Source organism: Mytilus trossulus, chromosome 9 (assembly GCF_036588685.1).
Source record: "Mytilus trossulus isolate FHL-02 chromosome 9, PNRI_Mtr1.1.1.hap1, whole genome shotgun sequence".
Taxonomy (NCBI): Eukaryota; Metazoa; Mollusca; class Bivalvia; order Mytilida; family Mytilidae; genus Mytilus; species Mytilus trossulus.
Window position 1 is genome coordinate 29,883,985 of NC_086381.1, and position 125,189 is coordinate 30,009,173.

At 31.5% G+C, this 125,189-nt stretch overlaps 3 protein-coding genes across 8 annotated transcripts; 2 read left to right on the forward strand and 1 right to left on the reverse strand.

Annotated features, from left to right (window-relative positions):
* The first annotated feature begins 837 nt into the window (after positions 1 to 837).
* Positions 838 to 10,263, forward strand: LOC134685514 (alpha-1,6-mannosyl-glycoprotein 4-beta-N-acetylglucosaminyltransferase-like). The gene is made up of 4 exons (XM_063545272.1): positions 838 to 1,508; positions 2,089 to 2,135; positions 3,030 to 3,153; positions 8,297 to 10,263. Exons 1-4 carry the CDS (start codon positions 1,379 to 1,381, stop codon positions 9,433 to 9,435), a joined length of 1,440 nt encoding a protein of 479 aa, XP_063401342.1. The 5' UTR covers positions 838 to 1,378; the 3' UTR covers positions 9,436 to 10,263.
* A 4,152-nt stretch (positions 10,264 to 14,415) lies between these two features.
* Positions 14,416 to 69,061, reverse strand: LOC134685515 (alpha-1,3-mannosyl-glycoprotein 4-beta-N-acetylglucosaminyltransferase C-like). 6 transcript variants are annotated; one of them, XM_063545278.1, is made up of 8 exons: positions 49,945 to 50,082; positions 28,008 to 28,096; positions 23,905 to 23,917; positions 22,632 to 22,768; positions 19,642 to 19,670; positions 17,016 to 17,144; positions 16,401 to 16,494; positions 14,416 to 15,665 (listed from the first exon to the last, which is right to left on the reverse strand). In XM_063545278.1, the coding sequence occupies exons 4-8, from the start codon at positions 22,759 to 22,761 to the stop codon at positions 14,518 to 14,520; spliced, it is 1,530 nt and encodes a 509-aa protein (XP_063401348.1). In that variant the 5' UTR covers positions 22,762 to 22,768; positions 23,905 to 23,917; positions 28,008 to 28,096; positions 49,945 to 50,082; the 3' UTR covers positions 14,416 to 14,517. The 6 variants fall into 6 exon arrangements, with proteins under 6 accessions (XP_063401348.1, XP_063401347.1, XP_063401346.1 ...); XM_063545277.1 differs by lacking the exon at positions 49,945 to 50,082 and adding an exon at positions 34,455 to 34,678; XM_063545276.1 differs by lacking the exons at positions 23,905 to 23,917; positions 49,945 to 50,082 and adding an exon at positions 69,038 to 69,061.
* Positions 69,062 to 78,008: 8,947 nt separating this feature from the next.
* LOC134685518 (proline-rich transmembrane protein 1-like) lies at positions 78,009 to 88,028 on the forward strand. The gene is made up of 4 exons (XM_063545279.1): positions 78,009 to 78,098; positions 83,346 to 83,509; positions 85,318 to 85,440; positions 86,340 to 88,028. The coding sequence occupies exons 1-4, from the start codon at positions 78,056 to 78,058 to the stop codon at positions 86,508 to 86,510; spliced, it is 501 nt and encodes a 166-aa protein (XP_063401349.1). The 5' UTR covers positions 78,009 to 78,055; the 3' UTR covers positions 86,511 to 88,028.
* The last annotated feature ends 37,161 nt before the right edge of the window (positions 88,029 to 125,189 follow it).

Below are 125,189 nucleotides of genomic sequence, written 5' to 3' on the forward strand. Positions count from 1 at the left end.
TGATGTGACCATTTGAAATAATTTTTTGAAATTTTGCACGACAACTATTTTATAGATCTTCCACGACAAAAAATCGTACAATTGTTGTGACCGGGGTTTTAGGTGTAATATCACCATCATTTATCAATTTTCCCTGTTAGTCTTTGTTAAATTGCACTTTCAAAAAATTGTGCAGAATTTATCTGTGTTTCAAGTGAAGAAATACTTGGCATGAGTGAAGTTTTATCCTGTCCAGTTCTATAGAAAAAAAAATCAAATGACATTTTGATTTGCATATACGAAAATAAATATATCTGGAAGTTGACCAATCAAATCCCCCTTATTTAGTAACCATATAACCTCAAGTATTCAAAATATTCTATAGAAACCCCAAATAAAAGTAATAATGGTGCTTTGAAATATCCAAGATATATGTGTATGACCCAGAAATGTTTTAGTGATATTAAATGTAGGATTAATTACCTAAAATGTTACTGTCAAAATGAATGGAATTTTTTAGACCTATTTTCGTGATTTGGTGGTATTACATTTTGTGCAATGTATACGCTTTCAATGTATTGGGGACAAGTTCCATGTTGTTCTTGTGTTCAACATATAGAGCCTTGCAAGACAGTTTGTTTCATGATGATAATTTTGATAAATAATAGATAACCTCTCATAATAGTTCTGATAATCAAATAATCCTTTTATCATTTCAATTAGCGCTTATTCAGCCTAATACTTAAGCGACATATCTTTGTTACATTCTTTTGTTAATCTTTAAGTTCTTAATATATAATTTACAATGTAATTGTCATTCGATAACCTCTTTTGTATTATGAGATTGTCGTCAAGCAATTTTTGTAACTAAATATGTTTTCTGAAGTTTTTACTAGTGGGTCAGGCAGTCGTACTGACAACTTCCACCATTTTTTAAACTTCATGTATATTCTACCCTGAAAGCATTTTACTGTTAACTACTGCATAGGAGGTGTATCTAATTCTACCAGTGGGGTTAAAGTTGGTATTCTCAGGCAAGTGACTAGACCAAAGTCATTGTCTATCGTTAGCCTTCAACCGGCCGTGTAGCCTCTCGTTTTCATCGCCAAGCTAGTAGATTACTAGTAGCCAGTCTCCCGGTCACAGTTTTATTCGACTAATGAATTATGTAACTTACCTGTGATACTGTAGTTAAAAGATATTGACCGTGAACTTTAAAAAAATAAATTACGAAAGTGAATCATTTGTCATGATATGAATATGATCTGCTTTGAATGAAATATTTATCAACCCAGTCGATATGAAAATCGCTGTACCATGATACTAAAATAAATTAACTGTATTCCCTTGTTGGGCTGGGATCGTAATATTGTGAATGTCTACTGCATAGTTATTGAGAATGAAATGTTCAAAGCGAAATTATTGTTATTCTTACGGTCAAAAAGTGATTAAAGGAGCTGTTATATTGCTAATGCTGCAGATTACGGTTATTTTCACCTACATGCATTTGACTGTTAATTCAACCAAAGGTAAGTGAATTTATTGAACCCCCTAACAAGTCAAATAGAGGTCAGAAACATATAGTTTATCATATCATATATAGATATATGATTGTCATGAGACAACTCTCCATCCAAGTAACAATTTATAAAAGTAAACCATTATAGGCCAAGGTATACACCTAATACTTTGATATCGAGAAAACTACTTATTTTTTATTGTTTTAATCAATGACACTAATAATATTACATTTGACGAGAACATTCAAGTTAAAAAAGAAATTCTATTACTTGGGATTATTTTACCCTCCTATAGCCATTTTCATTTATAACCTTTTTAGAAAAATCATTGGTTTCTATGTTAAACAAATTAGTTAAACTTTAATTTCATGTCAACTGTAAAATACTATTAACTGTTACAATCTAATTAAATCAGACGTAGAAATTACATATAACACGTTACAGACTAAACGTGCTATTTATACTTGTGTCCTATACTTCATTTCAGACATACTTTTCGAAACAGGCTAAAATTAGTAATTTTAAAATTTACTTTATAACTTTTAAGTTCGATAATATACTATATCTGATGATATTGTTTTTGTTTCAGTTTTTCAAGATAGAAATTATTACAAACTATACCAGAATATGCTATTGGTAAGTCGAAATGTCATAAAATAAAAAGTTAATAAGGCAAAATTTTGAATCTATGTATAACACGACTAATAATACTATGTGACGTTTGATTTCAGCATTGTACTTTTTCAAAACTCATTTTTATTTTATATAAATCTGTCAATTTCAATCTGATTATATCATAGATTATTGTTTCATATTAAGCCAACAAGGATCTGACGCTACGTTTTACTCTCTGTTTATAAACACCTTTTGGGATCCCTTGGTTTGTTAATGTAATAGATATAGGAAGATGCGGTATGAGTGCCAATGAGACAACTCTCCATCTAACTAACAATTTATTAAAGATAACCATTTGTCAAGGTACGACGTTCAACACGGAGCTTTGGTTCACAGCAAGATATAACGGGCCCTAAGTTATTCTAACATCGGACCCTGACCTCTTTAAACTGAGTTTTACTGGGCGTGGTGTGTGTGTTTCTTTCTTGTACATTTAGCGATAGGTATAAAAGGGGTGTTGAGATCGGACAAAACATGTTTAACCCCGTCACATTTTGCGCCCGTCCCAAATTAGGAGCCTATGGCATTTGTTAGTCTTGCATATGTATTTTTTTTAAATTTTAGTTCATTTGTATGATTTTGGAGTTTAGTGCGACGTCCATCTTCACTAAAATGGTACACATTTTTGGGGGTGGCTGGGCAGTAAGATCGACCTTCTCCAAGTGTAGGGTTTTCTCACTGTGTTGAAGGTCCAGTGGCGGTCATCGGCTGTGATCTGCTATTTTACCGGATCGTTGTTTTTCTTGACATCATTCTTCCCCATTTCCATTAATTCTCAATTTATTACAACCTACTAGTATTTTAAACAATCGTTTCCTATTCTTCTTTATATCTGTATTTTTTTTTACATCACAGTCTAATGCAACAAAAATAGAACGTTTGGATACAGCTAACACACAATCAGATACTGCAGTGGGATTCCAGCTCAAAGTCAACAGAGGTGACGCATTAATTTACGGTCACTTTAGAAAAACTAAAAGTAAGTAAAAGTCAAGTTTATTTTTATTCATATGATTGAAGTGAATGTAAAGAGATGGTTAGTGAACATCAATAAGATAATCCGAACAACACAAAAACCATAACACATTTCAAGGTCAGTATAAGGTTTATTTGGTACAAACACAGTATAAATCGTCCTTGGTAAAATGTACAAACAAGGTTTTAACTTGAGTGGAGCCGGTAAAATATACATCAAATCACGATCAAATGTTCGGAAATGTGCACGACATAAGATTTAATTTGTTTATGTTTAATATAATTAATAGTTATTAAAGATAATGATAAGCTCCTATAAAAAAATAAAACGGACGCCCTAAAAGGAATTATCAGAAATATTTTGTTTTGAAGATTTGCTTTACATATTATGTTAATTTATAACAAGCATTTAATTGATAATTTTAAATTTTACTACTTCACCTGATTGAATTACAAAAACTTGATATTTCATTGGAATTTTTGATAAAGATGTTAATGTAAACATTTACGGCAATCTTAGTAATTTTTTATAGGAATTTTCTAGTATTTCAATTATGTATTTCAATGCCAATTTTCCAATTCAACTTCTATCTCTAAATAATATTTGATAATACAATTTAATTGAGTGTAAAGATATATAAACATAAAAGAGAGCCATTCTGTACAAAATTACAAGATAATATGTAATGTTACGACACTAAAGAAAATTCGTGCATTTATATAAAAACATTTAATTTACAGTATATATAATAAGTCTACTTATAAAAGAAATGACACAAGCCAAAAAAAATCGTGTTTCTGTAAAGAAAGTTTTGAATTAATAATCTATAAAGCGTTTTACTAGAAGCTAATTAAATCTTTTGCAATTTTTTTTTATTCGATATTAATAAGGGTTAAATTTGTTTAAACGAATATTTGAATTAACTAAACAAAGAGTTATGTCATTCTTTAGATAACAAAGTTGAAAGAGTTTAAATTTATAAATATTAAGTAATTAGTAAGTCAACACACTTATTTACTACTGAGCCGGGAACTAATAGAGTTCATGAAATATTACAAATAAAGAAGACGATGTTTAACTTTTCTTTGAATTTTCTTTACATCGGGAGCTATAAAAGTTCAAAATACAGAACACGAAGTTAATTTCCCCTGTGAAGTTTCCTAACATCGGTATGAGTATAATCTACATTTCATATGCTTCACCGACCTTTATAATAAACCGAGGTCAGCGCCACAAAGGTAAAACATAAAAACGATTGAATGTGAAAATAAATTAAAACGTAATGACATGAGCAACTTACAATCGTGTATATGATTACAAGGTTTAATTTACCAAAATCTGGGGCGGTGTCAACGAAGCTGTCCTAGGACTAAGACATGTCTTAGGATGGTCTTAGGACACGTCTTAGTCCTAAGTCGGGTTAACGAAAGTCTCCTAAAATAAGATATGTCCTAAACTTGGTCCTAAAGTTAGGATATACAATTAGGTGTCTTAGGAAAGTCCTAATGGTTACATCGTCCTAAAAGGTAATAAAAACAACAAATATGGCATAAGCTCAATACTAAAAATACTAATACAATATTAAACTATCATTTAATAGATAAAATTAATTAAAAAAAATTGTTAAAGATTTAATTGTGTTATATTAAATTATTTCGTGCTGCCTTTTTTGAAGCCTATTAAAACAATACTATTATCATAAGCAACACATATTTTTTAAATAATTCAAATATGGGAACAAGTTAACTTCTTTTTTACCTGATTCGATACATGTAATGACATCGAGTGGACCTATATGTAAGGACAAAACTAGTTTATGTACTAAAATTGCAGAACGAATATGAAGTTTTGTGACTATTTACTTTAATTTTCGTATTAAATTCATTTATATCTTTTATCATATTTAATAACGTATTTATTTGTATTCCGTAAAAACGTTTAACTTTTTTTTTTGCGTTAATTGTTTTCTATATAAGAGTCAGCCTCCCTCTCTTTTCATATAGGTTCTAAAATACAATTCAATCTATGTCATACAAATCTCTACATATATTTTTCATTAAATAAATGTGTTAGGATAGTCTTAGGACCATCGTAGTTGAGACAGTCCTAAGACAGCTTTGTTTTACATCCTAAGACATGTCTCAGACACGTCCTAAGACCATCCTAAATAATGTCCTAAGACCTATCTTAGGACATATCCTAGGATACTTTCTTTGACACGGCCCCTGCATACAAGCCTGTAAAAGGTGTGTACTTCATTTGTATTCATGGTTAATCAATGTCCACGAAATAAAATAAAAAATGGTACTCCACGAACAATGATGAATCCACAGTACATCAATCAATAATTATCGGGGAGACATGGAACGTGAACTAACTAATTTTAAAGAGCTTACGTATATTTCTTATGTGTGTATACGCACATGGTCATGACCATACGCGTATGGTCCGAATACTGGTCCGGAACAGATAAAAAAGATGCGGTATGATTCCCAGTGAGACAACTATCAAAAAGAGACCAATCATAAATAAACAGCTATAGATCACCGTACGGTCTTTAACAATGAGCAAAGCACATACCGCATAGTCAGCTTTAAACAAGCACATACATACAGAATGTGTTTAGTTTTGAGCTACTATTAAACTAAAAAAAAAAATATGCCCTTTCACCTGTCATACAAAATAGATATTTTCTGTTTCTAAAGTGAGCACATGGGAATGATAAACATTTTGAAATGAAATGAAATATTATATTGATTAAGGCAATATAGAGTATCGTGTGATGGTATTAACGGTGCGGATACTCAAACATTCACAGGAAGAAAAAAAGAAATAGAGCAAAAACATTCGCATTGAACGTTATATTTTCATATATTTACCACTGTATATATATACATGCATATCTGTTACAATAACATCTTCATGCCTTATATATCATGTACTGTAGTACGCCGCTAGATTAAAACTGACGAGGAAAGGTAACATATGGCCACCGAAAGCTCTTTTTTTAGAGAGCCCAGGTGGTCGTGTGGTCTAGCGGGACGGCTGCAGTGCAGGCGATTTGGTGTCACGATATAACAGTAGCATGGGTTCGAATCCCGGCGAGGGAAGAACCAAAAATTTGCGAAAGCAAATTTACAGATCTAACATTGTTGGGTTGATGTTTAGACGAGTTGTATATACATGCATATCATATATTCCTAAATCGTTTACTATATATTATTTTATTCTGGTATCACCTATGTTGGACAAGGGTATACTCAAATAAAGAAAGAAAAAAATCGAGATTTATTGTGGTAGTCCACAACCAGGTTTTTTCCTAATACTATTTATAAAACTAACCTTTTTTGTGGTGTTTCTTTGAAACATCTGCCATAATTTTTGCATATGTTTTAATTCATATGGTAGAAACTTTTAAGCAAACTAAAAATATACCTAGTTAGTATTAGTAACTTCTCCTTCCACTGTCTGACATTATATTTTATTAGTCTGGAAAAGAAACAGAAAACCAAAAAGTAGTCTGCATGATAAATGACAAAATGGGAAAAATTCTATATAATTTAAGTCTTCAAAAGTATAAATAAGGAAATTGATATTTTCTTCAACGATGTGAAAACAAAAGTATTATTTTTCTAATCAATTATATATCTATTTATCCAAAACGAAATACCAATAAAGGAATTCTTACTTTTGTTTGATTTATCGTCAATACATGTATTACTACAACATGTTTTGAATGAAAACCATTTTAAAACATTGTAAGTGGTTAATACTATTTGTGTTCTTGCGTGTACTGTCCATTATTATTCATTTGAATGTAAATATTCAAAGTTTGCCTGTGTTGCTCAACCTTAAACTTTACTATATTTCAATATGTTTTCATTTGTTTTATTATTTATTGCTATTCATTTAATCTTAAGAAATGTAAAGTAACATAAGACGATCTTTAAACATTCACACACAAACTTGTACACCGTGGATTTTAGTCATTTAAAAGACAATTGCTATCGGACTTCCCATGCTGGTGAGAATTACAAAATAAATAATCCTAATTATTCAGGAAAATTCCACTAATATATACAAATAACTCATAGATTAATGACAAACGTGTTAAATATCAGAAACTATACATTTGAAAAAAAAGGTATGCTACAGCAAGGAGGGTTGTGTGTAGAGAAAGCTATCACATTTTTACCCCTCGAACGATAAATACAATGTACCGATTATCAGATTGTCTGCTTATTGCATTGATATTGTAAAATGTCAGTTGCGAGTCACAATATGAAACTTTTTGTGAACTGAGCGCAACGAACACGCCAAAAAGAGGTTTTATCATGTGTCCAGCAACGGATATTTCACAATATAGTAACGTGAATATGATAAAAATCTGATACAATAATCAATTTATCGGATAGTAAATGTGTATTTTGCAGTATAGAAACATGTTTTTATTTGTTTCTCATACCCAGAGACATGTAGCATATATTAAAACGTATTTTTACACCCTGGCTTTCAAATGTGATTTACTTACATACATGTATTAATCGATGAAGAAGAAAAACATTTTATATTGGTGGATGAAGATAGGACACTATCTCATATTTTACATTATTGTAGGAGTGGTGTAAACTGGGCTGCTGAATCACAAACTCGAACTTTTATGCAGATTTTGAGCCAAATCTTCCCAGTATACACATCAATAAAAACATCTAAAATAAAATGGTATTCAATCCTCTAATATGTGAACACGATTTGGGATTTAACCTATTGTGTACAATGCAATTGCTTCGTAACACAAATTTCACACATACAAATAGTGAGTGCAATATTTTACTTGAAGAGGTTGTATAAATGTATTTCATGATTAAGTTTCTTGTCTGTATACAATTTCCAATCAATGGTAGGTGGTTATTTAATCCCACAAATTACAGAGTTCTTCTTGTTTCGAAAAGAACTGTCATTTTGACAAGATGCCAACTCAAACAAATTAAATAAGAGACATAATAACTGATAATAGATAGGCTTAAGTTTTTTTTTAACAAAACAAGTTAATCAGTTGTTTTTCAATAACTACAAAACCAATACAATCTGCTTTTGTGATTTTATATGTTATATTTTTCTGTTTTTTTTTTGTTTATTTATAAAGGTTTTCTTACTATTGGTATCCCGACTATGCAAAGACCTGGAATTAGTTATTTGGAGAAAACTTTAGAATCCTTAATAATGTTGACAAGCGAGCAGGAACGATTGGAAATCGTGATTGCATTATATATGGCAGACGAAAATCAAACATGGGTAGACTTTACAGCAAAAGATCTCAAGAAAAAATACCAAAAGCATTTTGATTCAGGATTTTTACACATATTTCACTACCACGAACAGATATATCCTGACTTTAATAGCTTGTACCGTACATTTAACGATGCCACCGAACGAGTTATTTGGAGAAGCAAGCAAAATATAGATTATGCTTTCATGTTTATGTACAGCCACAATATTTCTGAATATTATATTCAGTTGGAAGATGATATACAAGCAATCCCAAATTATTTTTATAAAATTAAATTTTTTATTTCATCGATGAATAAAAAACGCACCAAATGGTTTTGTCTAGATTTTTGTAATCTTGGATTCGTTGGAAAACTAGTACGTAATGATGAATTGTTAGTTCTGGCAAAGTTTCTGTTAATGTTTTTCAACGACCAACCAGGCGACAACTTGCTGGGATATCTTAAGCACGTAAAAACACAATTTAAAGACATAAGACACAAACCGTCGTTATTTCAACATGTGGGTGTTGTATCATCACTCAGAGGTAAAAGACAATTTTTGCAAGATGGTACATTGAAAAAGAAATCTTCTAAAAAACGATTCTATAATGACAATCCGCCTGCAAATATTGAAACAACGATTGAAACATTCGAGAAGAATTTTCCGAAAAATCCTTATGGTCTCTCGGACGACTATTTCTGGGGGATTTCGCCAAAGCAGGGCGACGTATTCACCATAAAATTTCATAAACCAGAACAAGTAACAGGAATATATATAAAATTTGGATTGCTAGAACAACCGGATGATATATTATCAGAGGGAAAGCTTAAAGTTTCACAAAATTGTAAAAACTGGAAATACATTAAGAGTATTCATGGACATCAAAGTGTCATAAATCTGGATAGAGGTTATTCGAATTGGCCAAGTCAATTACAATGTGTGACAATAGAAGTGACTAGAACACAAGCGATATGGATGATCATTCAAGAAATATCTATTTTTACTAAACGGTAAAGCTGGAAATAAAATAAACACAGGTGCAATAATGGTTTTAGAAACAACATTCAAAGAAATAAATGTATGCAATTGTTGTAGATTTTTTAGTATAAACAACCGATTGTTACATGAACGAACATATATACTTGTTTAAACCATCCGCATTTCTGCGCCTGTCCCAAGTCTGGAGCCTCTGGCTTTCGTTAGCCTTGGATGGTTATTCATTTAAGTTCATTTAAATGTTTTGGCGTTCATTTTCACTGAATTCGTACAGTATGTTATTTGGGGTCCAGCTGAGAACCACCTCCTGGTGCGGGATTTTCTCGCTGTGTTGAAGCCACATTGTTGTCTGCTTTTTGGTTGGGTTGTTGTCTCTTTGAAATTCACTATTTCTATTCTCGATTTTATTTTCCACAAATTTCCCAAGGTTGTAAATACCACACTAAAATTTTTCATTCATGATAGTTCTATAACTATCAGAAAGTAGTAAGTATCCCATGATACTAAAACTATTTTGATAAACTGAATTGAATGAAATTTCTAAATTTGTATGAACAATGAACAGTTAAAACAAGAAACGACAAACAATAAGACAAATAACACTGAAAAAAACTAAAACTAATAAGAAACGTGGACCACGAAAAAACAGAACAGAGCTTTCGTCTTGTAAGACACTTGCCGTGAAAAAAAACATTGATATGGAGACAAACTTTTGGTTTTGAAATTTACTACATGAAGCAATTGCCTCAATGTAGTTCAAGTTACGGCTCTATCATAAAAGTGAGGTAAGTGTTACAGAGACAATATAATAATAAATTTAAATGAAACCTATTTCAGACATTTGCATGTGGTTGTTAAATGTTATATTTCTTTTTTTTATGTGCCTCTTTGTTATATATTTGTTTGTTTATGTTCTGATTGAGATTGTGACATAGAGTTGATGGTTGTATCCCTATTTTGACAATTTTACCTAGTATGTTTGTTTTGTAATCGCATCGTTATAAAAATAATGGAATTTGATTCGAATGTCATACAAGTGAGAGTTTTAGCGCTAAAAAACCAGGTTCAATCCACTATTTTCTACATTTGAGAATGCCTGTACCAAGTCAGGAAAATGACAGTTGTTGTCCATTCATTTGATGTGTTTTATCATTTGATTTTGCAATTTGATAAGGGATTTTCTGTTTTAAATTTTTCTTAGTATTTTTGTGATTTTAATTTTGAGTTAGCTTGTAAGAGAGGGACGAACGATACCAAAGGCACACACAAACTCATAAATCGAAAATAAAAGGACAACGCCATGGCTAAAAATGAAAAAGACAAACTGACAAACAATAGTACACATGACACAACATAGAAAACTAAAGAATGAGCAACACGAACCCCTTAAAAAATTAGGGGTGATCTCAGGTGCTCCGGAAGGGTAAGCAGATCCTGCTCCACATGTGGCACCAGTCGTGTTGCTTATGAAATAACAAATCCGATAAATAGTCTAATTCGGTAGGTCACATTCATGAAAGGGAAGGGGATTGTAGTTACGACGTAAGGGACATATCCGATATCATTTGTGAAACGGTATTTCCATAACGGTCAATCAACTCGTCATGGCGTCCGTAAAATTTACGAAGGAACGATTTCAACTTCACCATTTGGAACTCTTGGTTGAAAAGCTTCCTTGTGAGCAGCAACCCTTTATCACGAAAATCATGATAGGAAATGCAAGCACGGGAATATCGTATCAATGGGGAGATATATGCCCCGTATGCAGGTGCTGCTGGAATGTTACTAAATAGAAATGAAAAATTTGCAATTGGAAAGCTGAAAAGTAAGTAATTGGTGCGTTATTATAAAAATATACATGAAATCAGCCAATATGTCATGGAATCATACTACATCAAAACAAAATTTGAAGAATAGTTTGTTTTGTTTTCATTTTTACAAGTGATTGAGTCCTTTAGTTTTGTTAAAGTTTAACTATCTTTTCGTTTAAGCTACATTTGTTATGTCTAATTTAGTTTGCCTTAAAGCTTTTAACTGCGTGAAACCTTTAAGGAACACGACGGTTGCCACATGTGGAACCGGATCTGCTTACCCTTCTGGAGCACCTGGGATCACCCCTAGTTTTTGGTGGGGTTCGTGTTGTAGTTATTTTTTAGTTTTCTATGTTGTGTCATGTGTACTATTGTTTGTAAGTTTGTCTTTTTCATTTTTAGCCATAGCGTTGACAGTTTATTTTCGATTTATGAAATTGACTGTCCCTTTGGTATCTTTCGTTCCTCTTTTAAGATTGATCTATATAACTAAATGGTGTTTATGAGCCTTGTTTCCAGATTAAAATATTTACATCTGAAAAGAATGTTATGTTCTCAAACAGCTATATGTCACTCGTTATCCATTTATTTCATCCATTTGATTCCGGATGCTTTTTCCCGTATCGACAATGGTTTCATGAATTAATATGGACATAAAGCTGACATGTTGATGTTTGACTCGATAACTCATATTTGAATTATAACATGCAATAACGTATATTCAAATTTCAAAATCGTTCAAAATATACATATGTAATGTATGAAGTAGATAATATGTATCATCATTTCATGTATATTTTGGTCCATACATTTTTTGGCGAACCGAATAAGTGAACGAAAATTAAAGTTAACATGAATATGGATTCACATGAGGTCCAATTATTCACTTGTAAGTCAATAAATGATCAGCAATGATTTGAGCTTATTTTTGCCAAATTTAAACCACACTTAACGAAATGTTATTTTAAAATTCCACTTTCAATAATACTTGAAACAGATACACCGTGAAAAACGCCATATGCGGGTGTGGGCTGTGTTTGACACAATAGAAAAAAATTCGAAGTAAGTTCAAGTGTCAGTTTTTTTATATTTTTTTGGGGAATATTCGGTACAAAATTATTGTATTGCACGGAAGGAACTGAAACACAATTTATTTCCTGCAAGCAAAAGCAGTATGTTTTATGCTCTGTTTTTTGAAATACATAGTTTTCCGCGTTGGAGATTTTGAAGCCTCATATGCAAATTTTTGGATAAAAACTACTTTAGACGACTTCCCCCCGTACCATTTATATAGAATTGAATTCCTATCAGTGAATTTAACCAAATACCAGCTTTTTACTTAAGATTAACTGTTTTTTTAACTATTTTTTTTTATCAAAATTCAAAGTATTGCTCGGAGTGTCAGATTTTGCTTTTGATTTCATAAAAAGTAAAAGATGACACAAAATATTATGTTTTAAAGCTATAAAATTATTTCATTTCCTTTTTCGTCACTATCATGGTAAGAAAAAGTCACGGCTGTGGCTCAAGGCATAGAAACATAGAGGAAAATCATAGGGCAAAGCTCCATATAAGATTTGTCCGAAGCTACCAGTCAAACTCAATCAAAGCTCATCACCAGGTTTCTCTCAAAAGCATTCGTGCACACCACAAAAAACTCACTTATTAACAAATTTGATTGTTGTCTCCAATGAAACACTCACCGGCTTCTGTATTATCAAATGACAATACAGCTTCAAGGAGACCTGAAGAACATGACACTACTATTCTTATTCTATCCAAATGGTGAAAGAAAATAAATTTCTTTTAGACAATATTTCTCTCTTTTTTTCCTGGAGACGGTCAGATACTATCCAAAAGAATAACATCGGAAATGTGATATCGGGGAAACAGCAAAGTGTTTTTGGAAAACTAGCAAAAGACTTTTTCACGGTATTTTTTTTAGATTTTATGGGTGGACAAAAAATCTATTGGACACATTACAATTAAACTTGTGTAAGCGCTGAATGGCCGAGCCACAAGACGAAGGAATTAATTTTACAGTTCCCAAGCAAAATATACTATCAGACATCATCGCCATGGACCTTGATATCCTAAAGTCTGACCTCTGCTTTAGATATCTTGTACTCTAGTAATACTATTCTAGTAGTGTTTTTTTATTCTGAAATCTTCAAACCGAACAGAATCTTCATCTCCATTCTTGACATTTACCGTTGCAGTTATCTTTTTTTTCCGTCAGCACATAACATAAACTATTATTTTATTGGTTACGTAACATATTCAATACAGGATAAAGAATACCAGTTGACTTTGGGATATCAAGGCCCATGCAATGAAGCCTGATAGTATATTTTGGCTTGGAACTGCAAAATTAATTCCTGCGTTTTGGGGATCGGCCATTCCGCGCTCACACAAGTTTTTTGTAATGTGTCCAATACGTTTTGGTCCACCAATTAAATATGAACAAATTACCATGGAAAAGTCTTTAGTCAGTTTTCTACAACCTCATATGACCTTCAACAGTAAGCCAATACCGCACAGACAGCTATAATTAATCATGTTCTGTTACAGGCAACATAATTTTATCAGGATGCATTTCAGAACCAGTTGAATTATTTCTCGCTTTGCTTTTCGTTCACTTTTTACCTATGGGATGAGGTTTTCGCATTTTTAAAGGCCGTACGAAGTGACAAGTTTTGACACAAGAAATTAGTTGACGATATCATATTTTACCTCCATATCAAATTGTTTGAAATCCGATCACTTTGCAGTTTACGTAGATTAATTTTGTTTAGGATATCAAGTTTTGTTAAAAAATATAAACTAATCTATATGATTTTAAATAGCACAAGTGAAAAAAAGTTCCTTTTTACCAGTTTTGTTATAATTTTTACACTAAAAGCTGATCGTAAAAACACTGTTAACGTATTTGTTTGTGTTTTGATCATTACAGAAGTTCCTTTAGAAACTTTAAGTTAGATTACACAAGTATAAAAATGATTTTGCAATTGTTCCAGAATTGTTCTTTCATTGAGAAATGCTTTCACCTTTTAATAATGGTTGCAAATGGGACGAAACCCGGTTAGCATATCCTGTCAAGAAAGCACTACCCGTCATGTTATTCCACGCTAAAGTAAGCTTTAAGCATCGAATAAATGTTATATATATATATAAATCAAGCATAAAAACCAGCAGGGGCAATTTTAATTTTCATAAAACTGAAAAATTGATATCGTAAATGTCATAAGAAATTAAAACAATTGTTTATTTTTATTCATATTTACGTCGTCTATTCGTCTAGTTTCAATGCTAGTTCACTTATAATGGCCCATTCATTCTGCGATTTTGTGACCTCGATTTGAATACACGTTATGTTCCTCAACATAACTGGAATGTCCGGATTTTTGACCTTTGCACTATCAAACGATCCTTTTGTCAACTCTCCAAGCTTTATCCAATCAGAACAGTGCTGGGATGAAGATATCTGCACTTCTCCATTTTGAATATAATCTGCCTTTTTTGTTGGATAGGCTCCAACGATAACGAGAGCCTTTAAAGTTTGTTGCTCCTTCAGCACGACTGTATATGTTTGTCCTTTTTGAGGACTTACTGCCCAAAAGTATTTATCATTTATAAGATAAGCTTTATCAGCTGTATATGTCTCGTATACTACCATCGTCGTGTCCACCTCAGCTGGTGGATTTAAATTGTAAAATTTTTTGCGTCTTGTTATTTTTGATCCTTTGAAATAACGGTCTACTATGAGCTGCTTTTTATTCTTTAGAGATGAGATTATACCATGATGTTGAAACAAACTTGGACGATATCGTATTTCTTTTTCTTGCAGTTTTATTTTTGCAATTATGTTCATTAAAAAATCACAAGGTTGTACGGCATAAAACAATAGAAAGAAATCAGAAATTGTCAATAAGTTAGATGATTTAAAAAATATTCCGATAAATCCCATATTTGAAAATCTAATTAAAAACCAATTGTTCATAAAAATTCGTTTATATTTCCTAATGTCTTGAATATAATTTTTGGCTGCAACAACATCATCTTCTAAATGCATGTAAAAGTCTGAGATATTATGACAATATTTGAATAAAAAGGCATAGTGAATATTTTGTTTACTTCTCCACTTTAGACGTTCGACGCTATCGTTATACGTCGTTGGCATTACCTGGAAATCCGGATACTGTTGTGGCGGTAAAGTTATGACCTGAATATGACCAGATTGTATGTATTCATCATACGTTACTGAAACGTTTAATGCTCGTTCATTGTTCCATTCAGTATCATCATCGTTAAACATTATCACTATAGTAACCGTTTCCTTATCTTTTGGTGACGAATTCGCTAATAACGAGTCGATCGTTTTATCGATGTAGTTATATCTTTCTCTTTTTACTGATGGGATAGCAATCGTAAGGAAACCTACAAACGTTTTCAAATGATTAATGGTTCAGTGCAAAAAATAAATATAAAAGAAAGTTGGGTTAATCCATAGTAATATTAAATCAAAGTTGAGTTTAACAAATAACATTTACCAATGTGTTGAAACTGAATGCCCATTGATAGACTTCGGCTGTTGTCTGATCTATGGTCGGGTTGTTGTCTCTTTGACACATTCCTAATTGCCATTCTCAATTTTATCATAACATATTTTTTTATGTTCAAATAACTCACTTTGGGTATTCAATACAAGCATATGAAGATACTTTACATCATTGAAAATGATTAAATAGTAGTCAGAATTAAAAATACAAATAAATATTAAAAGAATTTTTCAAATAATGTAAAAATTGTAATATCTTCGAAAGTTGCTTGATTGGTTCATTTATCAGCTGAACTCTGGATTTGGAATTCGTTTATTAAACTGCAAGTTCCCGCAGGTTGGCATTTGTTAGCTTCTACTTTTGTTAAATGATGTTGTCAGTGCCGAAGTCATACCTTTGTTCTGTCTTTTTCTGGTGTTAAACAGAAGGTTGGGTCCTAATGAGCATTTTCAGTTTAAATCTCAAATTCATATGAAAGTTTATTTCTTTCAATGGGGTAGAAAAAACATATTTAGATAATTCATTTTGTGAAAACACAGTTCTTTGATATACATGTACAAAGAAACGAATCGTATACAGGACCATACGAGTCCAGAACTTCAGATGTACATACCTTTTTGTGGTCTGAAATGACCATACTGTAATGATGCACTTACACTGAAATTTAACGTGAACTCTGTGGATCCCGGAGTCAGCATAGTTGTTTTCTGTCAACATTTTAAATGATTGGAAGAATAAAGCAAATGTTTTGTACTATCTCTTAATACTATATAATGCATTAGATGGCAGTTGTTTTGTGTGAGTTGCATTGTCGTTTTTTTTTCTTCTCACTTCAGTGTATCTGTTGTTTCGTTGTTTTCCTCTTATAGTTGATGTGTTTACCTCAGTGTTAGTTTGGAACCCGGATTTGTTTTCTCTCAATCGATTTATGACTTTCGAACCGAGGTATACTACTGTTGCCTTTATTTGGAGATTAGTTTATTATACGATCAATCTTACTGACGCATTTATGCATTCTTGTAAGACATATTGCATTAGGAGCTATAAGGGATACTATTAATTCTATAAATCAATGATCGGTCATTTGTGTATAACTAGAAATTATTGAAGAAGAAAATGTGCATATGACTCTTTCAAAGTATAGTAAAGTTATACATTGAAGTGTAATTTGCAATTTTTAACAAATTATGGATATGTGACATTTATTTTAAAAACCTGTATACATTACCAATGTTTCCGAATGAGGCGATTTTGTAACCAATTGTAACAGTGCTTTGCTTGTTGTACTTTGACTGGTAACATTTACACTTGTTTTTATTCTTTTGGTACTGTTCTGAATAACTATAGCTGTGTAATTCTGTAAAACAAAAGACGTAGCTTCTTTATTTTTACACTTGACACATTTTGTATTAAATTTCAGAAGATCACAGATAAAGGCTGGTACCAGCCGGTGTAATACATGAAGTTTGACATTAGTTCATCTATATTTATACACTATTGTTTTAGATAAGGATGAAGGTTTGTACCTATTAAAACGTTTAAACCCGATGCAATTTTTTGCACCTGTCCTAAGTCAAAAACCTAATGATCGTCGTTTGTTGATGTGGTTCACAAGTGTGTTTCGTTTTTATATAGATTCGACCATTTGTTTTCTCGTTTGAATTGTTGTACAGCAGTCATTATTGTTGCCCTTTATGGCTTCCTGTTCGATGTGAGCTAAGGCTCAGTATTGAGACCGTACTTTGACCTATAATATTTACTTTTACAAAGTGAGACTTGGATGGAGATTTGTTTCATGCATTGGCACTTATACCACATTGGTACCAAGTGCGCTCATCTACTTGCAGATTTGTTTTTATATTCCTATGAAGCAGAATGTATCCAAGGGCTTGTACAGAAAGGAGGTAAGAAATTAGCCCAGTCTTTTAATTTCACCTTTCGGTATGTTGATAATGTACTGTCTCCTAATAATAATAGATTCAGTGATCACTTACATTTAATATATCCAAGTGAACTTGAACTTAAAAATACTACCGACACAGATAAATCTACTTCATATTTAGACCTTTTTCTCGAAATGACTACTGTTGGTAGGTTGAATACCAAAATTTATGACTTATGTGATGATTTTGATAATCATATAGTCAACTTTCCATTTCTTAGTAGCAACATCCCAGCGGCACCACCATATGTAGTACATGTGTCTCAATTGATACGTTACTCGTGAGCTAGCTCAAAGTACGTTGATTTTGTTGAACAAGGAAAACTGCTTTCTAAAAAGTTGCCAAGACAGGGCTATGAATCAATTAAATTAAGGTCATCACTCAAGAAATTTTACGGTCGCCATCATGAGTTGATTGGCCATAATCATGATTATGACAAAAGTGTGTCAGAAATCATATCTGATATTCTTCCTCAGTCAGAATAACTTTCCATCATTACCGAACTTAACAAAGAAATAACACGACGGACGCCGTATACGGTGCAGGAAATGCTACCCTTCCAGGGCACCTGATTTCACTCCTGGTTTTTAGTAGAGTTCGTGTTGTTTCTTATTTATTAATAATAACTGTTGATATAAAAAGTAAAAACACAAAAATACTGAACTTCGAGGAAATTTCAAAAAGGAAAATCAAAAGTCCAAACACATCAGACGAATGGACAACAACTGTCATATACTGACTTGGTACAGGCATTTTCTAATGTAGAAAATGGTGGATTGAACCTGGTTTTATAGCTAGTTAAACCTCTCACTTGTATGACAGTCGTATCAAATTCAATGTCCTTTGGTTTTGTGAGTCTTTGTTTACCCTTGGTTATGATTGTTATTGTCTTCCTATATCTATGAACGTCTGTAGTACGATTGTAAGTCACTGGTTGGTAACGATTCAATTTCTTTCGGTAGTTTATTCGTCATTTAAACCCTGATAGCATTGCAGAGTTTCAAACTGCTGTACACTACTGTTGCCTTTATATACACAGATCCATTTCGAACATGATTTTATATTATCATATGCTTTTTAATAATAAAGACAAAGTCAACTCAACTCGACAGTCTTAATGGTTATTTTTCGATGTCTTAAAACAGTACAGGTTTCAAAAAAAAGCTTTTCAAATTTACAGAAAAAGGTATAAGTTTCATTATAAGTTCCAACAATTAACACTAAATCCATTGGATGTTGGATGTGTACGGATTGATTGATTAGTCTTAAGATGCATGATTATTTTATTAGTTGTTAGTGGCTTTCAACTAGCTGTCAGATAACTGCGAGTACTCTCAGATCTGTTCATTATGTCTTTTTGTGTCGGGATGTATAAGTACCCGGCCACGTCCACTTGTATTTTTGTCCATCTGATGAGTTTAGCCTTTTTCAACTGATTTTTATAGTTCTTTCTTATGTTGTACTGTTATACCACTGTCCCAGGTTGGGGGAGGGTTGGGATCCCGCTAACATGTTTAACCCTGCCACATTATTTATGTATGTGCCTGTCCCAAGTCAGGAGCCTGTTATTCAGTGGTTTTCGTTTGTTTATGTGTTACATAATTGTTTTTCGTTCATTTTATTTACATACATTAGGCCGTTAGTTTTCTCGTTTGAATTGTTTATCATTGTCCTATCGGGGCCTTTTATAGGTGACTTTGCGGTATGGGTGACCTATAGTTGTTAATGTTTGTGTCATTTTGGTCTTTTGTGGATAGTTGTCTCGTTGGCAATCATACCACATCTTCTTTGTTATATGTATCAGAATTAACCACAAAAACAAGAATGTAGTAGCAAATATAAGTTTTTTCTACAGAATTATGGTGAAGACACAAGTAAAAAAGTTTTTAAATGCTGGAGTTTAATTCGTACCTTATTCAGCAAGACAGCTTTAGTTTCACCTGAAAAAGAACAATTTAAAACATATACATTTTAGTTAGTCACTGGGATTGGGTTTACGTCTACGATGGTGTGTGTATTTGACTCGATAATAAATACGACAGTTTTTTTCACATATAGTCTGTTATAATTATATAAAGTCAACGTTAACATGGTTTTTTTTAAGGTTTTAAAGAATAATAAGGTCCGAGTACACAGTTATTTCGTAGTGCATTTCTTTTCGACAATAAATGAAAATTAAAAAAATCCCACCTGCGCTTTCTCAATAATATTTTTACAGTGTGTTGTACTACTTTTGGGACAAATTATTTCAAAATTATAGAAAACTTCATCAGCTCTAACCCAAAATATGGACAATTGTATGTTGAGGGGGTCTTGAAATCTTTTGACAGCTTCCGAAGTGCTAATTTTTTACCTTTTTCAGCTGGACCTAATCACTACTTTACATTAATATTTATGACCCAAATTTTTTTACAGTGTCATTTCATCCCCCAACTTGCAATATGAGGCATAAAACATGGAGAAATAAATTTGGAAGGGGTATAACAAACATTGGCAAGTAACACACTGTCCACACTAAGGACTATGGACAACGAAAATCAAAGGACGATAACTGTGTACTCGGACCATAAGATTTAACTGAATATAGAAATTTCTAACATAATGGGGACATTATGTGGATGGCCTGATCTTAGGAAATGTTACTTCAAGATGTAGGTATGCATAATAAACCGTCATGTTGCATTTGGTGTTAAAATAAACGTGTTATGATATAAACCCCTTTCCACCCAAACAAAATTAATTAGAAAAATGACACATACATACAATCTTGTGCCTGAGTAAAAACAACAGTTTTGGTGAATTTATCAGTTTGCAGACCAAGAAACCTTATTTTATATAGAATTATTTCGACTTATACCTTTCAAAAATAAGTTCCTTCGTAAAAGGCTAAATATACATTTCAATAGTTATCAAAGGTACCAGGATTATAATTTGGTACGCCAGACGCGACTTTTGTCTACATAGGACTCATCAGTGACGCTCAAATCAAAATATGTATACAACCAAACAAGTACAAAGTTGGGGGATCCATAATTCCAAAAAGTTGTGCCAAATACGGCTAAGGTAATCTATACCCGGGATAAGAAATCCTTAGTTTTTTGAAAACTCAAAGTTTTGTAAACAGGAAATTTATACATTGTAAAAATTACGACATTATTGATATTCATGTCAACACACAAGTGTTGACTACTGGTCTGGTGATACCCTCTGGGACGAAACGTCCACCAGCAGTGGCATCAAAGGTACCAGGATTATAATTTAGTACTCCAGACGCGCGTTTCGTCTACATATGACTCGTCAGTGACGCTCAAATCAATACATTTATAAGGCCAAACAAGTACAAAGTTGAAACACACATTATTAAATCAAGACAATAGTGAAAATGGATCAACAAAATAAACATAATACAGTACATTTGGATATCTATGTTTCTTAGGCAGGAAATACTTGCATTTTTTTGTAGTTAGTGTTAGTGTCTTATGGATTATAAAATGTGACATGAACATTAATTATGTAGTTTGTATACAAGACTGACACACTGAGTCATATCTTAAAAGTGCGAGTTACCAACGTAAAAAAACAGAAGAAACTAGACCTGTCACTTGACCGGACACATTTTAACACTAACCCTGTACTGACCAGTCTTTGCTATGTTACACGCCGAGTGGTACATTTGTAAGAGGAGAAGCAGCAAGTTCTATTTTGAAAAGGAGTAGGTCCGGTAAGGACCGATTTTGGCCTCAAATTTCAGTTTCATCTGACGAAAGATTTTGACCACTTTTTAAACACTTAAGTGTCTATTTCATTTGATTCAATTATTTTTTGTGAGAGATTTTAACTCATTTAGTCAATTAAAACGATCCGATTCAAGCTAAAATATGAAAAATCTACCAAAAATGCGAGAAAATGTCACTTTTCAGATGTTTTTTTTGTCAAAAATGAAAGTGGACGCATCCGTGTTCATCCTCAATCTTTATATATGTTATGTATTATCATCAAATACAACTTCCATTTCAATATTTTGGATGAACACGAATGCGGCCACTTTCGTTTTACACGGAAACCGTCTAAAATTTAACTAAAATGCTGGAATTGTGAAGATTTCCGTAATTTAGCATGACTTAATGGTGCTAGTACTAAATATATGTGCAGTGTTTTGTCAAAAACAGCCAATATTTATGTAGCAGAACCATTCTACTATCCAAAAAATAACTAAAAGTTTACATTTTAACAATTTTGTAAAACTGCTATATTTTGGGGCCAAAAAGGGCTCTTACCGGACCTACTCCTTTATCATTTGACCCGATCGGCGTTTGAGCCAACGACATCATGCAATCAAAACGAGCTCGTAACTACGGAGAAGGTGTGTTGTAATTCGACATCAACGACACAGTTATTAATGTTACGTACTGTAAATAAAATTAAGAAAAAAAAAACCAGATAATCGACTGTTAGACAGGATGACAAGAATAATCAGTTAAAGGGGAATAACCAGAATAATTAGCAATAAAAGTGGAATAATCAACAGTAATACAAATATACTCAACAGTTGGAGTGGAATAACCAAAAAGTAAAATGGAAAATACATGGTAAAAAATTAAAGAGGAATAACCAAATGGTAAAGAGGAAAACACATAATTACAAGTTAAAGAGGAATGACCAAAATAATTAGCAATACAAGTGGAATAATCAACAGTAATGCAGGTACAACAAAACGTATAGTCAACATTTGAAGTGAAATAATCAAAAGTTAAAGAGGAAAACACAGAATTACCAGTTAAAGAGGAATAAAAGTTAACGAGTAATAACCAGAACAATCAACATAAAGCATACGTACTGTTCGGACACTTATATTTTCAAAACATATCATCTAAAAGTAAATTACTGACATATAAACTAACCTGCAAAGTTTAAAGACGTATGTTGGTATCCATCCATAACACTGTTTAGTTTTATAAAACCTAATACACTACATGTACTCAAAAACAGGATCAACGTTTCTTTTCTCCTACCACGAGGCAATATTCGCATTTTGTGTCTGCAATAAATTAAAAAGTGCATTTATAGTACATGAAGCGAAGATAAAAATAATGTTGTATTTTAATTACAAGTCATTCTACAATGTATCAAATTTCTATTACCACGTGGTCACGTAGTAAGAAGCAGTTGAATGAATACCTATATTATCGCTTGCGTTTTTCAAATGCATAGTTTTTTTTTTAAAACACATATAGAACCCATGGGAATAATAATAAAAAAAAAGAACACCAAGATTTCGTAGTTTTGAACCCAACAAACGCATTAAGCCGGGAAATTAGAAAAACAAACGGAAATGATGTCCTTCTGCCATTTTCTGCTCTTTGTTCGGGTTGTCGTCTTTTTGAAACATTCACCGTTTCAGGGCGCAATCTATACAAGAGTTCCTCTTAATTTTGTGAACATCTTATACATTACAGTGATATTATATCAGAGACCAATCATTATGTACGTTCTTTAGGATATGAATTCCAAGCTATAGAAACAGACCTTAAGCATTTGGTTTAACAGTTTTTGACTTTTAGTTAAATAGAACCAATATAATATTCATATCCGATAATTATGAGCATTTATAAGTGATATTAAGTTGCATAGATAAAACAATTTGAAAACTCAACAATAAGCGAGTGTGTGAATCATTTCAAATCCATTTAAGTTGTGAATAAATTAAACCTAAAGTGGAATAGCACATAATAACAAAAAACTTATTACGATAGCCATAAGATGACCACTGACGAGGTCTTGACTTTGTACAGACACGTGCACTGGATATAAGGCGGGTTAAATACTTCGAATGCATGATATTTATAAAGCGTTATTTTGTTTTTTGTAAATATACATTTTGACATGTTTTTAAATCTTATCTATAATTATCATTATATTATTTGACTTCGTTAAAGAAACTATTTGATCATTATTTCCAAGATTATACATTTTATTTTCACAAAAATATCAACAGCCACGCGAGATTGACTTTAAACACGAGAGCTGTAGATTAAGGTTAATTCCAGTAAAAAATAAGTTTAATTTTAAAATTTAACATTTTCTTAATTCTTTTTTATCAATCTTCAACGTTCAGCTAAAATAATTGTAAGAGGAGGGGGAATTACACGATTTAAAAAATAAATAAAATCCTACCTGAGAAGTCACGCTGAAAAAGATGCTTTAATAGTTACTACCCTGATTATATATCGTAATTATTAAGATTTAAATTCCATCCTGTTTCCTCTTCAATTATCGACAATGTCACTTATCATTAGTACGTATCAATTGGAATCTGTGGGGAATTATTTCTTCGGTATCCATTTAGTTATTAAATTTTTTCTGTGTGACAAATATTTACCGGGTGTATCATGTGACTGCGGGAAATGTGTTGGCACACAATAAACAATACGAACATCTTTTATCTTGTACCGACTTTGACTCTGGGTGACTGGGGTATAGAAATATGGTCACTTGGTCTTCTCCCGACCGGCAGTAAAACGCTTGCCGAAGTGGGGCGTCCGTTTGGCTGTCTGGGATGTATCAAGTTCGCAGTCACGTCCGGTCAGAAGAACGCTTGCAACAACTCTTTGAGGGGTCCGTATGTGGCCTGTTGCTAGGCAAAATTTCTGTCCCTATCCAATTTACCCTCATTTTCCAGTGGCAGTCCAAATTTCCCAGACCACCATCCTAGATGGCCTCTATTACAACAAATTAACCTAACTATTGTATTTATTGTAAACTTGTCCTCGTCCTGAATATGCATGAAATATTTGCAACTGGACGTTAAGCAAACAACAATCAATCAATCAATCTGAGACTTACTCTTGCAACAAAAGACGACTCCGGTTAGTGCGATGTATAATTACATAGTTCAGCATGCATGGAATACAATTGAACAGAGTTGGATCTGCTCAGTCTAATGATTAATCCAATGTCATATCGAAATAATAAACAATTTATATATAACAAGACAAAGATTACTTAAATAGACTTTGTTTATGTGTTACATATTTGTTTTTCGTTCATTTTTTTACATAAATAAGGCCGTTAGTTTTCTCGTTTGAATTGTTTTACATTGTCTTATAGGGGCCTTTTATAGCTGACTATGCGGTATGGGCTTTGATCATTGTTGAAGGCCGTACGGTGACCTATAGATGTTAATTTCTGTGTCATTTTGGTCTTTTGTGGATAGTTGTCTCATTGGCAATCCTACCATATCTTCTTTTTAATTTTGACAAATATTTCTCTAAATGAGTGACAAACTCAATTAACGGATAACAGAAAAAATAGCAAATAGACAATAATTGACAATAGAACATACATACTTTAATATGGAATTCAACATAATTAATACGAATAATTACAGATGAATTGAAGTAACATGTCGCAAAATGTCACAAAATGATTTTACAAAAATATTCGAAATGTCGCGAAATCAAATTATTTTCACTGTGACACCTTTCTGCCAGAAAATCATTGTTCTGATCTATACATTGATTGAATTTTTGTAATTTCACAGTTCAAACATCAATTTTGTAATCATGATTTTTATGAAAAAGGGTAAGAGAGCAATTCATTTTTTTTTTGGTGTGTGTGGAGGGGGTGTAAATGAGCCAGAATAGTTTTGATGGGTTTTTTTTTACTTCTGCTTGACCTTTTTTTATTTTTATTTATCGAATTAGGGATTAATATATTGCTAAAATTTATCCCCTTTATTAAATTAAATGTTCTTTCCCCGAACTGTAGACCCGCCAAACAATTATATACCATTTAACTGATCTACACTAAAACCGGAAATAAATAAAGGCCGATTCACTTTCTAGGCAAATATCTAATACATATTCAAATGTTAATTCTTTCAAATATTGGAAACTTTCAGACATATGTTGAAGGAGCAGCAAAAATGGCCGGGAAAAAACGACAAAAAACGAAAACAAACGTGTCATATAGATACTGTTTTGCATGACAGACGCGCGTTTCGTCCACAAAACTCATGAGTGACACCCAATCGAAAAAGCTTACTCGTTCAAATAAAGGACGAATTAAGAGAACACAAAACTTTACATACGAGTTTTTTTCTCTTTTCTTTAGTTTTTCTAATTTAATATTTAGTTTATTGTTTGCTATTTCGCAGGTTTTTTTTAGAAAATGATAACATTCCCTGTGACCTTTTTTTTTGTTATCGTATTCAGAGGCGGATCCAGGGGGTGGTCACCCTGTGCCGGTGACCACCCCCTGGGTTTGCAAAAATGGTGCACCATGTACCAAAAAATGGTGCACCTTGAACATTTTGAAAAATAAATTCGTCGATCAAATCATTTTGTCTATCGTAATTAGCAGTCATAAAGTTGTCATTACTTACCCTAAGACTAAATACATGTACCTTGACAGCAGGTGTTTATACCATGAACATGTAATCAACAATCGCTAATTACTTGGTCGATTTCTTTGATGTTAAGGTTTAAAAATGAAGAGACAGTCCACAAATCTTAGATGTTTTTAGCAGTAAGTTTATACTTTTTTTACATTACGTTTATATATAAATCTTAATTTTTAAAGTTTTTATAATAACTTTTCTCGACCAATAACATATTTTTTATTGTGATGCCAAAATTGAAAAATAATTTTAAAGTTTTAAAGTCACATAAATATTCTATATTGAATAAATACCCCGGTTCCATCATCTGTTTATCTAAAAGTTTCGTTCATTCCAATTTTTTAGTAACTTATACCCTCTTTCCTTCAGGAAACGCCACAAATCAGCCCCCTCTTTAAAAGTACAAACGACTTGTAATGGACCTAATATCATTGATACGAATAAAAGTGATCAGATTAAAGAAACAATCCCCATATTACATACAAGTACAAACGACATTGGTTTTGTAAAATAATCAACACGTAAATTAACAAACAAAGAGAAATTTTATTTGATAAGAAATCTTTTCCAACCTGGAATTAACTATATGCAGGAAAGAACAGACTGTTTCAGCTGAATTGGCATAATCGCTATGATGGGCTAGTGTATTCACCTTCACAACAAGGAGCTTACTGCATATACTGTGCTCTGTTTGAGGTTGATAGTTTGGACAGATTATCATGCAAACCATTAAAAGATATGGCACATGCAAGTACAAGACTTAACGAGCATTTCGGCCGTGATGAAAAATCATGTAAAAAAAATCAAAGATATTACAACATTTATTGATAAAGCAATGAATGAACGTATGAAAGTAAACCTAACTTGATATGTTTGCACGCAGGCATGCAAGAAAAATGAAATTGGAATCAATTTTATAAATAATGTATAACTTTTGTCTAATATAGTTGTAACTATTTTCATGATACCAATATAAAAAAATGAATTTTAATTTAAGATTTCAAAAGGTGACCACCCCCTAATAAATTCCTGGATCCGCCCCTGTTATTGTGGAAATTACGGATGGTTTTCTGATTCATAATAATTCAATGGAAATTCAGTAAAATATCTTGACTGAAAGTAAATGCCATTTTTTGTTAATTATTGTATAATTTGAATCCCCTACCCGTATACTTCTAATATAATGGATCTACACTTGTTTTTTGGGGGACCCTTTATAGCCCGCTGTTCGATGGAAGCCAAGACTCTGTGTTGAAGGTCGTCTTTTGACATTTATATTACTTTTACAAATTGTGACTGAGATGAAGAGTTGGCACTCATACCATATCTTTTTATATTAAGATAATAAATTGATGATTTGAACTTACTGGTTAGAGGGCCGAGGGCCGAGCTTATGCAATAACTATAGTTTTGAAAAGATGATTCAACGAAGTTTAAATAATATACATAATGGACAATCGTTGTATCGTTTAGAAGATAACACTGTCCCTCCGGGTTCGTGGTATCCTTTTAATGACCCAATGCTTAAATCCATTGTACCTTTTTCATGGAACATACCGTGTTCCAATACATCAATGTTGAATATCTTAACTAGTAAATTATTTTAAATAATACAATTTACAAATTATGATTCGCAAAATACTACAAAACTTAAATGATCGCTTGATAAGCTTAAAAGATATTGATAATATATATTTAATATTCGAAGTTGTCGAACTAATTTTTCGTAGATACAAGTAAGATTAGGAGAACACGGACTATTCTATACAATGTATTGATGGGTCGCTATTCCTAATCCAAGTAAACTTGCGTGTTTCCATGAGATTTAACTAAATTATTTTAGTTGTAGTTACTGACGTCTTTCATTTAAGATACTTACCACCTTAAAAGTAGAGTAATCACAACAAATCGTATTATCTTATTGATGACGAACTCAAGAACAGTATCTGTCTTTCTTTACGTTGATTACTACAAATAGAAATAGAAATGTAAGGTTGAATCTTTTATAAAATGTATTGACAATGCGACTGAGTGTTGTGCATACTACATTTCCTTTATGTTCACATTGTCGTAACTAAAATCCCGCCCTCCTTTTCCTGGGATTTTACCTACCGATTTAAACCGATCAATGGATATGTACTTACATGTGGAACTCGGCGGGTGCTACATAAGGAGCAGGATCTGCTAACCTTACCGAAGCTCCTCAGATCAAACAAAGGTTTTGGGTGGGTTTCGTGTTGTTCAGTATTTAGTTTTTCGTGTGATGTATTGTATTGTATTGCGTTGTTTGTTTGGGCTTTTTTTCTTCCCTCCGGCTGGTTCAATGTGCAATACATACGTTATATTGATCTGGGGCATCAGCATAGTCGGCGAAACGCTTGGTATAATTCTACATCTTAAGTATTCAATTGTAGTTTATAAATATGGGTAGACAGTTCTGAACTGTACAATATACAATTTGAGACGTCATACATGATACATTAACTACATGTAACAGGACTTGTTTATTGTGCAACTGGATTTGGAAATTCAATAAAATGATTAAAATGTTGTGTTATATAATCTGTAATGGGTTGTCTGAGCATTTAATAGCATCACATCACACTCAGTATTGGTTCACATTTGAAATTAAAATTAACGAACATTGAAAACATGATAAAAATCATATCCGTGATATGAAATAAAGACAATTAATTTACGTTTTTATCTTTTGTTCTTCGGATTCGGTGATTCATTAGATTGATTGAAGCTTACTGCTATTAAATTAAATATCAATATTATAAGATTGAGGTTTTCCCTATAGACTGCTCGATATTTTATATTCATGACTAAACATGCCATATCCATGTATATCTAAAAGATACAAATTAGGACTAAAACAATACAAAATGTTCATTGATGTGAAAATAAAATATATATTTTTTTAATGTTCAACTATTCATTTATCGATGTTCTCCATCTTAATAAGAGATTGAATATGTATCTATGTTTCAGAGGTTATTGCGTTGTTACAATTTATCGCAGAACTTCCTATCAATTCTCATAGGTTTTTTAAATAATTCATCTCAGGTCTCACGAAACACTGGTGCTAATGAAACATTTATAGTCGGGGACACATGATTTATTCATTAGGAAAGATAGGCATCTGAACTAGTTTCAGCTTAGACGTATTATATTCATTATACATCTAAGATTTCAGAAAGTCACGAGTACTTTTTTAGATTGGTACTTTTCATCCATCGTCATTCTGTTTGTTGCTAATTAGCAATATCATGGGTCAAGCTTTTTCCAACTGAATTTCACCAGTTTGGTATTAAAATATGATGAGTCGTTACAACAAAATCCCAGGCTAGAGGAGACTTAAACACTCACAAACATGTAACTTTTATGTGTAACCTCTCCACATTATGTAAGGGAGCTACCATTTGATTTTTATGGGGGGAGGGGGGCTAGGATGAAATTTAAAAAAAAAAATAGGCAGGACAGGAGTTTTGAGTAAAAAAAAGGCAGGATGAGACACTTGCATAAAAGAAAAGTCAGGACCAGGACAACTATTTAGGTAAAAAAAGGCAGGATAAACTAAAAAAAAAGAAGGCAGGACCGAACAGAGTGAAAAATAAAAAGGCAGGACAGAGATTACAGCTAAAATGCAGGACAAATTTGTTCATCCTAGCCCCCCCCCCCCCCCCCCCCCCCCCCCCCCCCCCCTACTACTAAAATCAAATGGTAGCTCCATAAGTCAATGTCCAAAATTGAGAGAATGTTACCGAATGGTTGTTGTGGATTGCTGTCCGCCATTATTAATGTTTCAACAATACTGAGGACGTCTTTGGCCTATTTTAGTTTAACAGTTACTGTATTTATAGTGCGGTGACAGAAGTGTAAAAAGTCGTCTAGATCGCGAGTTTAATCTCCCCAAATAACACACGGCTAAAAATGGTCTTAACTTAAAGAAAAATATGTCTTCTTTAGTTTTTGCCCTGTCGTCAGAATTTCGTACGGTCACATTTTTCCAAAAAGTCGGTTTATTGACTAGTAGTATATTGGAGAGTTTCAATCCCCCTTTTTCAAAATGAAAAATTGTGTATGTTTGCTTACATTTAACTGAAATAGTTTTTCCTGAAGCTGTGTTTTTATGTCAAAATATTCTATTCAGTATTTCATATTCTTATAATCTATAAAATTTGCGAAGTTTGGACTGTTTAAAATTGAGGTAATTTTAATTGCAAATTCAGACACAAACTTTAGTTTTTTCTTCATAGTAGTAATAAAAATTATCCCATAATATTTTAAGCATATAGTATTTCATAAACTTAATCAGTGATAAAAATTTCGAAACCAAAATATGAAAAAACCTTAAGAAATCAATGGAAAAAGAATGGAATAAAAAACTTCAATTTCAACACGGAACTTAATCACTTGCCTTCCGTCACATTTTGTGTATTAGTCACTAATTTGCTCTCAACTGATATAGGATATTACTACCTTTTCGCTATTATATACAAATATTTTCAATTAAAGTGCACTGATATATGCTTTGTTTGTATGTGTTTATATTCTATGTTTTTTTGTTATAAAACATGATATACTTTGTCAGAAAAGTCGTATTGTAAAATCAAAATAATCGACGGATAGTTTCAGTAAATATTCCGTAAATATCTCAAGTCCGTTGCAACTGGCTCCATGAAGTCCAAAGAAAAGACAAAAGTTTTTAATTTAAGTTTAAATTTTTTCAGTGCTTAATATGGCAAGAAAAAGAAAAAAAACTCGACTGAAATTTTGAGTCAATTAACCAGTATAGGGAAGTCGATTTTTGTATCTGCATTGAATAAAAGATTAGATGAGGTGAACATCAAAATGTTTCATGCGATAGCTGTTAATTTGCAGAAGTCCTTGCAGGCAGTTATAGGTGTCTTTCGTCCCTTTTTTTATCATCTTTCGTGCTACAAAATTATACAAGTAAACATATTTGTTCCCCCTTTTAGAACGAGGAAGCTTCCAATTTGATATTTAATAACGACTTACAACTATCAGACTGTTGTCCCTCAGGTTCGGGTATGTGTACGCGTTCTAGAATGCAGTCGTTCAACTGGAGCGCTTGTATATTTTGTTGCAACAAAACATTTTAGAAAGATCAAAATCTACTCAAGTTTGAATCAGATTAAGAAATTCAATGTTTGAACGGTTCCAGATAAAGTTAAAGTTGAAATAGTTTCCCGTCCATCATTTAAACTTCAAGCACTTTGTCATTTTGTTTGCAATACAAATTATTTGCCAAAAACGAAAAAAAAAATCCAAAAAATAGTTTGGCTATTGACAACGATTTAATGGTCATTCATCACACCGTTACTAGATAAATATAGATCTGTTCTGCCAGCTGATTCTAATTTAAAATATTCTAGTTGTAAAATGCAGTCTAAATTCATTGATTTCTATAGAAATTAAGTTGTCAAACAACTTCAACAAGTTTAAGGCAAATATAACAATATAGGTAGCAGATTAACTATTTGAGATGCCATATCAGCTGCTAGTCAATTGAAAACTTGCCTCAAAATCTTAATGTCAAATGTAACAGACACAAATAACGGATATATCATTCCGCTGCAAGTATACAATAGAAAAGACATATGTACAAACTCTACAGAAGTATACCCAACCTCGGAAGAATTGTCTCTTTTTTCTCCAATTCAGTCAATGCCTTCGTTTTGATTCCAATTCATTTTATGGTAACTCTAAGAAACTGCATACAGCTAAGACTATTCTCAGGAAATGGCACAAGAGAAATTGCGCAAATGCTAAGCAATTGTTGAGTCAACTGTTTGTGTGGCCATTTTTTTAACGCCTTTTCATTTAGGATTGGCTTTACAAGTGTACATGAGTTTGGTTCGAAACACCTTGTTGAAACCTTGAATGCCAATGTATGTTATGCTTCTTAAAGTAAAATGCGACGCTATCTAATGTGTTGCCAACCATTAAATTGAGCAAATTCAAGATAGAGTGTACGTCTCATGCATAATGTTTCCCCATCATCTTTGCAGACAATCAAATGGATGTTAACCCCATTTAAGATCTCTGTTAAATCTTGGATGAATTGAAAGGGATGGTTTGAAGCTGGTATTTTTTTAGGAACAAATGTCTTCGGACTTCCTACAATACCTTGTCTATACTTGTACAGAAAAACTCAAACTTACGTGTTTGATTTGAGCAGAACCTGTCATGTGCAGACCTGTGGCCATGACTGAAATGTGTAGAAATATTAAAACTTGTTTTGTGACGGTTGATGAAAATGTAGATGATTGAGATAACGGTTGATTAGGTATAAAGCTTGTTGCACTGATACACACGGTCCCAGTCCCCGGGTAAGGGGAGTGTTGGCGAGCCCTTGAAAAAAGTCAAACCCCGCCACATTCTGTTTGTGTCTATTTCAAGTCACGAGACGGCAATGCAGTGTTTGTCGTTTGTTTCTATATACTGTATTTGTTTGTTTCTTATTTATTTTGTACATTAATCAGGTTGATAGATTTTTTGTTTATCTTACATTATTCATTTCGGTAATTGAAGACTGTGCAGTATAAATTTTACTCATTGTTGAAGCCCATACGCGACGTATTGGTAATTTATGTCTCATTTGGTCTCATTTGGAGGGTTGCATCATTTGCAATCATATCACATCTTTTTTTTTATATGGAATACTTTTGAAGTTTGTGGTGTGTTGCAAGAAAAAAAGGGGGGATATAGGTACAAAAATTATAATGTAATAGATAGTAACCAGAGTAAAATACACAACAACAGATAATACTTTATGGAAGCATTAATAATTATGTGAAAAAACAAGAGCAACGAGTAGTCTATAATTAAACCTGAAGTATCCACAATTCAATTTGAGGTCATATTTGATTGTAGTGTTCTATTGCTTTGATTTGATACCTCAACCAATATGATAGTTTAAAAAATAATTTTAAAGTATTGTCTTGCATGACACCTGATTTTTATCTGAAATTGTAATTTTTCATAAGGTTAAGGTGCTCTAAACATTTTATAGGTCGAAAACTTAATTTTTGAAGTTTTGTTTATAAAACGTGGTTTTAAGATTTTTTTGATGAAATAAATCTTAATGATTAAGGTTTATGTATAAAAGCAATCATTAATAGAGCCAAAACAGTATCATTTGTATTTATGTAGAGTTAAGAAATAGAAAAAAATGTCAAAATTGAAACCCTCCCAAATTTTTACAGATTTTTACATTTGATCTTTGACCTTAATTTAAAAAAAATATGACCATATTAAGTCTTGACGACAGGCATATTATTCTAGTACACGATTTCCTCTTTCCAATGATATATTATATAGGTGTGTGTTCGGTGGGGAGATTAAATTCAAAATAATCTACCTTCAGTCACCGCACTATTATTGATTATTTGATTGACGTTTGTTAAACTTCAGTGGCAAATATTTCAAACATTTTCAGGAAATATCAATTTTGTAATAGAAGAAAGGGTGGAAGTTATAATATCATTTTCTCGGATTAATTTTCACCTCTTGAGAGTGCAAATTGGAACCACATTTTATTAACGGTAGAATCACCAAACCGTAACTAACGGTTGACAATATTTTACCTTTGGGGAAAGGTAAAACAACACATGTTTTCGCCCTCCTGGTTCAGCAATACTAACGAATAAAAATGGTGAGAACATACGGCAGCATAATATTTTCTCCAAAAGGATTTTTTTTAAATTGAGATTCCTATAGAATAAATAAGTGTACGCCAAGAATCTTACCTTCCTACAGACCTACCTGATTAAATGCATGTTGCAAAGGTGTTTTAGTGGGTACATGTAGGAGTGTGGCACTCTTTATATACAAGCCTTTGGTTTTTAAATTCCCATTCTGACGACGAAGACGGAAGTTTTTAACGACCTTGAAAGGCTTTACGGCCCTTGCACGGTCGGTCCCATTCTGGTCGAACGTGGCTTCGTATTTATACATGAAAAACAGCCAAACGAACGCCTCTCGTTAACATGGCCTTTGTGGACGAATCAGATATCTCGTTTGACAATATATGCACCAGACACAACCCATGAGGTCAAAAATCAAATTACGATAATCATTGTAACGATGATATGGTGGTGTATACTTTTGTAATTGAACCGTGGGCAAGAATGTTAAATTGTTTGATACTGTCTAATTATTTGTATAGTACAGTATTTCCATACATTATGAAAGTAATTTAAAAATATGTTCGTTTCCACAAACGTGTCAAATCAATAAACAATTACCCAAGTATAATTCATTATCTATCAGTTAAAGTTTGTCTCAATGTATTTACCTTTAGCAATGAAACGTTGTTTATCCAAAATTCTTCCGCAGAAATCATTCATGAAGGATATCAGATGTGCTAGCAACGACATTATCTGTCTGAATCCATTATGTAATAAAATAGGTTGTTTTTACGTAGAAACATCAGTTCACACAAATTTGGTAATTTCTTCCTCAATAACAAAAAAAAATCAACCATTCGTGGTACATTTCGTCTATTTGTATGAATTTTTAAAGTTTTAAAATTGATGACCCGATTCGTTTCGGGTCAAATTTTAGTAAAAATAAACTTTATTTAAATGGTGTGTACAGTTATCTCATTTACTATTATACCACATCTCAATGTTTTGAAAGTCACGAGTATTTATAATTGACGTGTAAGATTTACTGAGTCCTATTTTTTTGTAATTGTTGTGGAAAGTTTAATGTTATGTCGATTGTGGTATACATTTTTTCCTGTCTGGTGTGTGTGTTGGGGGGGGGGGGGGGGGGGGAGGGGGACTGGGAATTCATTTGCCATAGCATCATACGGTCTGACGTGGGAAGTTGAATCAGTTTATCAAAACTCGTAAATTGTTTTCAATCATAAAACCAAAATTAATGCACACCTTCACTTTTTGGTGTTGCATTGTTTAATATGCATTCACTTCATTATGCAACGTTTTTGAATAATCAATAAAATTAATATATTTTTGGTCTAAACCTGTACATTTAAAAAACTTCCTTATGCAACATGTAGGATCATAATAATGTTTGTTATTGATTCAGTTGAAATTTGTATGTTTGTAAATGCAAAACTTTCGTGTATTTCTAAACTTTGCAATGTCTAATTATATAGCCATTGGTCATTTAGTATTGGTCATAATGGTCCGCCAGACGTGCGTTTCGTCTATGTTCAAGACCGTATGAGTATTTGGACAGTACGCGTACGGTCTAGACCGTATGCGTACATTTTCAAAATACGCGTACGGTCTGACTATTATTATGAAGTTGGTCACGTTTATCAGATACAAATGTATATAACAGATCAACATAACTTTTATCTCAAATTGATGTAAAAAGTTCAATTGTAATTGAAATAAAAAATAATAATTAATTATAACTATTTAAAAAAAAAACGTTTATTATATCTGTTAATCTCCTGTATTTTGCATGTCAGTAATTCATAAACTGAAGCCAAGTATGCTAATTGAAATTGAAGTTATCGGAAGTAAACTTAGATTGGGAGGACAATCGTTTTAGAATATTTTGGAACTTTACAAAAAACAAATGCAAATGGAACGTGCATGAACAAATTATGTTACTGTAAAAAAAAATATGACGTTCTTTGTGGAAGTCAGTGTCACCTTGAGTACCAAAATAGGAATCACGGATAAAAAAATAAACACACATTTAATTTCAATTGTTCGCTTAATCATTTTATCCCTAAACATGTAATAATAACAATTGGTATAACTAAAAATAATGATTTTGATGAATATGTGTTTAAATTTAACTCATGTGATCCTAAAACATCAGCTGGACCGTACGCGTATACTCATACGGTCCGACCGTACGCGTATGGTCGGACCGCACGAGTATACGTATACGGTCCGGACCGTACGCGTACGGTCCAAATACTCATATGGTCTGGAACATCTACATAAGACTCATCAGTGATGCTCATATATAAATACTTCTTAAGCCAATGAATTACAAAGTTTGGAAATGATTATGACTCAATGTTACTACCTTTAGTAATATGGAGTCAATATTATTTCATAAAATAACGCCGAGTCAATATGTCACACTTGCGAAAAAAATATAATACAAACATTGTAAATCGGAAAACAGGTGACTATATAAACCAATGAGAAACGAGAAAAATCATACAACTAGTAATATTTAACGATATTTTTAAGCAGGATCATATTTTGAAAAGAAAAAACAAAACATTTCATTTAAATTTAGTGCTACAAGAGGATAACAATTATAGATTGACAGATACACAAAATTATACCATTCCCAAATTTTTTAGCAAAACAAATCTTACCTCACTGTTGTTATTTTGTTTTTTGAGATATGGTTTTTCATTTATTCTACATCATTCTGTTTTGTAGAACAGCTTAGTGTCTTTTCTTTGAGGTTCAAAAATAGTCTAGCGGATTTCTGACTGTTTAACACAACTTTAAAGCATAAAGATGGATCTGATATACACATTAAGTAATTTTGGCAAGGAGGTAATGCTAATTTTCCCAGGAACTTAATCGACATATGGCATTTTTTTTTAAATGTTTTTCAACATTCATAAAATTCAACACCAGGAAAGTTTACTTAATATGCATTTAGGTTTTAACAGCGTCAAGGCTTACTTGTAGGCAAGACAAGACAAGACAATTTATTACAACTTAGGCACACGTATGGTGCTGCAAGAGGATAACAATAATACATTAACAATTACATATATACTTATACATTTACAAGAAAGACACACAATAAATTAATTTGATGACAAGATCGTACACGTAACCTCTCATGATAGCTCAAAACTGCAATTTCTACAGGTCAAATTGTGTTGGAAATCGTTTGATATCAACTTATTGAATCGCTATACAAGAAAAATTAATGGTAACTACATGTACCTCTTTTAAGTATTAATACGAATGATTGCAAACATAATTTAGTTTGAAATTTGAAAATAAAAATGAAAATCATATTACCAAGATACAATTGGTAGTACATGTAATCTTTTTGACTTTCAAATACAATTTAATTAATGTGAGTGATGAAGATGAAGATATAATCTTTATATCAGTTTACTTGAGATCTAGAATTGAAATTTCAGTTTCTGCTAGTAGTTCTTTTTTAATCTATGTATGATGGATATTTTGCTTATTTGAATTTATTTGTGTTAAAAAAAAATTGACAACAACTTCACACGTTTAATAATTGCTTGCGTCCGAATCTCTTTTCTAGATTTACCTTCATCACGAACGCTCAAAGCCGAACATTTGAAATCCGAAGATGTATAAGTACCAAACCGTTGAAGAGCTATATGTCAAAAATACCTAAAATAAATAGCCAAATTCATATAAAGCCAATTTTGCCTGAGGGAGTTGCAACCTTAGTTCTTTAATAATTTCAAAAGTTATAAACGGACAATATTAGTAAAGTTAGTTAAATCATGTCAGTACCGGAGCTGTATCGTGGCGATAATTACAATATTTGTCTTACCTGAATTTCAAAGTATGATTGATGTCTTATGTTATCAAGAAATTTTACCTTATTAAGTTGAATAATTTTACATAAGAATCAATATGATTGTTTTATTTTGAAACACATGTTGTCATAGGTAAGTGATGTGTAACAAAATCACATAGGCATAGCATATAAAAAAAAGTATATGAAGTTCGGATATATTATTAAAATTTATTTTTAAGATGTTGTTTAATTTGACATGTTAAATCCAAAGAGGTTATATCTCCGATGTGATTGAGTCTGAATAGACTTAAACAGATAACTTCTTTTTAAGATTTTGTTAATTTGATATTTCAAAATGAAGAAAAAACGTTTATTCATCAACCATCACAGTGAATACATTTTTTATTAGACATATCATATTCATTGATAAAATTAAGATTAAAGGGAAACTTCGCAAAAAAATCAAAAATTGATATTATGTTCATTCTGTATAAAAATGCTCAGATTCATAGATATTAAAGTTTTATTCTGCTAGATAAGAGATCACCATCGATTTTAAACTTAGAGTATCAATTCCCTCTGGTCGGCCATTTTGTAACCTTCCCCGATTTGCACCCGCGATATGTCTAGGGACCAAAACTAGAGTAACCCGATGTAGTCGTAATTGCGTGTCGATATCTTGTCAATCGTACGGTTGTTTTATCCGACTAGTTAACTTGATACGGAAAATTTACTTATCTTTTTTTTTTATAACCATGATCAACGTCATAATCTTTTATTTATAACAATAATGATAATATTGGAATTAGTTAAAAAGTAAAAATTTCAAATCATAAATATAAAGTGTTCCGTGAAACTTGAAATGTTTTCGGAAATCTAATTAGTTCATAATTCTTTTATATAATAAACTTTATTCAAATAAATTAGGATCTTCGCTCCACTGATCACCCGCATGGCTAAAGGTATTACTCCTGAAGGTATTGCAGGGGGTGTGAGGTGACACGTCCAGGTATTCAAGCGATTTCCTGTCGAGCTTGCAAATTCATCATCGTTTTACTTCTTAGGGTATTGATCAGTGTACACGGCCGATAACTTAAAACTTTTCATTTTGAACTATAAGGTGTATAATATGCATCTTTATCTTGCATGTCCGAAAGTGATATAATATACTAGTCATTACTAAACTCATACGCTTGTTTATGAAAAACATTTCTGGTGTAAAAAAAAATATTTATAAAAATATAAATAATACCTAAAAATAAACAACAGATTTCACTGTGCTTAAACGGCCGTGGGTAACTTAAGTTACCCACAGCCCAAGATGGCAGACTCTAAACTCTTTAGAGATGACAGATGATACGAAATATAATTTTTGCAACGTTTCTCATGATCTATGTAAATATCGATAGGATTTTTGAATAAAGAAATCACCTATCATCACTTCAAATTCGTTAATTTTGACTTCACTTTAGCGCAAGGCCAACTTTTAAAAAATGCAAAAGATGTCCGTAACTTATAAGTTAAAAATAATCAGACTGTCCATAACTTTATTTTCGGATGTGGGTAACTTTTTTTTCAAAATTGTAAGATTAACAATTTCAACAGTTAAAGGACTATAAACACTATCCAACCCCTTAATTATTACATAGATTTATACAATAGCGATATGCTTCAAACTAAACAAGAGAAAAAGTGTCACGGATTTTCCGTAAATTTGAAAAAAAATATTCCCGGGATAAAACGGGATCTGACGGTACGGCTAAATTTATCTAACATTCTTCTAGCTTTATAGATTGTTCACTGATGAGTCATTGGCGGAAAAAATGATATTCTTTCCTTTAAATTATATATCTAGTGTGATGTGTTGTTGATTGTGAGAGAAAAAAATGCCAATATCTAGGAGTAGATGGAAGGCTTTATTGTTGAACATGTATCAGTTTATTATAACAATACAGATAGATTTAAAATCTTCTAACAGTTTCATTGACCTCAGGGATTCAATAAGATCGGGTATCAAATCATACATATCTTCTTTAGAGGTTTGGACTGATTCATCTGTATTTCTGCTAAGGATTGACCTCTTTGAAAGTTACTGACATCATGCTAAAGTTACGGACATCCCTATTGGTATAAGGGGAAAAGTTACGGACAAGTTGTTTTGAAGTTACGGACATCATAAGTGTTTTGGCAAATCGTGCTGTAATCGTTTATTTCGTAGTAACTAACCACGTTTTACATTGCAGAGTTTTCATAAAAGATTTATATAACTTTTAAATTACTGAACATTTCTTTTGTATTCATGGTATTGTAATTATAAAGGAGCAAACTTCCTAACCGAAGCCAGGCGGCTCCATCTTGGGCTGTGGGTAATTACCCACGGCCGTTTAAGCACAGTGAGATTTGATGAAATAAAAATCTATATACATATTTTTTCCAAGGGTAAATTTGGTAAAATGTAATTTATACTCGTTGTCAATGGTGAAGGACCGATTGGATCGTACCAGAAATATTGATTTAAAAAAATGTACGCACTTGTCGACCATTCGTATATACGCCTGGATTATAAGTAACGGAACTATAATAGCGCAAATTCAAATATATACATGTATACATTGCACATAAGAAAGAAACATACATTTTGTGTAAATTTGGGTAAAAGTTTTGTAAATAGACTAGTCCACGTATGCCAACAGTATGTAATCATCAAATGTCGAAAGACTATTGTATACCAAAAGAAGAAGAAGAAGATTTGAAGAGATTTAAATACAGGTCGATATATAACTTTCTTTGGCTCATCGAAGTAATGGACATTTATATATCAATTAGATTGTTCTCGAATAAAGGAAGAAATTCGTCATCATCACAATTATTCCGACATGCATGTAATATATACGCAACTGGACGTACACTAATAATCTCAAAGGGATGTAAATATTTTCCAGGAAAACTATACAGTATCAAAGTTTCAAATCAATTTCAGGATTTATTTTCTTTCTTGATATTCAATGACAGCAATTTAAAGAACAAACTGCTTGTCCGCTTTAGTGCATGGTATTCTTGCCAGTTGAAACAGACTTATAATAACATTAAACAATAGGGAAAGATGACAAAGCAAATATGTTCGTAAATTGTGATTCCATTCCAAAAAGATTCTTAAATTTTCTGTCAATTTTTTAAAGCATCTTTTTTCAAATATCTGAAGTATTCGTGCGTTGTGAGATTTGAAATATTTTTATGAGAACATTAATTCCTAAATAGGTAATTAAAGATAACTTTGGATGGACTAAATTATATAATTGCAATTGTTAATGATCTGTTTGAAATATTTAAGGCTGACGATCCTAATCTAAAAAAGTACAATTTTTAGTTCATAAACTCGTGATTAGAAGGCTATTTTTCTATGAAATTATACTTCAATTAAAATAATTAAGTATTTTATCGTTACTGAATTAATCAAAAGTCATAATTCATTTAAAAGTGATCTTATCATGCTTATGCAAAATATAAAAATATACAACCGCTATCCAGTTATTGTGCGACCTTATTATTCCCGTTAATTAATTTTAATTATTTTTTTTTACATTTCTGTATCTAAAACTTTGACTGACTCGAAATGTTGTTCACACCTCCAATGCCAGTAAACCGTGACGCCTAGATTTCACTGAATGAGGATCAAAGGATTAGAATTACGTAATGTTATCTTTTAATAACCTTGAGTTAACCTACGCATTCAACATATTCTTTAGGTGTCACAATACAATACACATTTTATTTCCACCGTACAAGCAAGTGAAAATGTTTGATGAAATGTAGCAAAAAGGTCAGAATACAAACATGTATTTTTAATACACTATTGATCATGTCAATTTCATATGTTTGTTTAAAGTATTTTTAGAAAAAAAATCATAAAAATGTTCTATTGTATGAATTAATTTTATTATTAAAATTCGTTTTAAAATATCCACAAGATCTCATTTTAAAGGTTGCATGGCTATCACTTACTTTTCGTTGGTTAATAACTACACCAAAAGTCGTCGATGCGCTTTAAATCGCGTTATTAGATGGTTAACGAACAAGACTTAAATGAGATATTTTCACTCCCGGCATGCATCAAAGACTTAAACTACGTCACATAAGTCAGGAAGTTTCAAAAATTAAAATTAATTATTCCCAATTTTCTTCTTTATTAGATTTCATATCAAAATAAAACTTGGTGAATATGTTTTTATTGTATTATGAACATAATAAGATGAAAAGTGAAAAATCGCGAATTATCCCTTTAACGGAGAATGTGTCTAAGAGACACCAACACAACCAAAAAGGAGAAAACATCACACGGTCACTAATGGGTCTTTAACACAGAGATAAAATCCAGAACGAATATGTAAATTAATATAGAATCTCTTATATGCATTATATATCAGTTCGGCGAAATCCGATATGTATTTTGTTCTTAACAATAACTGTAAACAAATGAAGAACAGTTATAACGATGAATTATTGTTTCGGAAAAGTGTTAAAAACTGCATGACTTACATCACACACGTATCCAATAGGACTCAAACACGTGAAAGGGGTTTCTCAACAATCCGTGACAAACGGACAAAACTTTAAGAGCCATTGGATTTTGTTGATATAGCAGTGTGTTTTAAGACAACAGGAAACACTTTGATATTCTTTTCGCAACCTTGCCTTTATTGTTGTGGTTATTTTATATTTATTATAGTGGATTGGGAAACAAGTTTAACAGCGTATATTCCCTTTCCACTTTGCGGGTGCGAGTGCTGCCTTATAACGACATTAGCCTCTCTTTTTTCGAAATCTACATAAGTGTCTTTAACGTGCAAGAGATATGGCTCTCTCTTAACTAGTTTGTGCCATTTATCGTCCTCTTCCGACAGACTATCATCGTTTCCTCAAGACCATACCCGCAAATGGTGTAAAGGAAGAGCCGAAAATTCAGTCCCTGAAATTTTCATTCCGGAATAGGAATCGAATCAGGAACCTTTGTGTTAGTAGTTCGACGCACTGTGGTTAAGCATAAGTGTTCCAATTAATTTAGTGTTGTTGAATGATACGTTATCTTACAGGTTTGAGTTTCGTTATTTACATGTCCTTTATTCGTTCGATGTATCTCCCTTATCCATTAAAAAGACACATCGTTTTGTAGTAAAGGTTGTTACTAAAAAACCCGCAATGGCTTCTGTTTGACCCGAAGTTGATTTGATTGACAATTTTTTCGTATTTACTGTAGATAAATACATATACGTGTAAAGAAACTTTGATATTATCAGATTATTACATTCCATTTTTCGTATCGAATTTATTATTAGCCTCAGGTTCAATATCAGCCCAAGAGCCGCATGTCTCGAGGGCTGTTATTGACCGAAGGCTGATACTAGTTGTATGCGATATGAAAAATGACATGTTATGATCTTTTTATCATATGCTTCAACAATGGAGAAAAATGACAGCTTAACATATAGATCTCTTTACGTGGTTCTGAAATAATAGTTCAAAGATTGAAAAATCACGCACGTCGGACCCCAAATGCGTACCATTCGATAAGAACTTCTGTCTAACAAATGCCTCTATAGAAAAGGAAAAAAAGAGCAGTATGATATATATTTTCATATGGGCGATACAAAAAATAATTAAACAATATACATATTAAACACTGTTTCAAGAAGTAAATAAAAAAAAAGAAGATGTGGTATGATTGCCAATGAGACAACTATCCACAAAAGACCAAAATGACACAGACATTAACAACTATAGGTCACCGTAAGGCCTTCAACAAAGGGAAATCCTACACCGCATAGTCAGCTATAAAAGGCCCCAACAAGACAATGTAAAACAATTCAAACGAGAAAACTAACGGCCTTATTTATGTAAAAAATGAACGAAAAACAAATATGTAACACATAAACAAACGACAACCACTGAATTTAAAGGCTCCTGACTTGGGACAGGCACATACATAAATAATGTGGCGGGGTTAAACATGTTAGAGGGATTCCAACCCTCCCCCTAACCTGAGACAGTGGTATAATAGTACAACATAAGAACGAACTATAAAAATCAGTTGAAAAAGGCTTATATATTATAAAATATTAAAGGGGCTCAATTTCTAAATTATGTTTTATCCTTTTAATAATGCATTTATTTTATCATTTGTTTGGTTTTTCCCCAATTTTACAATATGCAAAAGGAATCTGATGTACAGTAGTTGTCGTTTGTTTATGTAATATATACGTGTTTCTCGTTTCTCGTTTTGTTTATATAGATTAGACCGTTGGTTTTCCCGTTTGAATGGTTTTACACTAGTAATTTTGGGGCCCTTTATAGCTTGTTGTTCGGTGTGAGCCAAGGCTCCGTGTTGAAGACCGTACTTTAACCTATAATGGTTTAATTTTTAAATTGTTATTTGGATGGAGAGTTGTCTCATTGGCACTCACACCACATCTTCCTATATCTATTAACTCATCAGATGGACAAAAATACAAGTGGACGTGGCCGGGTACTTATACATCCCGACACAAAAAGACATAATGAACAGATCGGAGAGTACTCGCAGTTATCTGACAGCTAGTTCAAAGCCACTAACAACTTATAAATGAATCATGCATCTAAGACTTAACTATCAATCCGTACACATCCAACATCCAATGGATTTAGTGTAAAGACGTCATAAACAGCCAGAGAAAAAACATGACTTTGTGCAATGCCAAGTTACAGGTATCGACAGATTGTAGGTCCATGAATATGTATATGTATATAACATACTAGTAATATTCAGTCAGCTTTTAATTTGCTGATAACAAAATCAATATTTATACCAATAAAAACAATATTCGCTGATCTTATTAAAGTGTTGAATAGGTTACCTTTTAGAATAAGATTATGTGAAGGAGCGACAAGTTTACATGGATCATTTCTAAATTTCCAGGCACAGTTAACAACATTTCCGTAAAAATGAGGATGTGCTATCCCGTTTGAAATAAGTTTTCTACAGGTACAACCAAACTTCAATACCAAATCTTTATATCTATGGAAAAATTTATAAAGGTTTAAGTAATTTATGGTAACGATATCCCTGGTTTAATAATTTACCAGTAATACATAGATTGCGTTCGTTAAAATAAAAAAAACGTCACAACAGACACGGCCATAGCGAACAAGTTGTGAAATATAAACACCGTAAGATGGTGCCAAAGGAACATCACCATCTAAAAATGGAAAATTAACAATAGGGAACGAAAAATCGTCTCTTTTGTCGTAAATTTTAGTGTGGAGTTTCCCGTTTAAAACCGAAATATCTAAATCCAGAAAAGGACAGTTATTGCCGAATCAATTTGATTTATTTAAAAGCAAGTTCCTTGGGGTAATTTTCAGCAGTATATTGAGAAAATTATTGATTATTTAACGAAAACATATCATCAAGATAACGGTAAGTGTTGTTGAATTTATCAGTTAAATGCAATGTCGACGGGTCTTCACTGAGTTTAGTCATAAACTGTGATTCGTAACAGTACAAAAATATTAAAGGGGCTCAATTTCTAAATTATGTTTTATCCTTTTAATAATGCATTTATTTTATCATTTGTTTGGTTTTTCCCCAATTTTACAATATGCAAATTCCAGTATCTAAATAATTGTTTTGTACTTTAATTTGTAATTTTCTTCACTGAAAACGTACCATTGAGGTGTTGTTTTCCAGAATTTGTGAGTATCACCGGAATGCCATGCGATAATTTTACGGAATGGCATGTGATAACAATCGAAGCATGTGATAAATTTTTCATATCAGTCCACTTTTAAACACCATTCCGGAAAAATATGGAATTCATGAAATTTAATGCTATTATCATACTGTAAAAAATATATGTTATTTTTATCTAAGGATATGATAAACATTTATATTAAAGAAACGGTACATAAATCAGCATTGAATGGTTGGTCCCTCTTTGAAAAATGGCTTGATCCGCCACTGTGTATTCAATAGTAAATAAAGAAACCACTCCTTAAAGTAAGATAAAACGGCGTATGTTAATATGCTGTCTTGAATATATATGTCGTTAACACCACTATCTATTTGATTTTTTATCAAGACTGTGTTCATAGTACAAGTACATGTATTTGTTTAGTGGACCGTGAACTAGGGGTCAGAACTCTAATTTTTTTACGTTAAATTAGAAAGATCATATTATAGGGAACATGTATACTCAGTTTCAAGTTGACTGGACTTCAACTTCATCAAAAACTACCTTGACCAAAAACTTAAACCTGAAACTATCTATTTCTATGTTTAGTGGACCTTCAAATTGGGACCAAACTCTAATTTGGCACTAAGATTTGAAATATCATATAAAGGGAACATGTATACTAAGTTTCAAGTTGATTGAACTGCAACTTCATCAAAAACTACCTTGACCAAAAACTTAAACATGAAGCGGGGCGAACGGACGAACGCACAGACCAGAAAACGATAATGAAATAATTTTAGGAATCGCTTACAGAAATATAAAATGCACTCGATCCATCGTAAAGTACAATAGTTTTATGTTATATCATTAACTACCCATTTCGATTCTTAGTTGTGCTTCACAATATCGAAGTTTGGCATTGAATTTAACAATAAGTTTCCGTTTCAAAACTGGTCTTAAATAAATTATCGATGCAATCAATATCTGCAACGTTCTACATCACAAGGAGGTAACATCTAAAATTCCTATTTATTTTCAAAATCAGTCTGTTCCTATTGTATCTTACAGTTACACCAAAATCATTGCACCTAAAATATTTAACTATAAACAGGCATTGCAGGACCTTGACTTAGAACAATATCTTAAAAAGCCTCCGACATGTGACTGTTCCCACTCGCCTTATAATTACAGCCCCTCTGATCATGTCATAACTGGGCATCTAAACATAATTCAACATGAAAATCTCCGAAAGGTGATTTCTCATGGTCCTAAGTTTAGAGAACCCCAACACATCAATTGGAACCATAACTTCAAAATAATTATGGATTCTATTGAGGACTACGCCAGAGCATGGGCTAAGCGAGAAGAAGTTGAACTGGACACCTGGTCAGAATGGGTTAAAAGTATCAGGTCTCTGATAAAACGTCGCATTCACAAGTTGAAAAACTGTGTGAACGATCGACCAAAGTCCCTTTTCAGAGACAAAGAGGCCATGAAATGTCTATCAACTCTTCATGATAAGTATGCTGTTGTTCCTGCGGACAAAGCTTCAAATAATATTGTCTTTGTATGTAAATCGTATTACTACGAATGTCTTGTAAAAGATTGGGTATAACGTAGCACTCAGGTAATCCTACATACAAAGACATATCATTTGACAAGGATGAGATTTTAGCAAATCATAAATCATAAGTCCTTCATGGCTTCAATAAACATTACATTGAACACCAAATCGAAGGACTTACCTTGTTTGTATTGGATACCAAAGCTTCATAAAATTCCGTACAACAACGGTATATTGCTGGCTCATCTTCATGTTCCACTAAAGAATTGTCCATTAGATTGACTTAAATTCTGTCCGCAGTGAAAGACGGTCTTCAGAAATACTGTGAAACTGTTTACTCGCGTAGTGGTATTAACCATATGTGGATTCTTAAAAATTCGAAAGAACTTCTAGACAATTTTAAATCTTGGTCTTTTTCTGAAATTAGTTCCATCAAAACTTTTGATTTTTCAACCCTGTATACCACCATTCCCCATGTAAAATTGAAAAACAGCCTAAAAGAAATTATCCACAATGCCTTGCAACATAAAAATGGTAGCATACGCTATAAACTTATTACTTTGGGATTTCATAAAGGCATATTTCGTTAATAGTGACAAACAAAAAGGTAAAATATGCTACACAGTAGAACAAGTGGTCAGTATGCTGGAGTTTCTTATCGACAACATATTTGTTGAGATTGGAGGTAGACTTTTCCAACAAATTGTCGGCATTCATACGGGAACAAACTGCGCCTCTTCTTGCCGACCTCTTTTTATTTTCATATGAATCGGAGTTCCTCCAGACACTTGTCAAAAACAAGAGACTAAAAGAAGCCAGATTATTTAATTTCACTTTCAGATATATTGATGATGTTCTTTCCATAATTCGAACTTTTCTGATTGGGTTCCATTGATATATCCCCCAGAACTAGAGATTAAAGAAACATCAGACACAGCTTCCTTCGCCTCATTTTTAGCTCACCTGGCCCAAAGGGCCAAGTGAGCTTTTCTCATCAATTTGCGTCCGTCGTCGTTAACTTTTACAAAAATTTTCTCCTCTAAAACTACTGTGCCAAATTTAACCAAACTTGGCCACAATCATCATTGGGGTATCTAGTTTACAAATTGTGTCCAGTGACCCGGTCAACCAACCATGATGGCTGCCATGGCTAAAAATAGAACATAGGGGTAAAATGCAGTTTTTGGCTTATAACTCAAAAACCAAAGCATTTAGAGCAAATCTGACGGAGTTAATTTTTTTATCAGGTCAAGATCTATCTGCCCAGTCATTTTCACATGAATTGGACACCCCGTTGTTGGGTTGCTGCCCCTGAATTCGTAATTTAAAGGAAATTTTGCTGTTTTTGGTTATCATCTTGAATAATATTATAGATAGAGATAAACAGTAAACAGCAATAATGTTCAGCAAAGTAAGATTTACAAATAAGTCAAACGACCAAAATGGTCAGTTGACTCCTTAAGGAGTTATTGCCCTTTATAGTCAATTTTTAACCATTTTTCGTAAATCTTAGTAATCTTTTACAAAAATCTTCTCCTCTGAAGCTAGGTGGCTAAATTAAACCAAACTTGGCCACAATCATCATTGGGGTATCTTGTTTAAAAATTGTGTCCGGTGACTTGATCAACTATTCAAGATGGTCGCCATGGCTTAAAATAGAACATAGGGGGAAAATGCAGTTTTTGGCTTATAACTCAAACTCAAGGCATCAAGAGCTAATCTGAATCGGGTAAAATTGTTTAACAGGTCAAGATCTATCTGCCCTGAAAATTTCAGATGAATCGAAACAAACCGTTGTTGGGTTGCTGCCCCTGAATTGGTAGTTTTAAAGAAATTTTGCTGTTTTTGGTTATTATCTTGAATAATATTATAGATAGAGATAAACAGTAAACAGCAATAATGTTCAGCAAAGTAAGATTTACAAATAAGTCAACACGACCGATATGGTCAGTTGACCCCTTTAGGAGTAACTGTCCTTTAGAGTCAATTTTCAACATTTTTCATAAATTTTTGTAGATTTTTCGAAAATATTTTCCACTGTAATTACTGGGCCAAGTTCATTATATATAGAGTTAATTGTAGCAACAAGAATTTTCAGTAAAGTAAGATCTACAAACACATGCACATTGAACGAAAAATTTATGTGACGTATAAAAAAAATTCTGACGTCAGACACTCAAATCAATCAATGTGTTCGCAGATAGAAGATGTTTTTGTGTTCTGTTAAATTGTCCCTTTTAAAATTGTTATACGATGATGACTGATGTACCCATATTTTGACTTTGTACAAATTGTAATATATATTGTATGATTTTATTTCTTACATTCTGTATTTCAACAACGATATTACAGTAATAAACCAACGAATTGTAGATTTTAAGTAAAGACAATTACACCAACTCACCCTCAGGCAACAAATATGTGAAGCAGTTTTCAATCACTTTTAAGCTTTACCTAAATTGTCGACTCATAGAAAGTTTGGGTCAGCCAAGACAGACCGCGAACACGTTCATGTTTTTATATTTAAAAAAGAGTTTAACTTCCTTAACAATCGACAACCATTTTCCAATTCTACTTATATAAAATAGTAAACAACGTTAAATAATGTCAAAATCAGTCAGTGGTACATGTAAACTTCAGAACGTTCTCATAATGAAAGGATGGACGCCCGACACTGAGGTCTTATTCACAATCTATCATTGTTGTGAAACGTTATTGTCTTAAATACATTTTTCTTTTAAAGAATTCGATCTGCTAGAAGAAAAAAAGCTATTTGCAGAGATGAAACTTCTTTAGAAAAGAAATGTGTTTTACAGCTGAGTGTCCCCATCCGCGGTTTTCGGTACATATCGTATAGAAATCTTTGAATATAGTAAATAAACTCATCATATAGATACCAGTGTTTAAATTTTGTGTTTGTGCAAGACGCGCGTTTTGAAAACAAAAGACTTATCGGAGACGCTCGAATTCAAAAAAGTTAATGAAAAGGCCAAATAAAGTAGGAAGTTGAAGAAAATTGAGAGTGTAGTAATAGCAACACACTAACTTACCTGTCATTATATTCATACCACACTACTAAGTCAGTCAGTGTCTGGTAACTTTGTACATGCATAAACTACCCTGCATTAATCAGCACATTAACTTCTTAATGAAGACACTTTACATTGAATAGCTGATTGTGAATAAATTGTTATATTTAAAAAAAGACGGAAATCCGGTATATGTAGCCTAACTTATTTGAGATGAATGATTGTTTACTTTAAACGAATATATTAAATTTGCATCTTGTATTATACATGTAAATTTTATAATTATGTAGTATGCTTTTCAGTGGCTAATGTCCGTACTGTATTATTGTGAAATGTAATTGAAACAAACAATTTAAGAGTTTTGAACAAATAAAAGTATCGTTGTTAAAGTCATTGTTTGAATGCTATAAATAATGACTTAACTTAAATCGTATGTTATGTGATATGCCATGTTACATTTAGTCAAGGTTTGATCGATTGAAATACAATTTCCTTTTATACTTCATTGTATATATAACTTTTGATCATGATTTCATTTAGGTTTTTTCTTCTTTGTTAAAAAGATATTATCTAGTATAGACCGGGCTGAAGTACGTTCACTTTCACTATTCACTTTTCACTTTTCAAAATTCATGAATAGTGAACTGTGTTTTTTTTTTGCACTATTCACTATTCAAGTTTATTAAATTGAATGACTGTAGTATCTACTTGTATATATAAACATTAGAAAACAGATGTGGTATGATAACCAATACCACATACCTTAACAGATTTAGGTCGCAGTACAGCCTTCAGCAATGTGCAAACCCCATACAGTATAATCACAAATATAAAAGGAATTTAAATGAGAAAACTAACGGTATAGTTATTCTTCTTCTAAGCGAGTGCAAAAATATCAATGACTTTTTACCTATATATATATTTCAAACACCACAACATTCTCATATTATTAATCTATATAATAAAATCTTTTCTTTTTATGAGTAATCATCAAAGAATTGAATTAGTAACCGGCGATATGAAATAAATGTTATTTTGCAAACGATAATGTACGTGTGATTGAGGTCAAAAACGAAAGTTGTGTAAGTAGAAATCTCTGTTGCAACAATACATCGAAATGTCCTCGCTGTCATTGCGATGTAAATAATATCAGTTGCAAAAGGCTCAACTCATGAGATGCATACACACAGAAATCCATATAACAAAAACATAGGTTCAAAACTTGATCGTAACGGGCGTGGGGAAGCTTTTTTTTTCTTAATTTCGGCCATTTTTATATTCGGGCACCCCAGTACCCCTTAAATCGCATCTGTACCACATATTCACTATATAGCTTTTGTTCCTTATTTTAAAAGCTTTCTTATGGTATATAGGATATACCTGTAATTAAGGGATTCAAGGGTTCAAAACTTGATCGTAACGGACTTGGGGAAGCTTCTTTTTCTTAATTTCGGCCATTTTTGTATTCGGGCACCCCAGTACCCCTTATAAAAATCGCATCTGTGCCACATATTCACTATATATAGCTGTTGTTCCTTTTTTATTAGCTTTCTTATGGTATATAGGATATACCTGTAATTAGGGGATTCAAGAGGTTTCGGTATTTGGGCACAACTAATCTATTCTTGTTGGGCTATTTGTACATTTTTTTTTAGGAAAACACCCCTAGTATTTTATACGAAACTTTTGTTACTTGTTAATATTAGTATTTTAAGCTTTTATCATATTTTTCTATGTTTTTAATGCATTAAAGTGTTTTAGTGTGAGTATGTTATTGAAAAATGAAGTTTAGAAAAAAAGCACATTGAGACAATTTGTCCATTTGACTTCTACATATTTTCAGAAAAAAATTCTTAAATTCTTAAATTCATTTTAAGAAATTAATAATTTTTTTCTTGATGTATGTTACTATATGATATATACGAACTCTGACCATTAATTTCATATTTTTTTGTCAATAAATAAAAAAAGTTTCCCATTTATTTTTTGAAGTGTTGATTACCTGATGGAGTAAATATAAGTAGTGTAACGGCCTTCCAACCAAAACAAAAACAACATACATGTGCTTTTAAAGTTTGTTTATTTGTACCATGTGACTTTACCAATTTAAATATTTTATTAAAGGACACCAATGAAAAAAATCACTTCAGATTATTGCTTTTATATCATTATATAAGTTGACTAACTATACACAAGCTTTTTATGCTTTTAGCATGGTGTGTTGCATAACAAGACAAAGAGGCTCTGAAAAGTTTTATTAATTACAAACTTAAGTAAATGCACATTAAGTTATTAATTAATGTGCAAAATGCACATCTAGGAAGCAAGCAAGTTAGGAATATAAAAAAAATATTGTTGATAAATTCTGTCATAACTCAACATAACCAATGAAGGTAAACATATCAAAGTACTGTTTTACAAGTTTGTACTATACCTAATATTTTTTAAAACAGAAAGTGGAAAATGCAGAATCCTATCATAAAACAATTATTACAATCACATGACATGAAATCTAATTCAGGTCAGGAATATGACAGTTCTTGTCCATTCGTTTTTGATGCGGTTTTTTTATTTGATTTTGCCATGTGATTATGGACTTTCCTAATTGATTTTCATCTGAGTTAAGTATTTTTGTGATTTTACTTTTTGTTTGTTGGTCAGTACAGTTCATCTTTATATTCAAATATACAATGTCACATGGTACGAATAAACAAACTTTAAAAGCACATGTATATAAAAAAGAAGATGTGGTATGATTGCCAATGAGACAACTATCCAAAGAAGACCAAAATGACACAAACATTAACAACTATAGGTCATCGTACGGCCTTCAACAATGAGCAGAACCCATACCGCATAGTCAGCTATAAAAGGCCCCGATAGGACAATGTAAAACAATTCAAACGAGAAAACTAACGGCCTTATTTAATTTAAAAAATTGAACGAAAAACAAATATGTAACACATAAACAAACGACAACCACTGAATTACAGGCTCCTGACTTGGGACAGACACATACATAAATATTGTGGCGGGGTTAAACATGTTAGCGGTATCCCAATCCTCCCCCTAACCTGGGACAGTGGTATAACAGTACAACATAAGAACGAACTATAAAAAATAGTTGAAAAGGGCTTAACTCATCAGAATAGTGAACGTACTTCAGCCCGGTCGATTTAGGTACAAATTGAAACATATATTTTTGTATGTTTCAAACATTGATTTCGTTTTAGCGGAATTTTGAAATAATATTTCACTTTATTAGCAGTTTGGTTCAACTTTGTAATATTAACATACTTAAAATCATTTCGGATGTATCATTATATAATATCGGTAATATAAACTTATTTGTACCCATTTTTTATACAACCTTCAAGTTGACATTTATCTGGCGATGGGTTATGCATGTTCAGATATTCGAAAACATAATGATATTAACATCAAAAAAAGAAAACAGAAGGAACAATTCCGTTACACGCTAAGTTTCACATTTCTTTAATCTATTATTATATTATTTTATGATCAATCAAACTAGACCTAGAAAATTGTCATCATGCGATTGCACGTGCTTGTTTGTCTATTTATATATTATTATATATAACCAATGTGCTCGAGCTTTGCTCACTCTTTCCAAATCTGAAACTTACTTATACCGTATGTATTGTAAAAGAAACCTTGCTTGCCCACTGTGTAACTAAGATTTTTTTTTCTGTTCATCTTCAAACTATTATATTTCTGATCATCAACATTTGTACGGATATGAGCTAGTAGACATGTTACGAAAAGGTATATTCTCCACGCTGAGGTTGACAAATTACACTTTAAATTTGGGGACGGTGTCAAAACATTGACTAGATAAAAATTAGATCATGTGCGTCTTGATGAATTCAAAGCACAGTTATATAGAACATCATTATGTAACATCCTAATATTATGACAATTGCTTTTGTGATATTGATGCTATCATACGACACGAAAGGTGTCCGCGTGCAAGAGTGGGTGGGCTAGAAAAAGGGGGGGGGGGGCTGAGATTTATACAAGTTCATTCGATTCTAGATTGATAATATATACATAGTAAGCCAGTTAAATAATAGTTTTATTGTTGTATTACAGTTCCAGAAGTTTAATGTGTCGCTCCACTAATCCCGCACAAAGCTCTACAGGCTGATTGATCTATTCTCTCGGGTGTCTCCATCAGCTTCCAATGACTCTGAAAGTTTTGAAGCGCCTTATAGCGTGTTCGACATATACCTGCCACTCTGATATACGCAAAATATTTTTTTTTTTTACATTTTCTTCTTTCTGCTAGTGGTTTAGCTCTTAGTTGATGCCTTTTCAAATCTAACCCTAGCCCCCTCCCTCTCCCTGAAAAAATAATCTGGTAGGTCCATAGAGTAGTAAAAGGTACACATCTTTAAAAACGCCATTATAATTTTTTTGAGGAAACCCCTAGCATCGTTATTTTAAATAGAAGAAAGACCCATCGGTCATCGGTGTTAATTTTTGTATTGTCATTTTCTTATGAAACGGTTGGAGAATTTCAACAACACTTTCCCGGAAGAATTTCAACAACACTTTCCCGGAATTTGCAAAGTCAATATGTAATGCTTTTGAAACTGCAGGAATGTTCAACTGATGAGTAGTGAGGTCATATTTTACATAAACCTCTTATCGTTCTGAACAGGCATTAAATATTTGCCACTGGACTTGATGCAACCAATAGTCAATCAGTCACAAACACCTTATAAAGAAAATACAAATTGAGCTGAAACTGTTTAAATTAGGACAAAATTGGAAAGAAATAAAGAAAGAAAATACATGCCCTCGAAGCTATGTGACCGGGAGTAAAAAAATTTCTCAACTAGAATGCAACTTGTTTCAAGTTAAAATTGTAAAAAAATCATGTTTATGTGTTTTAAAACAAACTCCGTTAGATAAAAATTTAGGTGGCAAATAACTGGATCAAAATACATACACTTCTAAGTGTGTTTTTAATAACTATATGAAAATGACCGGTACATATATATTTACGAGCAGGTATAAAGCAGATTATAATACTTAAGATTATGTGCAAGGTCCATCATATTTGCAAGGGCTCCCCGAAATACATATGTAATCTCTTTTCTGTTTTGACACAGTCCCCACATTTAAAGTGTAATTTGTCAACCTCAGCGTCGTGAATATACCTTTTCGTAACATGTCTAGTAATTATATAATATTAAACACATAGAAATAGATTTTTCAGTTACACATAGATTTCTCCCGAATCACACCCGCAAGCCCTTACCCCCACAGAAAAAAACACTCCACTCTTGTATCGCGGCCACACGGGTTTGTCTCAACAGTGACGTGAGAAGGTAACACTTATATCTACTGAACTGCCAAAAACAAAACCACTCCACTCCTGAATCGCGGCCAAACGATACTTGTATTCAACAGTGACGTGAGAAGGTAACGAGTGTAGCTACTGAACTGCCAGTTTGGAATATAAAATTTTCAAAGAATCGTTTTTTGTCGAGAATAATAAAAATTTAGACAATGATGACTATTCAGTATATCTTCACTATAATAAAAATTTAGACAATGATGACTATTCAGTATATCTTCACTATTATTATATAAAATCTAAAGAAATATCCGTTCAGGTACCTGCCTGCATGGGTCTTCTTTAAAAAATATAACAAAGACTTACACATTTATTTTTTCTCAATCGGTAAATAAAGGCAACAGAAGTATTCCGCTGTTCAAACTCATAAATCCATGGACAAAAAACAAAATCGGGGTAACAAACTAAAATCGAGGAAAACACATTAAATATAAGAGGAGAACAACGACACAAGACTTAAATGTAACACACACAGAAACGGACCAAGCATCAGACAAAATCCCACAAGAATAACAAATATAACATCAAAACCAAACATATGAATTTGGGATAGACAAGTACCGTGACACGTCTTCGCAATGTGAATTTACACTCCAAAATAAGAGAAATCAAACGACGCAACGTTAAAATGTAACACACACAGAAACGAACAATAATAAATTTACAATGGCCATATTCCTGACTTGGTACAGGACATTTTTAAAAAGGAAAAGGCGCCAATCACATTAAAAAAAGGTAAAAGCGTCAATCACAATAAACTGCAGTATTATATATGTCTGTGAGGTAATCGAATTTAGATAAAACTGAGAAACAATTTTTTTAAATAAATTAATTGCTTCCAAACCAGTCGATAGATTTATTGATTTACAAAATATTGTGATATACTAGTATACCAGTATTTTTCTAGATAATATGCAATGGGTAAATAAAGTGATTCCATCATGTCCATGGTTACGATACAACACAAATGCATTAACAGTTTCATTGAGTATTATTTTTTATGTAGGTTTTTGAAAGGTTAACTCATTGTGTTTATTTTGTTTTTGACATCTCTATTTTAACGTCAGGTCTTCTTACAGTTTTCAGAGGTTTTCTTTTAATTCTGGTGTAATACCTTGTCTCTAGGTATCTGCTTGGTGAGCACTAACGCTTGTTCACATTATCTTTAAATTGTCTGTGTTTGTTATCTAGCGGTTCCAACTATCTGCCGTTTTGTTATGTATTGTCTTACATTTAAGTTTCCCTAACATATGATTTTTTAGATGAAGGGTATGCGCAAATGAGATAGAAGACAAACGACACAAAATACAAAAAAACACATCAATGTATCTAATGTTCAATAAATGGTCTTCAAAAATTACACACAAATGTCATAACATTATGTTGAGCTCAAAACCGTCCCGAATCTAGAAAAGTTTTGAGTTAAGTTATCAAAGTACAACATATATATGCTATAGGATATGCTTTTACCCCGATTTCCAAAATGACGATATACCTAAGATATTACTGGGAAACACACATTGTTTATTCTTACAATAATCGTACATTTGACTATGTTTCATTATGCCATTATGGTCTATTTCTATTATGAATAAGAAAATACGTTGCACCACAAACGTCAAAATTATTCAATCGCGTAGTGGAATGAACTTTTTAATTTGATGAGACTGTCAAAAAAATGAAAGGTTTATCGCTATAAAACCAGGTTTAATCAACCATTGTGAGTGTCTACATTTGAAAATGCCTGTACCAATTCAGGAGTATGCCAGTTCTTGTCCATTCGTTTTTTATGTGTTTTGTCATTTGATTTTGCCATGGGATTATGGACTTTGCGATTAGATTATTCTCTGAGTTAGGTATTTTGTGATTTTACTTTTTGCAAGGATTGATTATGTTGTTTAATTCAGAATCTCCCTATTTAATCTCGGTCAGTGCAATAAAGAATAGTACAAGAATTTACGTACAATAAGAACATTTATCCCGTATAATCACTGTATAATAGATGACATATTTATACACAATTAAATAAAACCCATTTAGAATAATATATTGAGTATAGATTTACCACCATGGCCTTTACGTGATATTTGGTTTTATCATAAGTGACTATAATATATCCTCTAATGTTTATAGTAGATGGTATACAACTATAATAGAATTACAATAATCTGTTCAAAACATTTATTAACGATAGACAAAAACCTCTGAGGTTGCTTCAATTTTCTATATCAAATTGAAAATGTTTATTAAATTAAATAATTAAAATCAATCCTATTGAAACAATATTATCTTTTAACGAATTAAAAATTTAAATATATTCAATTATACAACTCTGTATTTATCAAAATATTTATTTATCAAGCAAATGGTACTCACCGTAACTGATCGATGCTGTTGTTTCTTCCTTAGTATTATTGATTACGGTACAACAAGTCTTTTAAGTATGACTAAACGTTAATATAATTAACTAAGCTTCATCGATCTCTTAAACAATGAAAAACCATATGATCACAAATTTCCGGTTCTAGCAATGAATATGAAATTAGTATAAAGTGATGAGCAGTTTGAAGAGAAACCTGAATGATTTTAAAATGTTAGCCTTTCTCCTAATGGAGCTAGACATTTAACTCAACGGAACTTAAAAGTATTGAAAAGGAAACTATCAAAGTAATGTTTAAGTATGACCGTTTACCACCGTAATAAGGTTGTTTTATCTATTTTGTTTGACTTTCAAGTTTTTATAAGTATCGTCTACAAGTAGACACGTGTGGATACATATATATATTTAACCTTTATATTAAACTATTATAATTACTGAAATACTATTGTACTTTCATTATTATTATACTAAAATAATAGGAATTTAAACAACTGACAAGACTTTTATAAATATACAGACATGTCAGAAAATATAGTTTATCCATCAAAACGATTCTGGACGTATATCAAATACAAGGAAAGTGATGAATATCGAGTAGCACCATTTAGAAGATATGGGAAATTAGAAAGGCATCTAATAAATAACGCAAGTATACTAATAGTCAAATTCTACCAGTCATCTCCGCTGCATACCCCATCAGTAAAGAAAGTAAAAGAAGGGTTGAAAAGGAAAAAAATCATGAACAAATAGTCAAAACGTAAATTATCAAAAATATTTAAAACATCAAACCACACTATTTTTCTTTGTTTACCTAGTAAATGCCTGTCACAAGAATCCCCAAAGCCAAAAGGAGTGAGTTTTAGCTCTGTATGAAACATACTCTGAAAACTGGATTGCATATTTGAGGTTCTCGTTTTTAGTTTCAGTATTAATTATTGTGTTTCTTGGGGAATTTATTATTACATGACACATTTAGACCCTCTCACTTTGTTTGAAAACAACAAACATGACGAATCTTTATTCCAGAATAAATATCGTGCTTAGTTTTAAAAAAAAAGTAACAAATAAGAACAAGTATCATGATATTAAAATTGAGAATAGAAATTTGGTACATTATAGGTGTCAAAGAGACAATAACCCTACCGAAGAGCCGAATTCAACAAATGGGTCTTCAACACATCGAGAAAATCTCGTAAACGGAGGATTGCTTAATCTGGCTCCTTCACAAAAATGTGTACAATGTCAGTGATAAAGGACGTTATTCTAAACTCCGAAACATGTGAATAAACTAAGATTAAAAATCATACAAGACTAACATATCATCAAACATATTTTCTGTGATTGGTAATCTAAGTTAATAAGAGACTTGGTTTGTAAACCCCATTTTGTGAAGTTATCAAAATTCATTTATTATAATCGCAGATATTAGCCTATAACAAATAATGTGTCTTGGTTTTTAACCCAACTTACCTTTATTTATTTTTTAATTGGGTTAAGGAGAAAAACAAGCAATCATTATGTTTACATATGGAATTCATAATCTGCATACAATGTTGTTATTTAACCTGTCTGTTAAATTGGTCTGTTTTCTTTAATAGTTAAAACCAGTAAATGAAAATCAATGTTTTCATTGACAGGAAATCTACACTTCAAACTATAGCCTACTTATTTGATACAACGATATGGTTACATTTAAATCTCGTAATACCTCACTGAATTAGTAAATAAAGACTCAATTGTTTTATATGTATACAAGGATGTTTCTTTACATTCCAATAATACCCATACAAATGAGAGAAAATAACTTTGACATTCGTTCCGGATTAAGATATTTATAGGAATATGGATCTTGACATTTTCCCTGTAAATCGGATCATTAATGGATCCCAATTGTAGTGCAATTTCAATGCATTTTTGGAACTTCTATATTTAAAAAGCTGTGATATTTTAAGTTTGATCATTGATTACAGAAAAAACATACAAGAATCGTTAAACAACAACGAAAAAGCCTGTCCTACTCCCTAAAGCCCCAGCAAATATATATCGGTCAACCCGTAGTTTGTTATGGGAATCTATCTAAAACTGCGTTTTGCTTCATCATACAGGTATATTTCGCACCAGTATTGATATTGGGCATCGGATCCTTAATCATTTTAAGAACTTTCATTAAAGGAATAGACTAAAAATATATAATAACATCTTCTATTGCAGATTATGAAAAAAATCACAAAGAACAGCTTTTCTCACCTTACAGGTAAAGTATGTACCAGTTTCTACAACGAACATCGTATTCTTAATTATTTATTGGACAATCGTTAACCGAATAAAGAAAAATATCCATCCAAAACGACTTTACTATTGTAATAAATTGTATCCAACAAGTACATATGAATAATACATAAGAACAAAAAGACTTACCAAAGATTCAATAGTGATGACATATGAAGAACATTTCCACTTTCAATCCATTTTGATAATTAAGAAATAAATGATTTCTTTGTTGAACACAATATCAATGAATGTTGGCTCATCATGATGTAAAATAAATGACTGTAAGATTGGAATTGGTATTAAATACCCAACATCCAACGTTTGAATCACCTATGTAGTTTATATTGTATTTTATGGCGTGAATAGCAAATATCATCAACATCAATAAAGACAGTAATTATATGGAAAAATCCCCAAGCGATTTGTTCTTATTCGAAACAATATGGATAAATAATCATGGGTTAAAAAAATATTGTAAAATTAGATATAAATGTGACAGGTAATCAAGTAAACAGTAACAGCCGATAGTTAGAAAAACAAAAAAGAAACACGATGATGACCCCTTGTCTGTACTTCATATAGGAACCTGTACGTTCCGCATCTGACAGGCGCACCACCAAACGGTGTATTTTATAGGATTTTGCTATGATACACGGGTCATAATCACAGGGTCAGATTGTTCCCTATTGTGTAGTATTTTAATCAGTAAGACTTTCTAAGATAACAATATTACGAATACTAAAAATTTGGACTTGAAATAAGGTGTATATGTACAGTTTTCAATTTGTTAGCGGACATGACGTAAAACAGCGAATATAAGAGGACAATGCTTTTGATTAAAAGATACTCCATTCCAGGACCTTTTGTTTTCCAAATAATCAATATTACCAATAATTGACAAGTTCCAGGTCGACGGGTTCAAACAGAAAAGCAGAGAAAAATGTGTATCTTATTATCGGTATGACTTTATCAGATGACAATACCAATACTAAAATAAGGCTTACGCATTGTTATCTACTTTAATTCAGTCACGGGACCCACGATATCACGGGTGTGTTCTAGTATATTATATTCTGCACTTCTTAATCATATAATACATTTTCTTAATCATTCATTAATGACATCAGTTGATTGTTAGTATTGCTATTAAAGAGAGAGGGTTAGCGCTATAGAACCAGGTTTAATCCACCATTTTCTACATTTGAAAATGCCTGTACCAAGTCAGGAATATGACCGTTCTTGATGCGTTTTGTTATTTGATTTTGCCATGTGACTATGGACTTTCCGTATTGATTTTCCTCTGAGTTCAGTTTTTTTGTGATTTTACTTTTTTCCAATTTTCAATGGTGCTTCGTCAAATCTAGAACTTGAAAAAGCACTTCGATGACATAGTAGATAAATAACCCCGTCTAAGATAAAAGGATTAAAATTTTGCATTTGCAACAGCCGCGCGTTTCGACTAAAAAAATTCATCAGTGACGCTCGAATAAAAAAAGTTAAAAGCCAAATAAAGTACGAAGTTAAATAAGATTAAGGACCGAAACTTCCTAATAGTTTGCCAAATGAAGCTAAGGTTATCTATTCCTAGAAAAAACGAAACTATTTCAAACAGTTCTTGAAATATTCCTACTGTTTAAAGCACAAATAAACATATGTATATGGTAACTTCCTAATAGCCCAATTTTAATAATCGTGGTTGAAAACGGTAAAATATTATTTGTCACTCTCAGAAAAGTGTATGTTGTACGATGAAGAATTTTTAAGGATTCAAAATATAATAGGTATATATTTTTAAAACAAGAATTGGTACAGCTTATATATCGAACCAAACATAACTTTCCTGTCTGAATTTAATATATATATATATATATTAAGTAAAATTTAACCTGGAACGCCATTTGTTAACAGGGATAACATGATCAATATACATATAGAGTCAAGGTTACTGATTTTTTAATTATTCATTAGATATATTTTCCTTTTAGTCCTTCACGATTCTTAGAAATTTAGGTAACAAAGATAACTAAATTGCTACATGGAGGAAAAACGACAATCAATCGAATCCTAGTCAATAGAGCAATTATATGTAATAACAATGTCACTTAGTAAAACTTTAACAATTTGCTATTGAACTTGTGGTTCTTACGATAATAGAAGAATTAAAACAACATTTAAGATGCACTTTGTTGAAACGTAGTTCGATTAAATGTTTTGATACAATGAAAGTGAAATCAATTTAAGGGTTTATACAAGCATTATTTTTCTAGAAAAACCATGACAATTAAGGGGTAATAGAGGAATCGCTAAATTTGCCAAATGTTGTTTAAGTTAACTCTCATTGCTATTTAAATGATTGGCATTTGATCAACGGATATTTTCAAAAGTACAAACTTAGAATTTGAAACATATGAAGGCAATAAGCTGTTTGAAATAAAATTGATATTAAAAGCTCTAAATTATTCAATATATTCATCATTTTCAAATTGATACACCTACTTGATGTTGTGCATTATAGATGTCAATAAAGCATTTAGACGAACTATACCATACCGTTTTACAACTGGATGTCACAGAACACTTTTTCGCTGTTTGTTAATTTGACTTTAATATTGAAAGCACTGTTATATACATAATTGTTCGAATCCTTTAGTGAATTTAATGTATTACTTAGTTATTGCTTGTTAACAATATGTAAATTGAACTTTCATGATAAAATGTAATACAAAAGATGGCCATGATAGCAGGAATTATTGAATTTTACAAAACTGAGTAAAACCTTTGTCGAATGATTAAGAGGTAAAAACTAGGTATTGTTTGCCGGAAGTCTTATTAATAATAGCTCGTTTTAACTATTATATATGTCCATTTTTTTCATTTAAGTATTCCAATTATGAGTATTAATTTATAACATTTATAATTGACATAATGCAATATATCTTAAATAAAAAATTCCGTTTATATTTTAATTTTTTTTTCGCGTCAAAAGAGTTCAACTTGATAATTTATACTTGAATTGTTATATATGTAATGCATGTTAATTTTCATTTATGATTACAGGAAAATTGTGACAGTTCCAACAGTTTGGCACATTGAATTTGAAACAAAAAATTAAACATCTTTAATACAAATGTTATCTTTCAGCTTTTCACAAGACATTTATTTGTCAGATCTAAGTATACTTTAATAGTTGTAATTTTGCCTTGCATATTTCCTTTCAGTTTTCAAACTTCCTGTATAGCTTAATGCTAGCAACAGTCTGATCCATTAAGATGTTTTACCTCACCAAACTATATTTACAATGGCTCTATTTCGTCAAATATTCAAATTTTTACATGTCAATGATACGTTTTGCTTTCAATATCATAGTTTGATCTGAGCGTCAGTGATAATTCTTATGCAGACGAAAGGCGCGTCTGATAAGCCTGGTACTCTTGATAAATATTGGATTGTAGGAGCAATGCTCAATTCGCCAAGAAAACAACACTGTAGACTATTTGTTTAGCTTGGTTTTTAAACATGATTATCACCTTAAAACATACAATTTTACAAATTAAGATAATTTTGCAATTTAATCTGGAACAGCGTTTGAAAAGAGCATTAATCTAAATAAACAAAAATCCAGTTAATTTATTTTCAATTTCAAGTAATCACCATCAATCGGTACATGAAAACATGTACATGTTGCTAAATTGCGAAAAATCTTAATTGAATTGTAGTTCTGAACAATCAATGTACATATGAATCGCAGATATATATTTCTTTTGTAATGAAAAATCTTACTTTGTGAAGAACCACATTGATTATTAAAACAAATTTACAGAAGATGGCAGCAGGGAGCAGATTTATATTAAAGCACTGCTAAAATTTCCAAATCTCAATATTTGAATTACTTTATATTTCGTATTTATTTACTCTTTTAGTTGCACATTACAAATCAATTTATTATGTTGTGTTTACACTAAGATGACATCGTCAACGTTTTGGATTTCTTTTATTCATATCAAATTTGTTGAGCTTTGTGGATTGTGGATTGATATTTCAGCAGAGAGCCATTATTTCAAATCAAAATTATTGTGCATACAAATTGACCGACTTGGTTATGAATTCATATGGTTGAATTACTTAACCTTCACAAATACTGAAAAAATTCTTTCATTTTACTGTCATAAAATAAAATTGAGAATGGAAATGGGGAATATGTCAAAGAGACAACAACCCGACCAAATAAAAAAACAACAGCAGAAGGTCACCAACAGGTCTTCAAGTAGTGAGAAATTCCCGCACCCGGAGGCGTCCTTCAGCTGGCCCCTAAACAAATATATACTAGTCCAGTGATAATGAACTTCATACTTATTTCCAAATTGTTCACAAGAAACTAAAATAAAAATAATACAAGACTAACAAAGGCCAGAGGCTCCTGACTTGGGTCAGGCGCAAAAATGCGGCGGAGTTTAACATGTTTGTGAGATCTCAACCCTCCCCCTATACCTCTAACCAATGTAGAAAAGTAAACGCGTCAGTTTATATATGTGTTGTCTTATCACTCAGTAACCCACATTTCAGCGATGGCTTGCATTGCGTCTGGTATATTCAAGAAAACTTGAGATTTGATATGTAGTACTCAGATCCATGACAAAAAAAAAGCAAAAACATCATTACAACGCACTACAACAATCTACAGACAAGGCACCATCAAGAACATTAACTAGATTGAGAAAAGAAGTTGATCAAAACACGAAAAAAAAACATCCTTCTCCATTTCATAAACTTAAAGTGAATTAGGTTACGCAGAAGAGTCTTCCATTACTGGCAATAAAATGTCTCCAAATATATGTTAAACGCCAATGGTTTTGTATTTGTAAAAATTGTCATCGAACAATGCTGATTCCCTTTTTCTTCAGTGCGAGAAGTTGCGTAATAATCAAATGGCCTTTGAAAAAAAACAAACTTATTTTACCTTAAATTTGTGTAGGCGTTTAAAAGTTCCTTTGACTGTAACATTTCAATTTAAAAAGACCTGCTTCTGTTAAATCAATTATCAGTCGATCAATAAACATGAATATAATAAATTAAGCAAATTTTTAACTTTCATATGTTGTCTTATTCTGTGTATAATAAGACTCTGAGTCCAAAGAAAACATGATCGGTTAATGTTAAGACGTATGTTTCATTAACAGATCATTAAAAAAAAAAGATAGACACCGATGGTGTACTATTTTAAACCACAGTAGACAGTTCAGAAGTTCAGATACTACATTCAAACGTGCCATGCTGAAGTGTTTGCATATATGGGAGAAATTTGATATATTCATGATGAATAATACAAAAAATAATATAAAGAAACATAAAATAGAGTATTAGTCAACCAGAAAGGCTAATGTTTTCCCGTTTATAATTCTTATATTATGTATATGTTAACGTGGGAATCATCATAGTAAACAGAAAACGAAATATGATATTAATTGTATTGTGAGCAATGTAATGGTAGAATGTTTTCCTGATATTTCTATGACAGGACATTTTCAAATATAGTGAAATTCGTAACCCTATTTATGACATGTTACAGCTATTTTATGTCAATCAATCTACCTCAGTGTTATATTGATTCTTAGATAATAAACGAGCAATGGCTAGTAGTAAAAATAAGAATATTTTAGGGAAGAATTTTATGCTTTACATTATTTGGATTTAAAAAACGTATGATATGGTTGAGCCTTTATCGGTTACGCTTTAGATCAAAGTTTTGAAAGCTTAAGATAAAATACAACGAAGTGCGGGGGAAAAAATAAAGGAACTATTTAGTTATTAGAACATGTAGATCCTCCCTGGTCAACTTAGCCTGAATGAGTATCAAAGTTTAGTTTAAGAATAATGATGTAATTCTATAAACTGGAAATGTATAAAAAAAAAAATAGCATTTAATACCAGCCAATACATAAGCCATAGTTGTGGGTAAACAATATTCTTGTGTATTTAAAATACTTTACCAGAGCACTGCATGTGTAGAATAACATTCCACAGGTACGTCGTAGGTCACGGTATAAAACGTTAGTGTTAAAAATTTAATGCGACTGTCATTAAAGTGAGAGGTTTAGCGCTATAAATTCAATCCACCATTTTCAACATTTGAAAATACAGGTACCAAGTCAGGAATATGACAGTTGTTGTCCATTCGTTTGATGTGTTTTATCCATTGATTTTGTCATTTTATTAGGGACTTTCCGTTTTGAATTTTCCTCGCAGTTCAGTATTTTTGTGATTTTACTTTTAACTTTTTGCTTAGAAGAACGATTTTTCTTTTTTATTCTTTCTTAAATATTAAATGACTTATATATTGAGTGCGTGTCTTAGTATTCAGTCCGTGTACAACACCACTTGACCACAATTATTGACATACAAGTTAAAAAAGTTAAAAGCACTTAATATACATTGATAACTCTTGTCAATACAAACACCCCAATTTCTTTGATGTGTAATTGAACTTCTTTATTTACTATCCGTTCTTTTTTTTTAAATTTTGTGCGTGTTATTTTTTTTATCGAGAACAATATATGTTTACTTTATGAATATTCCGATCGTCATTCGATCTTTCTAAATCGGTATCTAGTTTGTTATTAAAGTATTATGAGTATGAGTATATACATTCAAAAAGTAGGACAATCTGAACACAATGCCTATATATATGACATTTGTACATGGACCTGGTTTTGAATGACAAAACTGGTTTACCGAGAAGAATACATGTATTCAGAACTATAAAAATAAAACATAATGATCATTTTGTTTTTGGTGTTTTAGGATTAAAATATGGAATGAATCCCTTATTTGAACTTCATGCTGCGATAATGTACACAGATGGAGACTTGATTTCACATCTGGATATTTAAGATTTTCTTTTAAAAGCATATCAAAAGTTTACTTATGGTTTTAATTTACTATTTATGTTATTTTGATTGATCTTTTAAATCAGCAGCACGTCAACTTCAAACTTTAACGATTTTAGATTTACTTTTTAAACATAAAAGTAACAATCGAGCCTTTATTGCATTGTCAGTTAAAAGATATCATTGGTTTAAAATACATTGTTTTATATGTGATTTAAACACTTTATCAGAGACAATCTGACAGTATATAAGATGCGCTAAAAGTATCCAAATATCAGTTGAAATATTCATATTCATTAGCATTATAATCACTCTATCATTCGCGTCGAATGTCTATACGTTCTCAGCTATTGCCACTATGATCAAATGAAGACGGGAAATTAAATTAAAATCCTTATGTGGTCGTTTTTGTGGACTGCAGATTGATACATTTAAACGATTAAATATTAGAGTATACAAACGTACCAGCAATAAGCTTTAACTATTATAAGACATTTTTAAGAATACGAACAGTACAGAAAACGAAAATGTCTTCCTCACATCATTTTCATATTGCTTAAATTGGTAGGTGTTTGGATATTGTGCTGTATTACTAATATAATCATTGTTATACATGTAGATTAATTGATCACAAATCCTTGAATTTTACGAATTCCTAAAGACTTACTCCACAAGGAATTGATTACCTTAGATGTATTTTTAAAAACTTTTAGAAAATGTGTGCCTTAGTGCTCTTTAAATTCCTTTCTTAATTTGACCAGTTTTTTATTTCAGCATCACTGACAAGTCTTTTCTAGATGAAACTCGCGTATGCGGAATCCTGATACCAGTGTTGTGTGAGGTTTTTTTTTAACTCAATTTGGATATTATACACATCTATGATTATTTTTAAGTGCCACTTGTTAATTTTAACTGCTGAATTAGTCAATGAATTATTAGTTATAGTAGGAGCTGGGTTTTAGTGTTGATGTTGAATGATGTAATGTGCAATTTGTTGGTTATTTCTTTTATTCTGTTTGTGTATTATTTGTGTACTGCTAGAGTTCAAATGAAGTAAGAGTGAGTTGTTAAGACTCATCACAGATACAGCAGGCTCCTGGTTAAGAAAGAATATAACGAAATATAAATATTGTAGCATATGTACCTACACATTACAGGTCAGCAGTGAGAGATGTACGCATGAATAAGCGATAGGTGATGTACGTAAAAAAAAGAATAAACCAGAACAAATAACATAGTTTTAGATAGTGAATGTCCTGGATTATCTAAACGAGTTATTTTGCAATTTTGAGAATATGGATAGAAGGATATATGGTGATTTACCGGTGAGTGTCAAGTCAAATCATCGACATATTTAAGGCGAGATAATTTAAGCGTAATGTATAACTATATATGAACTTTAACAGTGCTTTGTACTGAACCAACACGAATAGATTTTAATCGTGCTAGTTCAAAAGCTAAAAATCTTCAGAAATACACTAGTCATTACTTTATAATTATATTCGGACTTCGGGCTAAGGGCCGAAAACTAAGTTTTTATAATCCTAAATGCAGCATGCGTATTTGAGAAACAGCACAGACAAGATTCATTTTATGGCAAATATGGCCTTGACATTTAACTTTCTCATAAAATATCAACATGACCATACTTTGGTTCTTAAATGGATTTAAACCTTAATTACTGATAGGTCAAACAAATTGGTCTCCTCATAGAAGTGCATTCTAGGCTTAAAAGTCGGCATATTTTGGACATGTCGCCAAAAAAACGATGATTTTGTAGACCAAAATGAAATCCTTGGCTGCAACATACGCTATAAAATATACTGTAGCCAAAGGTTTCAAATGATGATTTTGAATCCCTGAATTTGGGATCCTGGGTGGCGGTCAAAGTAATTTAAACGCTATTGGAATCATTTAAAATGTTGCCAGTACTGACGTTGCAACACAAAAATGCACAGTTTGAGGGGAAATGTCTTTGTCCTTTTAAAGTGAGGTACCTAATTAAAAATCTTCAACTTCTTATGGCCATTTCAAATCCTTAGTGAACTGTTGTCTGCTCTTTGATCGGGTTGTTGTCTCTTTGGCATATTCCCATTTCCATTTTATTATTGCTACTTTAATTGCTTTACAGAGAGCGAGTATCAATCACAATCCTCCCATATCAAGGTAAAAGAATAAAGAATAAAAACTTACCAAAAAGTGTTCATATCTTGGATTATCTCAACTTTTAACCAATATAGGTTAATGAATTATTCAAATGTATTGGCCAGTGAGTATTGTTCAGCATAACAATTGGAATATTTAACATACATGTGAAATGAAACATTCAATATTTGTGTTAAATAATATATTGTCGTGTATTTAATACCAGTAATCAGGTTTAACTGAAGTAATTGTTTCCGGGAACCATTGATTTTTAATACAGTATCTAGAGCAAACACGTTTTGCAGGAAGATAAAAAGAACCTGACATAATTTGGTTAAAATATTATAACTGTTTTTTTTTTCAAATGAAAATCCACTTTAAAAACATTTCTTACTGGAATTCCAAAACTTTTAATTTAACGACAAAATATTGTGATTTGTTATATAAAAGTCAACTTAATTGATCTTAAGGTAATGAATTAAATTGTTTAAAATAGCAAACATGATGTTGAACTATACATTTCCGATTGATTTTAAGTCAGAATGAATACAAGCCAATTTAAATTCCATTTTTTCCTAGTCACATGATAACTGTTTTTCGCTAAACAAGACTACGTTTAATTTTTTCTATTTTTATTTAGTTATGTTGCTGGCTTGTTGCATTGGGTATCATTTTCATTAACTGTCAAAATCAAACATTTATTGAAACGATGTTCTTGAAACTTGATTTGAATGTATAATTGTTGTTTGTTGAACGTCCAATTACAAACATTTCATGCATATTCATATATTCAGGAAGAGAGCAAATCAGTTATACATTTATATAAATGGGTTCTTCAAAGAAGACATATAGCATTGGAATGAGGGAATTCAGACAGTCACTTGCATAAACTAGAGGTTCTAAAGAGCCTGTGTCGCTCACCTTGGTCTATGTGAATATTAAACAAAGGACGCAGATGAATTCATGACAAAATTGTGTTTTGGTGATGGTGATGTGTTTGTACATCTTACTTTACTGAATATTCTTGCTGCTTACAACTATTTCTATCTATAATGAAATTGGTCAAGTAGTTTCATTAGAAAATGTTAGTTTAAATTTACAAATTTTAATCAAAATTGTTAAAAATTGACTATATAGGACAATAACTCCTTAGTGGGTCAATTGGCCATTTTTGTCATGTTGACTTATTTGTAAATCTTACTTTGCTGAACATTGTTGCTGTTTACAGTTTATTTCTATCTATAATAATATTCAAGATAATAACCAAAAACAGCAAAATTTCCTTAAAATTCCCGATTCAGAGGCAGCAACCTAACAACAGGTCGTCTGATTCATCTGAAAATTACAGGGCAGATAGATCTTGACCTATTAAACAATTTTACCCTGTCAGGTTTGCTCTAAATGCTTTGGTTTTTGAGTTATAAGTCAAAAACTGCATTTGACCCCTATGTTCTATTTTTAGCTATGTTGGCCATCTTGCTTGATTGGCGGGGTCATCGGACACATTTTTAAACTAGATACCCCAATGATGATTATGGCCAAATTTGGTTTAATTTGGCCCAGTAGTTTCAGAGGAGAAGATTTTTGTAAAAGCTAACGACGGACGACGGGCGCCAAGTGATTGAAAAAGCTCACTTGGCCCTTTGAGCCAGGTGAGCTAAAAAGTGGAATGAGGACTACAGTTCTTATCGTGTTGCTCATGTTAGTACAAACCCGGTCATATTTAGTCTTATTCGGTAGATAACATTCGTTGAAAGGGGACGGTTTTGCGGTAACAACAATTGGAAACGAACGGCTATTTTTGACTCGTATTTTCAGTGTTCAAGCAAAACAGTTATTATAACAATTGAATATACTAGTTTAGTGTTGTTTTAGGTTGTAAAAGCATTGACCGCAGCACATTTTAGTGTGATTTTTTTTCTAAGTATGGTTATCAATCTCAATAAAAAGTAAGTCTGGAAGGCTGACTTAACAAATCAATGAATATTGTTAAAATAACCTTTTATTACATATAGTTCCAATAAAAGGAACTAAACGATTTATTTCACATAGAAAATAATGGATATTTACACAGCTGAGTTTCGTAACATTATCCTTATAAGATATGTGTAAAGGTTGGTTTTCATGATATTGAACAATGAAATTCAAACTCAAGAACATTATTGGAATAATAAATGGCTGTTATACTTTTGTCATTTATTATTAATCATCGTTATTTATCATCATAATCATTTATACTTTTTTTCATTATGAAGAAATGGGTATTCCCCATTATGGACATATTGCCTGGATTAAGCAAAATTGTCTTTAAAACATTTTACTAATACTTGCATGCACAAAGGTATTACAAAATATTTTTAGCTGAAATGTAATTATGGATATATATGAATCTAGTCGTTTCATTATAACCCTGTATGAATTTTACATATTCTGTAAATCGAGGCTCATAACGTATTAATGATATGAAACTCATATTCATAAGGGATATTTGGCCTTGTCAGTTTAAAAATTACACTATATGAATTATGCAGGTTTCTAAAATTCTATTTTCATATCACAACCACGTGAATAACATCATATTTTACGATTTTTTTTTATTTAGACCAAGAATAATTTCAAAATGTGCTTACATAAAAATAATAGAGGCAGTAAATTCCATAGAGATTTCCAAAACTCATATGTCGAGAGAAAATGACAAAGCCATGAAAATCATAGAAAAATACAGACTAAAAAATCTGATGTACAGATGTTGTCGTTTGTTTATGTAATTTATACTTGTTTCTCGTTTCTCGTTTTTTTTTTTTTTATAGATTTCCAGTTTGAATGGTTTTACACTAGTAACTTTGGGGCCCTTTATAGCTTGTTGTTCGGTGTAAGCCAGGGCTTTGTGTTGAAGGCCGTACATTGACCTATAATGGTTTACTTTTATAAATTTTATTTGGATGGAGAGTTGTCTCATTGGCACTCATACCACATTTTCCTGGTGTCTTCCTCGAATGCCAACATTTTATATGTTACCTATTCCTTGAATGCCAACAAAAATATTTCAATAGATGTTTGTATAAGAACAATAGGTGTTTTTATAACTATTTAAATGATTATATAAGTATTAAACTGTAAAACTTAATTAGAGAACTTGATAAAATTGCAACATTTAATCACTTTTTGATAAGAAAATATAGAAGATTTTGGGGTTAAAAGTATCATGAATTCTATAGATTTCAGAAAATAAAAATATTTTTACTACTTTTTATTAAAATAAATATTTTGGGAATGGAAATATTTCTTAACATAATACATATTAAAAAAAAAAAAAAATTCTAGTAAAATACAATTATTTCAAACTCAAAAAAGGATATAATAGATTTTATCATCTAAATCCATATCACATTGCATATTTTATTAGTAAATATAAACTTTATTAACTTTTTTGATTGAACAATAATTTATTAAATTTTACACTTGTAATAGACTGTTAAATGAAAATGGCTTGTATTATAAAATATTCAACCATATTCACACTTGAAGATTTAAAGTGCTTTTTTCAATCTGCTTATCTGTTTACTTTAATATGTTATATGTATTGTTTTCTGTGTTCTCTCTGCAAACAAAAAACCTTATTCAAAATGTTCTTCTTTTTATGCTATGAAAAAAGTATAAGAATATACAAAGTTCTGAGAAATTCTATCAAATGAAATAGGAGAAAATTACAGCACACAAAACTATAGAAATATTGAAAAAAGCATCAAAGTCCAAAGACCTAGTGATGCAACAATTTCAAAGTTTAGAGAAGAGCATATTGGTTCAAGCAGTTGAATGAATTTTCAACATTTTTACAAACATGAAAGTCAATGTGATTTAACTACCTGGAATTTACCTTTCTGTTTTACCAGAATGATTGTTTTGAAAAGCATCCACTTTTGTTGTGATAACTATTGCACCTATTCCTCGAATGCCAACATAATTTTACAGGTAAATTGTCGGTAGATCAAAGGATGTTGGCATTCAAGGAATAAACCATTTTCCTATATCTATTTAAATGTAAACCTTTAAAACTGGCTTCTTCGTTGTAGTACTTCTTTTTCTACTTCAAAATACAGAAACTATAAGATATTCTTGAAAAGTTAACTCTATTATGTTGCATTCTTCTCGGACATTGCCTTGCACACAATGAAACATAAGATAATTCCCAGACAAATGTGAGTTGCTGCGGAACCTCGTAGCTCTTAGGTCCTTGTGCAAATACTACAAAAAAAAACTCAAGACCTAAGAGCTACGGATAAGCAGCTAACAAATGAGGAAAATGTGTCATTTCCAACGGTGTTTTTTTTAGTCTAAAATGCAGAGCATTACGAGTTTTGGATGGTTATCCTTCATTACTGTATTCTTTAACTTTTTAGAACATTATTCTCTATTCTTTATATTTTAGCAGAGACATAAATACACATATGTATATGTGTATAGCAGAGACATATATACACATATGTATATATGTATATATGTCTCTGATTTTAGTACCTCGTTGTTCTCTATTCACTTTCCTTTGGCGTCCCTTTTCTATATTCTTTACATTTTTGTTCATTATTCTGTGTATTGTACAAGCTCATCTACACCCTCAGTAATGATAAAATTGACTATTAAAAAAATGACGAAGGCGATAACCCAATGAAAAGTTGATTTCCAACAGTTCATTTAAACTGTGTTTATTCGTTGTATATCATTATAAAATATAAGATGTGTATATAGTTAAACCAAACGTACATGTTTATTTTACAGTCGTAAATTTGGGTAATTTGGTAGTTATCAAAGCAAGACAACTCTTATTATGTATGATACAACTATAATTTAACTCAATAGATCAATACAGGTATTGGTGTTCAGCATATAAATTTTGTAGATGTTCATGTACATGAAAGACAAAAATTGTAATTATTCGTAGTTAAAAATTTTTTTGGACATGTTGAACGAGTTTTAAAGAAGCTATAAAAAATATAGAAATATATGTTTATAAAAAAGAAGATGTGTATGATTGCCAATGAGACAACTATCCACAAAAGACCAAAATGACACAAATATTAACTATTATAGGTCACCGTACGGCCTTCAACAATGAGCAAAGCCCATACCGCATATAGTCAGCGATATGTCTATATTGTCACAAGAGCAAATGTGTGACAAAAAAATAAAAACATGAAGAAAAAATATTATATGATTACATGTAATATCCAAGGATGGATTGTTAAATTATCCTTAATTCTTACCTTGAAATCTAAGATTTGGCACACATAACTCTAGAGGCAACTTCTGAAAGTTAATATTTTGAATAGAATAATCCAAATAAGTATGTACAAACTGTCCGAACTCGTCAGTTGTTAACTCATAGATTTACAGACATATATCAATCTAATGCACTATTGTAGTCTCGTGAAACCAATGTGTGTAGACGGATAAAATCAAATATTCATAGAGTAAAATCGTATTTTATTATGCCATAAACACGATGATTACATGTATATTCATGCAGTAAGTGGAAATTAAAGATACATTTAAGGGTAAAGTGTATACATGTACGTATTTAAATGTCCTAGGTAATGTAGTTGAGAGAGAGAAAAAACAGGGTTAAATGATGTATGACATTCTGTTATTTATTCTTTTTAAAATGATATAAATTAAAAGAAATAAACGAATATATCAAAAGATATAACAAATTATGCAAATAAACAGTTGGTGTGTGTAAAACTCATAAAAAAGAGAGAAGAAGTTAAAGAGCGTATGGAAAGTACGTCTGCAGTTCGGTAAAGTACACATGTATCCGGATAATAAAGCATTATCATGATGATAAAAAAAAATAACAACATTCCGTCAGAAGGCAATCATTTCATTCTTAGATAGCATCTCGACCAAAGACATTGCAAACGCACAACTTTTCTTCGTACCCATTCTTTTTTTTCATTTATAGACGATACTGCGAATTGAATTAAAAGCAGTTTTACGTTATTAAATAAAGGCAACAGTAGTATACCGCTGTTCAAAACTCATAAATCCATGGACAAAAAACAAAATCGGGGTAACAAACCAAAACCGAGCGAAACGCATTAAATATAAGAGGAGAACAACGACACAACACCGAAACTCAACACACACAGAAACTGACCAATCATCAGACAAAACACCACGAGAATAACAAATATAACATGAAAACCAAATACATGAATTTGGGATAGACAAGTACCGTGCCACGTCTTATCTCAATATCTCAAAAATAAGAGAAAACACAAACGACTCAACGTTAAAATGCAACATACAGAGAAACGAACAATAATATAACAATGACCATCTTCCTGACTTGGTACAGGACACTTTTAAATGGGAATAAAAGTGGTGGGTTAAACCTGGTTTTATGGCATGCCAAACCTCGCACTTTAATGGCAAAGTTAAATATAATATTGAAATGACAACATAATATTACAGGACTACAATACAAATAAATAGGAGAACATATTAGACAAAGAAAAACATGATTAATAGATAACAAAAAGCATCAGGTTTAAAATTCAATACGTCAAAAACGCGCCTTGTCCACACAAGACTCACCAGTGACGCCTAGATATAAAAGATCGAAAGTGAAAAAAAGTACAAAGTTGTACAGCACTGAAGATCAAAAGTTGAAAAGGTTTCGCCAAATACGGCATTGTTTTTTATGCCCGGGATAAGAACATTCTTATTATATAGAACAATTCATGCTATGGCAAACAGTAAATTTTATCAAATGAATATGAAGAGATATACATTATAAAGAAACTGAAGTATTAAAAATTACAGAAAACTAAACCTGAATACATAACGCCTAGATATAAAAGATCGAACGTGAAAAAGGTAAAAAGTTGTACGGCACTGAAGATCAAAAGTTGAAAAGGTTTTGACAAACACGGCATTGTTTTTATGCACGGGATAAGAACATCGGGGGGATTCCTTATAATATAGAACACTTAATGCTATTGCAACCAGTAAATTTTAACAAATGAATATGAAAGCGATATACATAATGAAACTGAAATATTAACTAATTACAGAAAACTAAACCCAAGTTTATCACAAAATAGACACACATCCGAATCAGTTCAGGCGTCAACGTTATTAAAAAAAATGTGACGTCACATACGATGGCGAAAAGGCAGAAACGTTATGCCACATTTGAATTTATGAAATTTAGAAACAGCATAACGTCACATATGAAAAACTATCATTCAAAAATGGGATAGAATTAGGATTGATTTAGAACTAAATACTGATAATTCATTTACTGTAAACAAAATGCATATTGCAATAATTATTAATAGTAATTAACTGTAATATATATATATGTCCAGTTTGTTATGAATCCAACTTCAAACGTAAATAAACGTACAAAATTTAATATAATTAATAAAGAGGAGGTGATCTGAAGAGGAAATAATATTTTGTGTTTATCTTGTGAAAAAAATAAAAATAATCCACAAAACTACATATAACCTAATAAACAAATAAACCTGTGACAATTCTGCTTCTATTGGTACCAAGTTGCTCAAAATCAAACCAAAAATGACTCAAACACATTTTTTTGAGAAAAAAATTGTTTTATATACAATATATAAGAAAAAATCACAAGTGACGAATACTTTTGGCCACACTCTGTAGATACGAATTAGTTGATAATAACAACATTATGTGTTATAGTACGTAGTCTCAGTGTCAACTAATGATTTTTTTTCTGTACGTACTACACGTATTTACGAAACCATATTATTAAATGTCTACATGTTAGACGAAACGTGAATTAATATACTCTGTAAGTTAACGATGATTGTTGTTATTATTTTATGATCTATATGATTTATAATATGAATACCAATATTTAGGTTTATGGCTATATGAACATTTTATATTTCATTCAAATGTTGTTGTTCTTTTTTCTACAAAATCAATATGTTCTGTTTTGTGTGTATAAACCAGAGATATCATGCCTATACACAAATGTCTCAGGTATATACATGTATCCTACATATAGTAAATGTCACGACGCGGCTCACCACTAAATATGGCGCATGATCTTCTTAAAAACTACTATTAGGAGCAGTTAATGATACTGTATACAATCTCGATCCTATAGATTGGTCTAGCATCATGATGTATAACATATCAGGGGCGGATCCAGGACTTCGATGTCTGGGGGGGCACCATGAACCAATTTTTTTTGGTTAAATATATATATGCGAGTTTGAGTGGGTGCTAGGTTTTTTTTTTTTTTTTTTTTTTGGGGGGGGGGGGGGGGGGGGTCAAATCATTATTTCTGTATTTCGATATGTTTTATTTTTTTTTAACTTTTTCACTTTATTGCCAATTGATCTTTATTATATTCGATATTATATATGATATCAAAACATGTTTACCCAGTGCATTTTTAAAAAATTCTGACATGTATCATTTGAAAACAGGTTTAATTTTGAATTTTAATTAGACTTTGATTGAAAAACATTGTGTTTTTTGTTGTGTATACTAGAATATGTGTATTATGTGTTTATTTGAATATGTTTTTATTTCATAGAGTATTTATCACAAAATATATGAAATTTTGTTTGTGTAAATAATTACTTAGTTCATTAAGTTCTTTTTGTATGCAAAATCTTCATATGTATACATTGAGGAAATAAAGAATTTCATTCACTATAATGAACTCGGACAATAATAACAAAGCTGCATGTTAATTTAATTTTTTTTATTTTCTGAGAGATCCAAGTTTTTTTTATCGACGGTCGACCGGTATATTTCCAGTTCGAAACCTCCAATGCCATATCTTGCATGTCGTAACTTTTCTAGTTGTGTAGGTTGTGTTTACTTGCAATAAATTTATTTGTGTAAAGTCGGCAATATTCGTAAATTCTCTCTGGTGAAAATCAATAAATTTACAGATTATGATGTTTGCATACTAGCACTTACCAGATTAAGTGTCGTTTCTGTTTGTTATCTTCTTCCTGGTGTTTGGTGATTGGTTATATTAATTTAAGAGTTGTCTTTCTTTACTTACTTATGTCAACAAGCCAAGCAAGAACTATGTCGCATGAAAAAAGAGGTACATGTACATGTAAACATGTAATTTTGTCCGTAGATATACCCTTTTCTGAAGAAAACAAATTACAAAAAGATTTAATACAGTTTTGACGATAAAAGGGTTAATCTGACTGCAGAGCTTGATAATTATTTCATCAGCAAAAAAAAAAGGGGAAAAATATAACGCAGTCAACTACAGACAAATCTCTCTCACTTGTATCAGTTGCAAACTTATGGAACATGTCATTACTAAACACCTAATTAACCACCTAGAAAAAATAACTTATTATACGACCTTCAGCACGGCTTCAGACACTCTAGATCATGTGAAACTCAACTTCTATCCTTCATTCAAGAACTAGCTTCAAATTCAGACAACAACACCCAAACAGACCTTGTAATTATGGACTTTGCCAAAGCCTTTGACAAAGTCCTACATTAAAGACTCTCATATAAACTACATTTCTACGGTATACAAAATGAAACACTTAAGGTTCATCATAAGGAATTGAAAAATATGGCTGTGTTTACACCTAAAAAATTACTATGAGCACAGACAAACTGGTACATTTAGGAAAGTTTAAAGGCATGGCAGGAACTAGATATATAAAAGTTATATGAAGTTTCAGAAAATGAAAAACTTACCTGCATTTTGATGTGCATTTTTTTCCAGTCTGCAGAAGATAGCAAAATAATCAAACACCATGAACATTTGAGTTTCATTTGATATGGTCCACTCAGTTACACAGTTTAAACCTGTTAAATCACCTATTGTTTACAGGTGTCTATTGTCCATCTATTGTCCATTTAAATCAATACTACTCACAACATTGATTATATGAGGGGAGCTTCTCAATCGTTTTCACTACTTAGTTAATTTTTGCACCTTCTGCAGGAACGAAAAAAAATGGATAGCAAAATCTAGAAAAGTTAATAATTTTCTGAAACATAAAATGCATTTGAAATTTATATATCTAGTTCCTGCCATCCCTTAAAACTGTTGCAGGTGTATATGTTAGTCTGTACTCAGAGTAAAATTTGGGGTGTAAATACGGCCATTTTAGCCAAAAGGTTATGATGAACCTTAACTGGATCTCTGCCTTCTTATCAAACTGCACACAAACAGTTGTTCTGGATGGAGAGTCATCAGACATTGCTCCAGTTACTTCTGGTGTCCCACAGGGAACAGTTCTGGGTCCAGTTCTATTCCTGGTATATATTCACGACCTACCAGAATATTTGAAATCCAGTAAACTCAGACTGTTCGCAGACGACAGCATCATATACAAAAGCATCAAATCTAAAAAAGATTGTGATAGCCTTCAGGAAGATCTTGATGCTGCTGCAAAGTGGGAAGAAGACTGGCTGATGGCTTTCCATCCAGACAAATGTACAGTTCTCACTGCCTCAAACAAGAAAAATACCATCAAACACGACTACATCCTTCACGGCCACACTTTAGAATCTGTCTCCTCCGCAAAATATCTTGGAGTAACATTGCAATCAGATTTAAAATGGACACAGCATACAAACAGCATCATTGGTAATGCTAATAAAAGCCTAGGCTTTCTAAAAAGAAATCTGAAAACATCCATTACAAACATTAAGTCTCAGGCATATCTAGCACTCGTACGTCCTAAACTAGAATATGCTTGTTCGGTTTGGAACCCTCATACTGCTGAACAATGCAATAAACTTGAGATGGTTCAACGTCGGGCTGCTAGATATGCCTGTAATCGTTATCACAACACCAGTAGCGTTACAGACATGCTCAATACTTTAAATTGGCCTACCCTACAACAACGCAGACTTAAAACAAGACTTATAATGTTTTATAAAATTGTACACCATATTGTCGCTGTACCATCAACATTACTCATAGTCATACCAACAGACAATAGAACCCGACAACTTCATCCACAAACTTACAGACACTTACTTACAGTTAAAGATTGTTACAAATATTCATTTTTTCCGTATACTATTACACAATGGAATGTACTACCTCCAAAGGTAGTACTTCTCCCACTTTAAATATTTTTAGAGAACAGTTAACACCTACTGTTCTCTACAATATAGAACAGTAAACCTAGTAGTTATGTAAATAGTTTTAACCACATGTCATGTTAGTATTTGTTTATTTTTTGGCACTTTATTTTGTAAATATTTATTTATTATTATCCTACGCATGCGCAGCAGTTAGTAATCATCAAAAATCTGATGGATAACTGGATACCATAAGAAGAAGAAGAAGATAAATAATAAGATCTGTATTATCATACATGTTATCATGTTACAGCAAAAATTTATATACTATGTTTACCAACTGGTTCTTTTTGATTGCGAAATCGTGAGTGATATAGTAGGGTTTTTATTAGGTTTAAGGTTCATAATTTTTTGTATGTCCAGTAAGTAACAATTATTAAATCTGTTTACAAAATAACAGATTAAATGACTTAGCAGGTTATTTTAAGGTTTTGAAAAATATGGCCGTGTTTACACCTCAAAATTTACTATGAGTACAGACAAACAGGTACATCTAGGAAAGTTTTAAGGCATGGCAGGAACTAGATATATAAAAGTAATATGGAGTCTATGTTTCAGAAAATTAAAAACTTGCCTGGATTTTGATGTTCATTTTTTTCAAGTCTGTAGAAGATAGCAAAATAAACAAACACCCGAGTTTCATGTGATACGGTCCAATCAGTTACACAGTTTAAATCACCTATTTTCTGTAGATTTCTATTGTCCATCTATTGTCCATTTAAATCATTACTACTCACAACATGTATTATACCAGGGGAGATTCTCAAACCACATTTCTTTCCCAACTTAGTTTATTTTAGCACCTTCTGCAGGAACGAAAAAAATGGATAGCAAAATCTAGTCAAGTTTATCATTTTTTAAAACATAAAATGCATTTGAAATACATGTATATATCTAGTTCCTGCCATCCCTTAAAACCTTTGCGGGTGCATAGGTTTGTCTGTACTCAGAGAAAAAAATGTGATGTAAACACGGCCATATTTTCAATTCCTTATGATGAACCTTAAAGTGTGCACCATATTTTTTTATTTTACATGTTTGTGTATTTCGAAAATAGACAGAAAAAAAATTACAGTTATTTCATATAATTTAATTCTAAATACCATTTTAAACCAATGTAAACCATGAAAAAACGTTAATGATGTCATGGTCACATGACAAAATTATGATACAATATGAGCTGATAAACAAAACAACGTCAGCCAATCAAAATGCACATTACATCCAATATTAAATTATAAGTATATTGTGAGAAATTTTAGTGCTGTTTTGTTGAAATCTATTCAAACGTATTGTCCAAATTAATCCTACATGTTTACAACTGTTACATAGGAGAATATACATGTGTATACATGTAGGAATCCCATTTTTTTATTTCATTTTTCTATACGAACCTTCATTGCAAGTTAAGATAACTGATATAATTTCACAATTTACAACTGTAATAGTTTCTGAAGTGTACAATGTACATGATGTAGGTACATATATCATGTATATAGTACAAATTAAACTTCAAGAATGGTCAACACTTTCAAAATACAAAATACATTGTACACCATTAGAAATTCATTAGTCTCCTGTTTTGTTTCAATGATTTTGCAGATATAAACATTCATGATATTTAACACTGTTTAAGCTTAATATTCTTTCTCCTGGCCCAATGGCAATGGCTTCAATTATATTTAGCAGTCAGAGCTCAGACATAAATAAGTCTGAATCTGCTTTTGACTCATAGAGGTCTAAATTTGTAAGATTTAGGATTTGTCTCCCTTTAATATAAAACAAAATATGACTTGAATAAGATCAATATTGTTAAACAAGAAATAATTAACCAGAATCAAAAAGTTGCAAATATCGACTTCTACAAGTCCATGAGTGATCAAAATTGGTTAACTTCAAGACCCACGCATATTTATAAGGAGGTCATGCATCTAAATCAAATAATGACAACATTGAAAGCCAATGCTTTGTCTTCTATAGAAAAATATGAATGAGAGTCTAAAAAATCAGAGATAATGTTAATTAACCTTATAATGAAACCACCTGGAATGTTGCTTATAACTCAAAAACCAAAGCATTTAGAGCAATCTGACATGGGCTAAAATTGTTTATTAGGTCAAGATTTATCTGTCCTGAAATTTTCAGATGAGTTAGCCATGGGTTGCTGCCCCTGAATAAGTAATTTTAAGGAAATTTTGTTGTTTTTAAATCTTTTAAATCTTGAATATTATTATAGATAGAGACATGACTGAAATGGTCAGTTGACCCCTTTAGGAGTTATTGCCCTTATAGTAAATTTTTAACCAGTTTTCGTAAGTCTTAGTTATCTTTTACAAAAATCATATTCTCTGAAACTACTGTGCCAAATGAATCCAAGCTTAGCCTCAATCATCTTTGTGTTATCTAGTTTAAAAATGTGTCCAGGGACCCGGCCATCTAACCAAGAAGACCGCCACAGCTAAAAATAGAACATACGTGTAAAATGCAGTTTTTTTGGCTTATGACTCAAAAACCAAAGCATTTAGAGCAAATCTAACGGTTTTAAATTGTTTATCAGGTCATGCTCTATCTACCCTGAAATTTACAGATGATTGGACAACCTGTTGTTAGGTTGCTGCCCCTGAATTGGTAATTTTAAGGAAATGTTTTGTTGTTATTATCTTGAATATTATTATAGATAGAGATAAACTGTAAACAGCAATAATGTACAGCAAAGTAAGACCTAAAAATAAGTCCACATGACCCAAATGGTCAATTGACTTCCTAAGGAGTTATTGTCCTTTATAGTAAATTTTTAACAATTTTCATAAAATTTGTCAATTTCTACTAACACTTTCCTCTGAAACTACTGGGCCAAGTTCAATGTACAAACACATTGATCCCCATTGCCAAAACACAATTTTGTCATGAATCCATCTGCATCCTTTGTTTAATATGCACATAGACCAAGGTGAGCAACACAGGCTCTTTAGAGCCCCTAGTTTTTATTTGCATGTTATCCTGACCAGAAATACCCCTCAAGAAACCCTTCCAGCCTTTTATCATGTGACTATTTTAAATTTTTTGTACTTGCAGGTTATCCTGACTAGAAATACCCCTCAAGACACCCCTTCAGCCAATAATCCAGTTATTATATTTAGTTGCAAATTATCCTGACCAGGATTTCCCCCTCAAAAGTTTCCTCCAGCCTACATGTTTAAACGTGTGTTTATTATTTTTTCAGGTTATCCTGACCAGGAATACCCCCCTCAAGAAGCCCCTCCAGCCTATAATCAGACCACCCCTCAGTACAGTTGGCATGGACAGAGCTATGCACCACAACAACCACAGGATCACCCAGGCTTTCCTCCTGCACCAGGGACAGGCTATCAGGCACAATACAATGTGGTAAATAAACTCATTATCATGATTATTTGATACATAAACCAGGATTGAAATTTGGTATCTGCTCCATGTGCTCCATACACACTTTTTATCTACAAAAGGCTTAAATCAAGCATTTTCATGGATCTACAATCTGTCGATACCTGTAACTTGACATTGCACAAGGTCATGTTTTTCTCTGGCTGTTTATGACGTCTTTACACTGTACACTAAATCCATTGTATGTTGGATGTGTACGTACGGATTGATTGTTTAGTCTTAGAGGCATGATTGTTTTATTAGTTGTTAGTGGCTTTGAACTAGCTTTCAGATAACTGCAAGTACTCTCAGATCTGTTCATTGTGTCTTTTTGTCGGGATGTATAAGTACCCGGCCACGTCCACTTTTATTGTTTGTCTATCTGATGAGTTAAGCCTTTTTCAACTGATTTTTATAATTCGTTCTTATGTTGTACTGTTACATATTGTATACCACTGTCCCAGGTTAGGGGAGGGTTGGGATCCCGCTAACATGTTTAACCCCGCCACATTATTAATTTAAGTGCCTGTCCCAAGTCAGGAGCCTGTTATTCAGTGGTTGTCGTTTGTTTATTTGTTATATATTTGTTTTTCATTCATTTATTTACATAAATAAGGCCGTTAGTTTTCTCGTTTGAATTGTTTTACAATGTCTTATCAGGGCCTTTTATAGCTGACTATGCGGTATGGGTTTTGCTCATTGTTGAAGGCCGTACGGGGACCTATAGTTGTTAATGTTTGTGTCATTTTGGTCTTTATGTGGGTAGTTGTCTCATTGGCAATCATACCACATTTTCTTTTTTATATTTATTCACTTGGGTTGAAATTAATCTTTTATAAAATATGGGACTTTTTTGTGTTAGTTATCTATATATAAATTTGTGAAAGCAAATTTACAGATCTAACATTGTTGGGTTGATGTTTAGACAAGTTGTATACACTGTATATATAAATATATATATATATAGCTTTATTATATACTTAGTAAGTGGTAAGTACAGATAAATTTTATGTGTAATACAATCAAAGGCAAGCGTGCTGTATCAGCCACCTGTGATGATTGATATCAGCACAGTTGCAAAAGCTTTATCACACCTTTAATCTGTATGATGTCACATCATCGATTGCAGTCACTGTTTCAAAGGCTTTATCAAATCCTTTATCTGTATGAAGTCATGTCAAAGCTATAATCAGTATGAGTCTATGACATCATTTCAAATCTCCATATCTGTATGACGTCATGTTACATACAAAACATCTACATGAACTTGAGGCATATTTATAAAATAAAGTGTATATGATATGGCTTTTTCAATATCACACACCATATCAACCCTCAACCAATATGATCCCTGCCGGAGGCTGGAGCAGAACTCTTGGGATTATATTGGTGTCTCAGGTTGATATATATGTGATATATGCAGTATAATTTGCTCAGACTTAGGAATTAAGAATGTTTTAATCAAAAGTTGAATACAATCTAACATGTCTATTTAAATAACATGAATATAGTTCAATTTTGATATCATACCCCTAATTGCTTCAAATGCTCTTTGCAATTATGAATAAGGACATTATTAATCAAAAACACCAAAATTTTATTTGGGGTTCATTTTTTCCTTCCTTCTTTTTATTTTCTTCTATTTTTTTAGATTTTAAATCAGTGTTTTCCATAGATATTTGACGCTGTAGTTTGCATGTAAAGTAAAGATGAAATATTTTCAAATATTTTTAAATGTTATTGTATACCATGTTCATGATGTTTAAAAAAAGATTTGTTATTTAATTTTTCAGGTGGCACCAGGAATGGTTACTATGGCTGAACCTCCACCCCCAGATTACATGACAAGGGCCATAATGGTGACAGTGTGTTGTTTCTGGCCTATTGGTATTTTTGCTATTATGAAAGCCAGTGAGGTAGGTATATAATGATCCAGTTTCAATAGAAAATATAAATAACATTTTTAGCACATATACAAAATGTATTATGAATATCACCTTGGACAAAGGTCAGTGTGAGCTCATTTCATGACTTGAAATCTTTCTAGTTTTTCTTAGAATAAATCTTCTCCTCTAAAAACACAGGGTTAATTGAAACTTAATATAGGCACAATCATTCCTAGCATTATAAAACTAAGTAGATGTTTATAATGATAACGAAAGTTTAAATGAAGTGGATGAAAGCAAGTAAAGTTGGCTATTTTAAAACATGATAAACGGCCCTGATATGAAAAATATGAAAAAAATCAATTGAAAAACTGGAAGTCTAATTAATAACAACAATTTGAAAAAAACCAAATACTACAGTCAAGAACCAACAACAACCACTGAGCTCCTGAATTGGAACAGGCACATACAGAATTTAGTGGGGTTAAAATAGTTCATGTCTAGTTTAAAACTATATCTAAGGATCAAATTACCACTGAAAACAAACAATTGTCAGTAAGAAAGGCTTCTTTGTTGTATTATTTTGAGAGAGAGAGAGAGAGGGGTTTGGGTAAATGGAGCTATTACAATTATGAATATGGTTTTGAATGAGATTTGAAGGTATTGTAACGAGTTTAGCCTCAAAATTGATCTGCAGTTCAAGTCATCATTAATATGCATAAACTATTTACCACTGGTTGGACAATTTTAGGGAACTACCATTTGATAAATTTAACTTTGCTTTTTCTTTTCTACCAGATTTCATAGCTAGTTTATGAAATGTTGCATATAAATATGATAAACATGATATGAAAAATTATCACAAAAATAAAATCAAAGGAAAAATGCACAAAATAGCAATAATATATCGTATGTCAAATATTTTTCAGAGTAAGTCATCATATGCTAGGGGTGATCTTGCTGGTGCCAAAGAAAACTCCAGATCAGCAAAACAGTTATCCAACATTGGTATTGCTGCAGGGGTTGTCTCCGTGGTTATCCTAGTCATAATCATGGGGGTGTACTTTGGACTTATTTTTAGCTCTTCACGGTTTGGTTAAACTGTTGAAGAAATTGGCAAGAAGAAATGGATGATACCTGAATTTTATAGTTAACCCTTGTGAAGTGTTATTTATATAATATATTTAGATGGACTTATGTTAATTATATTGATTAAGAACTATCATAATCAAAGATATTTTTAATCTTTTAAAGTCATGTGACAGCATCTACAAGATATTAATGCATGAAAGGATTGCATCATGCATGGTACTGATACATAAAAAAAATGGTTGTGACACTATGCCTTAATAAATTTTGTCAAACAAAGTTTATTTAATAAACATATCAAATTATGTTTTGAAATAACAGTGAATATGCAACACAGTTTTGACAAGGGAAGTAAAGCTTTTACTTGACATGTTCTTTATTTTTTTTAACCTGCAAACTTTTTTTTGTAAAAGATAATATTTTTATGGATATGATAAATCGATTGAAAAAAGTGTTTTATGTTTTCCTTATAAATGGATCATACTACAGTTTTAATTGATGAAAACCTTTTTAAAGATGCTTTTCTACTTAATAAGACAATGCAATAAGAGGCAACATATTTTTTTTAGATTAAAGAAATCTATTTTATACCAGATGCATTTTTGTAAGGTAAACAAAGTAATTTGCAAATATACGAAAAAAGAAGAATTAATTATTGGATTGGCAATGACATCAATTAGATTTAAGAGGCTTTTAGTAGAAATAAATCTATAGGGGTTTTTGTTGCTATAAAGTTATTTGTCTGTAAATATGTAGAACTTAAAGTGGTGATTGGGACACTGAAGTTCAATGTTCATGCTGAAGCTTTATTGTCCGTGCCAAAGTGGGATGGTCCTTTTTCTCTGTTTGAAGAAAAAAAATGTTTAGAGTCCTACACATATTTTCTTTATTAGACCAAGATTTGTTTTATTTATAAAAATGCAGCAATACAAAAATTTTCCTCAGTTTACATGTCATACAGTTCTTTTGACAGTTTGATTCTTAAATAAGCATACGCTAGATGATATACTTATACAACTGGAAACTTATAACACAGAAACAAACTAGAAGGATGAATATTCATTATAACAAGTTGGTAATAATTAACATTTTTTATGTTACAAAACATGTTACAATCTGGATAAAAGATTTACTATAACTATTCCATTTAATGATTTACATGTACTCATTTTACTTATTATGTATTCAGGGATTAAATAACCCATAGAGTTTAATTTCAACTAACAGGAGGCATTCAACTTTTGGCTTAAATGAAATATATGTTTTGATGAAATTAGTTTTTTAATGCATTATACGCTGGTCTAAATTCCCAACATTTACCATTTTAATTTATGATGCTTTTACTTTGAGGTTGTTAAATATTTTATATTATCACTTTTTTATATATAACTTTTATTTTGACTTATTACAAAATTACCTGATGTTACATTCCCATATTTTGTATTTTTTTTTATTATGAAATCATACATAACAATTCTGAATTTATTGTTTTCCAATAGCAGAGATGACCAAACTATGAAAATGGAAAAGTAAAAGAGTTATCATTCTTAGTACTAAATGTATATTGTTTCAAAATCTAAATGTTTTTATTTGTTAAGAAAAATTACAAGACTTATTTATAAATAGATAGAAATGCAAATTTTTAACTTTTGTTTCTTCAAATTAAGGGCCTTTGATAGGCAACACAACATACTATTGCTGAACAGTTAAAAAGCTATTTTATTATGAAATTGAAATTGATTTCAATGCTACTTTGATATTCTAATTATCACTTTTATATATGATTTCTCTTTTGAGGCATTTGAATTGAGTTAGCTATATGAAGGAAAATGTTTTTATGTTATGAAAGCAATAATGAAGTACGCACAATTTTTAAAACATGTTTTTTATCATGTTAATGTTTGCAAAATTGTAACCATGACGAACAGCAGTTATTTTATAATTCTGTTTCTCGTATTTATATGTGGATCAATGTTTAATTTTATGTGATTTTAAACAACAATTGTATATACATATTGATTGTTATTATACTATGCTGGTATGTTAAAATATAAATGTTAAAAGCAAATGTAGTTAAAATGAATTCTTTATGTCCTGGCCACTAGTTGAAGGGGACATTTATATTTACCCTTGTCTGTCTAATTCCATCTGTATATCTGAAATTGTTTTCAGTTCATTATCTTTAGTTTCCTTCACCAAATGTTGTAAAACCTATACACAATGCTTATAACCCCCAAACACATATAAAGTTATAATTTGTGAGGCATCACTTTCACTGTTATTTAAATATCTTCTCTTGTAGATGGAAAAATGTCGAAATTTCTATATCCATTATCTATTATATTATAAATACCTATATATGATAGACCCTGTGACAAATGTCATACTGAATAAAGGTCAGAAGAAATGAGAGTATATTAGATAGGGGCAGACATTTAGCCTTACAACAGAACACTTGTCATATATAGAGCAGCATCTGCTTACCCTTCTGGAACACATGATATCACCCATGTATTTGGTGGAGTTCGTTTTGTTAAGTCTTTAAAGTCACAAGTGCTTTTGTTGTGTTTTGTGTATTATTGCATGTCTGTAGGTCTTTATCTGTTTTAGCCATAGAGATATCAATTAATTTTCGACTTATGAGTTGGAACGTCACTCTAGAATCTTTCACCTATCTATTACAGACTTCTCAAAGAGTTGTTGCAAGAGTTCTTAACGTGCAGACAACGTGACACTATCTACATGATGTGTCAAATTTCATGCTCCCTTTCTGACATTGATTAGTGTTACTGATAGAAACGATAAGTACAAACTGTTATGATCACATGTGTACCAGTTGTCATAATAGTTAATCTTGGTTAAATAAATTAAAGGTATAACAGAAATAATGTTAATTAGAATAAGTCAGCCCTTCAGATGAGGGAAAACCGTTTGAAATTCAATAGGGGGCCCTGAATAACTATTCATTTCTAGTAATAGCTGAAAAAACTGTTCAAAATAAGAAGGACGGCGGAGTAAGCTAATTTCTTAAAAGCTTAATATTATAGGAGGTGGAAAACCTAGACGCTTCATACTTTGTATGAAGATGCCTCATATGCATGTTACGAAGTTTCCGTCTGTCTCATGTCCATTGTCCTTGACCTCATTTTCATGGTTCAATGACTACTTCAAAAAAGTTTTTTTTTTGTAATGTTTATTTCTCTCTAAGATAATGAGTAATAGGATAACTATATTTGGTATGTGCCCATCAGACAGTGTTCACTTGATTTAAACCTCATATCATGGATCAGTGAATAAGGTTTGTACTTGTTTGGCTTCAGAACTATTTTGTTCTGAGCGTCACTGATGAGTCCTAATATCCTTTAACTATACTTTCCACTATATACACAATGATATAAATGATGTGCTTTTACTAGTTTCAAAGTTTGGTGACATGTTGAACACATCTATCCCATTGAACTAGGGATAAAGGATACAACAGAGTAAGATACAGTTAAGTCGGCCACACATCCTGACATACATCTAGAAATTGACAATGAGGGTCGGTTGAAAACAAAACTTTACGACAAAAGAGATAATTTCAGCTTTCCAATTGCGAACTTTCCATTTCTAAGTAGCAACATTCCAGCAGCACCTGCATACGAGGTAAACATCTCCCAATGGATACGATATTCCCGTGCTTGCATTTCCTATCATGATTTTCTTGATAGAGGGTTGCTGCTCACAAGGAAGCTATTAAATCAAGAGTTCCCAATTGTGAAGTTGAAATCATCCTTTCGTAAATTTTACGGACGCCGTCACGAGTTGGTTGACCGTTACGTTACCGTTTCACAGATGATATCGGATATGTTCCTTCCGTCGTAACTACAATCCCCTTCCCTTTCATGAATGTGACCTACCGAATTAGAATATTTACAGGATTTGTAAACAAATAAGCAACACGACGGGTGCCACATGTGGAGCAGGATCTGCTTACCCTTCCGGAGCACCTGAGATCACCCCTAGATTTTGGTGTGGTTCGTGTTGTTTATTCTTTAGTTTTCTATGTTGTGTCATGTGTACTTTTTTTTGTCTGTTTGTCTTTTTTTATTTTTAGCCATCGTGTTGTCATTTTATTTTAGATTTATGAGTTTGACTGTCCCTTTGGTATCTTTCGTTCCTCTTTTATCACTCTTAGAAAGAGTTATCCCCTTAGACTGTTAAATTAAAAAAAATCTTGTTGTTCTCTAAATCAGTACTAGGCTACACATTTTATATTTTTGTATTTTTTTAAAGAAAGTTATTCTTTTTTTGCTTGCATATAAACTAACTATTTAAAAAAAACATCCGGTCTGTAGAGAAAATTGTGAAATGTTCATACTAGAATAAGTTGGGAAAGTTCATATTTTCCAAATATTCAAATATCAGCAAGAAAAAATACTATGTTCAATGGTTTAATATTACAAATCTAGTTCTTACTTTACAAGATTTTTCAGCACAAAAAGTATTGTTGATTTCTGTGATACAGTGTTTTTCATTATTTAATCATTGTGTATGATTCTTATAGAATTACAGACTGCTATCTAGGTTGCCTAAAGCAAATGTTATGAATCTTAATAATACTTATTTCAACAAAACATAGATCACGTTTGAATTTTGGTGGTATTACTTAATATTCAAAAATGGAAAAATTGCAAAACTTTTAGTTTCCGTTCTCTTACTTTAGTTTGGGTCAACCAAGCATTATTGAACTTATACGCAATACGTATTACCACAAAACTCCGATTTAGTTCATATTTGGGTAGCGTTATTTTTTTTATCGTTCTTGAGTTTTGCCCCTTTATAATGTTGTATGCAAGCGGGAACATCATCTTTACCCATGAGGACACATTCTTTATTTATTTTAAACTTTCTTCAACATGTAAAAGTATATTTTGTTGTTTGGAAGATTTATGAGCTGTACATGTCTGCCTGGCATGGTTAGTCTGGACTTGACGTCATTTTCATGGTTCATTTGCCAATGATTGTTTTTTCTTGGTTAAATTTGTTTTTAGAAACTATAAGCCATAGGTCAACTATTTTAAGTGTATTGCCTGATTGTAAGTGTATATGTATTTCTTGTTTGGTTTATATGACATTGACCTCGTTTTCTTGGACCATGTTAGTTTGTGTGATATATATATAGTTGTAGCAAAGCTTTATATTTAGGACTATCAAGTTGAACATTTTCTTATTGCAGTTACAGGAACAAATAAGTTATTTTAGAATAAATCCCTATATTTTCAAGGATTTATGATTTAATTTTTCTGAAAAATCGTCCAAGCTAACATTTTGTTTGTTATTACTAAGAAATATGCGTGCTGATGTGAATATGTAGGAAAGCTGTAAATTTGTGTGTATGTCCAGCATGGAGATTTTAAGATTAATAAATGCATTGCATATTAAAAAATTATGAAGCCCCGTTACAACCATTATACTCACGTTCAGAATCTGGCTAATGTAAGACAAAATATTTAGTCAAGTTTCAATCGATAACTGATATTCAATGAATAAGAGCCTTAACATCAAGAGACGATACACTAATTTGACTTCTAACTGGTTCTTTACGTGAAAGCAAGCCCCAACGTGTGTATGCAACTTACAAATAATTACTATGTAATGTAATACAATAGTGTTGTCTTCAGTCTACATGACGCAATTACATATTAAACATGTTAAATGGTTTACTTTTTTAAATTGTTATTTGGATGGATAGTTGTCTCATTGGCACTCACACCACATCTTCCTATATCTATAAATTACTGAACTATAACAATATTTCTACGTGTACACATAACCTGATTCCTGCCACCTGAAGTAGATTGTGTGTTTTCCGACATTTGAATTGTAAAAGTGGACTCAGAAAAGTAATATTCTTTTTCTATTTGTTACAATGCATTTCTTTGTAAAGCAGTTAAACCACGAAATAAATTGAACTGTTTACAAACCATCATCATTCTGATAAAATATACAAGTCCAAGTAGAGCCCTTTTACCAAGGAAATTGTAGGATTTGAATCTTTAAAAAAATTCTTTTACTTACATTTTAGCCAAATCGCTACTTTCACTTTCAACAATAAACTGTTCCCACATTTTTAAGAGGCAAATAACCAATCCTTTATTGATTTTAGTTTTTTTTTTGGTGTTGCAACGCCAAGTTCTTGAGAGCACCACAGTTGGGCTATTTCATGGCAGTCATTTTTTATTGGCGGAGGAAGCAGGAGTGGCAGGGAAAAAAACACTGATCTTTGACAAAACTGACAGACAATAGAATAGAGTGCATAACATGACATGCATAAGAAGAACTACTTAGACCACATTACAATTCCCCAGGTGAAATAATAATTTTTTCAAAAGACTTTGAACGAAAAAAAATCTTCCTATGTGACGTTTTCTGACGTCAGACACTTATCAATGAGTGTGGTTTTTAAATTTTAAAGATGCTTTTTGTGCCTTTATGTGAAATATATGTTTGTTTTGAGATTGTGACACAGTGATGACTGCTGTACCCATATTGTGACTATTTTACCTATTATGTCTGTGTTGTTCATTCATTGTAACGGTTGTAAATATAACGGAATTTGATGCAACTGTCATACAAGTGAGAGGTTTAGCGCTATAAAACTAAGTTCAATCCAATATGTCTTCATTTGAAAATAGGTGTACCAAGTCAGGAATGTGATAGTTGTTGTCCATTCGTTTGGTGTGTTTTATCATTTGATAATGCAATTTGATTAGGGACTTTCCGTTTTGAATTTTCCTCGGAGTTCAGTATTTTTTGTGACTTTACTTTTTATAGTGAATTGAACCTGGTTTTATGGCTAGTCAAACCTCCATCATAAATTACAATGTTAAAAATATCACTAAAATGGCAAATGTCATATAGTAGATAATAGTAATTATTACATTGTTTGCAATGAATTACATTGATTTCCCAGTTAGATAAATCCGATAATTTCACATGTGAAATAAACGTGGTTATTTCACTCTCTGACGTCATACAACAATAGGCGTTGTCAAGACGTCGATAACGTCGAAACAAAACATGCGTAGGAAAACCATATAGTTCCTTACATTTTCTACATTAATTTCATAAAAAAAACCAATTTGACAATGTAATAAAAAGTATAACTAATCGCCGTATTTGAATATCACAAATAAGACAACTTGTGACCGAACGCCGCTATGGATTAAACTCGTGCTGCGCACTCGTTTAATCCATGCGTCGTTCGGTCACGCGTTGTCTTATTTTTGATATTCAAATACGGCGATTAGTTATACTATAAATGATAGTATATTTACTGTATGTCTTTTTGGTTATTTGTGTTGATTAGTTTGTGATTCGACGAATATCCCACATCTTCTATCAACATACACAATATGTTTCTATTGCTTCCTTCATAAACATAAAACACTAAACTGTTTATTGTATTTGTTTCACTATCTAAAATCGTTGAATTCAATTTTGCAAAAGTATCTCTGATGCTTAATAATACTGGATATTAGTTTCAGATGATGAACAGAAGAAGTATAATTAGAAAATTAGATAAAGTGTGTTTTATGTTCAAATCATACGAAAACTGTTATTTGTAAATCAATACGTCAGAGCCCTTTGTATACTAAAGGTATTTGGTTATATTTATAAATTTACTGTTATAAATTTTTGAATCTTTTGAAATACTAAGGGAATTCTTCCTCTTTAATGCTCTTCAACTTCGTACTTTATTTGGCCTTTTAAACTTTTTTGGATTCGATCGTCACTGATGAGTCTTTTGTAGACGAAACGCGCGTCTGACGTATATTCTAAATTTAGTCCTGGTATCTATGATGAGTTTATTTAGGACTTAAATTGTTAATGAAAATAGGGAATATGTCAAAAGGGCACCCCGACCAAAGAGCAGATGCACATTATTTAGGTATCAGTTCAATCTCTCACATCGTTCCGCAGTAAACTTCTTATCTTTATATGGGCTTGATCAATTGTATCATGGTTAAATGATATATATGGAACAGAAGATGTTCTCTAGATCAATACAGATTAAATTACAAAAAATTGAAAAATAAACAGAAAAAAAGCAAATGCTAGAAGTTTTTTTTTTATCAAAACTTGTTGAGGTATATAAACATATAATATATTGAGCCCTCATTATTATAATGATCACCTAACGCAAAACTCGTCACGCCATTCCTACACAAAACATCTTAGGTTGAAATATGAGTTTCAAGGTGAAACGTTATTCAAAAGTTAAAACATTAGCTAAATCATGAACTTCAGGAAAAAAATGACACGAGCTCCTTCCAAAAACGAGATCAGGTGTGCTTGCAATGCAAGTTTCTCACAGTAGGCATGCTAAATACAATTTAAAGCCATAATTTGGAGGCAACATTAGTTTACAAATGTTCAAATCTCATTTATGCATCTATAAGATACAAATCTAGTGAGAAGGAAAAAAACACAAATGACGGAATCGCGTGAACAAATTAACGACTGTTGCGGAAATACAGGAGGATCGTTTCCTGCTATGAATGCACCACCGATCATGAAAATCCACTCTCAGTCAAGATTAGACAATCATATATAGCATATAACCATTAAATATACAGATAAATGTTGGAAACATTGCATATCTTTAGTAAGTTGAGACACTATAACGGTTGCATGAAAAATGATGATGCCCATAGGACACGTGCAATGCCTTGAGTATTTAAAAATAAAAGTATAACATTTGTAAGCTATGTTCAAAATCGGATCAAACTTTCATATCGCCTATCAACAGAGATACATACACACCTTAGACTCGGCCAAATGTTTTTAGTTAAAACTAAAGAATCGAAAGTTGAAATGAAGAAAATTGAAATCAGTCCAAATATTACTAATCCTATGTTTGTATAGTCCATCAGATGCAGTTTTGGTAATATGGTCTATATATCAAACAGAACTGCTTGTGTCTGTGGTAAATTCAGTTTGAAATATGACGACCAAAAAATCCAGAAAAGAATAATAATTCTTTAGTAAACAGACGATTTTTATTTACTACTATCTGAAAGTAAAGAGCTTGCTTTTACATGCTTTCCTGTTATCTTTATAATACATTTTAGCGTCATATGAGTATAAAACCAGGTTGGTTGACATATAAAAACAGATAGTCTATCAGTTAGAGGAAATAATCGATACCAATCGATGCTTCTATTTTATTGAGGTTCCTATAATTGTTATAAAAGAATGACAATGGTATTCATAAGCGCTATAAATATAGCTAGTAGACGAAAAGCTTTAATGGAAGTAATAGAATAGGTGTCATTTCAGACAATTAAGAAAAAAAAAGACAGGACGTACAAGAGAAAATATATTATGAAAAATAAAACCAATCAGGATTTACAGTCAAAATAAATAAAACACAACAAAGAATAGAAATACTAATACCATTTTATTTCCTACTTTCATAACTCAATATGATAGAACCCAATCAACATTTAAAGAAGCCAATGAACAGTTTTAGGTCTTTTTAATCAAGGCTTCACATAACAATGTTATGATTCCCAAATATATTTCGACCGCGATAGCTACATGCATAGTTAAGGACGATATAACGACATTAAGAAAGAGAACAGTTTGAAGTACCAGAATCTGATCATGAACAACAAGCTATTGGAGAAAATAAACTCCTTAATTTTCTTTAACCAATCACAATCATGGTATTATTTAATGTACTTTAATTCTCACAATTTAGAAAAAAGTCTTATGATCAATACAAGGCAATAAATGAAAATGAACAATGATTACTCTTTAATTGTTGTTCAGGTTGTAATAAATTCATCTTGCAATTATTAATAGGTTTTTTAGGCCACCGACCGTCGTTTTATGGTGACGATCATGCAACAGGCGTCTACAAATGATCTCCAAAAAGGAAATGAATTGCTTTTTGACCGTCTAAGTGATTGTTTTACTTTCAGAAGTATATTTGTGATAAACATTTACTGATGATTTATGGGTAATAATGGTTTCTGTCTGTATGTCTTTGCTTCCGGTACTTGTAATTTGTCACAGTTGTCGTTTATTCAAATGTGTAGGATAATTCAGTTTTTCAGTTAAGAATTGTAATAAAATATATACTTGATCGTGGCTGCTGTAGATCTCATGATCGTGTGAATTATTCATGTCTGACATTAGACAAAATCATGATGATATTGAAAAATGTAAGAGGCATGAACATGTGATTGTGTGTTTTTGAATGGAGTAATTGTTCTCCCATGTTAACTACAATAAGTTTATTCTTCCATCGTTTTTAATAAAAGATAAATGACGACGGAGTGCATGTTTGGGAAACCCTTGAGAAAGGAATAGAAAAGCATGACACGGCAAGGGTTATCATTTTGTTCCGATTTTTTTTTAAAAAGAAAGAAAAATTTCAAATATTATTATCATTTAAAAAAAACTGTGACTATAGATTGACCCGTAATATTTTTTTGCGATATCATTATGACGTCATACAAATGATAAATTGAAAACAGCTGTCAAACAAGTGGGAAGTTCAAGTAGCTGTTAATCCAGGTTTTACCCATCATTTCAATCTGAAGATGCATGTACCAAGTCAAGAACATGATAGTCGGGAACAATTTCGATCTATGAGTTTAAATGCACCTTTGGTATCGTTCGCTCCTTTTCAAGAATGCTATTCAAAATATTGAATATGCAAGATTTTTTAGTGCAGCTAACTATATAACATGTGGTTTGCCTGATGTTGAAGTCCCTAAAATAACATATAGATAATTACGTTCACGATTCGTGATATTTGTCCTATTGATATACAAATGATTAATTCGTATTAAATAGATAATAAATGCTTTTCGGACAAACTGTCGTTTGTTATCTTCGCCTTTCTTTATTCATAAATAGTTGTTCAGTTGCAAAATTAGAATGTAGATCACAAATCACTTTGACTTATTTAAATTGATCATTAATTCTGCAATTAATAATGAAAACTTCAGTTTATAAATTGTATACGTCTGACGCTCTTTTTGAATAACCTTTATTAGAGGCCAAAGCAATGGGTATTCGATATCCTTCGCTTTGTATCAATAAAAGGATACAGTAAAAGTCTGAAATTTATTTTGCAAACTATTACATATTTTTTTATAAATTTCATAACTACGATTCTGATTATCCATTTCTATCTGAGTAGATACGGATATGATATGTTTTCCTTATTTTATGTTAAGCTTTATGAAGTTTTCAACACAAAGAATTTTTGTTCATTGTATACAATTAGTCATGTAATAGATGTTCTTTTTTGTTTTGTTTTATCTGATACTTCTCCAAACAATCAATCAATTTTTGTTTTGTAAGCAGCCATGTTTAACTGAAAAGGAAAGAAAAAGAAAGACAGGTTTTCTCTGTATTGAATAACAAAGACTGAATTTAATTGAAAAAAGTACTTCTTGTATAATAGATCATCCGAGCATATCATTAAAACATTGCATTTAGTTGGTTAAATGTATATGTTCCGGACCATATGAGTATTTGGACCATACGCGTATGGTCATGACCATATGGGTATATACTCATATGGTCCGACCATACGCGTATGGTCGGACCGTACGCGTATGGTCGGGGTAATTAACAGGTACATTTAAATGCTTAACTCTTCATATAACCCTTCTAGATGTCACGTCATTAAAAAGACACTACCAAAAGTCATTTTATCATATATCTATTAAAATTAATAATAAAAAGATTAACAAAATAAAATAAGCAGTTTCACACAGTAAATTTCATCACTAGTCAAAACTATAGTAAACGCATTTTTTTTCATTACCGTTAATAAATTACGTTTAATATTACGAGTGAATGGCAAAATGTCGACCTGGGAAGATAACTTTCAACAATATTTTAATTAACTGTTACACACGAAGTCAACTGTTTTACTATAACCTGACGTAAAAGTCGACAGGATAAAGAGTCTAATAATTTGCTCACTTTTGAAACTTAATATAATAAGCATTAGAAGTGCAAAATTCAGAATTTTTATACTTATACGTGTTTTGTTTTAAAAAAAATATAAATGACGTCAACGGCAAGGACACTAGTTCATTTTTTTGATTTGTCTGGTGATATGATGTACTTCAGTCATGTTACGATATTTGAGATCTAGAGGTTTTTAGACACATCGGAATGACCCAGGCCCCAAGAAAAGCTATGGTACATGTACCGTGTGGAAGTAAATGTCACCCTACGCATACATGCAAGAATGCAACTTAGCCATGAAAACTAACTTTAGCATCGATATTTAATGTTATCTGAATTGCAAATAATACAATTGCATGTAGTAATAATTGTTTTTTTATAAAGTTTTCTAATGCATATTATTGAAAAAAATACCTGTATGGTCCAAATACTCATATGGTCCGACCCGTTTATAACCAAACGAGTATAATGGTCCGACCATACGCGTACGGTCGGACCATACGCGTATGGTCGGACCATATGAGTATACGCATATGGTCATGACCATACGCGTATGGTCCAGGTACTCATATGGTCCGGAACATATACAGTCCAACGAAACAATGAATTTCTGAAATTTAGCGAAAAGGAGACAGAAAGAAACAAAGATACACTATTACTACACATATCTTAAATTATCATCTGAATAAATAAATGTTATCGTAACTAAAAAAAAAACACATAAGGCAATTAGTGTTTTTATATGAGATTACACAGTAGAATTGAAACTTTGTTGTATTCAGATCTGATTTTTTTAAATGTATTTATAATTAACTGGATTGTGTATATTTACAATATAAATTTTGAAACACATTAACATATTTTCTTGAGAATAATTCGAAAAGGGTTTAAAACTTTGCTATATTTGATGTAAAATGATGCTTTGATACGTTTTGTCTACGTTTGTATTAGAAATAATGGTAAACTTAGAGAAAATGTTAGTATTGTCGCCTTTGAAATAAATGAACACCACCATTTTCCCAATAAGACGATGCTCTAAAATATCAATCCTAATTAGAAAACTACTAAAAATACTTAAATACGATTCAAACAAATATTTAACTTCCTACCCAATTGCGTTCTTAGCCAATTGGCGAACGCTATTAACACAAGCTGCTGTATTTAAATGCATATGTTATAATAAAATTGAAATAAATATAGCAGGAAATTTCATAGAGGTTTTTAAAGCTCTCAAGGTTATCTTTCTTGTTATTGGACTTCATATATAATAGCACGACGAAATCGTATAATAAAACGAGATTTATTTTTCGTATTCATTTGTCCGATTGCCAATTAGTGCAGTTTTATAGGACATTGAAACTGTCCTATTTAAACAAGAATATTTAAATTCTACAATTTTTGTATGCAAATAAACTTGTCATGGATACCAGGATTTAAATTTTGGTATTTACGTAAGACGTGCGATTCGCTTAAAAAGACTCATCAATGACGCTCAGTTATTTATATTTATCACGAATAAGCTTAAGCTGACCTATATTATCATGATCATGACTATTTGTTGTCGTCTGATCTCGCTAGGGACACTTTATTGCGGTCTAAGATCTAAACTTAAAGACAATGAAAAGGTGTCAGTTTCATTAACATATCAATACTTATCCGATTCTCGTCCATTTTCTAAACAAAATAATCGGAAGATACAAAGACCTTATTGATAAATACAGTACTAATATTCTGTGTCATCTTTTAAATGAGGCGTAATGGTCTTGAAATATTTTGCTCGTCGTCTCAATAACGTGTTATAGTGGTCTATTTTTTTTTTTTTTAAATAATACATTTGCTTTTTAGCCAATTTTTTCTTGGTAATATCACTGTGGCGTTGCTCTCTACCAATTCAATATATCTTGTCATTTCAAACTGCGATATGTATAATTTTTGTAATCTTGTCATTTAACTTAACTTGTGTGCTATTTCTAAATGACATTTTGGTTTTCTTTGTTGACATATTGAGTAAGATTATAACACAATGTTGACTGAAATGTTACACGACTGTCATACACGAAGTGGTTTAGCTAGCACAACCAATGTTAGTTCATCATGTTCTACATACGGAAATGACTGTGCCATGTTGACACTAGTTTTTCCATTCGTTTGGTGTGTTTTAACTTTTGATTTTTCAATTATATATGGGACTTTCTGTTTAAAATTTCCTTGGAGTTTTATTTACATTTTTTTCAAAGTGTATGTCTGCCTGGCAGTAAAGCATGCATAGAAGGAGATCATTATCCTATCGACACCTCCGTCTAGTTTGATACAATTCTCTCCAGCCTTTTTTGTCGGTATTTTGTTTGTATAAGTTCAAAGTTGATTCGTGAGGTTTGACAACGAGTAAATGTCTGCGAATGCAGTCCCATATTTGGATTGTACTAATGTTTATCTTTCCGATTTTACCTCCAATAATGTACACCCTTTTTACACATAATTTTTTGGGTTCATTAGTCCTCCTTTTTCTTACTTTGGTGAGTTTATTCAAATTGGATTATGAGAAATTAACATCGGGAGATTTCTTTTGCCTTTTTTTTTTTATCTCATTTGTTGTTATATATTAAGTCAAAGTTCACATTTTAAGCTTTTATTACAAATGAAACAAAGTTTTTAACATTTGTTAGAGATGCATTGTTCTTGTCTTACAGTGTAATTCTTCAAAACATAATGTAATAATATTTCAGAGTTAAGGAAAAACTAGGCGATATGCTTGTACTTCAAATCTAACTTTCAAAACATACAACTTATACTCGTAGTACTACCTTAACTTGTATACTACAGTGACCAATAGAAAAAACATTTTTATTAACCTCAATATCAGAATATATACAACATTAATTTATAACATTTTTATATGCTATTTTCCCCTAAGTTTTAGTTTGTAACCCGGATTTGTTTTTTCTCAATCGATTTATGATTTCGCACAGCGGTATACTACTGTTTTTGAAGCTTTCAATTTTTAAAATAATAAGGCTTTTTTAATTCATGAATAAGTAACTTTGGCTATATTTGGTAAAACTTTGAAGAAAAATACAAAATTTCAATCCCGATATCTATGATGCGTTTATTTGCAGACCTTATACCTATTCAAAAATGAAAGATTAGTTATAGATTAGCCAAGACTGTACAAATTAAGTCAAATAACAGATCACATTTGATAGAAAAAGAGTACGAACATACAATTATTTGAAAATACAAACTGGTTGAATTTCTTCAATGATTTTGAACAGCGGTATACTACTGTTGCCTTTATTTATCACATATAAATGGGGAGAATCATTTAAGCAGAGTAATAAAGTGAAAATAAATTCTTTTGATATGTTGATGTGACGTCAAAAGACAAGCCTGAATAAAACTGTTAAAAAAAGAGGGGTAAGATCATTGGTTAAAATTTTAACCAAGTTTCTCTGTATGTACAATTTAATTTAAGCAACAATCACAGACATTTCATTGTTTGAGGCAAATTTATAAAAGTTAATAACTAAATATTAATACCGCGAAACTGTAGTCTGAACGGTTTGATCTCAAGATACAGCTTTTTTGACAGTTATTGGAGTTTTCTATAAAATACATGAAGCTTGAATCTTGTTTGATAATATTTTTAGATACGAATACTGATTTGATAGAATAATATCTCTTGTAAATATATGTATACGCAAAAAAAAACAAAAAAAAACCCACCAAAAATATGACGAACTCCAAGGCAAAAATGTGAGTTTATAAACTGCATTTGTCCTCAATTAATAAAAATATTTTCCGAAAAAGAAATAGGATGGGGTGGGGGTGAGTAAACCTGGCATTAAAACCCGCAAAACCTTCGTTTGTATGACAAATGTTTATAGTTCTATTAAATTGATAAAATAATGTGATCAATCCAAATACATAATGAAATAATGAAAGATGTTTTTCAAAAGATTTAACATATTTTTTTAATATAAAAAATGAGACAAAAGAGTGACTACATCATAAATGAACGAAAACCGTTACTTAATTTATCTATAGATATAAAGATTCGGTTTTGAAGTTTGGTTGAAACAGTTAAAATAACTTATTTCAAAATGAATATGTCATTATCATTTTTACGGAGATGTTGTTTTCAGAGCGTTGAACCTAAGAAACGATTCAAGTAAACCGATCTATTCTGTAATTAACGTATTCGGAAAGGTTTCCAATTAAACATGTAATCATTAATTTGAATATTGGTATTAATATTGATTTTTATATAAGTAAATTCATATAAACTAAGTATTTTTGTTATATACATTTGCACACACATAGCTCTACTGTATCTGTGCATTGTCCATGGTAATGTTTCGATCAAAATGACGTCCTAACATTAAATTTATTGGATGTTAGATGTGTAATGATTGATGACTATGTCTAAGATGCACGTTTTTGTAGTAGTCATTATCTTTGAACCAGCTGGCATTAACTGTGAGTACTCTCATAGTTTTACCTAGTGTATTTTTGTTGATCAGATGTATAAGTAACCGTCCTCTTTCGCTTTGTGTTTTTGTTAGAGATCTCTCTATTTGTATCTATCTGATGAGTGAATGTTTTTTGACTGATTTTTAAAGACTGTTATCATGTTGTTATGTGATACCAATGTCCAGGTTATGGCAGCGTTTGCAAATTCAAAGTAGCTAAACCCCGCCACATTCTTTGTGTGTCTGTCCCAAGTCAGGAACCTGTAATTGAGTGGTTATTGTTTGTTACTGTTTTTCACAATTGATCTTCTTTTTTTGTTTGTATATTTTGTGTTTTATGTGTGCTGTTACACTGCTACCCGAGGTTATATGGATGTTTGACCAATCCAACTCGATAAACCCCACCCCATTGTGTAGGAACCTGTAGTGTAGTTGTTGTCGTTTGTGGCTGTGCTACAATTGTGTTTTTTCGATCACTAGTTTCCTCGTGTAAAGTGTTTTAGTATACCTTGTCATTTTGGGCCTTTTATAGCTAACTTTGCGGTTAATTGTTGAAGGTCTTTCGGTGATAAATAGTTGTCAAATTCTGTGTCAGTTTGGGCTTTTGTGGAGAATTGTCTAACTGGCAATTATACCACATGCTTTTTACATGAATTAGTTGATTACGATTCGCATGTGTCTCAAATGTTTTCGAGAAAGAACGAACATAATTATCAAGATAATTTCCTATTCAGTTGAATAATTTTATCTATGATACTCCTGGTACAATGAAAATTGATATATATTTATATTTCTTCAATTGTTTCTTGTAGTATTTGGTGGAATTTTTTACCACAGTTTGTGTATGTTTTGGTTTAATTTACAATATAAAATTTAAAGAATATCAAGTCAAAGTTCTCTTTTCTTAGCTGTTAGTATTCGAAGTAAGAACTACGAACATTGTTCAAAGAAATGAATACAAAATAAATATTTGAACAAATGTCTGCAACTGAAATGACGAAGAAAGATGCTTAATTCATTATTCTCAAACTAAATGTTTGGTTGGGTGGAATTTCTTAAAAGGGATATTTAGTTGAAATATCTACATTTATGTTCACTTTCCTATTTACAAATAGCGTATATAATATTTATAGTCAACTGTATATAATTTTTTTTTTTCATATCTCACGACCTCCCTCACATAGAAAAACACATCAAGAAAAAAATACTAGTGTTATAAATTTAAAATGATGATTATGGTTTTATTAAATAACGAAAAACAATTAAAATGTTGACTTCAATTAACCTTCAAAGTTTTGTGCAACGTAGATGATTTTCATTTCAGTTATCTTCCATTAATCATTTCCATTTGCTTTCACATAATATATGTCATTAATTGTATGGCAAAGGTGAACTAGTGTGGAAAATAATATTTGTTTGAATTTTATTCTAGGAACTTTTGAACCAATAGTCGAATCTCTTATCAACATTGATGATACAAGAATATTTATCAATCAGTCAAGCTTCATCGGTCAGTAATACCGGATGTTTATTTCTGTGTTCCTTGTTCCATCCCAATCTTTTTTTCTGAAAATCAAAATTACAATTACAAAAATTAGTGGTACTTGAAATATCTAAAGCAATACTCGTTTATTTGAATGTTCCCTATCTAATGGAATAATTTCGAAATTCATTTAGTAGTTAACAGCTTCATTGAAATAAAACATCAATGGAACAATTTTCAGTAATACAAATGAAAACCCCTAAAATCTTCTGTTAAATGTTTTGCAGATTTTCTTTTAGCTTATATTCTTTTAAATGATTTAATTTTCTTTTTTACAGACACCATCAATAAGGCAAATTTAAATAATTACACATTCAAAACCTTCATATTGACATTTACGGCTTATAATGTTGCAATCAGATAGCGAGGAATGACCAAAAGACTTCAAAGACGTAGCAAATGTGATTTTAATTGCAGCGAAAACTGTTAAAGTACAAATAGTTTCATTCTCTAACTTATTACCTTATCGACAATTGGCGCTTATTTCAACTATCTACTCAACCATGTGAAAAAACACTTTGCAATTATCGAATAGAGAGAATTTTTTTTTCATTTCATATTTGATTGATTAAGAAAACGCACGTATCTGTGAAAGGTTTTGATGGATGTATAAATAGAGAAATTTGAGAGGTTGAAAATTGATCTTAATAAACCATATAATCAATATCAATGATGTTGCGGATGGTTTTATTAGTATGACTGTTATACGGACATGATCGGACAAACTCGTTATCTCCCGATCTCGTCGTATCGCGTTAATCTCTAACTAAATGTTTTCCATTTGCTTTCTACCATCGGAACTACAACACGCTTATCATTTATTTTATCTCTCAGTTATTGGTGATTTGATTAACTTTATTTTGTGAAGGAGTGTTTTAGGAAATAAGGATATTAGAATTTTTTTCTAAGTAACAAAAATCTATGTCAAAAGAAATTAATCTTAATTGAAATGCACTAATGTACTGTTTTACTACAGATAAACAAGGCTAAGAGCTAGGGTAGATATAAAGCGATATATATCTAATAATAAAAGAAATATGAAATATGTCAAATTGTTTTAAAAATGACGAAAGAAAATTCAATTAGATAGCTATGAATAGTTTCATTCAATCATCTAAAGCTATGTAGTTGGTATTCAACATTTACATTCTTTATAAATTATGTAACAATTGTCTGATGAGTATCACTAGACAATGCATGTAAAGACGTAACAATAGTTTTAAAGTAAAAACCATAAATTTATATTTGAAAAGAACCGACGTTACCTCTAAGACTAGTTTATACTACAACTTTGCTGTTTATGTTTACTTTTTGACGGGAAAACAGAACCTACTGCTGAATTGTACTCGTTATTCATTGATAATAATAAATATTCCATATTGGTATTTAATTACTAGGTTTCTCTTTATGAAGTGGATTTTGAATAAAAAAGCATATTCACCTGAAAAAGTGTTATTCACCGCGGTAAACGTCACATGCAACGTTATGGTAAAATGTTTCATGTAAAATTTGTTTTGGTATATGTTTGTCATCGAATAAATTTTCTTTTCTCGGAATTTGAATAAAACAATTACTGTCTTTTCTTTCGGTAAATATGGGGTTTAATTGACTTTTGAAAAACTGATATTCACTTCGGCCGTCGGCCTCAGTTAATATCATTTTTTCAAAAGTCAATAAAACCGCATATTTACCTCATTAAAAGACAGTAATTGTATATTATAATAAATACTTATTATGGAAATAATAATATGCAAATGAAAATGATAAAAATGATAAAAGTATTAATAAAAGCGATAATAGTCATAATACCATGAATGTATTGTAATAATAATCATCAACTTATTTTATTTTTTGATAATTTAGATTGTGTATATAGCATGATAAATGCTAATTAGCTATCAATTTATTCTTACATTGGTCTAAGATTTTAATTATATTTAAACAATGATTCATCTCCTGTTTTCTTGTTTGGCCTATCATGTGCTATTCGGTTGGTTTCGTTCCGTTTTAATTATAATTTGTTTCGGTACAGTCCTTGGAAGGTGTAAACTTCCCACTTACACCATACACTATTACACCATTCACCATACACCATTACACCCCACACCCTGTGCCATTACACAATACACGTTACACCTTACACATTCTATCTACACCATAAAAATATACCAATAATGCAATTTGAATTCAAAGAAAGCGTGCGACGACAAAATTATTTGTTTATTTTTATAACGAAGTTTGATCATAATATTGTAAATTAATGTATAAAATTCAAAATCAGTTCTTATCAATATTTGCCATAGTTTTTAACTTTGACAACCACACTTTATATTCACGTTACATAATCACATCATTTCTTGTACATAATTTCAGAATTCTCTTTACAAAAAAATTACCATACCACCATCTCGTTCTACCATTGCACCATATGCCATACACCATTACACCATACACGGTTTTGTTTTTGGAAGTTTATAGCATCAGTGTGTTATTGATTTTCTTAATATGGTTGAGAACATTTGGTTTTCAACTTTAACTCCAGAGTTTGAAGTTTCAGGAGAGATTTATGAATGCAATCGTTAATCGGCAGCTTGCACATTTGTAGGTACAAGTCTATGTTTGTAATATAAAGCAGCATTGTACTTCGTCTTTTCATTAGGTCTGACTAAATTATATCTAGTTTAAAACCTTAACGTTATCAAGTCAATTTCATATAAGCATCGGAATTCACTCCAGACATTTTTGGATTGTGTAGCTTAATCTTTCGGGTTTCGTCAAAATTTTTGTCTTTTCTTTGTTTATGGTGATGTTTTTTTCTCCAATGATAGCTTATCTTTACCCCTTGTCATCTCTTGTCCGTGATCACCATTATTTCTTATACTCTGGCTTTCCCCGTAAACATACACGTTTAAATCAATAATACCGTATACTTTAATTTCCGAGTACTGAGATTCATATGTAATGGGGTGTATAAAGACACTCCTGCCATCTATTTATTTACATCATATCATGAAAACGCAAAACACTGTATAGAATTACTTTGCTTTAACATGTTTTAACTAGCACTATTGGTTGTTCTTTATAGGTGTCTCTAAATATTCTTATGTATGCATAGCTATATTAGAGTTTATTTCATTTGCAAGTTTTCCTAACCGCTTTAACACCCTTTTTAAAATCATACAGTATAATCGTCTACATACAGAAATAAACATATCGATATATTTAACCTTGCAGATGTTTCATTGACCTGCATACAAATATTCATTTTTTTGCAAATAAAAATGTTTTCACTAGAAAAAGTTAAAAATACACAATGTGCATCAATGTTGCTGTTTAAATGGTAGCTTGCATTTTCGTTGAATAAAAGTTGATTCAACTGAGATTAACATGTAACCCTAAGTAATGAAGTAATTTTTAAGCAGCAGACACTTATCTAATCATTGGAATGGAATAGTGACACAATAATCACCGACGGTCATGTTTTCGTACTAATTAAACGATTAGGAATTATACTTGCTTCGATATTACCAATTATCTGCTTAAGGTTTGGTTTGCTGAAGTGCAAGGGCGCGATTTTTATATTTCAGTCACGTTGCATGCCGATGTTATTTACCTTGGGTAATATGAAACATTGAAACAAATTTAATACTAGAGATTTGACATTACTATTGGAAATATTTGAGTTAAATAAATAAACGATTATCTTCTTTTGCTTTAAACACGCTCCTATTTGCAAAATAGTGCAAATGTTGATAAAAATATATACTAGTTAAATTTGTAAATAGTTCTTATTATATACAAAATTGTGGCACACAACAGTTTGTAAAAGACGCGATTTATTTGTAAATACCCTTTTTTTTCACATTGATCTTTGAAAAGAAAAATTGCACAAAAGTTTGATGGGAATGTAGCAATAATTCATTAGTGTATTTAAAGTTTAAAAAATATAAACTTGGAACATAAAAGGGACAACAATAAATGAATATGGTTGCAAATTACCAATCCAAGTAACCACATCTCACCAACTCTAATACAACTGTGTTTGAGAAAAACGACATAAAGCATTAATGCAGATACGCCATCCCGAACTTAGGGATATTAACTTCGAACTTTATTTGGCCTTTTTAACTTTTTTTTATTCGAGCGTCACTGATGAGTCTTTTGTAGACGAAACACGCGTCTGGCGTATATACTAAGTTTAGTCCTGGTATCTATGATGAGTTTATTTACTTAATCTCCATAATTCGCCTGACCAAAGCCATATGTCCTATGTGATAGTTCTCAGATATCTTGCATATACTTTTTTTTAAACTCTGTTACTACAGTGTTACAGTGATAACGTTGCTGTTCTATGGTTGCAACACTCACCTAGTAGAAAATGGTTACCACTGTTTTGTATTTACTCCATCATAGTTTTCTCTGAAATAATGTTATGTTCCTGAATGTATCATTTTTAATGGAATTCGCAACTTTTTAAAATGTTTTATAATATCGACGCACTTGATCTTTCTTCGTTAGTATTAAAGACATTTCATTTGTTTTAAACCCTGATAATTTACTTTTAGTTTCTTGACATTGTTGAATAATGGAACAAACCGGAGATTTTATGATCATTGCTGGATTCCATTATATGATGACTGTGTATTGAAAACACGACCACTAAACATAACGAAGATAAAATCAATTGAAAATGAATTTATAATGTCAATTCGGGGAACAATTTCTTTTAATCGGAATTTATCTTTTTCGACATTTTCAAGGTCGTCTACGTCTGCAAAATAGAAGTACCATAACAAGCTTGAGGAACATAAGGAGATACCAAATTGAAATTAATGCAACGTGTATTTTTACATCGTCCCGAAACTGTGGTTTGATTTACAAATATATAATTCTATCGTTTGGCACTTAGTCATCTCTGTTTCTGGATTGATATTGTACAATTTCATGGGGAAGACTGACGATTAAAAAAGACCATATAAAACACTGTGCATGTGTAAAAAAGACAGAAATAATAAAAAAAAAAACAGACAACAGCGCAAAGCAAAATTCGCAGGCAATCCTGACTTTCTTTAATGATTTGATCCTAGAAATTAATACAAGCAGATCTAGCATTATAAGAGAAACCAGTCGTTTGCTGACTCAACTTAATTACGCCGATATACCATGAAAGATCTAGAGGAACAAATAATATTATGACATAATAATCACGAAGTAAATACATAGCCTGATTTTGTTCATCTGGTTAGGTTTGATCGTCGTCAAAATCACATCGAATTGAAGAACATGTGCCTCTTTTACATAATATGCACATTATACATGATATATCACAATCTTTACACTAAATATAAAAGTCTAGTGAAAAGCTGGAAACGAGAAAAAATAAGATAAAAAAATATGTATAAATAAATGAATATCATTAAACACAAAATAATAAAAGACGAAAAAAGCAAATCTGATCATATAACATGAAGCAACTGCGTTAAAACTTTAATGTTTTCTAAACAACAAAAATAACAAACCAAAAAAACAATAGCGAACAAAATACAAAAAGCGAATACAATTTGCCTGTGTGGAGGTAATTGTAAAAATGCTGCTAGTTGACTGACAAGTGGTTATATGACACGATTCCTTCAATCAGTTAAAAATATGATAAATCAACAGATTATATAAAGTAATATATTTGTCAAGAGTGGTCGAAGGATCTGGACACAGCTAAAAATAGGAGGGGGAAATCGCCCCATCTTTAAACAAGCAAGTAATTTAATCCCACTGAAAAGGAAACATAAAATACTCGCAGCTCTAAAAATGTTTGGTCACAAATTTTAAGGCATGAAGTACATTAAAATGCAAAGAACTGCGAAGTAAGTTTTATTATTCTTACGATTGAAGACAACATGAACAACAGTTGACTTGAAATACTCTATTTATGCCATCATTCAACATGCACGGTTTTGAATGCAAAGACGAAAGGCAGTAACTTGTTAACGAAACCGTTATTTGTATAAAGCCTTTTCAGATGAGTGGTCTAGAGCATTTGACAATGTATATGTACCAGGAAAGCTAAACGATGTCTCAGAAGCATAAGTTCAAATCCTGCTTTAAATCGTACTGATCAATACTTTATAAACAAATATTGTAAGTGTTTGTTTACATTTACATGTATTTTCGTGAATGTGTTTTAAAATGTTTTATTACTTCAACGTTTGTTTTAATTTTGTTAATAGCGCTTCGTTGAGTCGAGAGAAACAGAATGGTAGATCACCTGAATATTGTTGTTACAGATTGACATTGAAAAAGAAATTTTGTTGATGTTCAGAATCTTTTAATTCTGGATCTGTCTTAACTTTGCATGACTCGTCTCAAATGATAAATATAAAAAAACACACTTTTTTCTATACTACAGCTTTGGTCATACTTTGTTGGTGAAAAAATATGGTAAGATTTTTAATTTTTTTTCAAGTAAACTTTAATGATTTTATCCTATATTTAATCTTTATCAGTATTCAATTAATATAATCTTGAATCCAAATATACCAGTAAAAACTAATCTGTGAAAGATTGCTACTGGTAGAAAGTAGAGTTTTGATTTATACAGGATTTCATTTTTGTAAGAATTAAAAGTCTTATTATTAGTATAACTCGAAATTATAAAGTATACTTGGAGAATTCAAGACCTAACAAAATGTAATTTGAAATTGTAAAATAAACATGTATGTATTATCACACAAGACGTCTTAATCCTTATTGTCGTGTATTGCACAGTTAATTTAACAAGAACATGATACAGTCCTTGCTTGATACGAAATGTAGGAAATATGTTAAAACAGTTCTTGTTTCCTTGTTATTGTATACCCACAGTTAGTGGGTACGGAGTACAGCATAAAAAAGCAAAAAGAAATGCCTCAAGAGAATTTCCTTTCACCGGAAGTAGATGACATTACACAGTACTATGATTGGCCAATTATACCTGGTTGAATCTGTCAAAGTCGATCGATGAAATTATTTAATGATATTTCATTCAAATGATTAAATAACAGTAATTTCGAACCATACGGCGAGGCAAATATTTTCCACTTACAATTCAAAAGGTGACGTTAAATTTGTAATTTTTCTCCGAAACTATGATATGATCAATGAATACTGTAACAATGGCAGATATAATCATGTTGTTTCCGCCACACAGGAAAACATATTTCATTCGAAAGAAACCTTGCCACAATTATATTTTACATACAGGAATGATCGTCACGATATGGAATAAAAATATTATTTCTTATATAATTTCTGTCCAAACAGGGAAACAAGCATTCCCGGTTCACATTTTTAATCTTTTTTGTGAATAGATTTTTTTATCTAATTAACATAATCCTTTTACTGAAATCAACTAACCATATGCCTTAGGTGAGCCTTTTACTTGGTTTAGATATTCGCATTTTTTCAAAATTAACAGTAACTAATGGACGGAGAGAATTCATGATTTTTCAAATTTTCAAAGCCTGACAACATTTGTATAACGTTACAGAATTCAAGAAGACCGAGTGTTAAAAAAAATGTTTCAAGCTACTTTATGTTCACGAGGACGTGTTTAATTTGCAGTAATGTTCGAGTTGTTTTCTCTGGGTTGAAGACATTCCTGTGACTATGAAAGAAAGAAGAACAATTAAAGCGCTGTTGATTTGCTTTTTGTTTGTATTTTGATCTATAGGTTCAAATTTTGTTTCAAAGATAGACACCAACATCCTTTGTTGTTCTAACGTACATCCATCTAAAAACTTCATTCTTTTGTGTGCAAAGTTTTACTTTAATTGAGATTAATAATAACAGATAGTAAAGCTAAGATCATATGAGCAATTCTTTGTCTTTGTAACAAGAGTTCAGAGTGTTTTCATACAAATAAAATTGAGAATGGAAATGGGGAATGTGTCAAAGAGACAACAACCCGACCATAGAAAAAAACAACAGCAGAAGGTCACCAACATGTCTTCAATGTAACGAGAAATTCCTGCACACGGAGGCGTCCTTCAGCTGGCCCCTAAACAAATATATACTAGTTCAGTGATAATGAACGCCATACTTATTTCCAAATTGTACACAAGAAACTAAAATTAAAATAATACAAGACTAACAAAGACCAGAGGCTCCTGACTTGGGACAGGCGCAAAAATGCGGAGGGGTAAAACATGTTTATGAGATCTCAACCCTCCCCCTATACCTTTAGCCAATGTAGAAAAGTAAACGCATACCAATACGTACATTTAAAATGCAATTCAAGAGAAGTCCGAGTCTGATGTCAGAAGTTGTAACCAAAGAAAATAAACAAAATGACTTTAATTACACTAATTGAAAGATTATGATTTCATCATATGAATATCAGGCACAATCCTTCCCGTTAGGTTTAGTATCATACCATCATAACATATATGAGAAGAACATAACCCGTGTCATGCCAACAACTGGTTTTTGAATACTAGTAAATGTGTTTAGTTCCGATGCAAAGACCCAAAAAGTGAATCAATATTAACGCAAAAATATGCAATCTTTTATGACCTGACAACAGTTACGTTTTTAAGCTTGCGTATATCACCGAGGGTTATTATTATTTTTTCCTGATGTTTAATGAAGATTAAACGTGATTCTGATATCATTCATATAATTTCGTGCATACTGAGGAAGATTATTTTCTTCTTTCCGAAAATAAGAGATGGATCCAAGGAGAAATCAGACAATACATAGTCACAGACTGAAAAACAGAAACACAAACTAGTCCCTGAAACATAACTTAAAATTGACCAGCATGAACCCAATCAAACACCACGGCACAAGGTAATCATTTGAACATACATTTTAGATATAGAGACAATTAAGAAAGAACATTAAGCTCCGACATTGTATTCCAAATCGGCTATGCTAGCATCATTGAACAAATTATATTGAAATTTTCACAACGCTGAGTGCCATAGTTATATCTACGTTTGATAGATGCATGATACAGTTTAACCTGATTTCTTATCAGATGGCTGTTTTATACAAAAACTTATTATCGAATGACACAGCAAAATTCTAGTTATGGACTACATGTAAGCGACACGATAAACAAATGTCTAGATATATTCAATCGTATTCATGTGAACTCGTTTTGTAATGAAAATAATTTCAAAGAATGGATATATATTTTCAAATAATTTTACATAGACTAAGATAAATATTTATCATAGTTCAGGTCCGGTTAATTTGTTGTTGTTTTTTTTTTTGACATTCTGATCGCGATTATACGTTTGTTCTACTGCAAAAATATTTCAATAGAAGTTGTTTAAAAATAATTCTGCGTTCATTTGATCTTGGAATTTGTTCATTTAACTTTTATTATAATGTGATTTTTTTTTAAGTTAACAAATCAAGATTTTAATTGAATTGTATCAGAATAAAAAAACTCTGACATCTCATGAATAGTGTAAACAGGGTTTTCTCCATCAATTTTAGAAACCAAATTTCGCTTGTTAATAAATTGTCACTATCAAACGTTCTCCAAACTCTACTCAAAGCAAGTCTATATTCCCATCGTTCAATTTTACCTTTTCTTTCAATTTATTTTCAGGATTGATTGTTTAAATAAATAGTGGTATAAAAAAAAAATAGAGATTATTTTTTAATTATTTTAATGTCAACAGTTGTAGTTTACAATACTGACTTAAGTTTTACATTGTTAATTACAAATACACTAGATAAGAAAAGCTACATTCCTTTCCTGATAAGAACTAGCACCCCATTTACCTTAATTTCTTTTTTTCTTTTTATACACCCACGACCATTATCATTAAGTGCATTTTGTTCAATAAACACCAATTTGTGGTGATTTCAAATTAATCTTTAATTAAAGAATCTGTCAGGGACAAATCTAATACAAATACAGTTATTAATTCTAAATTGTTAAATGTAAACAGATAATCTGATATGCCGTAATGTTTTATGTCAACTTGACTTAAAGGGTACTGATGGTAAAACTAAAAAAATAAAGAGTGATTTTTAGTACACCATAAACTATGAGAATTGATTATAAAAAAGGGGGAAAATATATGCTTTTTTGGAATAAATGTAAATGTACGATAAACATAATTCAATATATAAGAGTAGAAATAAATTACACAAAAGGATTTGTGTAAAGACAAAATAACAAGACGTTTGGAGAAAGGGGATATCATATGCTGGTCTAGGAAATAATGAATATATGTTGAGAGGAAATAACAAGATGTGTGTTTAAGAAATAATAGGATGGTGTGAAGAGTAAGAAATGTGTGTAGAGATGAAAAACAAGACGTTTGTAGTAAATATAAAAAAAAAACATGCTGGCGTAAGGTGTGTAAAGTGTGTAGAAAGAAAATAACACGGCATTCAAAACTGGATTTCATAGACTGGTGTAAGGATTAATGAATGTGTCATAACAGAAAATAGCAAATGGTGTGTAGAGAGGAATTAACATCGATAAAAGTGAGAATGGAAACGAGGGAATATGTCAAAGAGACAATAAACCTAACAGAGAGCAGACAACAGCCTAACGCCACGAATGGGTTTTCAACGCAGCGAGAAAATTCGGCAACCAGATAAGATCCTTAGCTGGCCCCTAAATTAAATTGTGTACGAGTTCAGTGAAACTGGACTTCACACTAGACCCCAACAGTCTCATGTAATAATTCAGAAATGAAAGAAGATAGGAAATAACAAAACTGTAGAGTGGAAATGACAGTTGGTCTGAGGATTAAGGAATATGAGGAAAGAGGAAATAACAAGACGTGGGCAGGGCGAAAATAATCGGCTGGTTGGAAAATATGAGAATGTGTGCAGAGATGAAATAAGAAGAAATGACAGTGGGGTTAGAATAATAAGCTAGTGTAAAGATTATGGAATGTGTATCGAATGGAATCATCCAGAATTTTCTGTAGGGAGTAAATAATAGTCTGGTGTTAGGATTAAGGAATGGATGACGAGTAAAAAAATATGTGTGAAGAGAAAAAATAACTGGCTGGTTTAGGGCTGGGAGAATGTTTGAGGAGGGGGAATAACAAGATGTGTTTAGAGAGGAAATAATATGACGACGATTCAGTAACAGTCTTAATGGCAATCGCACTACATTCCCTTCTTTTATTAATAAATAAACCTTAAATCATTCTAGAAAGTAATGTCTTCCACATAAATTCCAACAGAATAAAGATTAAAATCTGTTTCTGCTGGGCGTAATTAAAATGTGAAATATAATAGATAAAAAGATATCAAAGTATTTCAAGTATCAAATATACAAAGTTTGTTTAGTCTGTGTTGCAGACATGTGGAAATTTTCTTTACTACAATTTTGTCTTCCTTTCCTCCTTATAAACACAACATCACCGAATGCAACTAAAAAGTGATAACCTACAGATGCAATAAAAAGAAAAAGAGCATCTCAGATTAGCTCATGCATTTTGTTACAGGAATCCTTGTTGTATTTTGTGCAATATATTTTTCACTGTCGATTTATCGTACCGTGTACACACTTAACCGATATATGGCAAACATATTTCAAACACATTTTACAATTGCTGATCACCCACAAGACAAGGACACCGGATTTTAATATAATCTATCATTAATACACATACTGATTTTATAAAAATAATATCTGCATATAGGAATAAAGGCAACAGTAGTATACCGATGTTCGAAATTCATAAGAAATAACAAATCCGGGTGTCATACTAAAACCGAGGGAAACACATCAAATATAAGAGGAGAACAAAGACACAACAGAAACACAAAACTAAAATGCAACACACATAGAAGCGAACTATAATATAACAACGGCCATTTACCTAACTTGGTACCGGACATTTTAAGAAAGAATGGTGGGTTGAATTTGGTTTTGTGGCAATCAAAACCTCCCGCTTTTATAGCAATGTTATATAAAACATTGAAATGACAACATTACATGGCAGGACTATAGTACAAATAAATGGGAGAACAATATTCAAGCTTCAAATACGAATTGAAAAAAAAACTCTCTGTCATAAACTTACCTGCCTGGCCAGTAAACTTCGACAACCAACTTACCTCAGTCGGTATGGAAACATGTGTCCAAACCCTAATGATCAGAAGATCGTCTCGAGATATATAGATTAGTTAGACAGTACTGAAACAGCCTAGTAGTCAGCATGTGTCTAAACCCTAATAATCAGAAGATCGTCTCGAGATATATAGATTAGACAGTACTGAAACAGCCCAGTAGTCAGCACTTCTGTGTTGACTTGAGTGTTCATTGATATACTCATTATTATAAATTAACTGTTAACATAATTTTGAACTTTTAAAATACGCAGGTTTTTCTACCTCAGGAATAGATTACCTTACATGTTTGTGCATTTGTCAATACTTTTAGGAATTTTTGGTCCCCAATGCTCTTCAACTTCGTACTTTATTTGGCCTTTCAATCATGTTTTGATTCGAGCGTCACTGCTAAGTCGTTTGTAGACGAAACGGGCGTCTTGCGTAAATGTGAAATTGCAATCCTGGTATCTATGATGAGTTTATTTGGTAATGTTTACCTATTAATCAAAATACAACAAAATGTATACTGGTAAACACTAAACTTACATCCCAATGGAAACAAACTGTGCCCCTCTACTTGCCGACTTGTTTCTTTATTATTATGAGGCTGACTTCATGCAGGAACTTCTAAGGAAGAAAGATAAAAAGTTAGCAATATCCTTTAACTCTACTTGCCGTTATATAGATGACGTTCTTTCACTGAACAATTCAAAATTTGGTGACTATGTGGAACGCATCTATCCCATCGAATTGGAGATAAAGGATACTACAGATACAGTTAAGTCGGCTTCATATCTTGACTCACATCTAGTCCCATCGAATTGGAGATAAAGGATACTACAGATACAGTTAAGTCGGCTTCATATCTTGTCTTACATCTAGAAATTGACAATGAGGGTCGGTTGAAAACAAAAATTTACGACAAAAGAGATGATTTCAGCTTTCCAATTGTGAACTTTCCAGTTCTAAGTAGCAACATTCCAGCAGCACCTGCATACGGGGTATATATCTCCCAATTGATACGATATTCCCGTGCTTGCATTTCCTTTCATGATTTTCTTGATAGAGGGTTACTGCTCACAAATAAGCTATTAAACCAAAAGTTCCAAATGGTGAAGTTGAAATCATCCCTTCGTAAATTTTACGGACGCCATAACGAGTTGGTTGACCGTTATGGAATAACCGTTTCACAAATGATATCGGATATGTTCCTTACGTCGTAACTACAATCCCCTTCCTTTTCATGATTGTGATCTACCGATTAGACTATTCACCGGATTTGTAATCACATAAGTAACACGACGGGTGCCACATGTGGAGCAGGATCTGCTCATCTTTCCGGAGCACCTGAGATCACCCCTAGTGTTTGGTGGGGTTCGTGTTGTTTATTCTTTAGTTATCTATGTTGTGTCATGTGTACATTATATCTGAACTTGACCAGTTCGAGGTTGGTGAGTGAATGGTCTAATTTGGATATTAACCAGCGAAAATGACCGCTCGCGTGATACAACAGTTCACGTGTCCATACTTATATATGAAAAAGCCATTAGTACAATAATTCTACTCTTACTTCGAAACGCGAAAAATTAATATTATAGTTAAATTGTTGTTCTGAATAAACGTGTTTTCTTTTAAAACTTTCACATTCGGTCTTAAAAAGTAAACAACGTTATTCGCTTATGTAGCTCATATTAATCTTGAGTTTTTGAGAATGTCATGGGCATAGACATTGTGAGTGCGATTATACGTATTTTTCTACTTCTTAGATGTTTCAATAGAAGTGATTTTATTTTTTTGTGCGGTCATATGATCTTGGTATTTGCTGGTTGAATTTAAGTCAAATTCTTTTATAATAATGTAATTTATCGAAAGTTATCAGATTAGGATTTTAATTGAAATTGTATCAAACATTTTAAAAGCTCTGACAACTCGTGAAAAGTGTAGACATATCTTGAAGAAAAAAAAACATTTCTTAATTATTTTTTTACCGAAGGTGGCTAGTTCTATTTTAGGATTTACGAGTCCAAATGTTTTAGTAAAACATTTTTAATTCTTTTATATGTCAATATAATAACACCTTGTTGGCAAGACCAAATGTCAGTAAACTCTCGAAGCTTATTCAATCTAGTATAAAAAAATAATAATAACACTACTTTTTTTAGGAATCCCTACCGAAGGAATTATTTCAACGTTGATATAAACTTCAAATAGTTAATCTCAATTCCTACATGTAGTTATATAATCATTTGAATCCAGACAGCAGACAATTGACATAAAGATAATTAATCCTACCATCAAAATTGTTCAAGTTATCACTATCCACGAATGTGATTTTGTCTCGTCAGTAGTCAGCACTTCTGCGTTGACATGGATTATCATTAATAGTGTCATAGTTATAAACGTATGACTAATGTGTGTTTCATTTCAATTAGACACAACGAGCGTTTGGTGTTAACATTTATATGCCTTGTATCTTTGATGAGCGTATTAACAATTACTGGGGTTTCATCCCAGATGATGATAAAAGACTAACAATCAGCACTGTTTAGTATAGACAAGAATTATCATTGACATACTGTTACATAACTTAGAATTGTTTGCAATATTGAGTATTTTCTTCGGTCAACATTATTAATGAAAAGTACTCGTCCGGAGCACCTGAGATCACCCTAATTGTTGGTGGTGTTCGTGTTGCATTAGTTTTTCATGTTGTGGTCTATCCTAATGGTTAAATACTTTGTTGTCACTTTGAACATTAAGTTTAAACATTTAAAATCGTAACTTCTAAACATTGAGTTTTCAATCAAGACATTAATCGTACCCCAAAATATGATATTCTTATTTATTCTAGATGCTTTAAAGACCAAACTTTTCTTATAAAAAAATAAAAGAATAATTATTATAAAAATGGAAGTTCTTCAATTTCTTCTCAGATTAACTGTGCGCTTGAGTTTTGTCGTATTTCTTGGATCAGTCTGTGAAAAGTTGTTGAAAATTTTTCCTATACGAATGTCCACTGTATGTAAAAAAATCACGTTGAATGCATTGACTTTGCTTTATGTTGTGTCTTTTATATAAGGGTCAGTGACTGGTTATATTTTGGCTCCTACAAAATAAATTTTATAAAACGTTAAACATTAGCATTAAAGTAATATTATATTGTAAAAGTATTTTGCACTCTTAAGCAATTAGGTTTTTTGGTAATTTCAAACAACAATTTATTGATGCAGATTTGACACAAAAGTGATCAAATGTAATAATTATTAACTCATGAATATGGAAGAAAATGATTGAGATTTTTTATCGCTATTTTGACGCCAGTAAACAAGTTGTTAGTGTGGAGTGTTAGAAATCTGATGGTTGTCAGTATTGTATATTTCTGTGTGTACACTGAAGTAAGATGTAAATAATAAGTTTATTTATTACAAAAATATTTTTTGTGTTTGTGGTAGAAAATGAAAAGTGTGATTGATTAGCAAAGCCTTGGTATGGAATTTTCCTTCGGTGCCTTCGTAATAAGACAATTTTGTGATAATCACGTGTTCATATATTCAAAAACTGTATATGATTTGATAGAAGCCTCGTAGTAAAAAGACAACATTGACCACTATTCTTGTTTGTTATCCTTAGCATGATATTTAACAAAACGAGAAAGGAAAACGCAAATAATTTTGTAAAATTACTTGTAGACATGTTATATTGTATAACAGGCTGAGAGCAAGCTGACAACTGTGTGTCTGGGGTTTGGAATTATTTTTAATCCTTTTGGTTACAGCTGTTCATCCGTCAACTATTTTTGCTTGGAAGAATCATTGAAAAGACAGTAGTTGCCAGAAAACCTATTAAAAACAGTTATATTGATACAGTTTACGTTATTATGCATTTAAAAAAAATGAAATGCAGTGTATTTAAATGAACCAATGAAAACAACTTATTAACAAATGTATGCTCCATGCTCCTAAATTGGGACAGTCACCGCATATATTTAATTTACGGAGTATAACATGCTTTCAAGCGTTCATTTCTCCATTTATATTATAACAATACAAAAAAACAGACTTTAGAAATTATCTGATAATGGATTCGTGAGTTACATTTTTATCCCAATTTTGTGATACGAAACGCGTGTCTGGCGTACTAAATCATAATCATGGTACCTTTGATAACTACTATAGTTACTCCTTGAATATTTGACAACGTTCACATTATTTAAATGCTTGTATTTTCGGTTCAAAAGAAAAGAAACAATTAAAAAAAAATACTCATCATCGACTCTAATCGGTACACTCAATACAGTCAAAACAATCAAAAAAGTTCGTGTTCATATGTTTATTTCTCAACTGATATTAGCTACACATTAAACAAAATGGAAATGTTTTGTAAAGTTAAAATCATCATGATTGTCATAGATCTAGTCAAAAGTCGTCATTTGGTAAGAATATCAGAAAAATATAAAACTGTGAGACAGTAATTCTGAATTGAGAAGAAATCTAAATTTTACAGGAAAAATGAACCAGCTCCCCTTGATCATTTGACTACCTGACTGTTTGCTGAAATATCATTCAATCAAGCTCACCAAGTGTACGTTGTTAATCAAAAAGGTCAACAAAGATACAAAATTTATAATTTGGTCTGCAAGAAGCGCGTTATGTTTTCATGTATATATTCATAAGTGGCTCTCAAATATAAACTGTTGCAAGCCATTTCAAAATATCAGGACGTAGAAGAGCATTAAAAGACTAAAATTCCGAATAAATGTTCCATTTCGATTATTGCAATCTACAAGTCCTATCATTTCAACTAAAATCAATATTTTTAAAAAAGATTTTACCAAGTAACTGTATGACTGATTTATATCAAATAAATATTATTAGATGTAGTTTTTTTTTAAAAAGTTTTATGGTATTTGACCATTATATAATTCATGCTGATTTTAATTTTCTGGCGAGATGAACACAAAGAAAAATATTTCTAAAAAAGTATGCTATGTATTGTAATTAAATTAAAATCGTAAAATTTACATTTGTGGTTAAACAATCAAATAATGATAACGAACCTCACGAAAAGTAAGTTCAATTAAGACATATAACTTCAGACTTTTCGTCATCTTGTGGTATCTAATTTATAAAAATCGCTCAAACAGTTACTTAGAAATGCATGTACCAAGTCAGGAGTATGACAGTTCTTGTCCATTCGTTTCTGATGCGTTTTGTATTTTAGTTTTGCCATGTCATTATGGACTTTCCGAATTGATTTTCCTCTAAGTTCAGTATTTTTGTTATTTAATTTTTGGTATACGTTTTTGAAAAAGGTCGATTTTAGTTGAAATGATGGGACATTTTTTGACTGGGAACTCACTTTTGTCCCATGAGTGTATACCTGTGATAGAAAACCCTTACAGTTTGATTTTTTTTCCTATTTTGTCAACTACCCAGAAAAGTCATGTCAATGATTTTTCATTTCAACATACAACATGTACAAGTGCGATCTTGTGATACTCTCAGGAACAACACATCAATTTCATCTTTTGTCTTGTCGATGTTAGAATCAGTGTGAGTATTTTTCATTTCAGACACTTCCAATTAGCAATGCATTTTACAAGCAACTAAAACAAATTTTAGCGTATTTTTGGTGACCACTACCATTTTGTCCATATTTATTCACTTATGTTTATTATAACAACAAACCACGTGACATGTGAAACTAATAACTAGAAATCACTCTTTGCATTTTTCAATTTCTAAAATATAGATAATGTAAGACATAGATATACGTATACATGAATTGATAAGACACTTGAAACTAGAGTGCAAAACCAGTGTCATTCTACACTTACTTATAAGCAACATAATAGTCGTTCAAGGACAACTTGTTGCTTTGAACACATAACCCCCACACATAATATCTTTTAAGGTCTGAGCAAGTCATTTTCTATTCATTTTGCTAAGGTTTACTTTGAAGTTCTGGCGTGCGTTATGCTGATTTCCTGTTCTTCAGAAATTATTTTGCAATAGTACGATTTACAAGGCGTAATAACGGGAAACAATTACAACAGGCATTTATATCTGTATATGTACGGCAATTTGAAATCTCTGAGATGTTCCATCAAAACAACTTCAATTGAGTTTAGATATACATTTAGTATACATTTTATGTATCTATCAATTTAAACAAAAAATCCAAAGAAATTCACAAGATACACAATCCTATTATAGAATTTACAACTTAAAACAAAATCGTGATATGAAAAAATCACCTACTTAATATGTTTCTGTAAAAATATGCATATAAACAACCATTCAAACGAATATCGTATACTTATTGACTGGGTATGAGTGAAAGAGAAAGTTTGTTGTCAATTGGGTGCAACTATTGTCTATTATCAACTATTTTTCTAGTGATTATACATAATCCCTGAACATGTTAGTGATTATATATAGTCCCTAAATTAGCCAGTGAATCTACATAGTCCCTGGCATTTTAAGGGATTCTACACAATCACTGATTATACAAATGCACTGTAACATATATAATTAAATAAAAGACTAAACAAGAAACATGTTTTGTTTTGTCTTCCCAAAATTAGTTACACTCAAATATTCAAGTATGTTATGAGCTAATGTATAAATTTTGGGAGCATACTTTGTCTGATTTTGAATTAGTTTAAACATATTTTATTTGCTGAATTAAAGCAAAATGGATTAGACACAAGTAAATCATACTTATGAAGTCTTTTCCATAATACAATATAAAGTTACAATAACAGTATAATATAATGGACATGCATATAAAACAAACAGTTTATACAATATAATACTAGCTTTCATAGGTGAACAAAGAGGAGACAAAGTAAAAAAGGAAAAAGAAAGTTTGAAAAATCGCATACTTCTGTGACGATGACTTGTGGATTGATGACAACGATGACGTCCTGTGACAGCAATAATAATAACGCTCTATCAAGGCATAAGAAATCTGTTTGACCTTTTTATGTAATTCTGAACTTGTTTGAAAATTTGAATATTTTGTTCGTTCGAAAGTTCCAAGTGTCCGCAAGTTAATAGTTTTGTATCTAAAACAAAGTTTTCAGATAGCCAGTTAAGGTTATCGAATAAGTTTTTCCTACATAATGTGTATTTTGGGCAAACGAAGAAGTAATGGTAGACATCCTCAATATCGGACCCACAATGACAAGAAGGATCATTTATAATGTTAGCTCTAAATAGGTCATTGTTCAATTGTGAAGCGGAACATCGCAATTGCGTTAAGATAATATTTAATTTCCTTGGGCCGTACAAATAAAACGTTTCAATTTTACATACTAGACTATCGTTTTTTAATTCTTTCTTAAATTTAGAAATAGAGTCGACACTGCGAATTTTTGGATCAAGTTTATTCCATTCACGTATAGTAGAGGGATTAAACGATTCAGTAGTAAGGGAAAGTCTACAAAATGGAACAATAATATCATGACCATTTCGCAACGGGTAGTTGGTTGTACTTTGTACACAAGGAGGTACAAGATTACAAAGATATTCTGGTGCATGCTTTTGGTTCATGTTATAAAACATCTGTAATTTTCTTCTCCTTCTTCTTTCAAAAAGAGATTCCCAGCCAACCTCAGAATATAAAGTTTCAGTTTTTGTAAATATTGGTAGACCTGTTACTATTCTTGCGGCCTCTAATTGTAAATTTTCTAATTTATTTGAGTAGCCTATTCCACAATTATCCCACACTTCCGTGGCATATTCGATTTTGAATGGCACATATAATTAAAACAAAATAGTTTTGGTTGAATTGCCATTTTAGAAAGAAAAAGACGAAAAATCTAAAGTGAATGAAAAACACTAGATAAGATTCAAGGAAGGTATTACTTAAAGTTATTTTGACATTTAGTCTTTGGAATTTTTCCTTACATGCTCTCCGGTATTATGCATGTATTGTTCTATTTTTTTCCTACAACATCAATCTCTAAGTATCTTCTGTCTATTGTTCACAATATTATAGACAAATAATATTATCATCAGAGGAAAGTAGAAAACCTCTATTTAGCAATTATTTATATCAATTATAAAAAAAAAAGAAAAGAAAAAGTGTTGTAGTTCGATTTCTTATTTTTCCCTGTCAAATAAGTATAATATTAAATGATATTTTTTACTTTAATGTGCATCTCCTGCGAGGAAAATTGAGATACTTTTCAATATGGATTTTTGTAGGATACGGTTTCCGCTTACAATGGTTTCCTGACAATTATAATTAAAATGATTCCGGTGAAAAAAAAACGTAGATAAATATGCTGTCAAAGAGACTTAAATAGTATGTTGTTAGCTAAGGAATAATACAAAAAGACACTAGAGAGTGAGATATGTTTTGAAAATATAAGAATCATTATGTTGATAAGAAGAACAGAGTCATAATGATGATAAGAAGAAAACAGGTTTAATGAATTTTTTACTAAATGGTATGGTGGTTTTCACATTTTGATCATCAATACATTTGCTAGGCTTGATTTTAACCTAGAGACATACTACAATATCGTTGATATCGTGTCACATTTTGTGAAGCCTAGGGTTAAATGAATACATCAAAGGTATCACATCAATACGTGTGCTTGATATGTTACTTGA

Excerpts from the sequence above, each read along its gene's own strand:
- LOC134685518 (XM_063545279.1), top strand. The coding sequence starts at position 78,056 with ATGTCAACAAGCCAAGCAAGAACTATGTCGCATGAAAAAAGAG. Across the intron at positions 83,510-85,317 it reads ATCAGGCACAATACAATGTG|GTGGCACCAGGAATGGTTAC; the intron begins GTAAATAAACTC and ends TTAATTTTTCAG. Across the intron at positions 85,441-86,339 it reads CTATTATGAAAGCCAGTGAG|AGTAAGTCATCATATGCTAG; the intron begins GTAGGTATATAA and ends AATATTTTTCAG.
- LOC134685514 (XM_063545272.1), top strand. The coding sequence starts at position 1,379 with ATGAAATGTTCAAAGCGAAATTATTGTTATTCTTACGGTCAAAAAGTG. Across the intron at positions 1,509-2,088 it reads GACTGTTAATTCAACCAAAG|TTTTTCAAGATAGAAATTAT; the intron begins GTAAGTGAATTT and ends TTTTTGTTTCAG. Across the intron at positions 2,136-3,029 it reads TATACCAGAATATGCTATTG|TCTAATGCAACAAAAATAGA; the intron begins GTAAGTCGAAAT and ends TTTACATCACAG.
- LOC134685515 (XM_063545276.1), bottom strand. The coding sequence starts at position 22,761 with ATGCGAATATTGCCTCGTGGTAGGAGAAAAGAAACGTTGATCCTGTTT. Across the intron at positions 17,145-19,641 it reads AAGCTGTCTTGCTGAATAAG|AATTACACAGCTATAGTTAT; the intron begins GTACGAATTAAA and ends TTTGTTTTACAG. Across the intron at positions 15,666-16,400 it reads TCATTTCAGACCACAAAAAG|GTTTCCTTACGATTGCTATC; the intron begins GTATGTACATCT and ends AAACGTTTGTAG.